This window comes from Peromyscus californicus, unplaced genomic scaffold, assembly GCF_007827085.1.
Source record: "Peromyscus californicus insignis strain IS unplaced genomic scaffold, ASM782708v3 Scaffold_14__1_contigs__length_90479793_seg_1, whole genome shotgun sequence".
Lineage (NCBI taxonomy): Eukaryota > Metazoa > Chordata > Mammalia > Rodentia > Cricetidae > Peromyscus > Peromyscus californicus.
This window is the reverse complement of record NW_026294435.1, coordinates 7,387,338-7,531,516: the sequence shown is the minus strand read 5'-3', so window position 1 is coordinate 7,531,516 and position 144,179 is coordinate 7,387,338. Positions and strand designations below refer to the sequence as shown.

The 144,179-nt window shown below is 44.5% G+C and overlaps 1 protein-coding gene across 6 annotated transcripts; it reads right to left on the bottom strand.

Moving 5' to 3' along the window:
• Window positions 1-50,606: 50,606 nt before the first annotated feature.
• Rnf152 (ring finger protein 152) lies at window positions 50,607-136,317 on the bottom strand. Of its 6 annotated transcripts, XM_052736498.1 has the most exons (7): window positions 135,664-136,317; window positions 133,807-133,902; window positions 132,398-132,513; window positions 130,346-130,529; window positions 128,340-128,449; window positions 124,862-124,984; window positions 50,607-58,572 (listed from the first exon to the last, which is right to left on the bottom strand). In XM_052736498.1, the coding sequence occupies exon 7, from the start codon at window positions 58,430-58,432 to the stop codon at window positions 57,821-57,823; it is 612 nt and encodes a 203-aa protein (XP_052592458.1). In that variant the 5' UTR covers window positions 58,433-58,572; window positions 124,862-124,984; window positions 128,340-128,449; window positions 130,346-130,529; window positions 132,398-132,513; window positions 133,807-133,902; window positions 135,664-136,317; the 3' UTR covers window positions 50,607-57,820. The 6 variants fall into 6 exon arrangements, with proteins under 6 accessions (XP_052592458.1, XP_052592459.1, XP_052592460.1 ...); XM_052736499.1 differs by lacking the exons at window positions 130,346-130,529; window positions 132,398-132,513; XM_052736500.1 differs by lacking the exons at window positions 128,340-128,449; window positions 130,346-130,529; window positions 132,398-132,513; window positions 133,807-133,902; window positions 135,664-136,317 and adding an exon at window positions 126,629-127,064.
• Between the last annotated feature and the right edge of the window lie 7,862 nt (window positions 136,318-144,179).

The following is a 144,179-nucleotide window of genomic DNA, read 5'->3' as shown; positions in this document are numbered from 1 at the left end:
GCACTGCTCCCAGCTTCCTTTTGCAGTGCTCAGTGGTTAATGCAGGGATTCAAAACTGGTCAAAGTGCTGAAAATAAGTGACTGTTGATTATTCAGTCCTGGATGGGACATCCTCACACATGCAAGTGAGAGAGGGAGGGAGAGAGAGCTCAGTAAACATGAAAGAGGAAACCAAAAGAATGGAAGAGCTAGCGGAAGGGGAGAAGTGCTGTAAAACGCTGTCTTCTGAAAATGGCATCACTGTGGCTTTGTGATTTGCACACAGTCTACACAGCTGCTGCAGACAGGTGGTCACTATTCTTCAGTGGTGTTGCTATGGGAAAGCTGCCCGTGATCTAATAAACAACCCCACATCATGTGCACACAGGAACCCTAATTAAAATTGGTGGATTCTTCAAACAGCAACAACGAACAAAGAAGGAAAGTAGGAGGGGAGAGGAGAAGAGAGAATGAGGGGTTGTGGTGATATTTTATTTGTGTCCCCCAATAAAATTTATCTGAGGATCAGAGGAGAAAGCCAGCCACTATATTAAACATAGAAGTCAGGCAATGGTAGCACATGCCTTTAATCCTATCACTCGGGAGGCAGGGATCTGTCTGGATCTCTGTGAGTTCAAGGCCACACTGGTAACAGAGCCAGCAGTGGTGGCACATGCCTTAAATTCCAAAACTAGTTAACCATGGAGGACTGGGGGTCTGTACAGACAGACAGGAAGTGACAGAGCTAGACAGGAAGAGGAAGTGATGTAGCTGAACAGAGAGGAAATGAGATAGCAGAACAGAAAGGTATATAGGTGTGGGTATACAGGAAGTAGATCTCTCTCTCTCTCTTTGGAGACTGAGGTGTCGGTGAGGTGAGGTTAGCTTGTGACTTTTTCTGTTCCTCTGATCTCTCAGGTTTTACCCCTGTATCTGGCTCCAGGTTTTTTATTTAATAAGACCTTTTAGCAATTTGTCTAAAAGGGGTGATGGTAAATATTCCCTAAATAAGTTTTAAATGTGTATGAAATTGTCCAAGAATAAATAAAACAGTAGAAAACAAATAAATAAAGGCCAACATTGTATATGATAATAAATAAATACATTTTCTCGGCTCCCTGAACCTACAAGCCTCTCTCCTTCCTGAAGGGAGGATTTTAGCTATATAACAAGCAGGCACAGAGTTTCTGTTCTGGACATTGAAAACCTGGAGAAGATACTGATAATGGCCACAAACCACTGTAAGCATGCTGAATGTCATGAAACTGTACACTTCTACCATTTCAGGTTATGCATATTTTGCCAACAAAGTAAGAAGGGTGCATGAGGAACATTCACATGAGCTCCAAATTCTCTGCTACTGAATTCTCTACTACAATGAATTTTTGGTTGATTGACCAAATGATTAATTTTCAAACTCAAGTAAGGGGGGCTGGACTAGATTCACTTACCAACTTTACCTCAATTTTAGAAGGAGGGGTAAGATGTGAAGTCATGTGGCCAAGACAGCGATTCTCTGTCTCAGAAACCACAGCTGTGCATGAGCTCTTCAATTTATTCATTTATTGACTGTGAAAAACACAGCTAAATGTCTGAGCTCTGATTTCTCATCCAGAAAGTTCAATTATATAGTGTGAAGCTGTTTTCCACTGGGGTTAGATTGCGGGTGCGGGGAGGGTTGAGCAAATTTTGGAAGTAAGACACAGAAAATCCCTGGACTGAAAAGCTAAGGGAGCCCTGTGCTGCAGATGTAAGAGAGAAAGGGGCTACGGGACTTTGCAGGAAACTTGAATGGGTAAGCAGTGTGAAATCCAGGGACTCCAATTAATGGGAGAACCTGGGATTTTGTTGCCTCGTTAATGTAGGGAGCCAGCTGTGGGGAGACTTAAAGCTGACTATTTCCCAAGTCCCATTTCAAAACTGAAGTGTGTTTGAGCCACGATGTGAACAATGTCACAACTTCACTCTGCCATGCCAAGTTGTTAAAAAGTGGTATTGGAGTAAAACGGACCATGGAAGGCAAGACAAGTGAGTCTGAAGACTTCTGCCTTCATGTCACATAAAATAAAGCCCACCCCAGGAAAAACATTTCAGCCTCTCCAGTAAACACACCAGATCAGAAACCTCTGCCTCCTGCTGAGTTCTTAGCCCTCATCACCTCTGTAGGTTGTTTTCTTCCTGGCTCACTCTTAAAAGATGCAGCTCTGAGAAGAGGATCCATCTCCAAGAGTGATGCTAATTGGTCTCTGCAGAAAGCCAGGGGGATGCCTGCCTTGATGAATGGCCTAATCTGCAGAGCATCCTCCGGACAGCCAGCAGCATCTGTAGTCTTTGCCTTTGCAACCTCAGCTGGGGACTGACTGCCCCTCACGTGAGGCCTTGGAAGCAGCCTGACTCCCCATCGCTTCCCTTGGCTGGTTTGAGACTTGCTCTGTGCATGCGCTTTCTGGTGGACTGTGCCGGACTCTGTTGGCTTTATCCACGGGGTTTCTTGTTGGTTTTACACAAGTATTTGTAGAGGAGCGTTTTCTCACTCCTTTGGCAAACTGCCATTTGCAGTGACTGTAGGGGCAGTGTGTATGACTAGGCACTCTGTGGATTTGAAAGAGCCCCAGGGGAAGAAGAGGTCAGCTGGTCAGGAGTTTAAAGTCATCTGTGGCTACATCTTGAGTTCATGGTCAGTCTGAGACAAAAAAAAAAAAACCTTTGCCTCAAAAGGAAAAAGAGACCCTAGCTTTCATCTGCAAGGAAGAGAGATATGCCTCATTTCCCCCACATGGTTTAGCCTTTACCAAAAACACATACATGCTTGAAGTGAAAGAGATGGATTCTGTGAAGAGGATTCCTAAAAAGGAGCCATGTCTACAAAGACTGATGAAAATTGCAATGACTGTGGAGAATTTGGTATGTTATAGGCCTGGGAACCTAATTCTCTCAGGCTATCTTTAGGCCCTAATGAGCCATCCCTTGCTCATCTCTCTGTCCCATCTAGCATCCTTATAAACACATTTTTAAAAACTGGAATGTATAAACAACAAAATTCTATTCCCTACCCACAGAAGGGCTAAGAATGCTATGAGATAAACATCTGAGGCCTAGAGTTGAGATTCTCCTATCCTGCTGTGACTCCCTACTTAATGCTTCTACCAGTGTGTGTGTGTGTGTGTGTGTGTGTGTGTGTGTGTGTGTGTGTGTGTGCGTGCGCGCGCGTGTGTTTGAGACAAAACCTCACTATGTAGCCCTGGCTGTCCTGGACCTCACTATGTAGAACAGACTGGCTTCAAACTCAGAGATCCATGCCTTCCTCTGTCTCCTCAGTGCTGGTATTAAAGGCATGTGCCACCATGCAAGACTTAACCACTGTATTTTTTTAATACCTTTATTTGCATATAATTTTCTTTGTTCTGTTACTATAAAAATTTAATGAAACTGCTTCCTTGTTAGAACATTATATTTAGGAAGACATAATAAACCTAGGTTCCCAGGCCACAGTCACTCAAATTTGACTCCAGAATAAACTATGTCTTTTATTCCTTTGAGGTGAAAGCTATTTCTTACGGTGTCAATAGGTGTCAGTTCAAATTCCCATTCCATCTTCTAGTACTGATCCAGATCAAGTCCCAAACTGAACTATGATTCCACATGGCTTTGCTCTAAAGTCATGTTCATGAGAGTTATTTCAATGAAAGTATAGGAATAATAAAATGATGTAAGTCAGAATGCCCCCAAACAGCCTGACCCGGTGACTGGGAGCTGGTCTCTTTACAGTCAAAGCTTAGAGGTGTTCACTGTTTTTGCTTTTAAGTGTTTAAATACCTTGTATATAACAAAGTGCATATGTGTGTGTGTATATGTGCATGTATGCATATGTAAAGAATAAAAAATAATAGCACCGAGGCACATGAATCAGTTTAAAAACAGAGCACAGATGATCTTGAGCCCCCTCATCCCTCGGATAAGGATTCTCTACGACTGCTTTATGCCTCTGGTTAGGCAGGGCACCCAATTTGCTCTGTAGCAGTTGGCTTGTAATCCTTCCTTGCTCCTACATAGAAATTTTGCAGTCAACTCATCAAAATCAAGCAGAACAATACCAAACGTAGAATTGTATCATTTATAGCTAAACTTGAGAACTGACTTCTCTTCTAAGTTGTCTTTTTTCCTGTCCAATAACATGTGTCCTGGTATATTCTATAGATTATTCTATAGTTATTTACTAGCATCTCAATAAATGTGTTTCAAAAAATGCTTAATAATTTTGACCATAAAAACTTTTCCTGTTCCCATGAGATTTTTGAACCAAGATATTTTGTATGTATACATATACATATGTAATTTTATTGCCATAAACTATACTTTCTAAGTGTTTATGATTTATATAAAAGCAGATTAAATTTTATGCATGAAACAACATTTTTACTCTTTGATTTACTATATAATTTATTATAGACTTGTTTTGGGTTTTCCATGTAAATAATTAAATTATTCATATAAAATTTTTGTCTGTTTAATATAGATTGAATATGAAGAGTCACCCAAAACACTCATGTTAAAGTCTTGACTGACAGGTGTTGGAACTTTGGAGACCATGAAAGCTTTATTCTCACCAGAGGATTAACCCATTAATGGAGTCATAATTTAACGGTATTTCAGGAATTTTAAAGTCAATGAACTATTAATCTAGCAGGGAAGTTTTTATATTTGTTCCATCCTGGGCATGGAACACAGGACCTTGCATATGCCAGGCAGATTCTCTATCACTGTCTTACACCCTTGGTTCTGGCAGAGTGAATTCCAAGGCAGCCCAGCATTCAGACTGTGGCATGGTTATTGCTAGATACTTTTAGGTGGGTTAAGAGTAAAAATTTGGAGCTAAGAGAAGAGCAGAAAAACTGTAGTTTGGCCAGAAAAGTGTTGACAGTTACAAAAAAAAAAAAAAGAATGTGGTTGCTAAGGAGATTCGCGTCCGTAGAAGCACAGGAACAAGAAGCCCTTTGGAAGGGCTTGTGGAAAGTGATTGCATCATGGGCACTCTGACTTCCTTAATGACCCCGTTGATGTGATTATAGTTTAATGGCATTATTGGAAGGCAAAGTGTAGGTGGAGAAGGCGGGCCATTGGGGTGTGCCTTTGAAGAACGTACCTTATCTCCAACCCTTCTCTCTCTGGCAACCGACTGCTGTGGAGAAAGCGGCCCTACTTTTTTTCGCCCGCCCCATGGAATTCTACCTCGTCCAAACCCCAGAGGAATAGATCCTGTTGACCATGGACTGAAACCCGAAACTGTAAGCCACATTAAATCATTACTCCTTTTGCCTGTTTCTCTCAAGAACTTGTCACAGCCATGCCAAATGTCACTAAAACACCTCTAGTATTGGAATCTCACCTCTACCACTGTCCTCATCCTCCCTTCAAAGGAGTCCACTCTGTCCTCACTATTTATAGAGTCCATATTCGCAAATTTACCTACTTGTCAAATATTATCTGTAACCCCCAAGTCAATAGTCGCAGGGTCATGTGTGAACACAGGCAGGTACAGAGTAGGAGAAAAATAATCTAACACACAGGTCTCTAGCAGAGGAGCTAACAAGGTGACCTCTGCCTTGTTTCAGATCTCATACGGTAAACAAGAATCCTTTCCAAGGTTCATTCAATTGCACATTCCCGTATTTTGTGCTGTGTATTAGTGATTCACTGCTTAAGACGGTTCCAAGCTCAGTGCTAAAGTGCTCTTCTAGTGCAAGAAGTCCAGAGGGCTCCTTAGTGTAAGAGGCTGTGATGTGCACGTGCAGGAATAGCACATGAGCTGAGTGTGTTCTAGGTTCCAAATATAGTAGGACATGATTCCCATTTTACTCTAGTCATATAAGTGTCCAATCAGTAGCCCCTGTGCCACATGTGACCAAACACAGCTACAAATACAGTCCAACCAAAACTGTAAACTTACTTAAAACATTATGATATTTCTGTCTTTTTTTTTTTCAATTAGTTTTGTAACTTGATTTCATAGTTCTTGAGCATGGACTTCGATGAAAACAGCATCAATAGTGCAATGTCAAAGATTAGATGTGTCTAGGGGACGCATCCAGGAGCTAAGATTCCGTGCTAATGAATACAGCAGAATGAGTTCCTGTTTGCTCAGGAGTAACTGCTATACCCCACCGCAGTTTCTGGAGACTTCCTTGTTCAGCATGCCAAACTTTACTTTTGAGAAAGTTATGGAAGAAAAGCACCACTGTTCCCAAAGGCAATGTCTGCCTGCCCCAAGTACTCTCTCGCTCCTCACAGGTTTCTTCCCACACTTGCAATTACAAGATGGCAAGAACACTGTACTGATTAGTACATTGACCATGTTCTAATATAATGATAGCTTTCATTCATTCCCCTGTAACTGATCTTCCAGCAGGTGCTCAGTTCGACTCCTTCCTTCCGATTCCATCCATTGTACGTTCTCTACCTTACTCTTCAAAGCCCAAATCTTGCTTCTTTACTCCTTTTTATATATTTTTATTTCATGTGCATTGCATATATGCCTGTGTGAGGATATCAGATCCCCTGAAACTGGAGTTACAGGCAGTTAGGAGTTGGCCGTGTGGGTGCTGGGAACTGAACCTGGGTCCTCTGGCAGAGCAGCTAGTGCTCTTAACCGCTGAGCCCTGTCTCCAGCTCTGCTTCTTTACTCTTACCTTCTCTCTTCTTTGGACTTACTCTGCCAGTCCTTTTCTGATTCTCAGCTTAGGCAACCCTAGCCTGACACTGCTAATGTCCTTCTTAGATAAGACTGTAAAGCTAACAACTTCCCTTCAAGTGTCATGGTAACAAGCCCTGGTGTATTATAATAGCCATAGGAAACTGAGATGTCATCTTATTTTTTGCTGTTTTGACCATCTTTTCTAAAAATATTTTATATCTACTAATTTATTGGCACAATAGGAGTTCTTTTGTGGGTGTGCACATGTTTATGGTGATATTTTATTTGTATTAAAATGTTATTTGTATGTTAATAAATAAAGTTGCCCGGGGGTCAGAGCTATTAGCAAGCCATAGGAAAGCAGGGCAGTGGTGGCGTACGCTTGTAATCCCAGCACTTGGTAGGCAGAGCTAGGTAAGTCTCTGTGTGTTCAGGGATACAGTCGGTATTGGATACACATGCCTTTAATCTCAATACCAACCGTAGAAAACCTGGAGGTCTATACAGACAGGCCGTGACAAGGCGGTCATGTGGTTGGGTTTACAACCAATGAGAAGGCAGGACAGGAACTCTACATAAAGACTTTAACACAGGGGTAGCTCTGGTTCGGAGAGGTAGGACCACCGCAGGAGGAAGGGTAAGGTTTTAGCTCTTAGCTCTGACCTCTTGGCTGTCTTCTTTGCATTGGTTCTGTGTTTCTTATTTAATAAGAAGGTTGGTTACATCTACACATGTTCATATGTGTGCACATGTGTTTGGATACATGTGGCAACCAGAAGTCCACATGGGGGTTTTCTGAATTCCTCTTCCCTTGTTTTATTGAGACAGTCTCTCACTGAAGCTGGAGTCACCACTTCAGCTAGGATGGCTGGCTGTCAGGCCCAGGGATTCTCTGTCTCTGTCTCCTTGGTACTCAGATTATAGCCTGGCTTCTTCAGCAGTGCTTGGGATCAGAAATCAGGTCCTCATACTTGCACAACAACCATTTTAACATTTGAGCCATCTCCTCAGTCCCAATATTATGCTTTAATCATTTCATTTTTCCATGTTTTGGAAGTCTTATACTGTTTTTGCATTCTTTGGCTGGTTCTTAAAAAAAAAAAACAACTAAATTTATTTAAAGCCAAAATTATTCAGCCTTTGTACCACTAATGAATAAAAATGACCATAACCTACCAGCTTCTCCCTAGACTACATGTCACTGCTGAGCAACATTTTAGCTCTACACTAACCCCTAAAATCAAACATGGCATTTCCTCTTTATAATGAAGTATCCTCAGATCTATCAAAATATTATCCATTTTGCTTATTATTCCTATTTCACATCAGATCCTCCATATGAGAACATTTTTCTTCTGTCTTAAAATTTTGTCTCCTCTGGTCTTTTTTTTTCTGTTTACAACTTCAACAGAGTGTAATTGTAGTATAATCCATTGCACACATTTAATGTCAATTTTTTTAATTTAACAGGTACATTAAATCACCACAAAATATAGAACATTCTTATCAGCACAAAATCTTCAGTCCCCCCTCCACAAGTCCCCAGCCTAATCACCAGTCAAACTATTACAACTGTAGATCAGTTTCCTTCTCATTGACTCTTTTATTAATGTAATAATTTAGATCTGATTTCTTTCTCTTATCATAATTATTCTGAGGTTTACTTTGTGTTATTGTATATATCAACAATTGCTTCTGTTTATTACTGCATGAGATCCTATTGTGTAAATATGACACAACCTGTTTATGTCTATTTCTTGATGGACATTAGGTTGGGTCTAGTGTTTTGGCAATAATATACATAAGATCATTTTTTTTTTTTTTTGGTTTTTTTGAGACAGGGCTTCTCTGTGTAGCTTTGCGCCTGTCCTGGAACTCACTCTGTAGACCAGGCTGGCCTCGGACTCACAGAGATCTGCCTGTCTCTGCCTCCCAGTGCTGGGATTAAAGGCGTGTGCCATCACTGCCCATCTTGATAAGATCATTCTTTTTTTTTTTTAAATATTTTTTTTAAAGATTTATTTATTTATTATGTATACAGAAGAGGGCGCCAGATCTCATTACAAATGGTTGTGAGCCACCATGTGGTTGCTGGGAATTGAACTCTGGACCTCTGGAAGAGCAGTCAGTGCTCTTAACCTCTGAGCCATCTCTCCAGCCCAATAAGATCATTCTTATTAAAGTCTTGCTGTAACAAATTCGCGCGCACACACACAGACACACACTCATTTTTTTTGCATACAAACACAGTAGTAGAGTGACTTAGAACAAGTGTTTGTTTATCTGTTTAAGAACCATGTAATTATTTTCCAAAAGGTTTTCCCATTTTATATTCATATCAACAATTTCATTTGCCTTACATTTTTGGCAACATAATTATTCTAATTTTAAAATCAGTTTAGTGATTCTAACAGAAGTGTGATAAAGGCACAGTTTGCAGTGAGGAAGCTCAGATCTGAGAGGCAAGCCGTGCATGACTGTGCTACAACCCAGGCTCCGTTTTAGTGATTGTTTGTTTATTTGTTCGTTTGTTTTTGAGAAATGTTTTTCATATAGCTATAAGCCAGAGAAAGGAGGGACACACGGGGCGGGGGGCAGAAGAGACTGAGACAGAGACAGAGACAGAGAAGCTAGAATGCTAGTTCTGAAGCTCGTACATCGTCCACTTGACGCTGGGAGAGATTTAAGTGTCCTGAGACCCCAGTGCACTTCTGCAGCCCCGGTCTCTGGTAGCACCATTCACACAACCTAACTCTTGCTCTCTGAAATTATCTTTGTAATCTTGTAGAACAAACACCCACAGGGGCTTTCTCCCAGGGCTAATAAAACACAGAAAAATATAGTTAACGTGTGACTGAAAGTGAACCTCAGCTTCTATGTTAGGTCATATCTGAGCTGCTGCTCATAATTTTTATATGCTATTTGTGCACTTTATCGCCATTGGGAGTTTGTTATGTAACTGCACAGTAGATTTATGCTCAAGTTATAGGCCTTCCTATTTTAATTAACTGAAGAGGCTAATAGTTTTGTATATTTGATTTTATGGAACATATTTCACATATCCATTATTTATTAGATACCACATTCTGTATCAGAGACACAGCCCCCAATTACAGTACTATTATCATTGGAAAAGATAGCTTGCTCTATGGCAATTGTAAATTGCCATAAATCACACTTCATGACCATACTTTCTTGAAATGAATTATGATCTACACATAATTTGTAATGCCAGGTTTATGTGTAATGGGATTAGAGTGTGTAGCATCTGTACTACAAGTTGAGGAGCAGTGTCAACAGCAGTAACATTTTGACAGTTTTCCATAGGGAAACTAAAATTCAACTGTAACTTTGAAGCAAGGAAGGGATTGGGAATAAGATTACATATTTCTAACTAACACGGAATACAGTGTTCTCATCCACTACTGAACAATCGGGGTTGTTCTCTAGAAGACTGCCTCTTCGAGGAAGTAATAATGCCTTCTCTCAGAGGGCCTGAACATTTTTCTTCTTTTAGATAAGAAATTAAAACAATTCAAATGAGGATTTCTCTGAAAGTAGAGCAGGTGTGTTGTAGGTTTATACTGTTGGGAAACAGAAAACAGAAGTCCTCTCATGGACAGTGAATAATACAAGAAAAGGGAGAGTCACCATTACTGGACTCGAGTATTGACTTACCATTAAATGCTAGGAGAGGCTTCAGTCAGATTTTATGTCTTTGTTACATCTACAACAGTGACTTGTGCATTTTATTTTTTTGAGAGACTGTGTCTCCATCCTCAGTAAAGTCTGGCCTGGAACTCAGGATCCTACTTTGACCTCAGCTTTCTGAGAGCTGAGAGAGGCATGTACCACATGTTCAGCTTCTGGCACTTTTAATGTGACTGACTCATTGGGCAATCAGAGGCACATGTTATGGGTAGCCCAGGTTAGCTTAGCTAGCAGCACAGTCTTTAACATTCAGCTTCTATAAGAGGAGGTGGCTGTGGTTGAACTATGTTCCATAGCCTGGTTTCAAACAGTATCCAGCTTACTCTAGTAACCTTGACAATGGGTATTCATCTCAACAAGACTCATTCTGGATTGCCTAATGGTCACTTGATCAGATTGTCACTGCTCACTACATTTCTCGGACAAGTCTCAGACGATTTTCTAAATGAAATCCAGTTGACAGCTTCTGCTCTGTTCTTAATAAGGGGGCCATTTCGATGTACTCGCCTCTTGGGAACTCACGCTCCCCAGTGACAGAGTATTGAAGAGCTTATGCTATGTAAAGGCATCTTCAGCCCATGCCTCCCCTTCTCTGCACGCACGGATGGGGAACGGGCAACACGGACGCAGCCAGTTGTGACTTGTCAAGTGGAAGCAAGCTCAGCCTGAAGTTCATGTCACTAGTAAAACATTTGCCTGTGAGCTTTAAGACAGCCCAGAGTTCTGAGTCCACATCCTAGCTTTGCCATTAAATAACCATGGGATATTATACAAGACTCTTCACTGTTCTGGGCTGACAAAAACTTTTCAGCCTCCACCCTTTGCTCATTGCATCAAACCAACCTGTTTCCCATGTCTCAAAAATAAAAGAAAACTGTTCACATCAAGAATCACCATGTCCCTCAGTTGTCTAGGTGTGACATGGAGTGACAGGAAGGTATCACAATATGTAGGACCTTGCCCTGGGGATTTTGTGATCTAACCTACAGATCAAAAGTTTTCCGTGTGAGAAAGCCGGGACTGGGGCTGGAGAGATTGCTCTGAGGTTAAGAGCACTAGCTGTTCTTCCAGAGAACCCTGGTTCAATTCCCAGCCACCACATGGTAATTCACAACTGTCTGTAACTCTATTTCCATGGTACCCAACACCTCACACAGATATACATGCAGGCAAAATGCCAATACCCCTTAAAGTAAAAAGGAATCATTTTAAAAATTATATATACATCTATACGTGTATATATATATATATATATATATATATATACACACACATACACATACACACATATATGGAAAGAAAGAAAGAACTATATTGTGCATTGCTAAGCGAAATGAATAATCAGAGAAGATTATTCTCTAACTGGGAGACTAGCTGGGAGACTCTAACGAAGCAAATAACAAGAGAAGTTAGATGATATTTGAGTTGGACATCTACGATAGTTAAGATTTCTTAGGTGTGGGGCACAGCGAAGCCATTCACAGGGGAAGAGCAGCGTGGATGGAGTCAAGAAAACAAAAGTATGTTCTCTGAAGGGAACAGTAACTTCTATGCATGAAAGAATCCTGGTGAGTCCTTGGGTGTAAGGCTGACTAAGAAGGTGATAGTGAGCCACATCATGAGCACACTGAGAAAGACCTTCAAGAGTTACACTTGATGCAGATGGCAGCAAAGAGTGGGCATGACTTAACATGCTTTTAGCATAATGTTTTTTATTCTATGAGATTTGCATATATATATACACATACATACATACAATGTATTTTGCTTAAATCCACCCCCAACTCCTCCCAGACCCCACCACCACATCCCCTCCCAACTTCATGTTTTCTTTGTGTTTTTATATGTCGCTGAGGCCACTTAGTGCCAACACTATGCACATGGGCATAAAGATTGCTGTGGATATCGCTCTATATAAACAAAGCACTGATTGGCCAGTGACCAGGCAGGAAGTATAGGCGGGACAAGGAGAGAGGAGAATTGAGGAAGGAGGAAGGGAGGAGAGACAGACTGGAGCCACCACCAGGACAAGAAAGATGTAAAGTACCGGTAAGCCACGAGCCACGTGGCAAAGTAAAGATTAATAGAAATGGGCTGAATATAAGAGTGAGAGCTAGACAATGATAGGCCTGAGCTAATGGCCAAGCAGTTTAAATAATGTAAGAGTCGGTGTGTTTATTTTATAAGTGGGCTCCAGGACTGGCGGGACTTGGCTGTGGGAGCTGGAGAAAAATTCTCCAGCTACAGAGATAGCCGCTGGAGCATGGCAGCCTAGCAGGGGCCACATCCCTATGGAAAACTAACTCTTCCTGCACAAACAGCTGCCAACTGTCAATAGTTCCTCAGCGAAGGTGGGGCCACATGAGCCTCCCCCATGGACGCTGGAATGTGGATTGTGTTGATCTTTCACAGGCCTCATGTAAGCAACCACAACTGCTATGAGTTCATAAATGCAGTAGTCTGTCATGTCCAGAAAACACTGTTTCTCAGCATTCTTCCCTGACTTCTGATTCTTACAATCTTCCCAAAATGTTCCCCAAGCCTTGCGGGAAGGGAGTGTGAAATTGATGTCCCATTTATGGCTGAGCACTCCCATTTATGGCTGAGCACAACTTATCCTCTGCACTTTGACCAGATAGGTTTCCTGTATTAACTGCTATCCATTGCAGAAAGACGCTTCTCTGATGAGGACTGAGAGCTTCACTAATCTATGGGCACAAAGATAAATATTTAGAAGGCAGTTGGCAATAACAAAGAGGAGAACCATTGTGTTCAGTTATCCTGAACTGGAATCTTCCCTGACCTACTCAACATGCATTGCTCCTAAAAGTCATTGAAAGCCTTTTGCTCCTGGTCTGGCTGCTAACTTCTTAAGTAGTTAATTGTTTATGTCCCCGGTCACACCAACACCAGGTCTGTCTTCTCCTTCTTGTCTCTTCCCTGCTTGCTGTTCCCAGGCCTCATCATGGGCTCCTCATCCTCTGTGCACAGGTCACCCCAGTTCATTCCAAGGTTTAAGTCTATTCTTACTCTGTCCATTTTACTCTTTGGCCTAAGTCAGTATCTAAAGGAGAGATCTAACCCCAGAACAGAGACATTGTGTGGCAGGGTAGGACAGTGCAGGAGTTTCTCCAGCTTTATTCTTGCTGAGGCTGTTTTAGGTGTAACTAGAGTTTTATCTCTTTGATGTAGAATCCCACAGAAAATTATCTATCTCCATTCTAGGAACCTGAAGTCAAGACGCTCCTTAGCTTCTGTTAAATTGCTTGCTTGCAGAAAACCTCCCTCTGCAGCTACCAAGCAAGATATCAGGACATGGTTTTTGCCTTTAAAAACCCCTTACCCTAAACACTTGGCACTGTACCTAGATCTTGAACACCTGAATGTAGTCCCAGCCAGCTGGAGTGAAGACTTTCACTGTGTCTGAGTGGTCTTCTTTGGTGGACTCAATTGGCTTCCTTGACATCTCCACTCATATGACCGTATGCATCTCAAATGCAACTTGTTCGAATTTTAATTTATTTTGGCTCATCTCCATCAAATGTGCAAACTCTTCATCCACTGCCCCTTTTATTGAGATGGCTGAACACCTATAAATGCCCATGTCTGGTAGCACACAGCATCTTTCACCTCTTCCTCTTGTGCCTGTCCACTTCCCATCAGCTACAATCTGTTCATTGTATCTTTCCAGATGCATTAGAATACCAGTTAAGCCAGTGTCTCTAAAAAGAAGCTTTATAATGTCTTCCTCTGGGAGACAACTGATAAGCTCAGTAGCATGTGAAAAAGAAATGCTTAAGTGGTGGTATGGTTTGTGTACTGGGAAAAAGAAATTTTACATTCAAATGGATTGGCATCCATTGGTAATAAAGAAATGTTTTGGGGTGATGTAGAAACGCTAATATTAAATATATTCTTGGAAATCTGCTTTTGAAGCAGTTGAATTGTACCTATTGCAAGCACATATTTAATATGGTAAACGTGATGTTTCTTCCAGAACCCTCAAGAGCAACATCTGTTGTTGAGTGATAAGGCACACGGTTTTAAAGCCCCAAAGTCCTGCAGGAAGGATACAATCAGCTGGGTTGCTTGTGAAGTTGTTTTGGGGGGTGTTGGGTGCCAGCTAGAGGCAGATACAAATGTTATGAGCCCTTTGATGGCCAAGCACTTGTCTCCAGAGGCTGCCAAGGGTTTCCAGCACACCGTCTGCCAGAGCCTTCCTTTTCATCCCGTTTAGGAGGGATGTCACAGGATTGCCTCTGCTGTGACTGATACCTCTCTAATGGTGTTATAGGTTGGAATAGAACCCCCACACACACACACACAAATATGACCAAGTCCTCACTTCTGTGTGGTTTAAATATGACCTCAGAAAGAAAGTTTTTGCAGGTGTATGCAAATTGAGGTCACACTGGTGTAGAGGCAATCTGAACCCAATAACCGAATCAGAGTGAAGCTGGGAGTCACAATACAAAAGAAAAAAGCCATGTGGAGGAGAATGGGGAGAAAGGGATCTGATACATCTGACCACAGCCAGGGAACGCCAATGGTTACCAGAAGCTCTTCCGCATAAACTCAGACAAAGCTTTTTTTTTCAGACCTTTGGCTTTCTAAAATGAAATAAGTTTTTGTTGTTTTTAAGCCACCCAGTCTATGTGCTTTCTTACAAAAATGCCTAGAAACAAATATAATGGTTCATTCTTAGCTAGGGCAAAAATAGGAGCCAAAAGACAGGCCTATAAAAATTCCTTACAAACTGAATGGCAACCTAACTGATCTTGTCCGTCTCAGATAGCTCGTAGACCTACCTGCTTCTCTGGACCCTCATGACATCTTTCCTGGATTGTATGGTGGGTTCTGGGATGGCCTCTCGGCTCTAGTCTCACACCAAGAGAAAGGAAGAAGCTTAACTTCACTGTAATCAGAGCTGCTTGCCTGGACTGTCTTAAGCAGCGAGCATTGTGTGTGAGATACAGACAGTCTCTTAGTAAGGAGTTACCCACTTGCTTCCTTTATTACAGCAGCCCTGTGTAACCAGTAACACCATCCACTTCATCCAGGGGCATGAAGATGCTACAGCCAGAGAAGTGAGAGCATAGCAAGGTCACCAGATCAAGGCTACACAGATAGAATCCAATCCCAGACCGACTAACACAGTCTATGCTGTATGTGATGGCTAATACTGATTGCCAATTTAATAAGGTCTAGGATCATCTAGGAGACAAACCTGTGAGGGAGTTTGTAGACTGGGGTAATTGAGGAGTGAGGACCAACTCCAACTGTGAGTGTACCATCCCATGGACCGGGTCCCAGACGGTAAAAAGGAAAGAGTTCCGCACCAGCATTCATCTCTTTCTTCTCCCTGACCTCGATGCCGTGCCGCCCACTGCCCGCCCCTTACTGCTGCTGCCATGCCGTCCCTGACATGATGGACTGAGTTCTCAAACCGTGACCAACCAAACCCTTCCCTCCTTAAGTTGCTTTTGTCTGGTATTTTGTCACAGCAACGGGAAATGTTACTAATGTCCTACAATGTTCTTGGGGGGAGCCACAGCTCATGGCTCAAAGATCAAAACAGAACCTCTAAAACAAAATACCTATCTTCAAAGAGTCCTTTGAACCTTGGGATAAGAGCCGCTCCCACCCAGCCCCTCTGGAGAAGACAAGGTCCCATGTATCCTGCGCAGGCCTCTAATTTGCTATGTAGCTTAAGACTGCCTTGACTTTCTCATCCTCTTGCTTATACCTCTGACGTGCTGAGATCACAGATGTTTGCCACCACACCTGTTATGGGGTCCTGGGGATTAAGGCTAGACTGTGCATACTAAGCAAGCACTCTAGTTACTGAGCCCCAGGCCCCATCCTCATTTCTCAGTAGAAATACAGACTCTGGGGTTTGCCTCTTGCTCTGATGAGAATCAAATTGTGCATCTGAAACACTACTTGCCACATTTCTTTTGCCCAAAACCACTGTTTAATCCTGCCTTGGCCTCTGTCAGCCAAAGCTCCTGAGCCCTCAGCCCCTGGAGAGCAGTGTTACTGGTGTGATCCAAGGCTATGGTTTATTCGCCTGCCAGACAATATGCTATAATAAACTTTCCCAAGAGTACATGAGAGTTAATGTTTATAAAGTGTTCCAAGAGACACTGATAAAAGATGTTAAAATGGCATTGATAGAGCACACTCTGCAGGCCCCACCTCTCACTCAGGCTTGATGGATATGCGTCTCTCTTTCGCAGTAGGTGGACTCTTCGCTTCAGATGAATTGAGCTCATTAATTAGGCTCCTGCTGCAGTTTATTATGAAGGATGCTCCATTATTGCTGTAATTAGGACCCTGAGCCAATACTTAGACTATCTCACTGCAAACACACAGGGGGAGGGGCTTGTCCCTTGAAGCCACTGTGCTCAGAGATGCTAAACTCAAGCCCATTATCTTGCATAGACAGGCAGCCAAGTTGCTAATCAGATGAGGAGATCCATTGATTTCCACAGCGCTTTTAGATAGCTTCCATGTAAGCACAATAGTGATTAATGCATTGCCCAACAGTGCTTCCTATTTCCAGACATTAGCTCCATCCACACCCACAATGCCTTTGCATCACATCCAGTCTACAGCCAATAGATTTTTTTCTGAAAAAACAAAACAAACTTTACCCATTTGCTAGCAAGAAGCTTCTGCATTAGTCAGAGAACCTGCAGCACCTTCAACGCAATTCTCAAGTCAGATGAAGGGAACATGAATAAATTTCAAATTCACATGTCCAGGCCTGGCGTCAGAAATTGTCGTTCATTTAGTTTGAGTTGGGTAACAGACATCATCAGTGTCTCTGTCTTTCTCTTTCTTCTCCTCCTCTTGTCTCCCCTTTTTCTTCTTTCCTATTTTTCCTTTTATAGCAACAGTAGACAATGGTTTTTTTGTCGGAAAAATTAAGAAGAAAAGCACACCTTGTTCCCCACACCCAAATACCATACAGAAGGTTTTTTATAGATATCCTGAGGAATATAAATGTGCAGGCAGTCCTAGGAACTCAGTTTTAATGCAACTATTTGACAACTCCCATATCGTTGGAATCTAACAGCCCTTGTAAAAATAATTTCTGATTAAACCACAGCTCAACATTTACATTTTCCTCAATATCTTTCCTTAATATAGCAGCTCACGTGAGCACACGATTGGCATTTAGCCCCTGGCAGCTGTATGTGCTCACCATTGCCATTGAGAACTGTGCCTTCAGACTGCATAATGAATGGTCTTATCAGTTATTACAGGTCTTGGCGGGCTGGCTTCCTCCTTAGATTAAAGGGAATATAAATAGAGATAATATGTGCAGTGTCCATCTAGAGCTCTTCTGGGACAGTTGATAATTTCCTGAACTTAAGGGAAATTACTATATTACTTCTAAAAAGAAGCTACTTGAATGTTTTCTGGCATTAGTAATCAGGCAGGGAGTGTAATTAAGTAGAAATGAAGGCAGCAATCCATTTGACAAAGGATAGAAAAACTGAAAAATCATTTTTCAGTACCTTAAAAGGGCCAACAATTTCATGGAGTCATTATGGTTCATAATCAATCACTTACTCATTACGTAAACATTTATTAAGCACCTAACATGTAGGTTCTAGGTGCTTGGAGCCAAGTAAAGCACTAGAGCTGTGGGAGCTAAGGTTCTGTCTTCTGATTCCTGTTCCACTTCTTATCGCTGCTAACACGGCTATGAACAGCTCACTAATCTTGGAAATGTGAAATATTAGGAAATAAAAACATTTATGTTATTAAGGACCCTCGTCATATAAATACTAACATTAAAAATAGAAAACCTGGAGTGCTGGGACCCAGAATCTGTATGGCCCAGAGACCTAGGACAGACCCAAACATGACTGGAGGGGAAAAAAAGGTCAATGTAATGATGCCTCAAGAGATTTTGCTATATTATAGATTGGTGCCTAGCCCAATAGTCATCAGAGAGGTTTCGTCCTGCAGCTGGTGGAAACAGATGCAGATCCCACAGTCAAACATTAGGCCATGCGAAGGGAATCCTGCTGAAGAAGGAAGAAGGATTGTAGAGCCAGAGAGATCAAGGACATCACAAGAAAACCTACAGAATCAACTAAGCTGGGCTCATAAGAGCTTACAGAGACTGAACCGACAACCAGGGAGCCTACATGGGACCTACCTCTGCAAATATGTGACATTTGTATAGCTTGGTCTTCTTGTGGAACTCTTAACACTGGGAACAAGTGTCTGATGCTTTTACTGGCATTTGGAACCCTCTTCCTCATACTGGGTTGCCTTGCCCAGCCTTAATACAAGGGGAGGTGCTTAGTCTTACTACAACTTGATATGTTATGCTTTATCAATATCCACTGGAGGCCTGCCCTTTTCTGAATAGAAACTGAGGAGGAGTGAATGGGGGCAGGGAGGTCATGGGGAGGAACTGGAAGGAGAGGAGGGAGGGGAAACTGATCAGGATGTAAAAGAACAAAAAAGAAAAGAAAAAGAAAACCTGAGGAACTGGAGACATGATTCGGTGGTTCAGAGCACTAGGTTCAGTTTCTAGCACCCATATGTCAGTTCATAACTATCTGCAACTCCAGTTCCAAGAGACCTGATATCCTCTTCTGGCCAGGCACAACACGGTGCACATACATACATGTAGACAAAACACTCATGCACATCAAATTAAAACAAATGCACTTTAAAATTAAAAACAAATAAATAAAACCTTCTAAAAATCACGATGATGCTTATGGTAATTAATTGTTGATTAATTAATGATTGATTAAATGCTGATCAATTAATTGTGGAACATTGACTTTAGAAAAATTTTGATATTGGTTGCTGAGCTAGCTACAAGAGGTAAAATATTAAAGTGTACACAATTGATTAGATAAGTCAAGAAAGTGAAATGGAATTCCTTTCATAAGGTTACCAGCTTATGAAAGGTATGTTGTGTCTATTTAAGTTGAAGGACAGCCTGTTTATTTTAGACATCCATTAGGCAGAAGTGGGATCTTTAATTCGTGGAGGGCACTGATGCTACCAGTTAGCTTCTGCTCTATAACAAATCTCCCTTAAATCAAATAGCTTAAAACATTCACCATTCAATTTACTTCACAATTCTTTCCATCTGTGGAGATTTCCTTCAGGTATGGTTTATGTGATCCCTGGTAGATGGTCTCCTTTCCCATGACTAATTCTATGAATTGGCACATGAATTGGCCAATGCCTTCCACTGGAGTGGAGCCTGTCTGAGTTGTAGTTTGGGGTTCCAAGAAGAAGAAAGAAAATATGAATCCCAATGCCAACTATTTTCCAAGTCTCAGATTCAGCTGCATTTGCTATCATCCCACTGTTCATTTGCTGGGGTTCTGGGGATTGAACCTGGAGCCCCATGCACATGAGGCAGCCACTCACCACCAAGTCATATTCCCAACCCTGCTGGTCTCATTGGTGAAAGCAATTCTCAGGCTAAGTGAGAAGGGACTTCCAGGGGGCAGAGGGAAGAATTGTAGCTGTCTCTGCAAACAATCTACCCCAGGACCCCTTTGCTAGGACACAGGCAGGGAATTTGGGGTTAGTCTTAAGCCCATGTTTGTTTTCAAAAGAAAAGGAATTTAGAAAGTGCTGTGGTCCTTTAAGACTGAACTATTGCTTTGGAGACCATCACCTAGCGACAGAGGGTAACACCTCCCCCCTCCAGCAGGCAAGCCTCTGGCTTGTGTAATTGAACTCACGTGTCTGGCCAATTCTACTGAGAAAGTATCACTTTAAAGGGATCAATCCACACAAGCCAAACAAAGTCAGATTCGAGCGTGCTGCTTTTCAAATGGCACACTAATGAGATTTTCATTGGGTGAAGAGATCCGGGACCTTTTAGCTCATCATTTAAAGAGCTTTGTTCCATTGGCATTCACAGGCTCTCACAAAGAGCCTGCAGTAAAATTCCCATTTGACTCCTGTCTGGGCATCAAAGATAAAAACGTTAAAGCAGAAACAGAGTGGAAATTGTACGAGTATAAAGAATTGTCTACAGTTTCACGCGGTGACGTATTTTTTATTCCTCCTTCTGTCTTCCGGGACCCTCCTCACCCATTCTTTCACAACTGCTGTCCATTCTACTTTGGAAACGTCCCCAAATTTCCTGCGTTTTCAACTCACCGCCTTTGCCCTCTCCGGGGCTCCTAATTGTTCTTTCTGAGCAGACTGTCCCTATCCAGTCTGCCCTTCACACGGCAGGCCAATTTCTTTGTGAGAAGACAGATCCTTACCTCACTCTGTTCTGCTCAGAAGCTACAGCAATGACCATACCTTCATTCAAAAAAGTCAAACTCCTCGGTCAACACCTGAGACCTTGGGATCTGACCCAAAATTTTGGGTTTTGGTTTTTTGTTTTGTTTTGACAAGTTTATTCTCAAGTTCATTTTTCTACCCACTAATTCTAGCCAAACTTATTCTTGGCCTCTCCAAACACACTCTAAACCTGGTTGATTCTATTAGAGACTTTTCAAATGCACCATCTACCTAAGCCAAATTCAAATGCTACCTCCTCCAACAAGACCTGCTTTGTTTCTTTCTTCTCGTGGAAGAGGCAGACTAGCTTTCAGTGACAACTCTGTAGTGACATAATAAATACAAGTGACAAGGAAATAACAAAATGAATGTGAACAGGACACAGCTTTGGAGAGAGCTGGAGCTGGGATGCAGCTCTGCAGCTTCCTTGCTGTGTTACCTCAGATAAATCACTTAACCTTTCTGAGTCAAAGCTTATGTTTGCTTGAGAAAAATAAGATGTCCACTGGTTTTTGAAAGTTAAATCGTGGTATATCAAAGCCTGTTACATAGTTAATGGTTGGAATTGAATTACTTTTAAAAATCATATTTGACTTGTATTCATTTTGCATATTTTCCAGCACCTCTTTCTGTTGTAAGATCTTTTGGAGGACAGAAGTTCTATCACTCGCCATAGCACCTTCCAACTATTCATATGCAGAACACTCGAAATTTTTTAAAGTTTCATTTTTTTTTTGTTCTATGCCTATGTGATTTTTTTCCTGCATGTATGAACATGACCGTAAGTGTCTGGTGCCTGCAGAATCAGAAAAGGGCCTTGGATCCTTTGGAACCAGAGTTACAGATAACTGTAAGCTACCGTGGGGCACCATGAACCAAACCTGGGTTTTCTGGGAAAACAGCCAGTGCTCTTAACCACTGAGCCATCTCTTAACTTCTCAAAAACACTTTACATGAAAAACAAAAACAGACTTTTATTAAAAATCAAACTCCCCTTAGCTTTCCCTGAGCAATCTATCTAGAGTGATCCCTAAGTCTCTTTCCCAGGCCTTATTTCCTGTGATACTTAATTATAATCTGTAATGGCAATACATGCATGTTGTGATGTGTTTAATAGTTTGTTTGCCCACTAAAACACACATTCAAGAAAATGGGGATTCTTCTGTACATTTCAATTATAGCGAACTTCCAGCACTTAGACGAATGCTTTATACATAACGGGTAGTGGACAACTATTGAATGGGTAGGTGGATGGATGGATGGAAGATAGATAAATGCATGAACAGATGAATGGAGACATCTCTTTTCTACCCTTGAATTTTATCTCTGTTTTAGTCCATTTAGGCTAATGTAAAAAAATAAATAAATACTAGGTAATTTATAAATAATAAAAACTAATATATTTCAAGTTCTGAAAGCGTAAAGCCCAAGCTGAAGGTACAGGCATGACCCGTGTCTAGTGAGGCCCACATTCTGCTTTCAGAATGACACCTTATTGCTGCAACCTCACATGGCAGAGGCCAGAGAGTGAAAGGGACTGATTTATATGTCCCTTTGCTTGAGACTTGCTTTATAATGGTATTAATCCCTCCTAATCACGTCTTAAAGGCTCTCCGTTTTAGTACTATCACACTGGCAGTTAAGTTTCAACACAGGAATTTGGAGAATACACTCAGAGCACTGTAATCTCTAGAGAAAATACCATCACGGCCTGCTCCTCAAAGTGAGGTTTACAGAGGGCAAGTGAAACACCAGAAAACTGTGCTGTGCAGTTATTGGTGGAAGAAACTGAGAATGTGATCAGAAATGTGCAGTAGCTGTATCTGCTGTTTAGCTAGGTTCCTCTCTCTCTCTCTCTCTCTCTCTCTCTCTCTCTCTCTCTCTCTCTCTCTCTCTTCCTTTCCTTCTTTCTCCCTCCCTTCCTCCCTCCCTCCCTTCCTTCCTTTCTGTTGTTTGTTTGTTTGTTTGTTTCAGCCTTGCCTTCCGGGCATATAAGAGGATGACAGCTCTGAGTTTCCCTGCAGTTAGTCATGGGCCAGGACAGAGGAAGACCATGTCCCTTCTTGACCAAACCTTTTAACGGTCAGTCTGAGAAACAGCTTGCCTCACCTGGATCATGGGATGCTTCAAGGAGACTAGTTGACTGAGACCCAGTCACCTAGACCTGCAAGCAGTTTTGGAAGAGTGGGAAATAAACATGGGGCCCAGCCATGAGATTCAGGGGTTGTTTAGTACTGCAACACAGTCTAATCATCCTGAGTAGCACAAACTGCATTTTGGTGGATATTATGAAAAGCAGAAGGAAGACAGGGAAGGTTTGACATTTCCAAGCAAATCTTATCAATGCAAAACAGCCTGTGTACCTGAAATGACAAGTCAGTCACTGTGAGTACCCATTAGTTTATTTGCAATGATCATGACGTGACCTCCCATCTCCGTTGACTTCTTTCATGATGAGGGAATCTACCATCCTTTACCGAGATAGACAAACTGCACTACTTTTTGGGTGTTACATTGTTTACAAAACCTATGCAAATGACAACCATACAAAGTCGAATCGTGATTCCAATCCACATGTGTTCCCATGAACACAGAACTGTGTAAACCAAGGACTGCCTACTATTTGACCTTTCCAAAGAGTATTGTAGTTTTGTTTGTTTGTTTTGTTCTTTGAGGTTTTCTTCTAGAAAATAACAACAACAATAATAATAATAATAATAATAATTTGCTTGTGATTCAAGTCCTGATGATTTATTTGTTACTCGTAAGGTCATATTTTGACTGACTCAGACTTAGAAGTTGGAAAAAAAATGTTTTTATCACCTTAGGGTCAGTGTCAGGGATCAGGCCACCAGAAGCCATGAATGCCTCCCTAAAGCAAAGGAGTGAGTTTCCACAAGTACACCATACTCTATCCTCTAAACACAGAAATATATGTCCAGAAGGTCAGGCATGGCCTGTGACCACCTATAGGGAGGCCCTTGGCTGTATTAACATGATGTTCCAACCATCTGGACCCATGAGTTATCTTGTTCATAAAGACCTCTCCAAATTCATTACTGACACCAAGGCAACCATGCTTGACATAAGAACAACAAATGTTTTGAGGGGCAATCTATGCATCTGAAGTTCTTACATGTCAGTTGGGGGCATAAGACTGACCTATTTAGTAGCTAGGTCTGAAATAAAGAGAACTCAGAACTTTCTGTTTCAGAAACATCTGGACCTTTCTATCTTGCCTATATTATTTTCTAAAAGTTAATGTGAAATGAGGACCAACAAAGGTATAGGGACAGTAACTATCACAGGAAACGAACAGCTGACAGGGGAGGGGGGGACTCTTGAGAAAGTGACCTTGAGGAGGTGAGAGAAAGCGACATTAAGGGCTAGAGATGTAGCTCACTTGTTCGAATGCTTGCCCAGCATACACAGAGCACTGTGTTCAATGCCCAGCACCACGTAAAACTGAGCATGGTGGTGTATACTTACAGTCCCAGCACTCGGGAGGCAAAGGAAGAAGGAACAGGAGTTCAAGGCCATCACTGGCTGCATAAGGTGGTGGTGGGTGGAAAGAGAGGAAAAGTAGATGACATATGACTTAGGGAATCCAAATATCCACAAAGACCAATCAGAACACCACTGAGTGTGACTAAACAATGGACAGTTTCCTAGTCAACTTCCTGTTGCTGCGACAATCACTATGAACAAAAGCAACCTGAGGAGAAAGGCGTTTATCTTAGCTTACACTTTCAGGTAACAGTCCTCACTGACAGAACCAAGGGCAGGAGGAGCTCAAGGCAAGAGCTGAAGCGGAGACCGTGGGTAACACTGCTTACTAACTGGCTAGCTTCCCATAGTTTACAAAGCTTGCTTTTTTATACCATCCAGGACCACCTTCCCAGAGGTGGTACTGGCCAAAATGGGTTAGGTCCTCCTACATCACTGATTAGTCAAGAAAATGCCCTACAAACATTCCTAATTTGAGGTTCTTTCTTTCCAGGGGACTCTAATTTATGTCACATTGACAAAAACTAACCAGCATAGTTGACTTTACTCGACACACACAAATACATAGATATTAAACCATAATGTTTCCTTCATTGTCCCACCCCAGAATTCATGTTAATAACACAATACTATAAAACATACTATACATTGAAAAGACTCACAGCCTTTAAAAAATTCAGTCACTTAGATGGGTGGTGGTGGTGCACTCCATCATTCGGGAGGCAGAGGCAGGCAGATCTCTGAGTTTGAGGCCAGCCTGGTTTACAGACAGCCAAGGCTACCCTGAGAAACCCTGTCTCAAAAAACAAAAACAAACAAACAAACAAACAAAATTCAATCACTTAAAAATTCAGTCTTTTTAAAATATCCAACATCTCTTTCAAAGACCCATGTCCCTCAAAGCCCCAAGTGGGCTGCTGTAAAATAAAAATAAGTTAAATATTTTCTTACTCTATGAGCGGAGAACCAGGGCACAGTTAAAAATTAAAAACAAAGCAAAATCAATATCCATCTATGTAAATTACATCCTGTAGGCCAGTGTCAGGAATCTAGGACACACATGCAATTTTCTGGGCTCTAAAGGGCTTGGGCAGCTTCATTCCCCGGCTTTACCATGTGTAGCACACACACAGCCTGTCTGGTAGGCTGGGGTCAGCTCCACTCCACAGTTCCGAGTGCCCTCGTTAGGAATCCATGGTCCTGGCATCTCCAAGAAGCTGGAGTTTCCACTGCTACTGAGGCTGCTCTTTCACACACGGCCTCTCCTAACCTCTCCAGGAAAACTCCAATCCTGCAGCACAGTGCTGAGCTTCATCTGCTCCCTGTGACCCCTTTATGCCTGTGGAAGACACATTGCCAAGCATGGCCGCCCGTTGATGTGCAGCCTTGGCTGCTGCTTGGACCACAGCTTCTGTGTGCGGACCACAGCTTCTGTGTGCTGACCCCAAGGAAATACTTTACAGCAGGCTATTAACTCAATGATGCTGGTCTCTTACTAATCAGAGCTGATTTTCTAGCTCCAGCTCACCAGTGTCCATTGTTCCGATACAGCAAAACACTCCACAGTTTTGTTTTTAATGCAAAACACTACATGAACAGCCCTGATAGAGCGTTTTCTCTGAAACTTCACAAACCAGGCTTCTGCCATTTGCCTTTTGTCTCCACATTCCTATCTTCTAAGTTTCTACAAAAGCTATTAAGTGCAGAAAACTCAACAACCTTTTCTAGACCAAAGCTCCAAAATCTTTCCACAGTTCTTTTCCAAAACCACACAGTTAGGTTCACCATGTTCCTGATACTAATCCTGTTCTCATCAATTTTTCTGTTATTGTGATTAAACACTGAGCAAGACCAACTTGGAAAAGAAAGGGCTTGCTGAGCTTACAGTTTACATTCCATTACCGAGGGGAGCCAAGGCATGAACTCAAGTCAGGGACTGAAGGCAAGACCATGGAGGAGTGTTGCTTACCGGCTTGCTTGGGCTGCTTCCTATTAGCACGCAGTACCACTTGCCCAAGAGCAGCACTGCCCACAGTGGGGTGGGTCATTCCACTTCAGTCTAATGAAATTCAGGAAAACACCCCAGCAGATGTGCCCACGGGCCAGTCTACCAGAGGCAATTCAAGTGGGTCCCTTCTTCCAAGGTGACTCTAGTCTCTGTGACAAACTTAAACAGGACATTACTAATTCCACATGCCAAGCATAGAAGTGGCAGCCATGGCCTATCTGTGTCACAGAAGTGAGGCACCTGTTACTGTTACGTTGATTTTCTGGTTTCATTTTGCTTTGTTTTGGTTAAGCTGGAAATATAGATATTCATGGAAACCAGCCAGTTCTCAATATCGGCCACTTAGACAGACAACTGAGGGTCAGGTGACAGCAGCAGCTGGCTGAGGTAAATGACCTCTGTAAGCTCTGCCCCAGGGCTCCAAAGCTTGAACCAAATTCTTTCTTTCTCTCTTTCACCTAACCTTTTGCATTTCAAATGACTCTGTTTTCCTGCACATGGAGTATCTTTATGCTGAGTAAAATTGATATTAGATACAGTGCATTTACTTTGCATAATTCCTGAATTTGGAAGAGGAAGTTTAAGATATTTGTTTCCTTCTCCGACCCTGAATGATCTGGCTCTGTCAACAGCAATTGGGCCCAGCCTCTGGCAGGCTGGGATGAACTGCTTGAAGAGGACTGGCCTTGATTAATTAAACTGTTTGCTGAGAGCAAATGGCAGAGTTCTCGATCACAACCCATGCCTTTTCAGGCACCTCTGGGGAATCTCTGGTCTGAGTTTGCAAAACTGTTACTCTGGAAAACCATTCCTCGCTGGTAACATTTATCACATGGTTTATCACAAAATGTGTCTGTATTTTCCATTTGAACTGTTCTAAGCCTACAATTCACTGGCATTAAATGCAATCACTGTATTGTGCAACCACCACCACCACCACCATCTATTTCCAGAACTTTCACCATTCCAGATAGAAACCATTGCCCATTAACTCCCTGCTTCCTTTCTCCCTGGCTCCTCTCCTCTCTTATTTGTTCTGAGACAGGTCTCACTCTGTAGCTAAGTCTGGTGACCTAGTGAAACAATCCTCCTGCCTCAGCTCCCCAGTTGAGGATTCAGGCATGTGTCACAGGTCAGCCTTGTAAATTGAACAGGAGCTTTCACAGTCTGACGAGTGAGGTAAATGGGGGGTGGGGATCATTTTGCATGAATGGTGGCACCAAGGAACAGTTCAAAATCTTTCCGACATACCTGGATTTAGAGATACAGTGGCCTGGGCATGTAGCTCAGTCAGTAGAGAGTTTGTCTAGTACACATGAAGGCCTGTTTTTGAGTCCAAGCACTTTTTACTCTTCATGAATGTGCTACTTACAGATATCTCACGTGAGTGCAATTGCAGTAGTCCAGCCCTTTCATGTCTAGCCTCTTTCACTCAGCGTGATGTCTTCAAGGTCATCCAGCCCATAGCATGTAATCTGCTTATCTTCTTATTGTTATCCCTTTCACCCTTTCTCCACTTTAACTGAAAATATATAGAAAGGCAGTCATATTTTTAGCACAAAAACTGCCTAATTATACATCATTCAAAGCTTCAATTCTCTTAAAAGGGCTCTGATTTATCCAAACATATGATTTTCAGACTGTTTGAACTTGAAACTAGCATCAGCATGAACAATCTGCTTGGTCCTAAGAAAGTGATTTCCCCTTTCTATGCTAAGATAATGGTAATCCTTAGGAGTCTTAATATCCAGTGTTTCATATGACATGCATAGACATCACAGTCATATCCATTTATTCAAAAAGGCTGAAGTCATTTTATTTCACTTCAGGGACTATTTATGTGATGAAAGACTGTCTAGTTAAATATAAGTACATTTAAGTGATCTAAATAATTGAAGTCCTTGTTGTGAAATCTGTACTATTTATTCACCAGGAGCTGGCAGGTGCGGAAAAAGTAAGCGATGAGCTGCCATGCCCCGGGGACATTTCTCTGTAAGGTGTGCAGTTGCCTTGCCCTCTACCTGAAGATGGGAAGCTCAGAACGAGCTACACAACAGAATCACAGTCACAACCTCAGTGGGAAAACTCACAGAAACCATTGGAAGGAAAAAGTAAAGATGGGAGGAGAGAGAAACAAAGGACACCCCCAGGGAGGACACCAGGAGTCATTTGATGCAGCCGCAGAAGTCCCGACTCTCCTGACTCAGCCCCAGGAGCACATGCTTCTGCTGTAGCATCATGTCAGGAGGTCCAGGTGGAAGGGAAGCCCCCCCCCCCCCTTTCTTCAGGCAGATAGGAGACTAGTGGGGGACAGAGCCAGGGAAAGGGATAAACAGAGGAACGAAAGTCCATAAAACACCAGGGCTCTGCAGAGGGAGACAAGTGAACACTCTCTTAGAGTCAGGAAAGCTTCCTGGTGGGTGTGATAGCTGCACTGGATGTTGAAAATTAAGTAGAAGCTTTGCAGTCAGACTAGACAGGCAGGGTGAGCCATAGTGTACACACAAGTGCACTAGACAGGCAGGGTGAGCCATAGTGTACACACAAGTGCACTAGACAGGCAGGGTGAGCCATAGTGTACACACAAGTGCACTAGACAGGCAGGGTGAGCCATAGTGTATGCACAAGTGCACTAGATAGTCAGGATGAGCCACAGTGTATGCACAAGTGCACTAGACAGGCAGGGTGAGCCATAGTGTATGCACAAGTGCACTAGACAGGCAGGGTGAGCCATAGTGTATGCACAAGTGCACTAGACAGGCAGGGTGAGCCATAGTGTGTGGACAAATGCACTCAGGGACAGCTCAAATCTTCTGACATCACATAAGCTTATAGACAGGCTAGGCTGTGGTGGTATTGTGTTCCCCAAAATATTGTGTACCCTAATAAATTTATCTGGGGTCAGAGAACAGACAGCCACTAGATACAGAGGCTAGAAATTGGTGGCACTCACACCTTTAACCCTAGCACTCCAGAGGTAGAAATCCCTCTGGATCTCTGTGAGTTCAAGGCCACTTTGGAAACAGCCAGGCATGGTGACTCACGCCTTTAATCCCAGAAAGCGAGCCTTTAATCCCAGGGAGTGATGGTAGAAAGCAGAAAGGTGTATAAGGCGTGAGGACCAGAAACTAGAAGCATTTGGCTGGTTAAGCTTTCAGGCTTCTAGCAGCAATTCAGCTGAGACCCATTCTGGATGAGGACTCAGAGGCCTCCAGTCTGAGGAAACAGCTGAGGATCCAGCGAGGTGAGGTAGCTGTGGCTTGTTCTGGTTCTCTGATCTTCCAGTTCACCCCAATACCTGGCTCAGGTTTGATTTTATTAATGAGAACTCTTTAAGATTCATGCTACACTAGGCTGTGGATATAGCTCAGTTGCTAGAGTGCTTACTTGGCAGACACAGAGCCCTGGGTTTGACCCTCAGCACTACACAAACCGGGCCTGGTGATGCATGCCTATAATCTCAGCACTTACGAGATGAAAGCAGATCAGAAGTTAAGATCATCCCAGCTACACTGTGAGTCCAAGGGCAGCCTGAACTACATGAGACCCTATCTCAACTTAAAAAGTAGCCTGGAGATGTTGGAAGTACGATGGGTCAGAAGTGACTCGTCCGGAGGACCCTCCCACACCCACGTCACAGCATCAGCAGCTCAAAATAGTCTCTCTATTGTTGCATCCCAAGGAACGCAACCTGGCTTCACAGCAGTCCACCAGGTCTGGAAATAAAAGTTTCACAGAGGACTGAGGGTGTATGGCTCAGTTGAGAGAGAGCTCTTCCAGCATGCAGAGGGCACTGGGTCCAATACCCACCACTCCGTAATCCCAGCACTCAGGAGCAGAAGCAGAAAGATCAGATGCCCATAAAGCTAGCCTGGGCTATATGAGACCCTGGCTCAGAAAAACAAACAACAAACAAAACCAAAAACCAGAAACCAAAAAAACAAAACTTTTTTTTCTAACAAGGCTGACTTTCAGCAGACTGCAGAAGTCTCCAAGTTGTTGATCTGGATACAGTGGTTTGGCTGGTAGAAGGAACAGGACTGTGTCCCGATTGTTGTGAAATACAGTGAACCCACTTCTGCATACACACAAAATGGCACATGGGGTGAGCAGAATTATGGGATGCCTGACAGGATGTTTTTACCTTCTCTCTGCTGCCTGAATAAAGTCTTTACATCAGATGAAAAGGCTGACCACACCATAATGGTCATCTACATCACACAAACACACAATCAAAGAACAATTTGATGACCTAGTTAGGCCTAAATTGCTTTAGGGTTTCTCTGCTGGCTGTGGGAGCCAAGGGACAAACTGCCCTTCTGCCCACTGATACATACTGACATTGTTTGGTACCTTGGCTCTCCTGCATGCCAAGCATGAGGACCTTCTGAACAGCCAAGGTCAGGCAGGTTTTCTTCCTCATGTTAATACATCATTTATTTGTTGCCCTCAGAACCATTTGTTCCAAAACCTTCCATTCAGAGTTAAATCTGGCTGATGCCACCACTGTATACACATGATGGGCTGTGTCTTACTGCAGTAAAGAGATTAGTACTGCTGTAATACTTTCCATTTGCAGAGCACTTAGGGATATGAAGCTACACTGTTCTGATGCAGGCATTTGGCCACTCTATCTCGTTGAACTTTGTAAGGACAAAACACAGTTTCTGGTTCTGCATGGTAGAGGGAATAAGCTTAGAGAAGCGTGGCTGGCAATTTCTTGAAAACTGCTAGGAGAGAGACCTACTAAAACACACATCCGGTTCAGGTGTAACCATCCTACCAGGAGCAAAGATATTCTAAAGAAAGACACTGTGTCCCTCCTTTTGGCTATCAGACTATTGAAACAATGATCTGCAGAAAACTGGAATTTCCATAGGGATCTCAAGCTCAGGGAAGGAAAGGGCTGAAGCCCAGAGCAGCCAGAGGAAGAACCTGCCTCCCAGGCAGAGATTTCACACAGTTCTGACAACTTGTCAGACCTCATTGCCAGAGAGACTGGGGCTGAGACAGTGGTGGGTCAGTGACAGGCAGGACCACACCTTGACCAGTGCTGCTTAGCTACGCACACCTCTTGCTGTCTGTTTAAACCTAAACTTCATGTCAGGACTCCAAAGATGGAGTTGAGAGGTCATTGAATCCTTTTGTTCCTCTTCCTAATGTGGCTACTATCAATTATCTCCTTTCTCTACTTTTCATTAGCATTTATCTCTTTACTAATTGGCCTACCGGTGGTTGAGCCTAGCTTGTTAGAAGTGCAAGGTGTAGGCTCTGACCCTAGCAATTCCATTAAAAGAAGTATTTAAAAGGAGTAACATTTTGATTCTTTTGATTCTGTGAGTGTTTGTGCTTTCCCTGAACAGGAGTCCTTGGAAGACCTTCAGTTCTAACTCTTCTGGTTAACTCCTTCTCAAAGCTCTCACATATTGGGGACTATCTTAGTTAGAGTTTCTATTGCTGTGAAGAGATACCATGTCCATGGCAACTCTTATAAAGGAAAATATTTAAATGGGGACAGCTTGCAGTTTCAGATGTTTAGGTCATAATCGTCACGGCGGGAGGCTAGGCAGCATGTAGGCAGACATGGTGCTGAAGAGGTGCTAAGAGTTCTACATCTTGATCCACAGGCAGCAGGAAGTGAACTGAGTCCCACACTGAGCATCTTGAGAATGAGACCTCAAAGCCCACCCCCACAGTGACACACTTCCTCCATCAAAGCCACACCTACTCCAACAAGGCTACACCTCCTAATAGTACCACTCCCCACTTCCTATAGGTCAAGCATTCAAATACATAAGTCTATGGGGGCCATACCTATTCAAACCACCACAGGGACTGATCACCTTCTCATTTGCCCTCATAAGTCCTGGTAGAGTTATTATGTAACTGCTAGAGAAACCTTTCAAGGAGATACGATCATCAAACTCTGAGCTATCCAAGTGCTACCCTCACCACAATCACACATATGAAACCATCTGCCAGGGTAGCACCTTCCATGGTAGACTGGGCTCTTCCACATCAATCATTAATCAAGAAAATTTCCCCACAGTTTCCCATAGGCCAATCCAATTGAGAGAATTCCTTGGTGTTGTTCGAATCTTAGATGGTCTTTTAATAAAATATCACCCAGAGCCAACTATCAGGGTGAAAGCTGAAAGATCAGAGAAGCAGAGCAGGCCACAGCCAACCTCACCTTGCCAACTACTCAGCTGATCCTGTCTCCTCACACCTTACATACCTTTCTCTGCTCAAACATCACTTCCTGGGATTAAAGGCACATGTGTTTCCCAGTACTGGGATTAAAGGTGTGTGCCACCACTGCCTGACCTGTTTCCAGTGTGGCCTTGAACTCACAGAGCTCCAGATGGATCTCTGCCTCCCAAGTGATAGGATTAAGGATGAATAACACATGAGGACCAGGAACTAGAAGCCTTTAAGTGAGGACTTGAGACAAGCCCTGCACTTTCGCATTATGCAGAGACTGGACAACAAATGATACAGCTACCTCTCCCAGGACTTGACTATTAACCCAAAACTTTTCTTTTCAGGATTCCCCAAAGACGCCTTCACCCACAAACAGAAGGAAGCAATTTTAAGAACACAATGCCCTCATTCCCAAGAGGTGGGGTGGATGGTTTTTGGTTGTTTAATTTAACCAAAAATGTTTAATTTTTGGTTGTTATGAATATTGTCAATGTCTAGGATGGTTGGTTACAAGTTGTTATTGTTAATGGTCAGGAAAAAGACTAAACAAAGAAGATTAGATTTAAGGTTCTTGTTTGGAAAAGAAAAAGAAAAAAGAGGAAATAGATAAGAGGTAGACTATTGAATCTACTCTGAAAAGAAAAAAGAGAGAATATGGATATGATAAGATAAAAAGGTAGATCATTGAATCTACTTTTAAAAAGGAACTACTTGTTTTAAATAGGATAAGTAATAAAATTTTTTCTCTGAATTTGTCAAATGTTAATGGACTAGACATTGTTAATGTATATAATGGAGCTTTTTGTCTGAATCTGTCAAATGTTAATGGACTAGACATTATTAGTGTAATTCTTGACTGTATATATTGTATATACTTATTGTACATACTTTTTCTTACACTAGTTATAATTTTTTTGTTTTAAACAAAAAAGGGGAAATGTGGTTGATATGTTGTGCACCCCAATAAACTTATCTGGGGGCCAGAGAACAGAACAGTCACTATATTCAACATAGAGGTTAAGCAGTAGTGGCACATGCCTTTAATCCTAGCATTCTGGAGTCAGAGATCCATCCGGATCTCTGTGAGTTCAAGGCCACACTGGAAACAGAGCCAGGCATGATGACAGACATTTTTAATTCCAGGACTTAAGATCTCATGTCTTGCTTAGGAAAGACACATGCCTTTAATTCCAAGAAGAGATGGCAGGAAGCAGAAAGGTCTATAAGGCATGAAGACCAGGAACTAGAAGCTTTTAGGCTTTTAAACTTTTGGGCTTTTAAGCTTTTAGCAGTAGTTCAGCAGAGATTCATTTGGGTGAGGACTCAGAGGCTTCCAGTTTGAGGAAACAGGATCAGATGAGAAGTTGGGGAGGTGAGGTTAGCTGTGCCTTGTTCTGTCTCTCTGATCTCTCAGCTATCACCCCAATATCTGGCCCTGAGTTTTTTTTTATTTAATAAGACCATTTAAGATTCACATTATAGGTGTATGCCAGCCACCACTGCCTGAGCTCTATATCTAATCCAGTGGTTGGCTCTGTCCTCTGATCCTCAAGCAAGTTTATTAGGGTATACAATATATCACCATACCTTGGGTGAGGTTCCCTCTTCTCAGACAATCCCAGTTTGAGTCAAGTCTTATAAATGTGTGAGTCTCATTTAGCCCAGGCTTGCCCAGAACTCACTATGTATCCAAGGATTCCCTTGAACGTTTAATCTTCCTACCTTCCCCTCCCACATGCCGGGTCATCATAACTGCCCTTGATGGAGGGGAAGAATAAAGGCCTTTGCCAAGTCCTGAACCAGCTGCCCGTCAGCTCCCTTCACCTTCCCTTCAGGGTTCCCCCGAAGCATTGTTCAACCCTGCTTTACTTATTGAATATATCAATAAAAAGATGAGAAAAGTGAACCCCAAATGCACAAAATTGCATCAGCCACCTATTTAGCTGGGCCTTTCTAGAAGAAAAAGTCCCTTGACTAATGTTTTCAGACTTTTCTTACTCCCCATCTATAACTACCTCCTTTTTGCCAATCCCAAACATATCATTTATACATGCCCAGAATCCCTGGGTAAGGGGTATGCCGAAAAAAATAAATGGAATAAATAAATTAGTTCCTGAGTGTCACAAATAAATCCTGGGGAATTAGACATTTCTAAAACCACTTGGTTTGGGAGAGAGAAGTGGAGATGGGAATGAAATGATAAATAGCTTTTCACTTGAGGAAGTGTAAGAGGAGGTGGGAAAACTCATCCAAAAAACATGAAAAATTCAAGAAAGAGAGCCATGTCTGCACGGAGAACTGGCTTTGTTATTTCTGAGGCTTTGTCTTCTCACTGCCTCCTTCCAGAGCCTCCATTCAGCCTATGTCTCTGGACTCTGTTCAGGGGTGAATGTGGATCTTTTCAACCAGAGCCAGCAACAATTTATTACTTTAAACAAAGTTCTATTTGACTTACAGACATATGGGCTGGAAATGTGCAAACACACACACACGCACGCACGCACACACGCACGCACGCACGCACGCACGCACACACACACACACACACTGCATGTACTTATACACCAGGTAGATGTAGAAATCCTTCTTGAATCTCACAGCATTCCAGGCATTGCCTAAGTTCATTTATTTATTTCTCCACTCATTCATTTATTCATATTTGCTTTGTTGGATTAAACCCAGGGTCTCATGCATTCTAGACAAGTACTTTACCAACCAAGCTACCTTCCCAGTACTATCCTAAGTCTTTGCCTATTTATTTTGGTGTCAGAGGCTGAACCCAGGGCCTTATGCTAAACTCCTAATCTACCTTAAGCCTCACCTACTTTATTTACATTACAGTGGTCCTCACAGTAACATTAATGGTGCTCAGGTATAGAGGTCATCTGTGCTGATTAATTTTTGTTGACTTAACACAAGATTTGGACATTTGAGGACAGGGAACTTCAACTGTGGAATGGCCTCCATTAGACTGGTGTGGAGGCAAGTTTACATGGTAGTTGTTTTCTTGATTAATGTGGAGGCCCAGCCCACAGGGGCGGGTGGTCCTGGGCTGTATAGAAAAGCAGGCTAAGCAAGCCTTGGGAAACTAACCTGTAAGCAGCACCCTCTGTTTTCTGCCGTGACTTCCATAATGATGGACTATGATGGGAACTTGTAAATCAATCCCTTTCTTCACTCAGGATGGTTTTGGTCAGCGCTCTATCACCACAACAGGAAGTAATGAGAACATCGTCTGTTAGAAGTGTGTATTTTAAAAAGTAAATAATGAGAAATAATCTAAACTTCAAAACATGCTACACAATTACTGTGAACTATATTTAAAGTGTGTATTTGACCTATGTACCTAAAGAAGTTTATATATTCAAGTTTACCTAAATCATATTTTTCCTTTTTAGGTGTCTAGGGGAATTTAAAATACCACATTGTAATTCAGATTGTTATCTATTTCGGCATAAGAGGCACTTACTGAGCATATACTATGTGTGTAATTTGACACAGTTGCACGACTCAGTCTTACTCACACCCTCCTAGGCCCCTTTGCAGAGCTGGCACCAGCATAAAGAAAGAGGGTGCTTACCCCCTGAGCATCCATGTAAGGTTGCATCCCAGGCACCTGAACACCCTAGTCTAGATCCTTCCAGAAACTGAGTAGAACAGAACAGAACGATAACGTATTCAAATTAGCAGACTACGGGGAAATACTCAGCATCTGTATGAGGTCACAGCTGTGGGCCCAGGGGGGCTGTGGATCTTGGCATTCATTAATTCTTTGGAACAAGTAGACTTGCCCAGCCAGTCAGCCTTGAACATGAATATTTTGAGCAAGAAGATACGACTTTATTGCAGGGAGACAGCTGTACAGGAACAGCTCATTAAAATGACTTTGATGGGCAGGAAGGAGAGAGTGAGCTATTTCCCACAGCACAGCAAGAATCTAAGTGCAGAAAATGATGAGATCTGCAAAGCTCCGAATTCCTACCACCCATGTCTTCCAGAACTGTCAGCTTACCCAACACTCAAGGTGCCTGAATGATCTCAGTGACAAGACAACTCAGACTCGTTCTTCCCAGAAGTGTTCACAGATGTGCATGCTGGGGGTCCCTGGCAAGCACACAGTGGGAACAATGTATCAGAAATAAATCCCAGGGAGAAGCAATACCACCTCCATCTCTGCTCTGGTGCTGGCCCTGACCTGGCTCCTGTAAAAAACTCTTCCAAATCTAACCATTGTTCATTGACTCTGCTGCTCTTCAGAATTTATATAGCCAGTCTGTATAAATTTATATAGCCAGTCTTTTTTTCTTTAAGCAAAACATGTCATTTATTTAATTAAAATGTTGCACTGTATTTATTCATTTATTTATTTATTTTGTATGTGTGCCACAGTGCACATGTAAAGGATGGAGAACTGTGGAGATCAGTTCTGTCTTTCCACCATGTGAGTCCCAGGTCTAAACTTTGGTCATTAGTTTTGGCAGTAGATGCCTTTACCTGCTGAGCCATCTCACCGGCCTACCACCTTCTGTTGTATTTAATTACAAATCATTCTTAAATTAGTAGCTGATATAATCTGATTATGAACTGTTCCCCATAGGCTTATGTGTAGAAAGCATAGTCCCCAGTTAGTAACACTGTTTTACATTAAGAAGTATAGCCTAGAGGAAAATCAGTGGGGTTGTGCCTTTGGAGGCTGTACCATGTCTCAGTTTCTTCCTCACTTACTGTCTACCGTGAAGTAAGCAGTCTCCTCCACACAACTGCCATTGCATCCTGTAAGGATTTTTCTGGCACAAGGGCATCTTGGCAATTGGGAGCCAAGGAATACCACAAACTCACACCATGCAACAAGCTTCACACAAGAGATTTATTGGGGAGAAACACAGAATGCTGGCTGCCTCTGACCAGGAACAGAGACAACAGAGGGTTGGATGGAGGGGAGGGCTTTTATAGGGTTTTTGGAGCATGCACAATGAGCTAGTGGAACAGCACAGCTAGAAGTACTGTTTGTTTATTAATGATAAGTCACGAGGGCAGGAATTTCTAAGTTGCCAAGAGCTTCAGGTCAAGCCAGGAGCAGGGTGTTCTCAAGCTTGGTGTCAAATAAAGGTCAGGATGTTCTTTCCTTGGCCCTTTGCCCCTACATTCCTCCTTTTTTGTTTACTATTAATAACTAATCAGGGGTCAGAAACAGGATGGCATTATCATTAACTACTTCCTGTTGTATAGAGGCATCGAAGTCCCTGGGGCAAGCTTGCTCTTCACCATCTGGGTATAGTCAGGAGTCAAAGGCCCCTGGTTCTGCAGCCAGGGCCTGATAATCCTAAAATAACAAATGATTAATGGTCTGGTTAGAAATCTTTTGAATTTGTTGTTGAAGACATCTAGATAAGGAGTTTATAAGACAGGGTGCAAGTAGGATTAGGAAAAGGAGGAGAAGGGAGTTTAAGAAAGGCAGTGTCCAATTCCACATTGGACTGTCAATGATCCACTAGCCAGAGGCATCAAGCTGTTACTTACATTTTTGGAGATCTGTCTGGAGTTGTCAGGTCACATCTTTTACTGTATCTGATTGGTTGACATAGAAGCAACATTCCTCCTTGAGGAAGAGACAAAGGCCACTCTTCTCCATTGTTAATAGATCTAATCCTCACCAGTTTTCTCTAATGGTTTTCAAAAGATTTACGTAGAAATAAGATTTTCTTCTTAAAGCCACACAATAACTTCCTTGTCCTGGATAAAGCTGGTCAAGTGCCCCATCAAATTGTAGAACCATTGCAGCTAATGAATCTACCTGTTGATAGATTTGGATCTATTTGGTTTTAACAAGGACCTTTCTTGGTATGCCAATAGGCACTGGAAGTAGCCATGTTGTCCCCTATGCCAGGGAGTTTCCTTTTGACCTAACATTCTAGTCTTTTTTAGAGGATAAGGGGTGATATATTCTCTTCTGTAACTAATTCATGCTGAAATTAGGATGTCACCGTCAGGGCACAAGAAGGTTGGAATGCTAATAAAAGGCTGGGAGGGGGTCAGGCAATGGAGAATTGATGAGAAGAATCTGGTTTGCTGGCTCAGCTAAACAGATAGGGAGTATCACATTGGCCAGACTGGTTTACATCAGCTTTCAGCAAGTCCAGGACTCATAGCTAGGTGGTATCTGTCAGCCAAGTGGAAATTTGCTGAAACATTCACAGAGTAGGGACATAAGTTAAAGTTCAGGAACTTAGAGGAAAATCATACGTTTGGAACTTTCAATACTATAGTCCTGGTAGTCGGGGGGGAAGGGAGGAGTCGTAAGACAAGGGGAGAGAGATCTCACTCTCAGGAGCAGGCAGGTGGGGAAATTTAGGCTGTACTTACCTGGAGCCTATTTGACCTGTGAGAAGTGGAACCAAGTCTTATGACTCCCTTGACTCCCTAAAGCTTCCATGGTTTTTTTGTTTACAAGGAGAAATAAAAGTTTTAGATATATTAGCATTTTCACTGTTTGAAATTCACATTGTAGAAAAAGCAGCTAACCGTCACACCTTTGAGTCATAGTAAAATCTTTGGGTTAAAAAGTATGAACATTTTTCCTGTATCCAGAGAACCTTACATATAGATTTGGATTAAACAGAGAGTTTTTAGCAAGGTGAGAAGCACCTTTAAGTCCTTACTCCGAAGACAATAAAAGGAAACATAAAATCTTGAGCTTGTGACTGATAACAGTAGCCAGTGCTTTATCAGCTTATCAGAACCCTATTGATCAATATGGAAACTTTGAACATTCAAAATAGAGGTAGGAAGAAATCGGAAACATTTTTCATTACCTTAGATTTTATATCTTTGCAACCTGCATTTGCATAGCTTAAAACATCAGCTTTTACTGGCACTTCTGTCAACCCTCAGAACTTATGTAAGCTTTCACATTTTCCACTTAACCATTTACCAGAGACACAGCAGTTATTACTGAAAGTCATTGCAAAGCAAGCCCCTTTCCATCCCTTTGTCTTGCTCTCAGTTTCTCTGTCATAGTCAGTTAACCTGCCTGGCATAGGACAGAGATTTTAGAAGAAACCTTTAAACAAACATGCTTTGGTCTAGAGGAAGAGAGCCATAACCCAACTCCAGAGCCAGAGCCAGAGGAACAACAAAAATCAACTTTAATATTGTCCACATTCAAAAGACATTTGAATCCCTGCTAAACTGAATCCAGTGGTCAGAAAGCTCAGAGATAAATTTTGAGCCCCGGCCATCAAAGTAGTCATGGCAAGTGGCATTAATGATGGTGGTGAACGGCTGGCAGCGGCAGAGAAAACAAAAATGAAACCAATAAACACGGAAGACAGAAAGCTCACACACTCAAAGGAGACCAGTCAGAAACAAAACATGTGGTGGCCACCATCATTCACACATTCAACTGTGGGTTCCCATGTTTGCCACAAGACTTACGGACACACCAGAAAACAGACTCATCCTCATAGACAAAACCTTCCAAACAACCAGAACCAGGCAGGCAGACAACATCTCACTTTTTGCCCTGGAAGGGAGTGAAATGGTTTGTAGTTGGGTGATGAAAAGGGGATTTTGTTTGGCTATAGAGGGATTTGGGGTGTCCCATACTCAGGGATAAACATGAGAGGCCAGCAAGGAAAAGGTATTATGTGATTTAGAAGAGAAGAAGGAGAATAGTCATTGAGCCTAGGGTCCAAGCAGATGGGGGGAGTGAAGGAAGTAGAGGCTCCCACTTTGGCCATGAGGTCCCTCCCCAACAAAGGGATGGGGCAAGCTGGTATCACTAGGAAGGAGTGGGTAAGGGGAATACCCCTAAAGATACAACTAAGTGCTGGGATTTGGTAAGGTTGGTGAGGCTGTCCCCTACCCCAACAACAGGGAAATGAGAATGGAAGGTGGGTCTCCAAAACTCAATCAGGACCAGTGTCCAAAAGGAAGGAGGTAAGTTGCCCTGATACCATAATGACTACCTGGGGCTCCCTGTCAGAGATGGTGGTAGTCAGGTCAATGGAGCCCCGGCACCCTCAGTCACCCATGGCCAGGCCTAAAAGATTGGCTAGAATGTGATCTGGGCCTGATGTCCCCATGCCACAAAGGACATGGGGGCAATCTACAGCCCAATGTCCCTTTTGATAGCACCTTGATCATGGTCAAGGTGGTTACAAGGGTTCATGAAGGCCCAGGCCCAGTGACCATCCTGGCCACATTTGAAGCAGGGACCCAGAGGTCCTCAGGCTTTAGGAGGTGAGGGATACCAGGCAATTGCTATGGTCAGCTGAAAGGCCTTAGCCAGCATCATGTATTTTTGTTTTGAAATTTTCTCTTCTCTCTCACCTTGAAGATCACTACTAAGACTTCTGCATGTGGAGTCAGTGTCCCCTCTCTAGGCATCTGAGTTTGGCTCTAACATCAGGAAAACTTTGGAAGAAAAATTAGGTCATAAGGAGTTGTTTCTAATGTGGGATCTCTAGCAAAAATGCCCCCTGGGGTATCTCATTAGGAATCTCAGTTAGGGATTGCCTCAGCTCCAACTAGCTGGGCAGCATTAGTTTGGTGGACTTCATCTGTATGCACCTTAGCCTGATCCCAGGCTCATTTACACTCCTCAGGGAGAAGGTTGTTGGTGTGAATCATATAAATGTCACAGAAGGTGAGGTTGTGAGAGTAGGTAATACATTGTAAACTTTTAATAAGGGTGGAGGAATTCGCAGTATAGGGCCCCTATCTTTTTTCTATTTGAGAGAGTTCATTTAGTGAGCAGGGGACATGTACCCTGACAAAGCCATCCACCCTGGTGACTTTCTGCAAAGGGAGAACTGTGGTTGGATTATACCAGGTAGGGGGAGGTAGAGGGGGTCTTATGGTGGAGCGGGAACAAGTAGCAGGACAACTAAGGGCTGTTGGTGACTAAAAGTGGGCACCAGTGAGGTTTGATTAGGGAGAGGGGCAGGAAGATGAGAAAGACCAGAGGAGGAAAAGGAGATGTGGGTTGAGGTCAGCAGGGTGAAGGCTCAGGATAAAAAGTAGTGGAGGAGTCATCTGGTTGAGGCTTCGTAGCTAGGAGGAAATGGGTTGGGGGGCAGGAAAAACAGACAGAGGGTTTGGATCAGAAATAAGAGAAAACTTGGACATGAGGAATCTCTTTGCATTTCTCTGATTGCTCAAAGTATTTATAAAGGTCCTAAATAGTATTGGGATCTAGGGCACCATTAGGCAGCCATTTGGATTAGTTACCTAAGGATATTGAGGCCAAATTTGATTGCAAAAGGTGACAGGTGGAGAGGCTGGAGGTTTTCTAAGAGGCATCCTAAGGGAGAATCATAGAGCATGGATGCGGCGTGTGTGTGTGTGTGTGTGTGTGTGTGTGTGTGTGTGTGTGTGTGTGTGTGTGTGTGTGTGAAGAGTGTCCCCAGGACTCAATAAGGATCAAATGAAGACCAAGCTGTTTAGTGGGCCATCGCCACACTCAACAGGGGTCAGGGCTAATTGTGGGAGCCCACAAAGATTCCAACTTGTAGTTTGACTCAAGGTCAGAGAGTCAAAGTTTATGTTGCTCTCCAAGACTACATAATAGGGTGCAAAGGCATGGTTACCAGGTGTCTTGTACTTCAAGGCCTAATCACAAGATGTTTTGCTATGGGGCATGGTTACCAGGTGTTTTGAAGGGTCTACACTTGGTTGTAGTTTGATCTTGAAAAGGGGAGCTCTTTTGCCGCTCCCCTTGCTAGTGTATAAAAAGCCCATTAGAAATAAACCTTAAGGCTGCTGAGTACTGACCCAGGGCCCTCCTAAAACTATCTTGTATCTCTATCTTTTTTCTTCATCTACGTCTATATTCTCTATCTAGCATTTCTCAGTTCCTTACTCCCCACTTCAAGAGACCCTTCGATAGGTCTGGGCTGGGCCCCAACACTGGGCCCTGACATCTAACCACCTGTGAAACTAGATTTTTTGATGAGGCATGAGGTCTTACAAGAAGGTAACAAACCATCAAGGTCAGGAATGAGGTTTCATCCATGGGAAAAGGGGTGGGAATAGAGTCACATAGTATCCTAAAAACCATGAGGTCACAGGGAAGCTATAGGATTACAGGCAGCTCTGGGGGGGGTGGGCAGAAAAGGACGACGGGAAAAAGGGGTCACAAAAGCCCAGTTGGGCCTAGGGAAGCTGCAGGATTGAGGCTCTGAGGTTGGCAGGTGGGAGTGGGGGGAGATGAAGAGGGCCAGCCATAGCTATAAATACTGTGTCTGAGGGTATCTCCATCTCCAAGGGTACCAGAGGTGTGCCAGATGCTCAATAGTCACTTCCTTAGATGCAGGGAAGTGTTTACATTGACTGAAGGGGAAACTTAACAAATTATTACTGATGGACAGGATCCCAAGCGATCTGAAAGGTGAGTCTGTTGTGGATGGACTGGAGATGAGGGATAGTGTCCCTGTGTGGCTTAAACACCAAGAGGGAGACCAGGCACGGGGAGAGTCCATCTGAGACATGAAACCAGCGTAAAGGAGTTTCCTGCACAAGACCATCTTGGCAATTTGGAGCCAAGAAATACCACAAAGTCACATCATGCAATGAACTTAGGGAGAGACACAGAATGGTAGCTGCCTCTGTCCAGGAACAGAGGCAGCAGATGGTTGGGGAGAGGTGTGGTGGTATTGTGTTCCCCAAAATATTGTGCACCCTAATAAGCTTATCTGGGGTCAGAGACAGAACAGCCACTAGATACAAAGGCTAGAAAATGGTGGCACTCACACCTTTAATCCTAGCATTCCAGAGGTAGAAATCCCTCTGGATCTCTGTGAGTTCAAGGCCACATTGGAAACAGCCAGGCATGGTGACACATGCCTTTAATCCCAAGAAGTGAGCCTTTAATCCCAGGGAGTGATGGCAAAAACAGAAAGATATATAAGGTGTGGGAACCAGAAACTAGAAGCTTTTGGCTGGTTAAGCATTCAGGCTTTCGAGAAGCACAGTTCAGCTGAGACCCATTCTGGATGAGGACTCAGAGGCTTCCAGTCTGAGGAAACAGGATCAGTTGAGGAATTGGCCAGGTGAGGTAGCTGTGACTTGTTCTGCTTCTCTGATCTTCCAGCGTTCATCACTATAACTGGCCTTAGGTTTGATTTTATTAATAAGACTCTTTAAGATCCTGCTACAGAGAGGGGAAAGCTTTCATAGGCAGAATGCTCGTACCTTAGACCCTTTTTCCTACACATCCTCAACATGGGCCCAGAATCAATAGAGCTAAGGACTATGAGCTAAAATCTCTCAAACTGTAAAGAAAATAAGTCAGATATATTGTCATAACCACAAGAAAAGTAACTAGTGCAATAGCCATTTCTATATAAATGAAAACAACCAAATATCTTATCACAAGGGCCACAGGAATTGGGCTGGATCCTTAGGAAGTCCGCATATTTTACCTTGGGATGGGCTTTAGTTGCCCAATGAAAAGGGATGAGGAAGAACAGTACAGAATAAAATCAAGGTCCTTTATTGATTGACATGAATCTAGGAGGGAGTTATGAATAGTTCTAAATGACATGGGACATATACAAGAAGGAGCTTAACCAGTATAGTGGGGCAACGGGATCATGTGCTTAAAGTATATACAAATCAAGACATTCATGGAAAGACAAATATCCTTTCTATGGCATAGACACCGAGCACATTTTAATTAGTTTGTTTGTTGTTAGACAGGGTCTCACTGTGTAGTCCTTGCTGTCCTGAAATGCATTTATAGACCAGGCTGGCCTTGAACTCTTGATCCTTCCGCCTCTGCCTCTCAGTGCCGGGACTGCAGGTGTGGTCACCATGCTTACCTTACAGAGCATGTTTGAATGTAAATATTGTAAGTATCAATTTCATTCCATGACATTTGCATTTCTGTTAAAACAACATTCTATTTCTATTAAAAAGAAAATTGGAAAATTGCTTGTGTGTTTTGTCCATGTTCATAAGTCCTAATCCTGTGAGCTGTGGTTCTCCGGGGATGGCCCTCTGCTGAAAAGTCGTCTTAAGGGTTGCCCACCAAACCCAAAACTTCTCCCAGGCCTGGAAGAGATCCCCTTATGAATAACTGCCTCCATGCTAAACCAGGTATTTTTAAGCTGAAATCACTGGTTTTTGTAGCTTATAGAAGGGAGAGATCATTGCAGTTCAGGATTTTACTAATTTGGTGTCTTATTAACACTTCAGTGTCTCTAGTGCACATCCCATGTGCTGCTGGGTGAGATTCCTGCAATCTGAGGCAAAGATACTCATTATCAGTACTTCCCAAATTGATCCTGCTATTTAATTGCTGCTTCCCTTGCTTCTTAAGAGTAGATGGTTGTTGGGTTTGCTCTTCATTAGCAGCTTAGTTTGTTATGTTTTTTTTAAACCCCACAAAACGTAGTAATGACTAGTTATGACTTTTTTAGGCTATAATTTTTCAAACTAGACTCTGATATGTATGTAGTGCATTCAAGTCTGAGTCATCACAGCCCTCTTACTGAAGCAGATGTATACTTATTTCTCCCCATAATTTTCTCATGGGAGAGCATTCCATTGGCAGTGTGTGTGTGATACATGGTTTTAATGGGTTAATTACTTAATTATCATCAAGACAAATCTAATGCAATTATTGTATTATTTCATGTCTACATGATATTGTCTTAAAATTTTTAAAAAAAGGCTGGAGAGATGGCTCAGTGGTTAAGAGCACTGGATGCTCCTCCAGGGGACCCAGGTTCCCAGCAACCCCATGGTGGCTCACAGCCATCTACAGCTCTAGTTCCAGGAAATCCAATGCCTTCTTCTAACCTCCAAGGGCACCAGGAAGATATATGGTACACATACACTGAGACAAAACACTTGTATACATTCTATATGTGAATACACACACATATATACACATATGTATACTTTAAAGTAAGCAAGCTAATGCTTTCATTGTATTGCATGGAAGTGAATATTTAAGGTCCACCTTTTGTTTAGTTTGTGGCAAGGCTTTGATGGTCACTTCAATGCAGAAATGCATTGGTAAGTCAAAATTAAAGTCAATATGGGACTCAGGAGATGGTTCAGATTAGAGGTTTACCTCACACATGTGAGGACCTGCATTTAGATTCCCCCAGAACCTACTTGAAAAGCTTAACATGGTGGCACAAGCCCCTAATCCAAGGTGGAGTATCTCTGGAGGCAGGTAGAGCAAAAAGTCTTTCCTACATGGCAAAGTGCCAGGTAAATAATGTAAAATAGAAGACACCTAATGACAGACACCCAAGGTTGTCCTCTGACTGCCCCCTCACATGCCACACACATGTGCTCCAGGACCTTGCTATGCATTCACCCCTACATGAACACATGCACACATATATAAAGATAAAGAGTTCCATATCCATCTGGCTATGGCTCTGCAGTCATTAACACATGCTCTGCAATGATAGAGTCTTTATTTAAGTGACTGGGAGGAGGTAAACACTGCATCCTCCTTTTGGAGATCCATTGGGTGCTTCGGCATACTGAGGAAGTTGTCATGACAGATATCATGACAGATGATTACAGTAATCATCTTATGATGATGAAGGTCAAACCCAGGGTCAACATCCTACCACTAAGCTACATCCACAGCATCTTATAACTGTTCCTTTCATATGTCAGCTTGTCTAGGCCATGATATCCAAATATCAGTGTGGAACGTGTTCCTGAGGGTTATTTGCTGTGGTTCACATTTATACCAGGTGACTGAGTCAAGGAGACACTCATTGTGCTGTGGAGGGGCCTTGTCTAATTCACTTCACACAACCACAACAAAAAGCTGCCCTCCCTGGAGGAAGGAGCCGTTCTGCCAGCAGACAGCCTTTGAATTCAGCTGCAACACCCTGCCTCTTTGGGGGCTTGAGCCTATTGATCTCCCTGGAGTTTTTGAACTTGCCAGCTTCCATATTTCATGGAGCGAGTCCAAAAACAATCTCTTTCTAACTCTGTCTGTTACTCTCTCTTCCTCTCTGTTTCTGTCCCTTTTTCTACACACACATGCATCCTATTGTTTCTTGAGACAACCGCAACTAGTGAACAAACCAAAGACTCTGAAAAGGTCTATAATTAAAAATTAAAAACTGTTTAACCTAGTATTCTCCCAGTTTGCTCCAGTGCAAATCTTTCTTCTGTCAAACACGTTGTCCTGAAGTGTAGCTTGGGAAGCGCGTGCCTGCTGACTGGACCGTCGTGCCTCTCCAGTGCCAGCAGTGCTGAACTCTGCTCTGTGTCAGAAAGAATTGCACAAGTGTTGGAACAAAAGACTGCACACATTATTTTCTTCTGCACAAGTCATAGAAGAATAGAACTGCTTGTCTGAGCGCAATGAGGTAAAAAAATGTCCACTGTGTTGCATCATTTAGGGAAAAGCAGCACCCACCTGTGAAATAGACCCATGTCTGTGTTTCTGTAACTGTGTTTCTTAGTCTGTTTAGGTTGCTATAATAAACCACCATACACCTGGTGGCTTATAAACACAATTTATTCCCTCAGCCTTGGAAATTGAGAAGTATAGTGTCAAGGTGCTGGCAGATTCGGTGTCTGTCTGTAAGGATGGATTTCTAGGTTCTTCGATGGTACCATCTAACTTCTTCCACATAGCAAAAGAATGCAAGGCAATGCTTCCCCGCTCTCCTATCCCTCTCCCTCCCACCCTCTCCCCTGCCCTCTCCTTTGGCTCTTGGTTTCAAAGGTCCAGCCCTTCATGGAAGGAGGGTGTGGCTTGGCAGAAAAGCACCCACCAAGGCAGAGAAAATCAAAGAAAATGCCCAAGCTTCTGGCTTTCTCCCTGTTCCCCTTTTACCCCATCCATCCTGGCTCACACCGTGTACTGGTGTTGCCCTCATTCAGGGCATGTCTTCTCCCTTGGTTAATCCTTTCAGGAAAGCAAAGTGGGTCTCTTTTTATGATGGAATTAATCCCATGCACTATGGCTCTCCTCTTATGAACTAATCACCTCTCCCAAAGGATTTGAACAAATGAATTCAGAGCAGACATGATGTTGAGACCATCGTCACATATATCAAGAGACAGTACAGGTGTACAGAATGCCATCTCTCAGCATAATGAGCATGAGACAATGCCCAAGTGGCAGGAGCATGACAAGTGACATAACAAGGTCTCCTCTCTTTTGGATTGCCCCTTCTCCAGAAGCTATGATCATATCTCCTACCAAAGCAGGCAAGCCTACTGTCTTTCTTGGAAAAACATGAACCAGACATCCTGGGCTACAGTGTCATTTATTAGAATCATGGCTTGGATTTGCTAAAACACTGTAAGATCTGTATGCACACTCGAGTTTACAATAAAATGTGTCAGAATATAGTCCTGGCTTCCTGAATGTTCCAAGGTCAAGGAAGCCAGGGAAACTGAGGAAGCAGGGTGCTCAGGCTCTCCGACACTCCTGTCTAGCACAGAGCAGGATTCCCTTAACTTTTCCATGCCTGAAGGAGACAATGGGACCTGCAAAGGTAAGTCTGACTTCTCTTCATTGTGCCCTGAAGACTGTCATGTGACAGGTGTCCTTCCTGTGCCTGAAGAGAAAAAAGTCCATGTACAGGGACTCCAAGAGGAATCTGGACAAAGCCATTGTTGAGTCTCTCCAGTTTTTTGCCTCCAGCTCCTCGAATTCATTTGTCTTCAGTCACTCTTCCATGGGATTTTTAATACATTAGGGTGTGTGTGTGTGTGTGTGTGTGTGTGTGTGTGTGTGTGTGTGCGCGCGCGCGCACATGAATGCTGAGGTGCAAATTCAGAGATTTGCACATGTTGATTGCACACTCTACCAATGAGCCACATGCTCAACCCATAGTGGCCATTTATGAAGCTTCCTGTGTCAGTCAAGAGTTGTGCTAAAACACATCTGTTATGCTCTTTCCCCTCAATTTCTCTCCTTAATGGGAGCTTCAGCCTCGACCCTTGCTGTGAGTGAGGAGAGGTTTACACTTTTTCTCTCTCAGTGTAGAGGGATCATTTCCATCCTGAATAAAGCAGGCCCTGTGCACCCCTGGACCCAAGCATTCAGTGGGAGCTCTGAGAAAAAGAATGACTCTAATTGTGCTGATGATCTGTATAAATAGTCTTCACAGACAAATAAAGTGTTTCCTCTACTCTGATAGCTTCAGAGTTCTACCCTATTAACCTTAAAAAATTAGTACTAAGAGCCTATGAAATGCTTCTGAGTGTGTATATACACACATGCATGCAAGCTCACACACACACACACACACACACTGCAGATATACCACAAACATGTGCACAAATGCACAAGTCATACATCCAGACAGTCTCTTACTCTTTCAAATAAAGATGATAGAAAAAAATAATCACACACAATAGTGTGAAGAGAGATGAGGGGAGTCAGTTAAGGAAGAGACTCTGCATCCAATTACAGCCGAACTGTTTTCTGGGTCAAGTAGACCGCACAAAAGTTTTCAAACCTATAAAAAGACAAGCAGAGGCTCGGCCTTAATGCTCGAGCTAGTTGCTTCCCTCACCTGGCCGTGAACAACTTAACACCGCTCTGTGCACAACAAAGAGGGTCTTCCCTGCACCTGACCAGCCCAGCCAGCACCGCACTGTGTGCACCAGGGAGGGCGGCAGTCTCCTCCCCAGACCAGTGCCGAACACAAAAGGAGTGTGGAAACTGAGGCAACTGCCCTGCCCTAGGGTGAGGAGTACTCTCCTTTCCTCTCTCTCTGTCTCTTTCTCTGTGTCTCTCTGCCTGTCTCTGTCTCTCTGTCTCTCTGTCTCTGTGTGTGTGTGTGTGTGTGTGTGTGTGTGTGTGTGTGTGTGTGTGTGTGTAATGACTGAGGGTGAGGGTTGCATGAGTGAGCGTGGGCCTGGTGATATCCACTCCTCCAGACCTTGACTATCACACATTCTTCCTCTGTAGGGACAGACTAGGATGGCAAGGTCGCTGGAACTGGCAGCCTCCTCCTCCTTCCAGCCATATGTCATTTGCACTTTTGAAGTCACGGTGGCTGTGATTACTGGGGTAAAACTGTCACAGGTTGAGCTCATTAACATGGTGGGGAAAGCTTGTGAGACTTCTCTCCTCCCCGAGGATAAAATGTTAGAGGGAGCCTCCATTTCCATGATGTAGCTTCCCATGCTCCCCCAAGTCATCCCAATCAAACCGCTGGCTCACCAAGCCCGACTTGTGTGACTTGTGTGGAACTGTTTCTTTGGTCTGTCGTTGCCCTTTCTACCTGGAATTAATAGAAACAAACTCCCAGCCACACAACACAGAAAATCTAAACCAGCCAACAATGTAATCAGGAAAGAGGCACCTAAAGGGCTTTCAATGAACCCCTCTGCTCCAACCTGTCTCCATCACTCTACAAAGATACCATCTTCACCCAACCCAGGCATGGGAGCCAAGCCCAGGAGGAGTCAAGGAACTTGTTTACATGACCCTCTGCCCTCTTGCTGTTGAGTTCAAGTCTGAACAGGTGATACTAGCAAGGGGATGTCTGTCCGACTCCCACGCTGTAGACAGGGAACATCGCACTAGGGGTTTGTAAAAGAAGAAAAGCAAGTTCCACACTGTCAAGAACCCAGGCTTCCTAAAGCGGAGCTTTGTGCCGTCACCAAGTCATCATCTCACTCACTAAACTATGAGGATGAATTTAAAAGCTGACAGACACAAAGCGTGCTCATACTGGCTGGCATCCGTGCAGATCAGATCACTGATAACGCCCTAATTAGGATGAGACGGTGTGCTAAAATGAGTTGGCTTTCCTTAATGTGATCAGAGATGGGAAGCCAGGATGCTTTCCAACCAGGAGTGCTCCACAAGCACTGCTGGCATCAACAAGAGCAGTCATCTGAAGCCACCTTTCCAGACCCAGAGCCAGCAGGCAAAGGCAGGGCCCGGGAAGGTGCTCTGTATGCCGTCTGCTGTGACTTCCTTGACCCCAGAGCCTCAGTATGTAGTGTCACTTCTTAGTGAGGACAGGTGAAGTCCCCGCAAGCCCCGAGAACTCACCTGGAGAAGCAGCCTCCGGCTTCCTCACTGCAAACCCATCCTTCAGCTTCTCAAAAGTCACCTCTGCTTACAACCCCCCACTTAGGAGCTCTCTCTTGCTTTAATACCCACCTATTAAAATTTTCCAGGATGATAAAAGTCCAAGTCATTGTTTTTTTTCTTTTGTGGGGTAGGGAGGGGGAAAAAAAAGCCCAATGCCTGAGTCTACTTGAAATCATTTTGAATTTTAATCATAGCAAATGTGTTTTAACAGTAGTCATAAAATGAACATTAGCACATATACAAAGGACAAGACACCAGTTTGGTATACAAAAATACCATATATTAAAATCAGTTCATTGAAAAAACTCAGACTGGCTAAGACACCATCTATAACAGAGAGAGCAAGCAGGGATGCTTTTAGACATTCAGATGAATAAACAGCAGCTTGAGATCCCATTATGAAGTCAGTATTTGGCAACATTTGGACAAGAATTTCTACACTGCCCTGCAGCTCATTTATCTGTAGGGCAATTTGGCCCTTTAAAAGAAAAGCTCCCCAAATAAATAGTCTCCATGATTATAAATGAAACATGTCAGGAACTGAAACTTACAGCCTCGGAGCAGCACTGACCTCACCCTTTGACTGCACTTATCCTAGACTAGGAAGCCCATGTGTGGAGCTTGAAGAATGGAAGGAAGCAAGAGGGTGATTATGTATGTCTTCTGTTGGGAGTTTGTGGCCAATTTCCCAAGCTGAAAGCAATTTCCACACCATAACCATCAAATGAGGACACACAAACAAGTGGTGAAATACAGGCATATAATAAATGGCAGCAGCCAGAATACAACCATAATATTCTTCAGCTTATTTTTCCCACAGTAGCACTCAAGTCACAGTAGACTCATTGCATTATGAGTTTTCCACAGCAAAGAGGGTTCACTTGGTATGACCGACTCTATGCCAACTCCACAGCAGGCCCTGGAATTTTCTACAGCCTTGATAACCCAAGAACATCAGAGAGGATGGCAGGAAAGATAAGAACTCCTTGGGAACTTCCCCCTCGGCCAAGCGCTTTCCCTTTGTGTCTTCAACTTGAGCATGCTGAACTGAATTGGGTGGTCCATGATGGAATGAGCGGGCTTGATGAAGTCAGCCCAGATCACATGTTACTGCCTTCAACTGGCTTCTCCCATGGCTGACATATAGTGCCGGGTCTTCTTTTGAAGCCATAATCTCATCACAGATTTCCCTCTCTTTTTAAAAATAGTTTCTCCTTTTCCAGGCATATCGTCCCATCTGTTCAGAGCCCAGGAATTTGTTTCCACTTTTCCCTCAGGCAGGGCTCCTTGGCAGTGGGTTGGTTTTGAGCCCAGTTAGCCAGCCCAGTAGGAGACAACCACCCCAGCCTTCTCTCCCTGTGCGGAGACCACATAGATATCCGTTTGTCCCCTGAAGGACATACTTGGCACATCTGTTTCTCTTTCTACACCACACTTCCTTGCCACCAACACACCCAACCATACTGGATTATCAAAAAGTAAATGTCTAATTAAAGATCGACTAGTCCCATTGGAAAGCTCCTGTTAGAATAACGCAGTAACTCATTGGGCAGGAAGATTACAGGAGACTGTCCTGTGGGCTACAGCCCTCCATCTAGTGATGCATTCGGAACAGTGATCCGGGAAAACAGGGAAAGATACAGGCTATGATTCTGTAAAGATTGAGAAAAACCTCGCTGTTGAGACTCTCAGGCGGCCCCTCAGTATTTTTGTTCTAATGGCTGATTGTCCCTAAAAACATAATATGAATAGTATTAAAAAAACCTTTCTTACATTAAAATCCAGATAATGAAATGAGCATTTTTCAAGCACCGCTACAGCATGCGATCCACACATGTGGATACCCCAGGCAGTGAATAGGGAAAAATCAAAAGACCATTGACCAGAACAACCTAGGTAAGGAAGTGTGCAGAGAAACTGAGTCACATTGGAGGAGTTTGAGGATAGTGGTTTACAATCTTGACACATAACAGGAACCAAAAAAGAAAAAAAGAAAAGCTATTCAGAAGTCAGAAATTAAATGTACCATCTGCTCAGTGCCTCAGCAATCATTGGCTTTCCAATGATGTTATGTAGGATTACCCACTTCTTTACATATGGAGATGATGTTGTTGTATAGGATTACCCACCTCTTTACATATGGAGATGGTGTTGTATAGGATTACCCACCTCTTTACATATGGAGATGAGTCTTAAGAGTTTAAGACATTCCCCAAGGTAGTTGGTTTGACACAGTATATGGAGATCATAGCAGCTGCTTAAAAATTAACATATAAATTCCACATTTTGTGATCCATGAATGAAGAAAAATAGTGTTGATAATCTTTTCTACTTTAATTTATCTCCAATTACAGCTAAAGTGTGTGTGTGTGTGTGTGTGTGTGTGTGTGTAGTATAGTGTAGTAAGTCAATTGTGTCAGAAAAAAAATGGCTTGAATTTCCACTTATTTTTCAAGAGTTTCAGGTTGAAAAAGATCCAACAACTGTCTCCTTCAAATAGACACCATGAGTAAATTATCTTGAGTGTTGCCTAGAGTTTCTGTTTGGGTAAGGGTTATCTTGCAGGAGATGTTTTACTGAGTATGGTGGAAATGTCAAAAAGCAACTTTTCCATCTAGGTCGCCGGTGAGAGTTGGTCAACTTCTGGTGTGGTTATAAAATGCTGCCTGGTCCATAGCATCATTCTTCTAGGAAAGAGGAGCTGCAGTCATGTGGGTATAACCCATAGCATATGAATAACTTTTGCCCTCCTAACTAAAAGACATAAGAAAATAACATTTGGCCAACATACAGATACAAGTTAAAGACAGGCCCCAAGGAGTAGTCTTTCCTCCTGAACGCTGCAGAACTGGAAACCCAGCCCAATTCTGCTCCATTAAAGCAAACATGCTTGGTTGCTATTACACTGAGAGCAATGGAGAGGCAGGCTAAGCAATTTTGACACAGCAGAGATTTTCAGATGAAGGAACAGGAGCACTTTAAACCCAAATCTAAGCATGACTAAATGCCAGACTATCAGCAACAGTCTGATCTTTATATAAAAAAATGAATCTCAAGCTGAATTTTCTGCTTCCCTTTACTTACTGAAAAGTAATTCTATAGAGTAGTTGCAATAACCTTTCATTTTCTAAATTCTACTGGGCCATGTTTTGTTTTTTTTTTTAACTATGAAAAATGTAAAAGTGCCTTTGTGCAAAGTTTCAAACCTTTAATGATAACTAAACTTAAAAAGAGAGACACTAAAACAATGTCACATCTCACTCTAAAAATAGTGCCTCTGTTTTAGCTTGGCATCCAGAAAATTACACCCACATATGTCCACACCAAATACAATGACAAGCTGGCTGACTTCAAGGGCAAACACAAGCACTCCGAACACCAGGAAGCAGCGTACTCTTGGATTTCTCACCTCACTGATACAGTGATGAGGTCGGGAAAGAGATCAGAAGTGAGCGGGGATTTCATCAGACTCTTATTTATTTGATTTTCTGTAACATTGACTCTTTTTGGCCACAAGACCCTAAACACAGTTTCACAGCACAGGTCATGCACAGCTTGCAAGTCAAAATTTTACAGCTACTACCTAGCTATGAGCTTTGGACAACAGATTCACATGCAGTTAATGGCCCCAGAAGAGGGGCTTAATAAAGCTCTCTCTAAATTTTACTGTTCATACCTTTGTCCAAAGTATCTAAATAATAACCCCAAAGGACAATGGATGAGATTTTATTATCACCTCCCACCCCCAAGCTCATAAACTTCTTTAAGCCTAGAAAGGAATCTTCTTTGGGAAACTGTTACTAGCCTGCAAACTCTCTTGGCCTTGTTACTTTGTGAACCTCTTGATGTCATTATGACCAATGTGGTAGCCACAAGCCACATGGGAATGTTGAACTTTAAATTACTTAAAATTAAATACCATTTAAATGCCACTTCTGCAGTCGTTCCCCCACTTAATTGCCCAACAACCATGTGACTAGTAGCCATTCGACTGGACAGCACAGATTACAGACTGGTTTCCACTTATCCAACAGCACTGACCTAGGAAATTCCAAGAACTGAACCAACACACAGATGACACTCCACCAGGCCCACTCTGCGGTCATGCAGGGGGTGAGATTGAGTTATATATTTAAAGAAAATACCTTAAATTGAAACTCAGAGCCAGTTTGCCTACGTCATCACAATTTATGTCCCAGGGCATTATACAAAAATTTTCTAGAGACAGCATATGAGGCGGCACACTTGGCTCCACTCAGCATGGTAAGCATTCTCTTGCTTATGTCAAGATCATTAATAAAGAGGAAATTCATGCTTCTTATAAGTTACTATTTACACAACACTCATTGTCCTTGATATATGGGGGAAAGGGTCCTGGACAATGTTTCACACGTCTACATATTCAAACCATACAGTTTGGAAGCTTTCTTTCAATAGCTGTGTTCATCACTAAATCAACCCTTCTTTTCTTCCCAGAGAGGACGATACCTAAAAAGAAATTAATCTCTGAAACAACCCTTAAAGCGAGAGCTGACATAGCAAAGAGTATTCATAGACCCTGTAAAGAATCATAGCCTGACAGAGAAGGTGGCATGCAAGGGAGGGGTAACAGGGCACAGCAGTACACAGGTCTTATCCTCTAGCCACAGAGTTACCAACTGTACACTCCTCTCCACTCCCACCCCCTCCTCCACAGTGAGCTCATCTACAAGATGAAGCACTAGAGGCTCCTTTCAGCTGTAACTTCTGTGCTTGCCACTGATGTGTGACTCTCAGCCCTGGTTGTTTGTGTCACATGGGTAGATAGGTTTTTAGCATTGCAGGTAAATTCCAGAAAAAGCTGAAACATTGAGTATATAGAAATTGGCAGGTCTCTCTCTCCCCCCGCCCCCGCCCCGACACACATACACAAATCCTAACAAGCACATATGCAAACTACAGGCAGAATCTAGTTCAACAGTGTTAAATAATGTTTCTTAGATCAAGCCCACACACAGAAGCTCTGAATGTCAGGTTGTAAGGTCAAGGATCTACCAGGGAGCAACCGATTTTGCTTAACTGCAGCTCTAGCATGAACTGTTGTTAAGTAACAGGTCTGTGGACATTTTTGCTCTACAACTTTGCAATAAAAAACACAGGACACCATATTAACACATACATTAGTGTCTATAAATGGCCTCCTAAACAGCTAGAACCCTATCACACATTGCACTATAGGATCAGTCGTTTTTTCTACTGTGTAGAAAGGTATGTAGATAGCTCTCACAAATTAATTTAAATGTGGCCTGTCTTAAAATTGCTAGGGTAAAGTCCATTGGGAACGTACCATCCTTAATGCAACATTTCTGTCTATGTATCTTTTCCCCTCCAAGTGAGATAGAAATTAGGTCAGACATGCATTATAGCAGCCTGGGAGTTTGAGAAATTGATACTAACCCAACAGTATATTATGTTACATAATAGAGGATAGTATTCAGATAATATGATACCTAAATTATTAATGCCAAATAAATCCTAGATTATTTGTTGTATAATGCCCAATAGCTTACAAGATAAAATGGTATTTTAACCTAATTTCTAGTTTGAGCCCTCAAATACAGTTTTTTCTAAAGGTCTTACAAATTTGAAAGATTTAAAAAACTAGAGCTCATAATTTGATGTTGAATTTTCGTGCCAATTGTCAGCTTTGTGTTCTAGCTATTATTCTTTGGGTTTTTTTTTTTCCCAGAGCAAAGCCATCACTTTAGTACACATCTGCTGTGCTGCATGAAGATGAAGGCTAGCATGCCAATACGCTGCCTCCATGTTACAGGACTGCTTCTGTCTTTGCTTCGGAGAGCCCGCCAGTCACTGCTTATCTTTCCGTTGCTTTTCCCATCCTTCCTACCATTTCAGGGATTCAAAAGAACAGCAAAGAGTGGATTCCTTGACAATATCACAAAAGGAGTTCAAAGAGGACTATCGAGCTGACAGTTATTTCTGAATGCACACACAGCCAGGGACAGGGACTGATCCTTTCAGCCTAACTAATCTTTCTTCATGAATTCACATTTCAAAACAGTTGAGCACTCAGGAGAAACTGGTCCACTTACACAGGGAACACCAGTTTTTCTTTGCCATGCTACTTTTGTCAGTAGAAACATTTTGAAACATAAAACATTTTCTTGCTGATTCCAACAAGATGAAATTGCAATTCTAAACAGGTTAACTCTTACAGGAACATCTTGAAAAACGATCAAGGACTGTCTATGAAAATGCCTGTCTAGGTGTGCCATCAGTAAGCAACAGTTGTGAATTTCACACAACAATCTCCAAACTTGGGGGAAGTGACGAGTTCTCCTGACATTCCCCACCCGTGTCTTACTGACACAGGACCTCACACAGCAGAGCAGCCAGTGGGTATTGCAGGAGATGTGTGGGGGACTCTCGAAGGGGAAGATCCAGGCACTGACGAGGAGGTCAGTGTTTTAGACATGAGGCTTGTGCATGCCTGCAAAGTCTTCCTCCCAGGATTCTTCAGGAAAAACTCAAACATCTGAGGTAAATCAGTTTACACACACAAAGTACACACACAGATTCACAATATTTACATTTTAAATTCTTATTTCGTGGGATGGCTTGAGAAATATTGGCATATAGGTTTCCTGGGGAATTAGGCATTTCCCATTGTTTCCCAGTTCATCACTCACCTACTGGGCTTCCAGCTTAACAAACACGTAGCAAGCTCTAATCACAAATGAGGAGGAATGAAGGAACACGACAATACACAAGACACTGGAGACACCTGTTCAAATACCTTCTTCAAACAACCAAAAGCTCTGTTTTATTTTGATTTGGGTGTCATTCAAAATGTATAAAAAGGTCATGAAGACCAGGCTGCAGACACACACACACACACACACACACACACACACACACACACACACACACACCCCAGCTCTGTGTCTTCACTAGTTTTTTTTTCTTTTAGCATGGATTTGAGGTTTAATTCTACTTGGGCACACAGCATCTGTTTTAACCTACAATCTACCGTATTGAGAGAGCTCATTGCACCCACGTGTACAGTTTCATGTCTAAGTAGAAAAGCCTAACTTGGGAAAACGATTTTGGAAAATCATAAATTACAGCCCATTGAATACACAATTATGAGGAAGCATGCACACATCTTCACAGCTGTCACCATCTCCAAACAGTTCTCCTGGGAGCTTGCTGAGACCTCACCCTCTGCTCTTGTCTTCAGGTGAATCAAGTGGCCAATCGGAGGCCAGCGCTTGCACCAAATGGTCAGTGTGTCACCCCCATCACAGGGACCCCATCGCCAACACCTGCTTACCCCCTAAGTTGGCACCCACAAAAGGCATCCCTGTGACAGGCTTCAACCACAGGATATCACAGTGAAGCGCTTGGAGATGCAGGACATGTTGTGTAGCACGATGCCCAAGAGGAAGACCAAAACACAGGCCACCAAGATGACAGTGCACACGCCAGACCACGTGGAACTCTTCACCACACCCCGTCTGTCGGGCTCCTCCTCCACGGCCTCTTGGGGAGCTCCACCCTGCAGGGGCTGCTGTTCTGCAGGGATGGTCAGCACGGTGAGGGACTTCTGCTGGTTCCCTGGCAGCAGACGGCAGCCCATGTCTCCTGGCAGGAGAGTGCGCTCCTTAGAGATGGGCAGGGGCAGCATGTAGCACCCATTGCTAGGAAGTTTGATGAAGACTGGGGTGTGCTCGGAAGTGTGCGGGATGGCGATGACTGCCAGGACCTCGGGGTCATCGGGCAGCTGTGATACAGAGAAGCCTGGGGGCAGCTTGGTGACGCCACGGCACCACGGGCACCTTACGTCCTTCTGGCTGGTCCTCATCTGCTGGAGGCACACCGAACAGCAGGTGTGCTTGCAATCCAGCAACTTGGGCCTCCGTCGCGGGCTATAATAATTAAAACAGATCTGACATTCCAGCAGGGAATCCTGGGAGAGTGTCTCCATCGTGGACCAAGAGCCAAAGGGCAGCGCCAACAGGAAGGTCAAAGAGCTGGTTCTCAAAGGTCACCACCCTGAGTCAGTCTTCTCAAGGTCGCTAGGGAAGCAGCAAGCTCAGCGTCTATCGTTCATACATGTGATAATTTCTGAGGGAGAAAGAGAATGCAAATGAAACTAATTAATCCATTAAAAGAAACTGCAATGTGGATTAGTTAAAACATATCATAGTTCAAAAGTATTGACCCTGGGTTAAACTTAAGAAAATGCCTCACAGCTGAGACTGTAGGCTTTTCGTAATGCCCAGTGGGAAATCAGTTTCTTGCCTTTATTTACCTCACTGTAAGCATTCACAGCCAGATACAGGGAACTTTATAGACCAGGTGCTTTGTGTATGCGTAGTTTACTTGTTTTATGACCATTCCTTTCTTTAATTATACCTTTACATTTTGTTATTTTACATTATCCCATAACGCTCCCACAAGTGTGTGGGACATAATATGACGTTTCAATACATGCTCACAGTGTGTGATGATCAAATTAGGGTAATTAACATATCCTATTACCTGGACATTTACTGTTGATTTTTCTTTTCTTTCTTTCTTTCTTTTTTTTTTTTTTTTTTTTTTTGTCATTGTCTGTGTACTATTTATATGTACATACACATGTAAGCTCAAGGCTAATGTTAGGAGTTTTTTTTAGCTTCTGTCCAAACAAATCATTGAGGCAGGGTCTCTCAGCTGAACACACAGCTTACCCATCTGCCAGCCTAGCTAGCTTGCTTACCCAGGGCTTCCCTGTCTCTGTCCGGAGAGCCCAGTTTACAGGAAGCCACCACACCCACCGGGCATTTACCTGGGTGCTAGGGACCCAAACTCTGGTCCTCGTGTTTGCCTGGCAAGTAATTCATCTGCCAGCATCATTGCCTTTATTCTAGCTTATGTGGACTCACAAAGGAAGGGGTTTCATTGTGACAGATTCAGACAGGCAGACAAATGTGCTCCTTTCTCGGAGGTGATTGAAATAGCCCCACAGGCAGAAGCACACGAAGCCCATCTTTTTATCTCTTCCTCCAAACACCTTCAGTGAGATAATTCTTATCAATCAGCTTTACAAAAGACCAAAAGAACAAAACGACAAGCGCACAACAAAAGCAGAGCAGCCTATGGCCCTGGAAGTGCTGCAGGCAAGAGGCCAGCCCCACGGAGAAATCACCGGTCAGGTCTTCCAATTTCATGATGATTTAGGCTTGCCTGACTGAAAGCTTATGCTTTAGGAGACTTTTGGCAGTGGTGGGGAATGAACCCATGACTTCACACATGTTAGGAATGTGCTCTACCCTGAAGTTATACCACCCAGCTCCTAAAAGCAAATACCCTTAACTCACTGATCACAATTGTTAGTGAAGACCTAACAGGAAGACTCTGTGTGTGTGTGTGTGTGTGTGTGTGTGTACACATATACGCACACATACATATATATTTGACTATATATGGTTGGGGAGAGGGTACATGTACCTCCCTGGTATCAAGCAGAGAGGTAGACACTTATTCAAATTGAAATGAGGTTTGAGGGCCCCCTTTGCCCTTCGGGTTTGCAACAAAGGCCGCCCAGGTCTGTTTCCTGCCTAAAGCATCTATATTCTTCCTCTTTGTGTGAGTCACGATTCTGGAAAGAACTATTTGCCATGAACTTTTTATATTTTTAATTGAATTTCCTTTGTAAAATTTAAAAAAAAACCCTCTTTGATACACACATGGTTAAAATAAAAATTTTAAATTCTCAAAGAAGCAACACAATTTGAAGAACAACAGTATATTATGTACTAAAGAGATGGCTGGGAGGGTAAGGCGCTTGCCAGCCTGGCAACCTCACTTCAGATCCCCAAGCCCATGAAACTCTCAGAAGCAGGAACCGGCAGCCCACATTGTAGTGAAAAAGTAAGCACAGTCGGAAGCGGGCAGCTCACTGGCCAGCTAGTGCAGAGTACACAGCACAATAACAGGAACTCGAGAGACCTCGCCTCAAACAAGACAGGAGGAGCCCCATGAAAGACAGCCGCCATAGACATGCAATACAAAAATTGCGTTAATCACTGACAAAATTAAATGATTAAAAGAGACACATACTTCTGTGTGTTAAAAGCACCTACTTCAATATTTTATTAAAACTAAAATTAATAATACATTGTTCAGAAAAAGTCCGTTTCAGAATCAACTATATCTCTAATAAGTAATCTGAGTGGTCAGTCATGTACAAGGTAGATATGTGTCTAGCATATGGCATATACACATATATGTGTGTGCACATGCATTCATGTGTGCTCACATGCAGATGGAAGTCACAGGGCAACCTCAAGTGTCAATCTTCAGTCACCTCCCCCTTTTTGTTGTGAGACAGTATCTGTTATTGGCCTGGAATTTCCCCAACAGTCTAGACTAAGCTGGCCAGGGAGCCCTCCTGTCCTCGAGCTGCTGGGGGCCCTCTGCCCTTCACCTCCCATTGTTCATTGCTGGAATTACAAGTGCCTGCCACTCTGCCCAGCTTTTTAGAACAGTCTTTGTAGCTAAGACTTAGGGTCTGCCTACAGAGAGTCCCAAATTAGAGCTGGGAGCTCCAACTACTTATGCTTTGTGACACTGCTTCAAAAAGGCTGGAGGAGTCGGGGATGTCTAATAAAAAAAAAAAATCTGAACCATAGAAAAGAATCTGGCATGCAGAGCAAGAGGCTAGACGTCTGTTTTCAGGTTAGGAAAGCAGTGAGCCAAGGAAACAGTAGCCATTATCTGGTTATTCTTCCACCTCCCACGTTAGGTGGAGGGTTGTATCTAATACTAGAGAGACAGACTTACAGGTGTCTTCTCAAAGTTTTACAGCTGTTGCTCTCCTTATTCTTGGTCTTTGACAAAGACACCTTCGAAAGGAAGAAACAGTGACTCAGCACTAGAACGCTTCCCAGCAAGTACTGGGCCCTGGATTCAGTGCCTAGGACCATCAACAGATGAATGAAGGGCTGGGGAAATAGCGCAGTAACAGAGTGAAGCCCCACGTTATCCCCTGTATGGCAGAGATTAAATAAAAAAGTTACTTCTCGGAAAGCCTGTGCTGTAGCACTCTTACACAGGCCAGGACAGCAGATCCCACAGGGAAGGAAGACAGCACCAGCTATAGACTGAGGAATGTGGCCAGCATCAAGTGCCAGGCATGGGGCTTTATAGCAGGCAATGGAAAAACACTAAAAAGTTTGAGAGTAAGATTGATCATGTGGGTCCGGTTGGAAAGGCCCACGAGCAGACGATCACGTTAGACAGAGAGAGAGGAGCCGTGGCCTGGGCGAACAAGATGAGGTGGAAAGTGTGAAGAAGTCTTATGGACGTTGACATAAAAACTGCAGCTCTCATCTGAAAGGGAGTAAGAGGGGGTTCATTCTGGAGCTATTTTGAGTGACCGTGGCCCGGGAACAAAGATTTAGGTTACCCCAAATTCCGTGTTTCAATGAGGAAACAGTTTCTTAGGTTTACAGAACAAAGAAAGTCATAAATGGAGGCAAGTTTAAAATACATTGGTAGGTACATCAGAGAGACAGGTACAGCAGACCACTAGTTCGCCCCAATCCAAAAGCTGAGAATGTCATCAGATAGCGTCTGAAGCCAATAGCAAAGCGTCCCCCATCTTGCTGTCACGACCTCTCTATCATTAGATAGCTACAGGACGTTAGTTCTGGCAGAGGAGGGAAAGGAATTTACACCAGGGCTAAAGCTAACCTAAGACAAGGCCATCAGCCTCTGGATGGCCTGCAGATGACCACCCTCTCCACATCACTAGAGTCCTAATCAGTCAATCAGCTTTTACAGGCAGGGCTTCTTTTTAGGAGATCTCAGTCACATAGAGGGAGGCAATTACTGCAATGAAGAGGTCACAAGTATGAAGACATCAAAACAAAGTCTTGATAGGAACACAGTGTCACTGAGACAAGTAGAGATGACATGCAACGCGTTTGTTTAGGACATACTCCACTGCAAGTTCCAGGAAGGTACTTAAACCACACAGGAAAGTCAATGCTAGGCAGAAGAGACTGAACAATCAGGAATGTGAGCTACGGGCTCAAGAAAGTTATGTAGAAATTAGAAAGAAGAAAGTAGCTGTATTGCTGCCATCGAAAATCCGGAACAGAGAAATGCAGAGTCCTGAAGAGATGGCCACTCCTTTGTGGGTAGTCTTCCCTTTGCCCTGTGCAAGGTTACTTACCCTTCCTATGGCTCACTGTCTAAAGAGAAGCCACACCTAAATTATTACAGTGGTAACTGGTGAATAACCTTTCTGTAAATTTATAAAACCCATAACATGGTGAGTTTCAAATTACACCAGAGCAGGACACTATTCTTAATCTCTAATCTACTCCTCAATGGATACAAAGTGTGTCAACTGCTGTGAAGTTGACTTTGCAAAAAAGTCATGCTTGCTTAAGGAACTACAGGAACAAGTCCTCGGGGGTCAGGCTGACAGAAGCACAAACAGAAGAGGGAGACACATGCCCTTAACAAGGACGACCGTGGGCTCTTCTAATCTTCTTGCAACTTGTCTTGCTCTTTTCTCCCCCTCTCTAAAAAAACCCTTCCAGCACCCAGCTACCTATAATGAAGCTTTGAAGACACAGCCTTCCTATCTTCTCAGAATGCCTGACACTTAATAAAACTGACTCCCTTCCTTCCCAAACCTTTGTCTACTGAGCTTGTGATTGGTGAGCAGCTAGATGCAGATCCAGGGACACTCCTTCGAATGTTGTACTCAGAAATAATGTATTTTTCATAAAGAAAGCAAAACAAAAACTCCCCGAGATGTGTTGATGAATCACACTCTTAGCTGCTCTTTAAACTCACTGACAGAGATCAAACCATAGCATGATCCACTGACATGAATGTCCACATAGGGAAGGACTGACTACTTTGAGCTATGGTAGCAGAAAAAAATCACAGAAAAGTATTAAAACGACAGAATCCTGAAGTTTTATGAGCGATCTTTCCTTAACAACTATACCCAAGAAAACACCCTCGCTGTAAATACATCTGGAGACAAATGTTTCATGGCACCAATATCAAAGTTGTCAATCTACTATTTAATCTTCTTTCCATATTATTTAGCTCATGTACTAAGAAATAGCATGGGGAACAGTTTAATAAGTGCAAAAAAGGTAGACTTGTGCTCTCTCTCTCTCTCTCTCTCTCTCTCTCTCTCTCTCTCTACCCCCCCCTCTCAGATAAAAATCTTCTCTATCTCTTAGCACCTCTGACTATGACACCAGGGAACATCATTTAACTTCTCTGATCCTGTGACCTCATTAGCCAAGCACAGATGGTGGCATCTTGACTGAAGGTCAAGTGAGTTCACCTCTCTGCTCAGAGAATAGCAGTATGTGATTTGCCCAGGGAAAATGCCCAGGGCCACTTTCCTGGTTATCAGAACACTGCCATTTTGAACAGCATGTTATAGAGAATACAAGCATTCCTCCTGGCTCTGCTCCAAGGCCTGCAGCACCATCATTTTTTCAATAATGCCAACATGCAATTTGATTCATGAATTTATGCTTAGAGAAATGTTCACTTAATTTGTGTTAAGTTCCTTAAAATTAGATTATGCTACTCAATTTCCAACTCCATCCAAGTAAGTCCCACAGAGGCAGAGTAGGAACACAGTTCTTATTTTTGATGCTATAACCCTGAAAGCCTTTTTGACAGTGGCGTCTCTAATTTATACCCTGCTTTCTTTCTATACTCAGCCAGTCTGTATGACATTACAGTTTGTTTTCTGGAGCATAATTAGTAATGAAGGTGATTAGTTAGGTAGAAAGAAGAAAATTTATGAGGCTGTGGCCTGAAGCTAATGATGAATCACTCTTTTCTTCTTTCATCATGAACTCAAAGGAAGTAAATCCACATCCAAGAGAGGAAACAAGAGCTCTGTCCACTCAGGCTGGAGACGTTCAAAGTTCTTGTCAAGTGTGTTATACAAACATGCACACTGGCAATTGCCTTGGGAATCTGTGTTTGGCATTGCCTTCCTTGAGAGCAAGATGGGATACTCAAATAAAATACTCATTAAATTTTAAAAGGAATGAGTACTTTGGTCGAATGCACAAGAACAAGTATAGGCTGAAATATATTGGACCAATTTTTAAAAATGTCACTGCAATTTATTTTTTTTCAAAGAACCTAAAGTAAAGATCAAAGAGAAAAACAGGGCACACAATAAGGAGCAGTGGCCAGGCAAGACGTTTCCAGAACACTACAGCACACAAGACAGAACTTACTTCCAAGCACGTCTTCATAAAACTGTACCTAGTTACACATACAGTAGCTTTTGTACACTATGCAGATTAACTAATATCTGCATGGGGTATGGATTACTATAGCTTTAGAGAACCTTTGGTATCAGGGATCTGGAACCATTTTATTATGTTATTGACATTTTTACAAAATAGGATTTCTTTTGGGAACTTGTACATCTTTATAATTGAATAAATTTAGTGGGAAGTGAAGTAGCAAAGGTCTGCAAAACTGAACTTTTACAATTCTAATAACTTTGTATAAGTGCAGACACATGAACCAGCGCAAAAGCAGATAGCGATGAACTAAACAATCCAGGCTGGCTTACTCCATTCAGTTAGGCATTCCCATGCACTCCTCAGCCGCAGGCTGATCAGGAAGCCTTTGTGGAACCATGGGTGATACTGGTCGCATCAACCCGATCTGTACCTAACCACAATTGATGTTCTACACAAGGACCTAAATTTAATGGTAGCATTGAAAGAAATAGCAAAGACTAAACTCCACACTAGATTGCTTTTCTTTTTTCTACTGAAACAGCTTATATCTCTGAAGTAGGCCAGTGACCTGATGCTTGAGGGAGATATTTGCAATGAGATTAGGTAAAATATTATTCCATTTTATCTGGTGCTTTAGCTGGCCAGACTGCTTACTTCTACTGTATCATAGCCAATGTCTCAATTAGTGTCCAGAATGGAAATGGCCTGGTAATGTCCTTGACTTCTAATTTTCTTGCAGCAGGGAGTCATCCTTTCAGGACAAGGGACCCTTCGTAATCAACAGTCTACTTGGTCCAACTACAGTCAATGCTTTAATGGAGCGAGGCAGTGGGTACTGGATATTGACAAAGTTCAATTGAGGATTCCTCTGGCATAAGTTCCAATCTTTGTACAATTTCCCTCATGGAGCATTCTGAGTTTCTGTACTTGATGAAGCCCAGAGTCGAGAGAGTAAAACCATTCTTTAAGAGTCTTGGATAATGGAAATGGGGAAGGAGATGCTGACAGTGATGGTGATTAACCGGGGTAGCAGAGGCAGGGAGGGCGGGGAAGAATTTCAGTGGTTGAACAGGACAAAGAGTAACAGAGCAACTGTGATGCTTATTGCCCGCAGGGGCCTTCCTCTAGCCAAACCCCACTTCCTGAAGCTCACTCACCTCACAGTCACTGGCCTGGCCACAGCCTAGTTGCCCTCTATGCCTGTAAATGGCATGGAGCCAAGAACATGCTGTGCCCAGGGGCCCTGAAATAGTACATGACAATCCTCTCACTGAGAAACCTAACCTACCAACCAGCCATGGCTGCCAGAGATGGTTTGAGTCAACCTGATATGTGTTCTGTAAAAGTCAAGTTAGCAAGAGAAAAATGCATTGGACCTAGCCACAGTTTGTTACTGCGTATTACAAAGTGACTACGATCTAGACATTTAGCCACTAAAGCCAAATTCAGTACCACACAAGTCATGATGATCACTGGTTTTGTTTGACTCTCTACCCAACAATCAATATCATTTGGAATAGGAGATACGGATTTTGGATATAATTCTACTCTTAAAATTGACAAGTTATCTTATGAAAATTGACTCTGGACTAGATGGTGCCTTAAAGAACCTTTAGTAAAAGCACTGTATGGCATGCTGCTGAGTTTCCAACAGCATGGCAGCCCTCCAGACTGCTTGTTCACTTTTATACCCAGCAATGATTCAAGAAGATGATGTTGGTGACCTTGAAAGAATGCACATTTATGTGGGATGAGGAGTGGCATCTAAGCTATTTATGGCAGCCTACATTCGATGTTGTTATGCTTTCAACCTGGGATGCCCCAGGAGCTCACATATACAGTGTTGTTTCCCAGCTGGTGACACAAGCTTGCTGGACTGTGGAGCCTTTCGGAGGTGGGCTTGGTTCTCAGAAGATCACTGGGGGCAGGCTTTTCAGAGTTACGGCCCAGCCTCTAACTCAAGCCTCAGTCTGCTATCTGGTCCGCTATGAGGAGCTGGTGTAGCATGGATACCACTATGAACTCCACCATGCCCTCCCTGTAAGCATGGACTGAGAGCTCATGATCTGGAGCCAAAGCAAACCTTCCTCGTTGAAGTCGCTTCTGTCGGGTACTGTGGCTGCAACCATTGAAGAGTAACTCTTTTGTGCCCATTCAAAGAATGTATCCAGCTAGGGTTGATGCTCGTGCAGAAACAACGCAATTGTTTCCAGAAACAATGATAACCTTTTAATATTTGACCAGTGCCTGGATCAAGGAAGACATTCCTGTCATCCCAACTTGTGACCCAGGTAATTCAAACCATTCTTAAAAAGAAGAGACTGCATGGCCATGGGGCTCCTGCAGGAGACCACAGTTACATGTGGCATTCACCCATCACCCTGCTCGGTAATTCACCCATTACCCATCACTCTGAACTGTCTTTATTTGTTCTATATCCCAGTAACAGCCAAGGAAAAGTTGCTGATGGGAGAGAATAGCTATAAAAGACTGTCAGGGGAGCCAGGCTTCCCAGAGCAAAGGAATGATAAAAGATGCCGGCTCCCGAACAAATGAAAACCAGTCAACTCCATCAAGTAACTGATGAGTCTGGCAAACTGGTGAAGTCACCGAGATGGAAGCTCACCGAGAGGCTGAGTCTTCCCAAGGGTTTGCATACCCGTAGAGCAAGGCAGTCCACACAAGTCAACAGATGTTCACGGAGAACCACGACAAGCATCTTTTAAGGCACTAGGGACACCATGGCAAAGAAGCGTCCCTGCCTGTTTGTAGCCTGGATGTCCATCCTTAAAGGAAGAGCCATGCCCAGAGAAGCACAGGACAGAGGAAGAGCACGCAGAGAACTGAATGGAGACTTTTCTCCACTGTCATGTACATGTAACTAACCATACAAAGGGCTAGCTAGGACCACTGTGGAATGCTCACTGGCCATTGGAGACAGGAAGAAGACTGGACCTTAAGGGGCTACTGTGAAGAGCCAGGCAAGCTGGAGGGGAGGACACTGGGGCTTTCTGTATTTGATTAAGCGTTATCCTGGGAAGCAAGGCAGGCTCTGAGCCCACAAACCATGAAGATGGAAGACTCTAAGGCAGTATCAAGTCAGGATTGAAGATGCCCCAAGGCCAAGTTGGACTCACTGCTGGAGATTAAGGGTGCAATAATTTGACAGACAGGAGTCATGCATGAGCTGATGGGTCTAATGGCAAGCTCAAGCTCTCAGAAACCAAAGGCCTCTCTAGTTAAAGACTTTGATAATCCCTACTCTTCATGTGTAGGCCACCCAGGACTTTTAAAGACCCCCAAATTCCTACACAAATATAAACTTTTTGTGATGCTGGGATTCAAATCCAGGGCCTTTGCATGCTAGACTACCACTGAGCTGTGTATCTCCCTTCACCTATACTTTCATAAAGTGAACATCCCCCATCCCGACTTTGCTGTATTGACATTGACAGGGGTCTCACTCTGTAGTTCAGGATGACCTTGAGCTCTCTGTTGCCCTACCTCTGTCTCTTGAGTTCCGGCTTTACAGGAAGTACACCATCAGACTCTGACACTCCTAATTGTTTTTACCTAACCTTAAATTCCAAGGGAAAAATTGAAAGCCTAAGTCTTTTAGTGCTATCTCAATTCATCAGAAAAATAATGGCTTTGCTGTGGCATCCTTGTTACTAAGTTCTGATTCTCAGCAGGTTCCAGCATCTGGAATGTATTGTCAGTAACAGTGTGTTTCAACAACGGCAAGATGTGAAAGCAATCATGGATAAGAACTAGAGAGCTATGCTCTGTAGTGACTGGCACAGAACCTCAAGTCAGGTACAACGTTCTTTCAAGCCGAGTGTGCATGTGTTCAACATCAAAATGAAGCCTTCTTGGAATACCCCTCATCTGACTAAAAGTAAAAACAAAACTTCTGCGAAATCCGGCCATGAATCCCCATTTTAGAGCAGGTCCAGTCCCAGGATAGAGGTGAAGGGTAAATAATTATAAATCCCTTCTGCTGAGTCTCAGGACCCAGCCACCACTGCCCCACTCTCCTGCCCCATTCATGCTTTTAGAAACCCCTTTGTCTTTCCTAAGATTCCTTCATTTTCTTTCCCATCGTTCCCCAATGGCCTTTCCCCTACTAAACTAGGTATATAATTCCTCATCCTAGCTAACTCCTCCAGTTACTCATTCATCACTTAGCACAAGTTGCATGTCTAAACAAATATTTTTCTCTTGTAATCTGACTTTTGTCAGTTTAATTCAGAGGCCCCTGACACTGCTCTTAAGACAGGATAGGAAAAGTTTTCCCCTCCCCAAACAGCTCCAATGAAACTGCACCTACAAAAAAGGGCGCTGAGGAACTGAGTCCTGTCCATATTCCCTACCAGTCTACCCCATTCTTTAAATTCAGCCTGTAACTCTGGAGACACCTGTCCCCAGCCAGCTGAACAGGTGATCTCTGGGGCAGTTACAGAATGCAAAGTACTTCTGTAGTAGTTTTGCATTCCATTTTGAAAATAAGAAGGCTCGGGATATAGCATGACTGTTTTACAGGTACAACACTGAAAAATGATTCCAGCAGGAAATCTTGAGAGTAGAGCCAAGAACTTTCACATGACAGTCGCTGGCCTCACCCACTGGACTGTTAGGGATCGACACCAATATGTAGAGAAGAGGGAGGTGAGGAGGGCACCGGCTCACAGGATTACCACGGCTGAGAAGTCTGCTGACAGGCCACCTGCAGGCTGAGGACCGTGGGATGCCTGATTGTCACCCAGTCCAAGTCCTAAGGTCAGAAAGGTAGGGAAACTGATGGTGAAATTCGTGGTTCTATTGCAAAGGTCTGAGGACTGAGGGCCGCTGGAGTCATCCCCAGGGCTGGAAGGCTAGAGAGCATGCGTCAGCTTTTCCATGGGCATTTCCATGGCGGTGGACAAGTGTACTTTAGTTCTAAGGGATCGGGGAAGTGAAGGAGAATAACTCACCTTCTATATCCATTCTCTCTGGGCTACTGGCTGACTGGATTCCTGGCCATACTCGGAGATAGTCTTGCCCTATCTCATCCCATAGTTCTCCTTCATCCTCTGACACCCATACTGCTTTGGCGGTGTCAGTGAGGAGTCAGGGTCTTACTATGTAGCCTAAGATGGACTTGAACGCGCAATCATCAGCCTGCTTTAGCTTCCTGAAGGCTGGACATTGGTGTGAGTGATGAGTTACCACACCCGGTTACCTAGCATTCCACTTTACCAAAGGTCTAGGTGTCTTGTGACCCAGGCATACTGACACCTATAGTTACCCATCATACCCAATAAAGAAACACCTTAAGTGAAAACAAGTCCGGACTACTGAACAATGTGGGCAGGGATAGGGAACTCATGATAACTGCATATCAAAGGAAGTTCTTTATTTAATGGAACTTCACAAAGACATAATGATAAATTGCTCTTGATATGGACACAAATCCTAAATTCATTTGCAAGGTGGTGGCAGCCATAGGCAGCTGAGTGGATATAGACACAGCCTCGTTAGTCAACTCTACACAGTAGTGTGGTAGCGTGGAGTACCACACCATCATCCTGTTCCCTTTCTATATCTGTCTCGTATTAGTCTTGTCTTTTGGGAAAACCCTCACTAATGCAGGAGGATAGTGTGCAAATGGTCAAACATATCAAGCATTCTTGGATGGATGGTTCATGACAAAAAGAGGCTCACTGGGGATAGAGGGAGAAGCAAGTAGGGAAAGCTGCGTGTTACAAAACAAACCAGCCCCAATTTTTTGTGAAGAGCCTTTTACTTCCACACACACACACACATACACACACGCAGACACACACACACACACACACACACACACACACACACGCAGACACACACACACACACGCAGACATACACTCGCACAGACACACATACACACACAGTCGCAGACACACACACAGACACATACACACACACGCGCACACACACGTACACACACACACACACACACGCAGACATACACTCGCACAGACACACATACACACACAGTCGCAGACACACACACAGACACATACACACACACGCGCACACACACGTACACACACACACACACACACACACGCAGACATACACTCGCACAGACACACATACACACACAGTCGCAGACACACACACAGACACATACACACACATGCGTACACACACACACACACACACACACACACACACACACACACATACACACACGTTTAAACTCTTTTAAACAACTCAAGGAACATTCAGTGCCAAAGCTGAAAAGAATGGAAGGTATAAGCCTGGTGGTGTTCAGACCCCTCTTTAAATGAGCTGGTTTGAAAGCCATTCAGCGCACTCTTTGCTTGAGCAGAGTGTTGCCGCAGTCTCCCTGCCTACCCTCAGCACTCATGACTCAAACTGGAGTTGCAAAGACTCCCCAGAGGCATTGGCACTAAAGCTGAGCCCCTCGAGGAGTGAGCGTCAGTTTGCTCATTACTTCAGCTCTCTTCCTTCCAGCTGCAGTAACTCAATGAGGGCTGATTTTCCACTTAGGCAAAGTAAGAAGGGAAGGGGAAAAAAAAGTCCAAACCCTGAAAGTAGACAGTGAACACTGGTGCAAAGCAATGCCATCCATCACCAACTTGGCTTTTTTAACCTAACAAGAAGTTCAAAACACTTTTGTTTTCTTAGATGTATTTTAAAATCCAAGCTTGAAACAAAGTTAATCAACAATAAGACACACACATCTAAAGTGTGTAGTCGATGGGTTCTGACAGCTGCTTCCGCCTGTAACCACTACACCTCCTGAGATATTTCCACCACCTGCAAGTTCCTCTTGCCACATCAGGGTCACTCATCCACCGCCTTCACCCTCACCTCCTGCAGCTCCTCTCCTGCCTCCTAGCCCATAAGCACTAGCTTAGGAGAAAATGGCAATATCCTGACTATAAGCATTTGCTTGTTTATGATATATCCCCTATGTAGCCCAGACTGGCTTATAACTCAAGATCCTCCTGCCTGCATAGCCACCCTGAGCATACATTTATTTTATATTTAATTTGCGTTAATGTGTCTCTGTGTATAGGTATGTGTATCCATTTATTTTATATTTATTTTGTGTTAATGTGTCTCTGTGTATAGGTATGTGTATCCATTTATTTTATATTTATTTTGTGTTAATGTGTCTCTGTGTATAGGTATGTGTATCCATTTATTTTATATTTATTTTGTGTTAATGTGTCTCTGTGTATAGGTATGTGTATCCATTTATTTTATATTTAATTTGCGTTAATGTGTCTCTGTGTATAGGTATGTGTATCCATTTATTTTATATTTATTTTGTGTTAATGTGTCTCTGTGTATAGGTATGTATGTGTCACAGATTGAATGTGGAGGTCAGAGGACAACTTGGGGGAGTTGGTTTCTCCTTCTACCATATAGGTCCCAAGGATCAAACTCAGGTCACTAGGCTTGGCAGCAAGTGCCTTTACCCACTTGAGGCATCTTGCCAGTTCCTGTGTGTATTTGTAGATGGCCCAGCACCATGGTTTTGGATATAAAGTCTTTGCTCAACTTCACATTCATACCTCACGCAGCAAACCACAGGGTACTGCGTGAGGTATGAATGTGAGGTATTAATGTTACATTAAACCACAAGAGTAGTAACCAATGAATCCAGACATTCTTAAGTAGAAGATAATCTTCTAAGATCTGGGGATCCCCCTGCCCATGTTGGGGATGGGCAACAATACCAGGCAGGGGTGTGGGCAATGATGCCAGGCAGGAGATGCTGCAGTACAGTTACCTGGGTTTCATGGGGAAGTACTCTGGAGAAATGGAATAAGGGTGACTTGGGTCTATCTGGGGAAACAACGATTTTTCAAGAATAGGAACCTTTCCATGTCAAGGATGAGGGGTCAGTTGTGTGCACAGTGCCCACAGCGAGGCAGTCAGTGTGTGGGAAAGAGCAGGGACCAGAGCAGTGCAAGAAAGGTGCAAAGATGCACATTGTGCCCCGAGTCTTGAAGCTTCTAACTGAAGCCTTAATTTCTATGAGATGAAGATATTTCTTAAACTTTCTTAATTTCTATGAGATGAGATATTTCTACTGGGAAATGGGCTTTACACTATTGCTTTCCTTATGTAGAACGAAGAGTTCATCGAGGAGATTATTAGACAGTCAAGAAGCAGATCATTTCATAATAAGCCTTTTAGAAAAAATAAACAGTAATAAAGGGAGAGACTATATCATGGACATTTTAAATCTACAGTGATTAAGCCTTGAGCATGCTGCTTCTGCCCATCTCTCAGAAGCTGACGGAAGATACCTGTAAGGCTTTCCTGGGTACTGCCTTCAGATTTCCAAAGACAACTGTGTCAGTCAGAGCCAGCTGCAGTCTGGAGAAGTCCTTTGTCTGTATGTATGGAGCTGTGATTACAGCAGGAAAAAGGAGAAGCTAGACTCCAGTATTTTCCCCTTCTGTGGGTTTAGTCTGAGCACTTTAAACAGATCATCTTTACACATGAATGCAGCTTGCCCATCTGGGAGATGATGCAGAGTTGGCACTCATTTGTCAGATGACAGCAGTGTGCACATGCATGCCTGACGTTCCCTCACTCTCAGATCTTAGCAGTGACAGTTCTCAGCATTCAGGGAGGCAAAAATTAAATGTGAGCCTAGGATCACTCTATGTTTGTATGTGTATATGTTTGTGTGTGTACATCTATTTGTGTGTATATATGCGAGTGTGTGTTTGTGTACTTGTGTGTGCTAAGTTTGCATGTGCATTTGTGTATGTGTTTGTATGTACATTTGTGTGTATGTATATGCGTGTGTGTGTGTGTGTGTGTGTGTGTGTGTGTGTGTGTGTGTGTGTGTGTGATCAGTTCTTCCTTTCACCATGTGGGTCCCAGGAATTAAACTCAGGTTGTCAGGTTTGGTGGCAGTCACTTTTGCTCACCGAGTCATTTCAGTCATCTCACTGGCCTCACTATAATACATTTAGTCTGGTTGTGGTATATATGTGTCTCATGATCTAGAGCAATCTTTATCTGTACATAAAGGCTACATAAAATCCAATTCGTTTTTCTTGAAATTAAGAGGCAATGCTAAGCCTCAAACTCACTTTGATAGCATTTCAGGTTAGTTCATAGCATTGAGGGGATTTTAGGAGCCCGTCTATATATTCAGAACCTATTTTATGCCTGACCAGATACAAGACTATGTTTCCAATCACCAAATAGCAATTTGGTAACAATATAACTGGCTTCTCACTATTCCACAATATGACCTTGCTACCCACAAAGATCCTGAGGTGGCTGTGTCAGTTGGCTGTCCTGTCATGGGCACCTAGAACATCATGGCACATCTGTATGCACCACTCAAGACACTTTATCTACAGCAGAAACACGAGAGGGCCCTCTGCTAAGCAGGACCTGAGTCATGACTCTCTGCTTCCTGAGTTCTAACTCAATGTGAGAAGCCACTTCTCCATCCTGCTACAGTGGACCATACACACACCTTGAGCCAAGACAAAGTCTTCTCCTCGTGTGGGCTTTGTTGGGTACTTTGTCACAACAGTGAGACAAACAACAACCTCAGATACTCTTTCTCAGGAGCTGCTCACCTTGTTTCTACTTCTGGGGTATTTACATGTGTATGGGTGCATGTACATGTGAGTATGCACCCAGAGGCAATGAGAGAATGCTTCCCTTTGCTTTTGATTCAAAGGCTTCTGCTAAAATCCACCAACTTTTGCCAACACAAATCGTCTCCTTACAGTAACGCCAACTGACAGCCTCCTCAGAGATGTAGCCGCAATAGGAGTTAAACAACAAATGCAGATTTAAACGAAAACGGATTTCTCATAAACCATTAGCTGATGTAGGTCACAAGAATCAGATTAAATTGCTTTATTGAGACAGCTAGTGTATTTGAGAAAATAATTCCCTAATGCTCTCAAGTTATTGAGTAACTTAAAATAAAACAAGGTCAAATTGAACCTACATATGAAGGAAGGAGGAGAGAACAAAAGCTCAAGAAACGTGAGTGTGATGTGGCGCGCACAGCCTCAGTCCAGCGCTCCAAAGGCACGCCCACTTCCTGCAGGGACTCCTGCCCTTCAAATGACCATCTGAATCAGCTGGCACCTCTGCTTTCCACCTGGCAGAATATCAAGGAGAACACAGGCCCTCGCTCACACATAGACGTGATTTCCTCGGAAGCTGATGCCAGCCTGGTCTTCTTTAGCTGATGAGGAAGCAGGCCAAACAAGGCCATACATTTTAAAAATATCATCTAACCCTGAACCCAAAGTGTAATAAGCACAGAAAGAGACAAAAACAACTCGAGTCTGGGTTTTTCTGTCCATAAATCTAGAACAGATCCAGGTAACCTCTCTCAATTTTGGCAGCTCTCCAAGTCTAATCACCATCTGCATAGGAATGATCATAGCATGTGATAGCAAACACGCTAGGAATGCCGACTCCCTTATTTCTGAGGATGGTGTGTGGACTCCGCTACTCCACACATCATCAAACTGTCACTCATTGAACCAGCCTCCTTATTAATACTGATTAAGTACCTAACAAAAGCAACTTGAGAAAGGGTTTGCTTTGGCTCGCACTCTGTTACAGCGGGGAGGCATGGCGGTGCCACAGAGTCCGCTGGTTACATAGTGTGCGCAATCGGGAATCAGAGCGATGAGCGCTTATACTAAGCTGGCTTCTTTGTTTTCTCTTAGACAGGACCTCAGCCCATAGGATGAGTCTTCCCCCCTCAATAAACTCATTCTAGAAACTCCCTCACAGACATGCACCTTGTGTGGATCTGGATGTTTGTGCAGGGGTACACTTGAGTTCTGGTGCATGTGGAGACCAGCTGTAAACCTCAGATACTGATTCTCAGGAGCTGCCCACCCTGTTGCTTCCATTTCATGGGGGATAGCATGCATGTGTGTGGATGCATGTATATATGAGTATACATACATGTAGATGCCTACAATTGACATTAAGAATCATCCTCAAGCCAGGCGGTGGTGGCGCACGCCTTTAATCCCAGCACTTGGGAGGCAGAGCCAGGCGGATCTCTGTGAGTTCGAGGCCAGCCTGGGCTACCAAGTGAGTCCCAGGAAAGGCGCAAAGCTACACAGGGAAACCCTGTCTCGAAAAACCAAAAAAAAAAAAGAAAGAATCATCCTCAAGGTTCTTCTACCTTATACAAGCAGGTATGGTTTCTTAATCAAACCTAGAGCTCCCCCATTAAATCTTGCCAGCCAGCTTCCTTGGGGAGCCTGTGTCTTTACCTCCCAAGGCCAGCGTTACAGGTGGCTCCTCATATCTACCAGCAATTAGATGGTTTCCGACAGTCCCAACTCTAGTCCTCATACCTGTGCTGCAAGTGCTTTAGCCACTAAGCCGTCTCCACAGGCCCGACTTTATGTTTGGAGACAGGGTCCGTCACTAGTACCCGGGGCTCAGTAAGTACACTAGGCTAACTGGCCAGTAGACGGCAGGAATCTGCCAGTCTCTGCCTTTCCAGCACTGGAATTACAAGCACACTTGTAATTAAAGCTGGCTTCTGGGGATCGAAATCAGGTCCTCATGCCTTTGTGGCAAGCACATTACTGGCTAATCTATCTCTCAGCCCAGTAAGACATTTCTGGATAGGAACTGTGGACTGGGGGCTCTTACTGAGTTAGTGGTGACTTTTTTTTGGTGTGATGGTACTGTGGCTATGTAGACTCTGGGGATGCAGGCTTGAAGCACACTTCGGTCAGAGCACCCTGTCATCCCAAATGTGGCAGAAATTTACACCAGTGATTTGGTACCATATTTTCCACTTCTCTTCAGAACTGGATTTGTTTTTCTCAAAATAAAAAGTTGCAAGCCTTTCTACTTCTAGAAAACTCCAATGGTCCTTTTCATAGGTGTGTAAGGACCCACAGACACAAAGGTCCCCGATTCACTCTGCATTCTTCAGAATCTAGCAGTGCTCCTGAGGCCACTGTGCTGTGTCCAGCAGGTTTGGTGGGGAGGTCCACAGGTCCCTGGGGATCCAGTTTCAACACCTCTGGGCCCCCCATCTCCCACTGCTATGTCTGTCTGAGGCTCCAGTCATCCTCAAACTCTGACTCCTTACCTCTGAGCCACTCTTGGAAGAAACACATAGTTCTTGACTTAAAGGCCACCTCCTACACTGCACAGCTGGGGAGACTCCTTTCCTCCTTCCTGAGCCCTCCAGCAGCCCCATTGAAATGAGCCCTTGCCCCATCATGACTTGCTTATTCACATCTCTCCACTCCCCACTGTTCCCTCTAGAGCAGGAAACACATGGTCACCATCTCTGTGAACTATATAGCATTCAAGCACATGCTAGCCATTCGGATCTCAGGTAAACCAAGTCGACAGGAAACACAAGTGAACATGTAATTCCACTGCAGACTCATCCTGTGGCTTTCCATTTGCTTTGTCATGCCCAAAGGACCACAGCAGCACCCACAAATGACTCTAAAGAGCAGCTGCAAAGCCACAGACTGAGCAGTGGCATGTGAATCTACCCGTAGCATGAATCTTAAAGAGTCTTATTAATAAAAACAAACCCGGAGCCAAGTATTGGGGTGAACACTGGAAAATCAGAGAGACAGAACAAGCCACAGCTAACCTCACCTGGCCAGTTTCTCAGTTGGTCCTGTTTCCTCAGACTGGAAGCTTCTGTGTCCTCATCCCAATGACTCTCAGCTGAACTGCTGCTCGCAAGCCTGAATGCTTAACTAGCCAAAAGCTTCTAGTTTCTGGTTCCCACACCTTATATATCTTTCTGTTTTTGCCATCACTCCTTGGGATTAAAGGCTCACTTCTTGGGATTAAAGGCATGTGTCACCATGCCTGGCTGTTTCCAATGTGGCCTTGAACTCACAGAGATCCAGAGGGATTTCTACTTCTGGAATGCTAGGATTAAAGGTATGTGTTCAAGGACACAGCCAGCATGGAGATTTGCCTAGCTCTGCCTCCCAAGTGCTGGGATTAAAGGCATGCACCACCACCATCCAGCTTCTGCTATGGCTTGCTATTAGCTCTGACCCCCAGGCAACTTTATTTATTAACATATAAATAAAATCACATTTCAGTACAATTAAAATATCATCATCTCTACCTCCCAACTTACACTTTGAATCAGCCCGATTCTCAGGAGAATTTACAAACGAACAAACCTCGAAAGCCCAACAGTAAATGAAACAGACCACAGTGTGGTGTAAACTACACTTCTAGAGCACATTTCAAGATGCTTTAAGGGCCTTGATACCCCCCTTATCAACCCAAGAGCATCTCTAGACAGCCCCAGACTGTCCCCAGACAGCACTAATACTTGCGGGTGGGCCAGACAGGAATTCTGTTTACAGATATGGTGCTGGAACATGGCAAAGGGAGACTCACGTGGATCAACATGTCTGCTGTGCGAGGCACTCAAGTCCAGCACCCACCTCTGCATTCAGACCTGCCAAGGTCTTACCCAGCCTCTTCTGGGACCTCAATTATCTGACTTCTATTTGCTCCCTTTTTCTGCAGACTGGCACGTCTTCATCCTAAACTGACTGCCTCCCATGTGTTCTCTCATCCTTATCTCTGCTGGAATCTACCTTCTCAGCTGAAGACATTAGGTGCTAATTTACGCTAAAACTCCTCCGACTTCTGCAATCCCAGCTGACCTCTGACATCGTCTTCTACTTCCATAATATAACATACTTCCACTTTCCCACTGGGCCCCCACTTTGTTGCAAAAAATAAAAGCTCCCCTTTCCCCTTTCTGGGGCCATCAGTGGTAGGCTAAAAACTGGAGTCCAAACAGCTCTGCATATGCCAAGTACTTCTACAAAACTGCAGTGCAACCATTAAAATCAAGAAAGTGACCTAGAGAGATTACCAACAGATTCTAACTTTACCAATGACCAGATGAGAGAGACTACCAGTCTACGGTCACCTATAGCATTTCTCTAGTCTTTTCCCTTGTCTTTTGTAACCTTGACAGTTTGAGAAAGCGGCCTGTTATTTCACAGAATGTCATTTAATTTGGTGGTGTTCAGGAGACGTCTCTGATTGTGCTTTTCTTCTGTAGATGTTACAGAAGTGTCTCCATGGCTTCCCATCCACCCCACCGGGTGATTCTGTTATATTTTCTCTGTCCCCTCTGTCTCTCTGATATTTCCTCATCACTTTGTGGAGTAGAGCCCTGGGCTGTGTAATGTCCTCATACTCATCAGATTTCATTCCCTGGTTTTACCAGGCTTCAGAACTTGACTAAATGAATCCTGACAATGGGAGTTAACATGATTTTTTCCAGCCCCACCATCTGTTGCATCGACATTCGCATTCTCGTACAGGTAGAATATTCTCCTTTAGTCCTTCCTTCCAGTCAGAGGTTATAAGTTTCACATTATTCAGCCAGTTCTAATCTCTGCCTGTTGAATGTTTTGATTCTGTGACAGTGCCAAGATTGGCCGGTACAAACACTCACAGCTGGCTCCTGCACCCTTTGACACATCCTGGCCATCCTTTGAGCATTTCCTTACTCGGTGACACCAAAAGATATTTCAGGCTGATCTTTACTTCCTCTGCCCCTGGCCCAGATCCAGCCATTTCTCCAAGATGACAAATGTAATTTGGAAACTAAAACTTGAATAATAGGCCACCGTGGTTGGGTATACTGCTCCCAGATCTGTTAGACACAGCCAGGAAATACATGGGACCCATGAGCCCCTTAAAAGATTAGGCAGACACTCCATTCTAGATGCTTGTAGTTCTCCCAAACGCATCAGCTGAAGCCTCATCCCAGAGAGTGATGTCCTCAGGAGATAGGACATTGGGCTGAGTGTCATGAATGGGATTGGTGTCTTCAGTTTAAAGGGGGAGGAAATAGGGAGGCAGCTCAGTAGGTAAGCCAAGGGAGCGAGCATGAGGACCGAAGTTCAATCTCCAGCACACCGTAAAAAGCAGGGTGTGCCTCACACCCTGAAGTAGCAGCACAAATTGGAGTTGTTTTTTTTAAACAGGACATGAAGTTGTGGGGGGATGAGGGGGGACATGGGAGGAGTTAAGAGGAAGAGCCGGGGAAGTGAATATAATCAAAAACATTGTATGAAATTTGTCAGATAGTGGATAAAATATTTTTAAAGCAGGGTGTGGCCATGTGGATTCTGAGTTAGCAGAGCCAGGTGGGGCTCCTTAGTCAATGGAAGATCCTGTCTCAAAATACAAGGTGGATGGTCCTTGCAGAACAATACCTGAGCTTAACTTCTGGCCTCTACAAGCCTTTGCATGTGGGCCTGCAGAAAACTATGCATCTGCATCCGCAAATACCCACACACGCACACATCCAGTCTCACACACATGCACACACATGAACAACACACACACACACACACACACACACACACACACACACACACACAGCCCAGAAGAGCTGCCCTGCCCTTCTCCATCTGATGGCACAGGAATGTACTGTGAAGCTCGTCATAAGCTGATTGAAGCTGTGAAGCTGATTGTGTCCTCTTGGCTGTAGCCATAACCCCCGAACATGCCTGATTTCACCCAACTGTGCCATTTCTGTTGTACTGCCGTGGGCTTAACTCTGATTTGTGGCTTCATAGGGAGCCTTCAGGAATTCCTGGGTTCCCAAGGGCAAGTCACATCCCTCGAAGAGTTCTAACTCAGTCCCCAGAACCCAGGACCCAGCAAGAGCCAACTGGGTCCACAGGAGGACCCTCCCATTGAATGGCAGTACTGGAAAGCCCCCACTGATGACAGTCACGGTTCCCCCTGGCCGTCAGGTAGCCATGCATGCAGCACAGGGACAAGCACTTCTGTGGGGTTCCGGAACATGCCACCCAAAGCTCCACCCTCCTGCACTAGTTCTGCGCTTCTCTCCTTTCTCTGCCCCCCAAACCCCATGTTAACAGCGCCACAAGGCTTTCTGCCTTCGTTGTGCTGCCCAGCTTCTGTCTCCAGAAGTATCTATGACTCTGGGTGTTTCAGAAGCACAGATCTACCGCAAGAGCTGGCAGGGAGAGAAAGACCCCACTGGAGAGGCAAAGCGATGCGAGGGGAGGGCGGGCAGAGCAGACTTGACCCATTCAGATCTGCCTTTTAGAAATGACAACCAGGGTCCTGGCGTGATGGGTGTTTAACAATACTGTCAGTGATTTCTATTGCATATGCATTAAAAAGTTACCACAAAGGCCTAATATTCAGGACATTACAGCTTCCATTTCTTAAGGGAGAGAGAGGCATGTAATAAACATCCCTTGCTTGCTGTGTGATATGACACTAGCAAGGCCCAAGAAACCAATATCCATGAAGCAGTCTCTTGACCATTTATAATAGCTACAAAATGACACAGTTCACAAATCTATGCTGCATTTGAAGATAATAAATAAATATTCATACCTAGTCTGTAGATGTCCTCAAGAGAGACCTTTCAGGTGAGTAAAGGCTCCCTCTAACCTAGTGATTCTCAAGGTTGGGGGGTCATAAGCATGCTGAGACAGTACTGAGAGTGACAGACTCCTCTTCTGAGGAGTCTGGATGAAAACAAAACACACATTTGTGCACAGACCTGTGCACACATCTCCTGGAGGCTGACCACTGAACCTCTCAGCAGCGGCAAGTGAAGCATCACCCCCGACAGCTTTCAGGGGCCAACGACTGCTCTGTGCTGAGTTTTGAACAGCAACATCAGGGAACACAGCTCAACTACCTTCTCAAAGACAGATGGGAATGTTTTAGGCTTTGTGGGTCTGTCTCTAAGAATTACTCAGCTCAACCATGGTAGCAGAAAGCAGCCATAGACAGTGTGTAGGCAAATGGACATGACTATGTTCTAGCAAAACTTTATTTACAAAAACAGAAGTAGTGGCTGGAGAGATGATTCCGTGAGTAAGGCGCCCGCCACACAAGCACTAGGACCTGAATTCCCTCCCCAGAACACAGGTGAGAGAACCTGGTGTGTATCTGTAAACCCACCGCTGGGAAGGCAGGTGGGTCGCTGGGGCACTTGGGCTAGCTGACTAAATTCGGTCTATGGGCTGCAAGTGAGAGATCCTATCTCAAAAGAAAGCTGATGGAACCCAGAGCACAACAGCTGAGGTCTCCTGGCCTCCGCACGAACATGTGCACACGTACACGCACACAGAGCATTCTCCCAAGCCAGCACGGGGGATGGACTAAAGGCTAGCTCTCTTGCCCAGCATGTGTGAGGCTTTAGTATAATTCCCAGCACTGGAAAAATAAAAGAAACCTGAGTACAAAGAACACAATAGAAAAATCCCAAAACTAAACTGAGCTCTGGGATCCTTAAAGGTCTGTGTTTATTTCTGCCAGCAGTTTGCCACATTCGTTTGTTATTTTCTTAACCAGCAGCACCATGCATGACACTTTTTTCCTCCTAAACAGTTTGCTGTGAACAAGCCATTGTTCCCTTTTCGAGCCAACACAATGAGGGCAGAGTCATTCCATGTTATCAACATTTCCTGAAAGCCCCTTCGCGGCCTTGTTTTCTACCTCATGGTGCTGTTCTATTAACTGACAGCTGACCACAACCAGATGACATAGGAGCACACTCGTTCGTGTTCCCAGAGGTCCTTTCTGGAGGAGGCTGCTGTCACTGTTTAACAAACCTGGCAGCTGTCACACTCTGCCATCCCCACAAGGGTTTTGATTCCCTGGAGTGTAGAGCCACAGAGGTGCTCTTTGGCCTCTGCTTTCCTCTGAGGCAGGTCAGGGGTTCAGCCATGAGGTGCCCCACCTGTCCTTCTTCTGCTTACACCCCAGCCCGGCGGCTGTGGAATGGACGTGGGCTGGACAGGTTTCTTCCAGAGCTCCCATCTGGAGCCCAGGCCTGGACAGGCACTAGCCAATCTACTCTGAAAGCATTGCAGGAAACAGGACTGCTGGGCCATCCAGAACAAAACAATTGTTTTTAATTCTCATGTACCCTGTATAAAAGCCAGCTCTCACTAGAAGTAACTTAGGCCTGTGGTAAACCACAGTACCGATGCTTTGGAAAACCTTGCCACAGTTTATCAAAAAATTTAATATAGAATTACCATTTTGTTTAGCAATTCCACTGTGGGTACATACCCAGGAAAACCACAAGAAAAAGTAAAATACATTTAAGGCACAAGCTCAAGACACTGCAAGGCATGAGGACATCCTGCAGGCCACTCTCTGCCACAACAAAAGGAAGCCCTTCACTACCTCAGGCTGGTGGAGGAATCCATACTGACCCTGTTGCTCCTTGATGTTGTACTGACGTATAGGATACCCACAGGAGCATTTTTCATCTAAAGGGTAAGATTACACAGACAGGTCAGGGCATCGTTCACCTCAGGTCCACCTATGAAATAACGTAACAGCAGCATGGATACTCCGGTTGTGTGGTTTAAATCCTTTATCTCCCGTGAGGGCAATAGAACTAGATTTCTCAAGGGAATTTATCAAGTGCATTTAAACTTAGTTCTGAATGGCTCTGATGACCTTTAGATATTCTCATAGCCTAGGTTATTTACGACTCATCTAGTGATTAACGATTTAGAGCGAGTGGCAGGACCTGCTTCCTTCCCTTTATCCCTTTGCTTTCCCCCAAAGCCATCCGTGGACACAACGACCAGACCTGTGAGGTCTTTACAGCAGTAGGCAGGCTGGGCTAAAGTGACGTTCATGGTCACATGTAGAGGCGAGCTTGCATGTGTGAAGGGGGAAATAACCAGAGCTGGCACCAGCACCTGCCGGTCAGCTGCTGTCTGCTGACCCTGCCACCCAGAAGCTTCTTTACAGAAACAGAACAAAACAAATGATAAAAACAAAACAAAACCCAGCTCTCTTCCAATAAGATGTTGAAGTTTTTAGCTTATAGTTATAGAAACTGTTTCCTCCACAGCAGGTTCTGAAGATTCCTCTGTCACTTCATTTTAAGTGTCTTCGGACACAGCCGGGTTTATGCTAAATCAATCTGCTGTCAGAATAAGACTGTAAGTTCCTAGTTCTACCACACCAGCAAACCCACTCTTCTGGGGCCTCCCAGAATGGTGGGTATCACTGTCCCTTGAAAAGCCTAACCAGGAGCCCATTTAAAAGCTTAGTTAATGCACATTGCTACAATCTCATGTTGTGACCTGATCCCCAGTATAAAGGTATAAGGAAGAGACGAGGTCATGAGGGTGGTAATAACAACCCAAGTGAGCCTGTTCGTCCCCGTCCACTGTGCAAGGACACAGCTAGAAGTCACCATCTGTGAAGGGGGCAGCGAGCTCAAATCAGACACCAGATTTCCCTTGATCATGGGCTTTTACCTTCTAGAACTGTGAGGAATTCTGTTAGAGTAGTCTAGTGTGTGTAAGAGATACACTTCCCGATTCTCAGTGCAGCCAGGCTCTCTTGTTCTTGTCTCTTTTCTAAGTTGTGAAAGTTATCCCTCTCACACAGAGACTGTCTGCTATGGTATCATGGAATGAAAATCAAAGATATAAAAGTCATTATTACCAAACAGTGGGACACTTCCTCACAGCCACACATGTAGCCTCTAATTCAGTCCCCTCGCTACCTTGACCCCTCACTTCTCAGACCTCTGCTCCTCCGGTGAGGACATTCTTTCCCAGACCTCCAGAGGCAGCCTCTCGGCCCAGGGTGTCCTTATGCTCTTCTCCCAGGTAACTCCCTGTGCAGTGTTGGCCCCGGGGATGCTGGTGTCACCGACCTCAGCACTGCACTCACCACTGGGTGCAGTCTGTGCAGTGGCACCAGGCACAGAGAGGATGACTGTAGCTCCACGTCTTCCTGGTAAGAAAGCTAGAACACACAAAGCTTTCCTCCAGGCTCTGAACTGCTCCAAGACAGAATGTGGTCTGACTCATCAAGACCCTGGGAAACTCACCGGTTTGGACTTGAATCTCCCACAAAGGTACTGAGGATGTACTGAGGCAGAGTATTCACTTAGCAAACCAGAGGTCCTGGGTTCAATTCCCCAGCACCACCTAAACTGGGATGGTAAAGACACACAGGCCTGTGATGCAACCTCTAGCCACTCTAGAGGTAGAAGCTGAATTGTTCATCCTCCCCAGGCAGCCTGTGCTACATTAGACCCTGTCTCAGAACAATGAAAGGAAATTTAAGTCTCCCACTACCTTCAAACAGTATTCTGAGGATGTGTGTGTGTGTGTGGGGGGGGGGGGGTCAGCACAGCTCAGCACACATGGGAGCCCTCTCACACCTACTTGGGCAATTTCTCTGCTGGGAGCAACTGTGATAAGGGCAGAAAGAAAAAGAGAGCAGAGAGAAATGGACTGGGACTATAGCCCATGTGGCACGGTGTTTACCTACCATGCACGAAGTCCTGGGTGTGATCTCCATGGAAGCCAGGGGAGGTGACCCACGCCACTATGCCTTCCAACTTAGGAGGTAAAGGCCAGGAGGGTCAGAAGTCCAAGATCATCCTCAACTACATACTGTTAGAGGTTAACCTGAGCTATATGAGACACTGTATTTTAGAAAAGGAAAAGAAAAAAAACCTAGGTAACTAACCAAATCAAACAGGTAGAAATAAACAAAGACGGGCCATCACGGTGGCATGGTGAGTGAGTGAGTGCGTTGGCTGCATACCCTGACCACCTGACCACCTGACCACCTGTCCAGTCTCTGGGATTCGTGGTGGGAGATGAGAACAGACTCCCCAAGTTGTCCTCTGACCTATGCACAGGTGCGTTTGCGCTCTCTCTCTCTCTCTCTCTCTCTCTCTCTCTCTCTCTCCCCCCCCCGTCCCTCCCTCCCCACCTCTGTGTCTGTCTGTTTCTCTCTGTATGTCTGCCTGTCTCTCTCTGTGTGTGTCTATCTGTCTCTGTTTCTCTCTCTCTCTCTCTCTCTCTCTCTCTCTCTCTCTCTCTCTCTCTCTCTCTCCCTTCCTCCCTCCCTCCCTACCTCTGTGTTTCTGTGTCTGTCTGTTTCTCTCTGTAAGTCTGCCTGTCTCTGTTTCTCTCTCTGTTTCTCTCTCTCTCTCTCTCTCTCTCTCTCTCTCTCTCTCTCTCTCTCTCACACACACACACACACACACACACACACATACACACACACACACACTTAAAATATATTTTAAAAATTTATTTAAAAAAATCTGAATAACATGAAAAGCAGAAATGGAGTCAAGAACAAAGTCCAGTGGTCTAGCACTTGCCCAGCATGCCCAGGCTGTGGTTTCAGACTCTGGTACCACAGTACAACACATACACACACATGCATGCATAAGAGAAGCATTCAACTTATAAAAGGGCAGTAAAGACCCTTTATAGGTTTAACAGACAATCTGCTAAACAAGCCTTTTCTACTTGCCAGGTCTGCTCCTGTGGCTGATTCAAAGTCCTTGTTGCATAACACCAGAACACTTGGGACACTGGGCCCTCTGTGTGAGTGTGTGTGTGGATCATGCTAGGCAGTATAGTTAGTTACACACAGAGCTGGTAAAAGTGGCAGAAGTCCCTATTAGCCAGTAATGATCCCAGAATCTGTTCATTATACTGATGTGGCTTTGAATCAATGGGAATACAAATGCATATTTACCCCTGAGGTGAATTCTCAAAATCATCACCACAACCATGGTATAAACATTTACCTTTCTTAAAGCATGCTTCAAAGAGAGCACATCTCCAAGTCTTTAATTTAGAATGGCTGTTCAAACACCAGGGATGGCCACCCATTTGGGATTGCCACTGGGGTCTTTCAAGGATGTCTCAAAGTTGACATGTCCAAAGCAGAATTCCTGGTTCTCTATGTCCCCTGGAAGCCTGTTCTCCCTGTAGTCTCCCCGTCAGCTAATGGCAGTCCTATTCTTCTAGTGACTCAGACTGACACCATCACTTTTACCTTCTTAGTACTCAATTTAAAAAAATTTTTTTGTAGTACTAAGAATTAAAAATCTAGGACTTCCTATGTGCTAAGGAAGTACTCTCCCACTGAGCTCCAACAACCCTCATTCTTGTCAAAGATCTCTCTCTCTCTCTCTCTCTCATCTCATCTTGGGCTCACCCACAGGCTTGACCTTAAATACACTTACAATCCTTCTTCTCTGCTCCACTGACTCAGGCTCTCTTGTGAGCTACCACCCTCTGGCTGGGGAGCCCAGCATGGATCTCTGTTCACCTTCATGTGTCAGGTACCACAGTACTGGTGTCACAACCCCTGTCAGAGCTCACTGCCCTCTCCCAACATGGCAGTACCTACCCTGTCCATAAGAAATGCATACCACAGCTCCTGTGGCACACCAACACTTCCCCACAGCTCCCCTAACCCCGGCCTTGCTAGCTAGCCTGCCAGCTTCGGGCTGCTCCACACGCTTTTACTCGGCCAGGCCTCTCCCTGATCCATGCTGACATGTCGTCCCTCTTCACTTCCTTCAGGTCTAGTCTCCAAAGTCATTGTCCTATGTTTGGGGAGGATTAGGAGGTGTGGCCTTGTTGGAGGAAGTGTGTCACTCACTCAGGGTGGGCTTTGCATTTTCAAAAGCCCATGCCGGACCCAGTCTACCTCTGCCTGCAACTTGTGGACCAGCTGTGAACTCTCAGCTACCTTTCCAGCACCATGCCTGCCTGCTGCCATGCGCCCCACCAAGAGGTTCATGAACTAACCCTGTGAAACTATAAGCAAGCCCCCAGTTAAATGCTTTTTCTATAAGTTGCCATCTCCTCACAGCAATAGAACAGTAACTAAGATAAGGCCTTTTCAGAAATAGCAACATCTCCTAGCATCTCTTCTCCATTTTCTTTGTTAGCCATTAAAAAAAAAAAATGAGACATACATATGCTAAAACCTATGCCCTCCCCCCGTCTCCCCGTTCCAGGCTGTGTGGCATCATCCCATCTCCTTGATGATCAGATCCACGTGTGCTTTGCTCCTGCTGCGACCCCAGCATCTGGAGTTCTGCTCCGCACTCAGCACATTCTAAGATTAAAAGCTGCCCCTGGGCTCCTCTCCCATCAACCAACATTTAATAAGTCCTGTGAGGGGCAGGAAGAGCTGCTCTCACCAACTCTACTCTGTTCACATTCCACAACACTATTCAAACTTTCCTAGCTTGTTCAATGCTTTTGCAAGAGGCATCGATGCTCCTAGAATCTCTGTAACCATTAATAATTGCCCCATATGTCTGAATGACTACATATCCTAAGAGAGATGCTCTTGGCTTGTATGTCAAACACAGTGAGAGAAGAACCTGGGAGTGGCCTGTAGCTCAGTGTCAGACTGCATGAGTAATGTGTGTGAAGCTTTTGGTTCAGCTCCAGGGAAAAATAAGTCAGTATTCCTTGGCGACCACTCATCCTCCCTAATGTCTCTAAAAGTCAACTGAAGAAGAGCAAGCAATGTCCTTGCTTAAATGCACCATTATTATACTTTAGAAGAAGTTTTAGGAGGTACTGGGACCTCTTCCTTGCTGCAGACACAAAAAGGAGGTCTGAGGCACGGAGCTGAAGTAGCCTAAGGTAGCTACCAGAACCACACCTAAGTCTGTGCAGTTTGGTTTTTTTTAATACGTAGAAAGAACTTTTAGAAAGTCAAACTGGACATTGCTATGCTGTAGTTTCTCACTCCCATCCCTCAGACAGATGGATCTCCCTCATCAACTGAGTTTTAGGAGGCACTTGCCCCTTGAGGAAGCCCTGGCAAGTTCTGTGGGATGTAGGACCATGCTCCACATTTCTCAGAGCTCAGCATCTGTATTGCTTGGATACTAAATCTGATGCTTCTCTGCCCAAACTGTCAGGGAGACATGGAGGAGCATCAGCCATTCCACTCGCTGATCTAAAAGAGGCCCTTTCCTTCCACCTCCCAACTGTGGGTTTTACCCAAGTCAGCAACACCGCAGCGATGAAGGCCTACAAGTCAGAACCGACCGCCGGGCCTCAGATGGCAAGCCTTCCTCTGACAAGACATTGGCTCGGTCAAGTGACCTGCCTCGCTGTGCCTGCCTGCCTCCTTCCTGAAAGTGCTGAGCACCACCTTACACCACTCCTGGGTGGTGAGGTCAGGAAACCCGAGCAAAGCCCACGCACAGCGTATCGCCTGGCACACAACAGCCACTTGGCAGGGTGCTGTCACGATTCCAATCCCATCATTTTTCTTTAATAGTTTTAAGTGAAACTGGAGAAGGAACAAAAGTTCTCTGAGCACTTTCAACAATTACTCCACATCCTTAAAATAATTCTCCTGTAGGTCTCCAGTTAAAAATAACTCAAACGGCTGTTATAATTCCACCAAATTGGTGGCCAGCTCTAATTGCCAATAAAACTCAAGCTACTGAAAGGTAGACCCGAGCTTCATATAGCTGTTTGAAGCATAGAAAATTTGTACTGAGGGAATATAAGGAAAAGAGGATTTCACTTTGTACCATTTCTATGAAAAACATAAATATTCACATCAGGACGGGCAAATAGTACCTAGAAACGTTAAAAATGCAGCATGCAATTTTACAGCTGGCCCCAGCTACTCCTTCCAGCTCACGCTGAGGAAGGTTCACCCAGGTGGTCCCCAGAACTCATACCCAAGTGTGTCCCGGTCAGTCTCCTGAGCTGCGCAGTCCAAGAGGGACAGGAGCAGGGACAGAACACAATGCCTTGCCTAATCCTAATAAGAGCATGAGTGGGCCATCTTATCTGCCCATACATAAATAAACCATCAGAGCCCCTCAGACAGTAAGGGTCAGAGTCAGCTTTAAACTGAGACACTGTACCAGACAGTCTGAAAACATAGGTCTACTTAGTGTGGCCAATATAAAATCAAGCCTAGAAGTTTCTATTTAAACCCCAATAGTTAAATGACCAATAAGAAGTCACATGACACTAGAACAGGTGTCCCTATTTGTTCCCCATCCCAGTCTTACACAGCCAGGATCCCCATCTGTTCTTGTGCCTGAAGATAATGAGCTGGTTCTCTAGGCCGTCATCTTTCCAGCCGTGACCCAGAAATCCCACTGAAAATCTAATGGCAGCATCTGCCTGACATCTTATGATTTATAAAAAAAAGTTTTATCTACAACATCTTCCCTGTGACACCTGCAAAAAGCAGATAGTGTCACCGACTGTCAAAGGCCAGGGCGCACTAGGTGATGGGCAGCCTATCACATCACGGCCCAGAACACCCAAGGAACCAAGAGACTGTCAGGACAATTGTCTGGAAACAGTGGTTTCACAGGAAGAAACTCCACAAGTATCTGTTTCTCCTCCAAGCTGGAAACATAAGGACATACATAAAAACAATATTCACCAATTCTCAAGAGACGTTTGAGAATCTAAGAAGAAAGCCCCCTCTGTCTCCCTATGCTCTGGCACATCTGAGCAATGAACGTGTCCGCAGACACTAATGTGATTGCCCCCATGCTCAGGAGTGCTGAGTGACTAATGCTTCTGTCCGGCTGGCTGGAATGGCACCATAGCTCCTAAACTGATCCCTGGGAGGTGAGTCAGTGTCCTCCATGGGGCTTACCCCCAAACTAAGAGACCATCGCGATGATCAGCCTCCCAGGGACCCATCTACAACCCCCCTCAGCAGATCGTCTGCAGTGGATCATTAGAACCATCATTGCCGTCCCGCCTCTGCTGCTTGCTTGCTCTGATTTAATTATCTAGGCTGCAGTCTGGACGTCAGCTCTCTCTCTCTCTCTCTCTCTCTCTCTCTCTCTCTCTCTCTCTCTCTCTCCCTCCTCTCCTCTCCTCTCCTCTCCTCTCTCTTCTCTCTTCTCTCTCTCTCCCTCCTTCCCTCCCTCACCCCCTCTCTCTCTCCCTCCCTCCCTCTTTCTCTCTCCTCTCTCTTCTCTCTCTCTCCCTCTTTCCTTCCCTCTCTCTCTCTCTCCCTCTCTCTCTCTCTCTCTCCCTATCCCTCTCCCTCCCTCTCTCTCTCTCCCTCCCTCCCTCCCTCCCTCTCTCTCTCTCTCTCCCTCTCTCTCCCTCCTTCCCTCCCCCCTCTCTCTCTCCCTCCCTCCCTCTCCCTCTCCCTCCCCCTCTCTTTGTGGACATGTATATACAGGCCAGAGGACAACCTGGGCAGTCATCCCTCAGGTGCCATCCACCTTGTTTTTTGAAACAGGATGTCTTGTTGGCCTGGAACTTGCCAATTAGACTAGGCTGGCAAGTCAATGAACCCCGGGAATCTGCCTATCTCCACCCAGGGCGGGGATTACAAGTATGAACAACCACGACTCCTTTTTACTGAGGTCTGGGGATGGAACTCAAGTCCTCATCCTTGCATACAGGTCCTTTGTGGATTGAGGTGTCTCCCCAGACTATACTTGGGGACTTTAAAAGTGCACCAGGTGACTCCACCAAACATCCCAAATTGAGACCCACAGCTATAGAAAGTAAGACCCACACCTTCCTGCTCCCTCCACAGGTGCTGAGGGACACAAATCATTTCACAACTGAAAATTACTCAGTAGCATGGGTTAAAAATTCAGAGACACAGTCTGCTCACTGGGTAATTTAAAAGTCTTTGTTTGCTACTGGTCCCCCGGTCTTCCTGACCTACCACCCAACCTGCAACTCTGGGTGAATACAAAGTATCACTCTTAAAAGTAACACTGTGTAGACAGCATTCTGTAGTCTATAAACTTAGAAGATAAAATGTCCCAATTAACACGATAAGAACTGTGGAGTACATTCTTGCTGCTGCTGTGACAAATTTCAGCAAACTTCAAAGCTTTAAACATTGCTAATTTATTACCTGTTGGTCTGGAGATCACATACCTGCAATCCACCACACAAGCCACAGTCAAGACTGGCAGAGATGGTTCCTTCAAGGCTCAGGACGATTTGTCTCTTGTTCCTTTTTTAGCCTCCAATGGCTTCTGTACCCGAGGCTCAAAGGCCCTTCTAACCGCTCTCACCCCTTGCCTCTAGCAATGCGTTCTGACTATACCTCTTAGGGAGACTCTTGTGGTTGCAATGGGCCCACTCAGATACCCGAGACAAACTCCCATCTCCAGCAACTTGGGTTGAGCACTTTTGTGAGGTCTGTTTGCCATGTAAGCTTTTTCGATGAAGGTAAGAGCATCTTTGGGGCTGCTGTGCAGTCTGCTGAAGGTAGGCTCTGTCACTGCTCACACAGAACCTCCTCTCTTGCTCAAAGCCCAGGCCGGTTAGTTTGACACATTATAGACTCACCAGGAAGGGAGTCTCATTGAGGCATTTCCTAGATCAGGTTAGCCTGTGGGCATGCCTGTGAGGGATTTTTCTTAATTGTTTTAATTAAGGCAGGAAGACCCACCCTGAACTGAGTGGCACTACCTCCTGGGCTTCGGTCCTGAAATATGTAAGAGTGGAGAAGTGAGCTGAGAGGGAAGTATGCATGGCTCACTCTTCTTTGCTCTTGACTGTGGCTATGGCTAAGTAAGTGCTTCAAGTTCCTGCCTTAACTTTTCCCACAGTGAAGGGCTGGAACCTAGACCTGTAAGTCAAGTAAACGCTTCCTGAGAGCTGCTCTTGTCCAGGCATTTTATCCCAGCAACAGAAGAGGAACCTAGGGCGACACCCACCCTTCAGGTGAGGACACTCAAGCTCAAAGCTGCATGGCATCCACCCATGTCCCATATCCAGAACAGGGACAAACCTGAGCCTAATGTCATAACTGCAGAGACATACTTGATCACTGCCACTCAAATGGCCACCCTACAGTAAAGTGATGTTTGTGATATTTTCTTTCCCAAGCATTTACCATCCTGTTAACAAGAAGGGGTTTCACTCTGACTCAATTATCTCCTCTGCCATTGCATCCCCAAAGGAAACTAGCTGTTCCCTGGACTCCCTTCCTCAGTCAGTCCCCACCCTTGATCCAACAGAACCAGCAAGCCCCACTGGGGCAGAGAGCTATATAACAACATAGATTACATCACAGCCATTTGAACTTGGCCATTTGGAGAAAGTCCATGGGGAAAATGGGAAGTTCTCGATTTGAGAGAGACACACATTCACAAAAAAGTCTCAAGGAAAAGATTATGACAGGCCACATCCATTTCCTCTGTGTCGAACACAATCACATCAAAATCATAGGAAATCATGCTTTTAGTGACTTCCCATGGCTTCTTTCTCTCTTTCCTATGATATAAAGAGGGCCAGGGGTGGCACCTGCTACTCCCAGCTAGCCGTTTTCTGGGGTAGAGTGTTATTTGAGCCTGGGCCATCAGAAGGTTGTAAGGGTTACTGCTAATTTGGGATTTCTCTACCTCCCCCATTTCTCTCTTTCTTCCTCTCCTCCACCCTTTTCCTCTCCCCCTTCACTAACGCATCAGAATCCAGTGCTGAATCGTAGCCACTTTAACAATGGAAGAGAGCAAACAGAGCCAGGCAAATCTCACTGCCAAGCCTTTGTCTGTGTTCAATCTGATGTGAAAATAGTGGGGATCAATGTTGTATCGGGATGCAGCTGGCATCAGAGCAGCGAGCTCCATGACCTCCCCAGACTGCAGAGAACTCACTGGCGCTGTCTGCAAAACAGCATCACAAAGGCTTGGGAAGGTCACGTGGAAGAACTCAAGGGAGGGGGTAAGTTAAAGGAGCTAACGGTGGGGGCGGTGGGGGCGCAGCGGGCAACTGCTAAAGGATGGCAGAGCTCCTGGGCAACCGCCATCCCACAGGATCATAGTCCGAAGGAGCAATGACTCTAAAGTACAGCAAGAGTCCCTTCACACCCCAAAGGGACCTGAGAGAGGCAGCTGTGGTCATTAGCTCAGAAAAGCAAGCTACTGGATTTTGTAAAGTTTTTCCATAAAAAGGGTATGTTAGTTTGTTTCTCTGTTGCTATGATAAAATACTGACTAAAGGTAACTTGAGGAGAAAGGTGTTTATTTCAGCTTACACCTCCAAATCACAGTCTATCATTGAGGAAGGCAGGTCAGGGATCTGGGCACAGGAACTGAAGCAGAAGCCAAGGAGGGACACTATTTACTGACTTGTTTCCCAGGGCTTGCTCGACTTGATTTGTTACACTACCCAGGACCACCATCCCAGGGGTGGCACTGCCACCCCTGGGCTGGGACCTCCTGCATCAATACTCAATTAAGAAAATGCTCCCTAGAGACGTCCACAAGTCAGTCTGATGGAGGCAAGTCCTCTCCCCAGGTGACTCTTGGTGTATAAAACTGACAAAATCCAGCACAAGACATGGCACCAGGAATTCTGATTTATCAGGATTTACCTATTAAAATGTAGCAATATCATTAGTTTGGCAACAACATGCTGTGGGATGTTCTGCATGGCAAATGTGTTGCTGATTGGTCAATAAATAAATCACTGATTGGCCCGTGGCCAGGCAGGAAGTATAGGCGGGACAAGGAGGAGAATAAAGCTGGGAAGTGGAAGGCTGAGTCAGAGAGACACTGCCAGCCGCCACAATGACAAACAGCATGTTAAGATGCTGGTAAGCCACGAGCCATGTGGCAAGGTATTGATTAATGGAAATGGATTAATTTAAGCTGTAAGAACAGTTAGCAAGAAGCCTGCCACGGCCACACAGCTTGTAAGCAATATAAGTCTCTGTGTTTACTTGGTCGGGTCTGAGCGGCTGTGGGACTGGCGGGTGAGAGAGATTTGTCCTGACTGTGGGCCAGGCAGGAAAACTGTAGCTACAACAACACAGCCTCAAAACTAAAGTGACGGGCAGGACCGTGTAACACACTTGTAATCCCAGCATGGTGTGGGGGAGGCAGAGGCAGGTGGATCTCTCAAGAGTTTCAGGCCAGTCAACCAGCCAGGACTACAAAGACTGATTTTATCTCTAAAAGAAGGAGAGGGGAGGTGGAGGGGGGGAGCTTAAGCAACCACTGCACGGGTTAAACTGGAAACAAAGTGCTCCCTTTTCCTCACACTTTAATAACGCCAGTGAATATTTCCCTACTTTCAGGTACCAAAAGGTCCCTGGGTTCTAATCCTAGCTATGCCACCAACTTGGTATGCCATTCCAGACAAGTTATGTAACCTCACTGGGCAACAGGGTTTGCATCCCTAAAGTGAGAGATGTGATGACCTCCTCAGGGCTTTCCCAAGAGCTGATTCTAAAAGCTTCCAAAAGACTCATTAACAAAATTCACTGACTGCTTTCTGAAATTTGCTTCTGGATGGTGAGCAGAAATGTTGAGAGCAGGGCCAGCAATCAAGACTCTTGAAAACTAGATGCTGGAGAAAATACCAAGGTTGGGAAAACACACTTGCCGAAACATCAAGGGCTTGGGCCTGGGAAATTAGAAATACTGGGGACCCAAGAATCATTCCCAAGGGCCTGTGGGCTTGTCTGCAGGAGAGCTTTTATCATGCATGTCACCTCCAGCACCCAGAGCCAAGGATAGGCCAAGAAGGAATGGACGAGGGGGGCACAGGCTCAGGATGTGAGTCCCAGACAGTCATGGCCAAGACCCTTAAGCCCATGAACATGTCTGGCTGAGACAACTATCTCACTGGTCTGCAGACAGGACTCTGGTTTGAATCTGAAAACCCTCTCAGTGTCAGGTATTGAAGGCTTGGTCCCCAACTGGTGGGTCATTTTGGGAAGCAGTGGAAGCCCTAGGAGGTAGGGTGTGGCTGGACGAAGCCAGTTCATGAGTTCTACACCTTGTGCTGGACCCTTCCTGTACTCTCTGTTCACTTTTCTCCACAAGGCAAAGCTGTTCTTCACCACAGGCTCCCACCACCATGAGGTTCTGCCCAACCACACAGGACATAGAATCATGGGCCAAACCCCCTGAAGCCAGGAGCTAAAAACTCTTTCCGCCTTTAAGCTGTTTCCAACAGGTATTTGGTTACAGGGACAAGAAGGCTAACACAGAGGGCCACGCTTGCACTTGGAAACACTGTGTTTAGCCTTAGTTCATGTTCCCACTGTTGTGCTTTCTGGTTTCATGGCCTCACACACAGTGCAGAGCGAGCCACCTTGGTACCCTTGAGGACCTAGAGAATTAGCCACAGAAAACACAGAATAAATTCAGGGAGCTGCCAAATCCACCAGGGACTTAGACCCCTGACTGGCTAGTGCCAGTGACAAATGTGCCTACTTAAGTGCAAGAACCCAGGGGGAAGTGACAGGAAAATTGAGGACTCGCCATAAAAGCCATCTTCAAACAGCCATAATCATCACAATAGCATCACCTAAGCATTATTTACAAACACCCTCATGCCCGGCCCTTCCTCTCCTAATTGTCTTCTTCCATAAGTACAGTAACAACATTTTCAATTAATTGAATAGTAAAACAAGGGGAATCTGGCATTTTTCAATCAGAGCCCTGGGTGAATGAGAACAGATACAGCAGCAAAGGGAAAGAACCTGACCCTCTACCCCATGTGCAAACAGCTGCTACAGAGTGGTTCTATCACACCCCAGCTTCCAAACCCTGTCATGATTGCCCCCAGCATTATAACAAAGCATAGAAACTGTTTTATTGTCAGCTTTTAAAACTAAGACCTCAAGCCAGACATGGTGGCTTTCACCTTTAATACCAGCATTAGTGGTCATCCTTGGCTACAGGGCAAATTCAAGGCCATCCTGAGGCATATGAGACTTTGTCTCAAAAACTAAAATAAAACTACAGTTACAGTGGTTTTATAAACTTTCGTTGTTGCACAAACTCTAATCACATCACCTGGGAAGGGTCCTAATGAGGTGTTATCTGTATGGAACGGGCCTGTAGACATGTCGGTGGGGAACTGTCCAAAGTTAATTACTGTGGGAGGACGCAGCCCACTGGGGAAGGGGTCTGGCTGTGTGGAAGTGGAGAACTCAAGCTGAGCACGAGCGAGTGCCACACACTTCTAAGCCCTGCCACTGGCCTTCCTTGTTGTGATGGTCTATGACCTGGGATTGTGAGCTAAAATAAATTACCCTTTAAGCTTGTGTGTTCAGGGTGCTTTGTCACAGTAACAGAAAGGGAACTAGAACAAAGACTTAGGGGCATGAGATGACTCGCCCAAGGTCACCTCATCTAATTGGGGCTGTCAATGCTTTCTCCTCAAGAACGTGACCCACTGGATCCACATGATGTTATTTTCATGGTGAAACTAAAATAACTTTTATATTAAAAGCTGTCACATTTTTCTATGCCCTTGGGGCCTCTGAACACTCTGGTTTGTATCCTGGAAAACAAAGCAAATTTTCACACATACAAAAAAAAAAAAAGGCATTTTCAATGTAAGTAGTAACAGGATGGAGAATGCTCCCACAGCCCACTGTTGCTGCAGGGCTTCCTCTGACCTTCTGGTGTCACCTTGAAATGGCCCACCCTTCTGCTTCATGGTCTTGTCAGGGTCACTAAGGGCACAAAAGTAGCAAAGAAATCTCATGCCACAGTTCTATAGCCCCCATGGGTTGGCCAGCCATTCAAAGCAGGAGTTTGGCTCTGCTCATGCTGTTTCAGGTACCAGCCTGTTGAAGATCCTTCTTCATCAACAGTTATTTAAAGTGGTTGTCTTGGAAGCATCTAAACGTCAACCTAAAAAGTGTTTCCCAAGACGTGCATCTGCCCTGTGATGCTGAATCAGTGGACATTAAAACAGCAGCAGCAGACTCCACACCCCGTGGTGAGGGAGTCGGCAAGTCAGCCTGACATGTAGCTGTGCCAGTGCTAAGTCTCTTAAAATGAACAAAGCCAGTTAACCCTCTCGGGGGATTAGAAAGACTCAAGCTGGTCCAGCCTGAAACATAATCAGAATCCGCTATTCAAGCCTCAGACGCCACTTCCATTAGCAGCCCCCACACGAGCAGAGGTAGCTATGCAGTTCTGGGACACTCTCTGAGATTCCAGTTGGGCCCACCCACATACAGAGTAGCTGTGACCTCTTATCCACGTCTGCTGGACACAGGAAGCCTTTGTTGGCACCTTAGCTGTCTATATCTGAAGCTGACTAGAGTTCTGTCAGCCCCTCTGCCCCCAAGTCACCCAGAAAGCCATACCTGTATGCTTTGTATCCATGCACACTAAGATGTGGATTCTGTCCTGATATCTAGCCTCCTTTGGAACTATTCTCCCATCTCACCTCCCTAGACTTCTCATAGCAATTCATGACTCTGAAGCTTACTCACATCCCCCATCTCCTGCAGGCTAATTTCTCATTGGACAAACCTTCAGGACTCCTTCCTAAGTCTAGCCAGTCCAAGAGTCAAGACCTCAGTGGATCCTCTGCACTGAAGACCTGGTCTTAATTGGTCCCTCAGTCCCAGTCTAGGTCTCTCAATCCCCTGCAGAGGAGGTTAAAGTGGCTGTCCTCATGATCACCTCTACTGTTTCCATGAAAGCTGCCAGAGGCTCCCACACAGCACCCTATTAATTGCCTTGCAGACATCATGACTCAGCAAATTCCCCTATTTTCACAGAGATGAGAGAACTGGGATCCACTTCAATAAGAAAGACGTGTTATTTGGCACGACTAGATCAAAACCAGGACAAGTGCTGGGGTCTCCTGGCTGGTCCCTGGGGTGTGAATCACACCTGGGGAAACTCCAGGTTTCCTCTGTCCTGGGTGAAGTCAACTGGAGAGCAGAAAAGGCATTTCCTAACCCACAGGGGCCCCTCTAAAGAGTCTCACAGCACAATTCCATACTACAGACAAGTGTGGGCAACTTCCCTCAGGTACCCACCAGTCACAGGCGCCGTTCAGCTGCAGACATGTGCTCGCTCTACCTTGCAGAATGAATGGGACAGAGGCTGCATCTGCTCAGATTCCCATCTCAGCGGTTCTGATAAAACCAATTGTTTCGAGTACAACAGGAAGGGCTCCAGTACTCCCCACTGGCCCCATCTGAGCTTCTGGGCTGCAAGCTCAGCTGGCTTAAGTGAAATCAGCAATGGAGCATAAGAGGAGAGTTGAACAAACGCAAACTCAAAGCTGCCTTAAAGTGCTTCAGGATTTTAACACACCCCATTCCCAGGACACCATGACAGAGTCATTAAAAACAGCCAAAGGCTCAGCTCAGAGTTCTGGGGAGAGCTGCATGCCATCCAAGCGGCCATATGCTGTCTTGAGAAGAACTGAAGTGTGGATGGATCTCAAACTATGGGAGGAGGTTGTGTCCCTCAAAGGATATACTGGAGCCCTACAGTCCCCGGTAACTCGGAATGTGGGCTCATCTGGAAGTGGGGTTGCTAAAGGTATAATTAATTAAGATGAAGTCATGGAAAGTAGGATTGGATCTTCGTCCAGATTGAGGGGTGTTCTTGTCAATAGAAAGGTCATAACCAAGAGATGGTCCCACGATAGAGACAGCCAGCAGTGGAATATCTCCAGCCTGGGGAACACCAAGGATTGCTAACAATGTGAGAAGATACAAAGCCAAAGAAGGAGTCTTCTCTGTGGGCTTGGGCAGGGCACAGCCTTGGACGTCCACCTTCTAGTACACGAGAGCCTGTTTTCACTCATTTATGCTATGTGGTTCATAGATGCCTAGGACATTAATGTAACTGAAGAATCACACAAACATGCCAATTTGGAAACAGCAGCAAAGAGCAAAGAAAGAAGTTGACAGGGGCCACTGGTGGTGTCCAGGACAGAGTGGGACTGCAAGGAAAAAGTTGGAGAGGATGAGCATAAGAAAGGGCTTAACCAGAAAAGCTTCCCTTTCAAGTGAATGTCAGTGACTGCAGGGGTGCATAGCTACTCAAAGTGCCAAGAACAAGAGACAGTTGAGTGCTCAGCCCTGAACAGCATGTTTAGACCACCCCCTCTAAGGCTCAGGAATCATGGTGGAAGAGGGGCCAGAAAGAATGTAAGAGCCATAAGATAAAGAGAAAGGCAATGAAATGCCCTCACACAGCTGTGTCCCTGCAATAGGCCTACAACACACTGGGCTATCAACAGCCAACCATGGATCAAGGAGGAGCCCACGGGCCCTCACTCTCTCTTTGTTGAACTGCTGGCAACTGATGGAGCCTGTGGGAGGAGCAGTCCTTGTCTTCAACTGTGTACCGTTGAGAACACATCAGGTGCCAGTGGATCGTTCCAAACCCGTGTTACACATGGTCACACCAATTCTCCAGCTTCCTGGACACTGATGGGGTATGGATGGTTCAATTCAACTGTGACGCTAACCACCTGACATTTCTACATCCCGTGTAGGTTAAGAGCAGAGTCAGACCCACAGGCTGTCCCCACTGCAGATGTTGGTTGAAGGTTACAGGCCTCCCGTACATCTGACTGGAGGTTCCTATAACTCTCCTCTCAATTTCAGTAATTTTCTAGACAATGGCCCACAGAGCTCAAGAAACTTTCATTACTACTGTATTATTATAAAGGATCAATGCAGACTAGTCAAATAGAGAAGACATGCAGGGCAAGGCATGCAGGTAAGGGGCACACAGCACCTTAGTCTCCCTGGGCATCACCCTCACAACACTTGCAACACATCCACCAACTGGAAACTCTTTAGTCAGGCTAACTGTGATGTCCGTGGAGGTTCCTTTATATAGGGTGGTTGAATTACAGTTGGCCAGTGAGTCCAGAGTGAAGCTGAGACTCCCTAAGTTTAGACAGCATGGTGGTTCCTTTGATGATCCCCTCCATTCTAAGGCCCTTGAGAGTCCACTGAAGGTACCTCATAGGCAAAAGCTCAGGTGTAGTGGAGAGGAGTAACAAAGGGCTCTTTTCTCACCCTACCATATAAGATGTTCCAAGAGTTTCAGAAGCTGAGTGTTAGGAACCAACACAATGGCCAGGCTTTTCACCAGGATCCTCTTGGAGACAGGGAAGATGGCTTCCTCAGTAAACTGATTCCTGTACAAACAAGCACGTGTTAAGTCCCCAAACTAGGGAGGTGAAGAGAAGGCAGATCTCTGGGTCTCACTAGCCAGCTGGCTTAACCTACTTGGTGAGTCCCAGGCAGGTGAAAAACACTGTCTCAAAAAACAAGGTTTGTGGCACACGAGGAATAACCCCTGAGGTTGACCCCTGCACCCATGCACACACATACACACATGCACATGCAATATGAACAAACATACATATTTTCTCTCTCTCTCATTAATGAAAATTGCTCATGAAATCACAAAGATTTAGGAATTCTGTGACATGTCCTGGGGATGGACGCCAGATATTCATGTCTTGTCACAATATCATCCCTCAAACCTATAGCTGAGTTGCCAGCATACATACCCCATGGAGACCCCTAATCATAATGGGAAATCAAGGCCATTCTCCACTTTGTATCAGCTTAAAAATATTAAACAGCACTGAAAAAAATGTAAGGTTTCTTTTTCAGATTTAAATGTCTTATTTCAAAATGAATTAGTCGTGCTCTGGGCTTTGTAATGTTTAATTCATTAATGATAACTCCAGCTCAAGAATTGGAAAGGAAATGTCTTCTAGGATAAAATTAAATGAGAAATTCTAAGCAATGATTCACCACTGTTCTATCTAAATTACTAATCCATGTGACAAACCTGGTTGGCAAAAGAAAAAGAAAAATAGGGCTACCCCCACCACCACAAACACCATTGCCTCTATATACTTTGTTGAATTGCTTTGCAAACAGCCTAAGTTCCCCATAATCCCCTGCCAACAGCTTCCATTCCCTTGTGGAATTTAGTACTTACTTTCTATTGCCAGAAAGACATTCATCCTGGGCTAACTCACTTGTCCTTCAAAATAGAGTTTTTCTAAACACGAGAGTTTAGACATACAGCCTAATGGAGTTTTAAGACCAAGGCGAAATTGCCATGTTATCTGTCACAATCTCCAAAGAAACCCACATAAAGCCTTCCTAAAACTCTAGAAAAATTGCAATTTCCTCTTAATTGGCAGGGAAGACTGGCCAACTGGGGTTCAATTACATATCCCCCCATTTGATCAATGGGCACCATTATGACCATGTTTCCACAAACCTGAAGATACTGTAGAAATGTCACCAAGCCTCCTAACACTTCCCAGTTCTGCTCTTATGCCGTCACCAAGGCTCACAGCCTAGGCGAGCATAGAAGGGCCACAGCAGAATAACCACAGACCCCTCCTCCCTAGATCTCAGGGACACACCACCCTGGAAACTCTACCCAGATCCCGGCAAAAGCCATGCACACCAGGTCCTGACTGCAGGTTCTTCCCAACCCCAGCCAGCTTGTCTACGGCTCAAGGCAGAGTCGGATAGCCCCCAGGGAGCGTTACTTCATCCCCAGTGCTTTTCATACCAGGCTCCTTTCAGAGCCAAAACACTTGCCTATGGCACACAGCAAGCAACTGGAGAGCCACGATTCATGCCCACACTTCTGCCCACTTCCCTGTGTCCAAAACCCTCTAATGATGACATGCCATGGTGTGTTACTGGCTCCCATCACCAACTGGGGGAGGCCCATAGGCCCTCACCCTCCCTCTACCTCACCCTGCTCCAACTTTCCCAACATGCTTGCCCCATGCTGTCCCTTGGGCTCCACTGCAGATCCTCAAGGACCCCTCAGATACCCCTTCTCTGCCTACTGTGCTCCTACAATGCTCCCTTTCATCCTTTTATCCACTGTTCACTACTTCCTGCTGACAGTAAGTGACACCGAGTATGACCTTCCCCAAGGCAGAGTGGCTCTGACTTTTCTGCCATCTGCCCTCTATCCCACCTGCTGCTTTTAGTGCCTGGCTGAGATAGTCCATCCCTTCGCACTAAGAATGCACCTTGGCAAATCAGGGACACTTGAAGCAAGAGCAAAACCACAGCACACATTTAGCGGCATTTCCTAAAATGACAAGTCCTTGTGAGTAGCTGTGGGAGATGAAAAGGAGCTTATGAATCTTTCAGAGGGCTCTGTCAAAGCACCAAACACTCCAGCCACTCGAGAGATGGCTAGACCTCCAAGAATGCTGGGTTGGGCAAGCAAGCCTGTTCAGACTTGTTTATTTATTTAGTACATTTATCATCATCATCACCGTGTGTGTGTGTGTGTGTGTGTGTGTGTGTGTGTGTGTGTGTGTGTGTGTGTGTAGGCCAGAAGACAACTCTGTGAAACCGATTCATTCCTCCACCTTTACATGGGCTCCCAAGATCAAACTCAAGCTGCTTTGGGGCAAGCCTTTAGCTCTAGGCCATCTGTCACCCCGTTTGGTAATTGAAATGGGTAGTTTTCAGTATGGAAATCAGGAGTCCTAATGCATAATAAAGTAAACAGGTGACAAATTCATCTTCAACTGGGTTTCATTGTTGCTCTTTGGGATGAAGAGAAGGGAAGAGGGAGCAAAGATCCATTTAAAAAAATTTAAGAGGCTAGAGAAGGGTCTTAGCACTTATGGGCAACTGATGCTCTTGTAGAGGGCCCAGGCTCAGTTCCTGGCACCCATATTAGACAGCTCACAAGGATTATAATTCCAGCTCCAGAGGATCTGATCCTTTCTTCTGGCCTCCATGGACACCCACACACATCCACTCACATACATAAATACACATGCCTACACCCACACAGATGTGTACAAATATAGATAAAAATAAACCTAAAATTTCAAGGAATTCAGGACATTTTTCTCTTAAGGTGATTTTTCACCCTTTAGGGAGGGTGCATGCCCACTCTCCATGCAACTGTCAGTCACAGGGGGACCATGTCTCAAGCAGACTGGACTCCATGGTGCCTGGACTGCCAAGGAGACATGATTCTGACTCGAACTTGGCACCAAACAAGTCCAGATAGCCTCAGCAATTTGGGAGGAGAGGCAGCTATGGCAATGAGGTTCAGAGTCATCATTCAAAATGTAAAATGTTGCTTCTAGATTCCCCCAAAACAACCACATATATCCTGTGTGTGCTAATTTTGAGAGACTCCACTGAAGTTTAAATACACATTTAAAATTATCACTCAACTCCACTATGATATCAATTGAATATTATGCTAATATGTAGTGATAGATTGTGTACCCTAGTAAAATTTGCTTGAAAGTCAGAGAACAGAACAAGCCACTCGATTAAGCATAGATGCCAGGGAGTGGTGGCACACACATTTAATCCTAGCATTCGAGAGGCAGAGAGATCTGTCTGGATCTCTGTGAGTTCAAAGCCACCTTGGACTATATGAGACTGATTCAGTCTAGGAGAGAAACAGAAGAGCCAGACAGTGGTGGCACACACCTTTAATCCAAGCACTTGAGGTCTCATGCCTTTGCTTGGGAAGTCACATGCCTTAATCCCAGCACTAAAAATGAAGTGATGTGGTGGGCGGAAAAAGGTATATAAGGTGTGAGGAGACAGGAACTAAAGTCTTTCACCTGAGGAAACCTGTTCAGGCTGAGGAGTCCTAGAGGTAAGAGGTGGCTTGTTCCTTTGTCTTTCTGATCTTCAGGAAAATTTTATTAGGTTACACAATATATCACCACACTAATATGCTAGCTAAAACACCAATTTTGCTCACCCTTTTAGGACTTAACCAGTCCTAACACACTTGGACACTCAATACATCTCCTCACTTGACCAGACTCTGTCACTGGGAGGAACTAATTATGGAATTATGTTCCCGACTCCCTAGGACTCAAGAAAACCTCTTTGCAGTAATGTATAAACTAATCTGCAGTATTCTCCTTTATGCTCACACCTTCAGTAGAAGGTGTGGAAGCTTAGTCCCCAAGAATTCTCAGCTGCATACACGCATTCATGCATCTATGCACCCATAGATGCACACATGCCCCTTCATATCAGAAAGCATCACCTCCAGGAGCTCAGACAAGCCCTTCAGCACCAACCACCTCCTCTTGCACATGTCCATTAGCTTGGCATGAAAATAAGGTGAGAGTTCACATGTTAACAGGCTTTGGACAGAATACCGTAGAGAATAGGGCAATTAAAGTGGACTAAAAGTGCTTGGATTTCATTTTTTGTTTTAATTTTATTTACATTCGTGTGTGTGTGTGTGTGTGTGTGTGTGTGTGTGTGTGTGTGTGTGTACATGTACATGCATGCCTGCTCATCTGCCTGGGTACTGCGTGTGCTCAGTACCTTCAGAAACCAGAAGAGGGTGTTGGGCCTGCTGGAACTGGAGTTACAAGGAGTTGTTAGTTGTCATGTGAGAGCTGGGAGACAAACTGCAGTCCTCGGTGAGGGCAGCCTGTGCTCTGCCCACTGAGCCATCTCTCAAGACCCTTCATTGTTTTTCTGATGAAGGCTTCTAGCTTAGGTTCTTTTACAGAACTCAATCCATGGAGGAAAAGTTCAGCTAGTCCACCAACTCACCACCAAGGATCTCACGATGCCTAGGAAGGTATTCCCAGGTCTTCCAAATATCACTCTCTCGGAAAGAAATCACTTGAAAACATAGAAATGTCAACCTTTTGCTGCGTCCACATTTGTCACCAATATTCTGCTCTTAGGACGACAAAGGTACCGAAGTGGGTGTGTGGCATGGCAGCTTTGGTGGCCAGATGCTGCTGTGGCTGTGATGTGGCCCTCACTCAAAAGGGAAGCAGCATTTATCGTCCATGGCATCCCAGAACAGAGTTCACTATTGTCGATATACACAGGCACAGCGCGGACATTTCAGGTCTGGTGGCCCACATTTCCTTCTTTATTCATTAAACTCTAAGTTCAGGCTTACTCTGGTTTTCTTCCACCCCAGCAAAGAAAGGAGGGAACCAAACCTGTCCCCCCCACCTCCCCAAATGTCTCTACCTTAAGAAAAACCTCCAAATCCCTTGAATTCAGTGAAGCCTGTCCTGGTCTACACTCTGCCCAGCCACTTTTTCCTCTCCTGGTATAAGATGTGAAGGAGTGGTGAGGGGAAGTGGCTCTTTTAAAGTTAACCAAGAAAGAAACAAAGTCTTATTTTTCTACCACACATTGTAGACCTCATTTCAAGCCCAACAAAAAGGACCTGACTGTAGCCCAGGCAAAATGGCCCAGGGGGGCAACATAGGGGCGCCTGATGACTGAGCTTTGACCTTCTTTTGGTGTCCCTGTTTCCTTCTGAGGCTCCTCTGGCTTTTCATACGACACCCCCACCCTTAGCCAAGCATAGTGGAGCCCACCTGTAGAGATACGACAGTCCACGGAAGTGAGGGTCACCCTGCATGTGGGGCAGAAAGCTAAAAGAAACTGAAATGGCACCGGTGCTTGCCATTCATACACCAACCAGCCTCCCACCTCATCATCATCACTGCATTCCCGGAACTGCCCCCACCTCCTACCTTGGACTACTACTCTGAGAACTAAACCACACAGCCCAGGTCCTTTGAAAATGTTCCACACCTGCGTTATCAGTGCTAGCCTCCCTTTGAGCTCCCAGGTGGGCTCGCCCTGCCAGCAGCATCAAGGCTGAGTAATTTTCCAGGACCACAAGGCTGATGAGAGGCAGAGAAGACACTGGACCCATCAAGACCAAAATCCACATTATCTTTTCTACAACACAATGAATGAGAATTGTGTGTACATGTATATATAAACATGTGCATGTATATGGAGGTCAGAGGTCAGCCTTAGGTGCTACCCACCTAGTCTTTTTGAGACAGGGTCTCTCACTGGGATCTGGAACTTTTGGCCAGGTTGGGAGACTAGTGAGGCCCACTGACCTCCTGCCTCTATCTCCCTGATGCAGAGATTATAAGTGTATGACACCCAACTCTTTTCTCTGGGTTCTGGGGATCAAACTGAAGTCCTTATGCTTATACACCAAATGCTTTACCAACTGAGCTATCTCCCCAGCCCAAAGAATGAGACTTTAATGACAAAATCCAGGATGCCACCCACCAGCCTGCAAGGTGGGGATTTGGCTGGTGGTATATGATGCTGGGCCATCAGATGGTCAGGCTGGATTCCTGAACCATGAACAGAATGTCTTGTTCTCTGAGAAACAATTAAAAGTTCACCTCAGGGCTACAGAGTACTTGACCTACCAAGCTAGCCCTTCCCGTCTCAGGCTTTCCCAGCGATTGTAAATGGAAACAATGTACTTAGGAAGTATGGATAGCCCGACTTCTCACCATGTTCTCAGCAAGAGCTAACCTTTTTATGAGGATCACAGAAATAGTTCTGAGTCAGGAAGAGCAGCAAAGCTGATGGTTAAAGTCTCACCTTGGTCAATGCAGCCTCTCCAGAGACCAACAATATTTGAATAAAACTCAATGTGAGTGCTAATGACATAGGTAATGTCTGATAAAAAGAGCGAGGGGGAAAAAGAACTCCGAGGTAAGCCTGGACAATTCAATTTTTAATTTCCCAAACATTCATGAAACTCCACCCATCTTCATATCTTACAAATTCCTAATTCGGCCTCTTTCCTTCCTGGCTTGCCTTGCATTCAGAAGGCATTTGCTACTCTACTGAAGCAGTCTTCCCTCTACGTAACCTCATCATTTGCTACTTCCACAATTATGTCATTGATGTAATTACTGCCATCATGACTCTAGCAGCGATTTGTTGCACTATAATTTCCAGATAAATTTCTGGTGTAGAAACAAAATAGCCACAATAAGATAATTAATTACAACTCTATTATTACTATATCAAAGAGTGGCTGGAATGAAAATCCTCAGACTTCTGAGGACTACATTTTTAATGCCTCTCTGTAATGGATAAACAATTAGTAAAGATCATGGTTAGTTTTCTTTGTTTCTCAGAGCATCTTTTTCTCATTGGCATTTCTCAATAACTGCTACTATAAACTTTGTGTGTATGTATGAATGTGCATGTGTGTTAATAGGCTTTCTGTAAATCAATAATAGGTTTCTCAGCCTATGAAGTAGCCAGATCAAGCCAAATTGAAAAAGTAGAACAGGTTTATTTGAACAAAGCAACACCTGGGTGAGTCCTCCAGTCCCAGAGACTGGGGCCAGAGAAGTCACGTACCAGAACTAAAGCAGAGAGCTTATACACTCTCTGTATAAGTGGGGGCGCAGGGGGAGTGGAGTGTTGATGAGTCCACCACAAGCTGGGGTTATGCCCAAGTGTGGTCAAAACCTGACCGCTTTAGGTGGGGTCTTGGGCTACTGGCAACTCAGGGGAGGAGCTGCCGGAACCGGGCCTTCTGGTGCCTTTTCTTTGTGGAGTTTCTCTGAGAGGGTGGGGTTTGGAGAGAGAGGAATGGGGCTTTCTGATCAAGCAGGAGTAAGTTGGAGGTTCCATCTGAACATGTGTGTGGTGTGCATATGTGTGTACATGGGTATGCACACATAGAGGCCAGAGATTATCATGGCTATTTTTCTCTATACTCATTTTTTGAGATGGAGTTTCTCACTGAACTTAGAGCTCACTGACTGACTAGATTGGTTGCCTGCCCAACAAGCCCCTAGGACCCACTTGTGTCTGCTTCCCTGGTGCTGGGATCACAGGTGTGTGACACCACACCCAACATTTTAGGGGGATGCTGGGTTCTACACTCAAATCCTCATGCTTGCACAGCAAACACTACCCACTGAGCCATCTACCCAACCCCACTACTACAAAAACAGCAGTATTATAACAACAGAGAGCCTCTCAGTGCTACTAACGATGTGACTCAGGGCTTCCATCCTCATTTTTTCCCCACTTTCTAGAACAATTAGAGCAATTGCTGTACCTTCTACCTGATCCTCTCAGAAGACAGAAGTTAACACAGAGACCTTTGACTGCTCAAAGTGCAGAGAATAGATGACTGTGTAGTGTTCAGCCCTAAATGGAATGTACACACTCCCCGTCAGAAGGCTCAGGGGTCTTCACAGAGGAGGGAACAGAAAGACTGTCAGAGCCAGAGGTGGTAGATGACACCCAGGAAATGATAGTTTCTGCACACAACAGGGCAGTTGCGCAAGATCTGTGCAAGTTCAAGCCAGACAAAATCCCAGTATGAGGGGTGGTGAGATGAAGAGGTGGGCATGAAATGCCCTATCAGCATTTGGCAGCTTCTGGGACAGGTCAAGTCAGTTTTCTTTAATGACCTAGTAGGTCAGCCATGTTCCAGGGCAGGCCCCACTCCCAGGAGGAGTTGGGCAACACAAACTGGCCTTGATGGGGAAAATAAAGAGGAAAGTTCAAAGTTCAATTGATATAGAGGGGAAAGTGGAGAGGGTGGACATGGGAGGAGTTGGGGGAGGGGTGGACATCGATCAAAGTACATTGTGTGAAATTCTCAAAGAATTGATGAAAATACTTAAAAATATATAACCTATTTCTAAATTACTATGACAATCCAAGTGGAAAATATTTGGAGGGCTTGGTAAAATGCTTGGGATTTAGTAGTTAGTTTTTAAGTTTCAAAGGTACAAATACCAAAGTTACTAACTACTTAAAATTTCATTCAAAACTTGCAATCTTCATATTTAAAATCTGGTTGGAATTGCCATTTGCACATGTGCATGTGCATGCACGTGCATGCACGTGCGGGTATACATGCATGGATGTGCATATTTGCAGACGCTATAGGCCAGCCTCAGGAATCAAGTCTCAGGACTCCATCCACCTTGTTTTTGAGACAGGGTTTTCCTTGGCAGGAAACACACAGACTCAGCTAGGCTGGCCCACGAGCCCCAGGGATCTGCCTCCCATGCTGTGATTACAGGGTGCTGCTTCTCCTATCTTCTTGCAGGGATGTTAGGGATGGGACTCAAGGTCTTCATGCTCGCATATCAAAGCACCTCACTGACTGACCTGTCTCCCCAGAGCATTGTTTGCTCCTTTCACAGTCTACACAGTAAGGTTTCATTATACAAAAGTTAGTTGTAAGGGAGCAGTTCAGTGATAGAAGGCAAACCTATCATACTCAAAGCCCTGGGTTCAGTTTCTATAACACACACACACACACACACACACACACACACACACACACACCACAACAGAGAGACTCACATGTCAATAAGTAATAAACACATTTCACTAAGTCAGTGGTAATAACCAACCCATTACGATTCTGACTACATATCTAGCTAGCATGCTATAATTGGTGTATATAAAGATAAAAGAGTTTCTTGGTGATAGAGCACTCAATCAATCAGCACCACGGCAGATACAATATCCAAAATAGTGTGGAGGAATGTTACAAACAAAATAAAAACCATGGTATTACTACAGTCCTTAAGGAGATTTGAAACTAGGTAGAAATACAATGTTTCATGCTTTTTAATAGTAAAAAGAACCAGCTATGGCCAGGAATGTGCACATCAGCCAGGCCCAGCCTTCAAAGAACCCACATCTCTCACTGCCTGGTCAGCAGCTGGGTGTGCAGGGGGCAACACTAAAGCCTGCAGGATGCTGGAGGCAGTTGAACCTCAACAGGGATTCAGAGGCAGCCTCCAAGGGAGTACTGAGGAAGAGTCCATATTTGCATAAGGTAGAAGAGTAAAGGCAAAAGATTCCTGAGGAGCCATAGCTCGGGCAGTGTCTGTGGACTGGAGAACTAACCAGTGTGTGGAGAGAGGACCTTCCACCAGATTCTCTGTGCTCCAGGCAGGCTACTTCAGGAACTAATGTATGCACAGTCTGGGAAATATTTTAAGTAGTTTAAATCGTAATCAATTTGGTAGCAATAAATATAAACCAAGCTACCCTATAGATTTAACATACACCATTCATTTCAGTGCATGAAAATACTCCCTATAAAAAACATTTTTTCCTTTGTTCTGTCAGCTTTTTGACCTGTGTCCTTCTAAGGACAACTTTCCAGGGAGTCCTTCTCACTGTGGACAACGAGGTTTAGCCTGAGTCATGTGGACATTTGGAGATAGACTCCCACAGGTCCTGCTAACCTCTATTCAATGCTGTTTCCAAGGTCAATGCTGATTTCTCCGAGTCTGGCCCTTACTGGAATTTGTCAACACTGCTCATTAAGTAACTTGGATTGAAAAAAATCCATTTACCTGCTTCTTACCATTGGGCCACCTCGAAATTCTATGAATGTCGTCTCTGAGGGCCCGGTACTCATTTACCCTTTCCACTCTTGCTGACTGCCCTTGGGCTCTTCACTGTATCTTCTGTGGACCCTGAGGATAACCTCATCTTTTCCCCTCTGCTTCAGTTCATGCTAAATGCTGCTGGATCTGAATGCATCTGAATACAGCTTCATGCTCACTTCCTCCTCCTGATGCTAAATGTATCTTCTTGCCAAATAACTATCGAGGCCCTGTCCTCACCAACCACATATTTCTACTGGGTCCTCCATGCTCCAGCCATGCATCCCCCATGCTCCAGCCATGTACACAATTTGCTGTCCACAGGATAAGATGCACCCTCTCCTGCCTCCTGTGGTTGTTGATTTTGTTACTGCCTCAGAAACGCCTTCCCCACCTGCCATATATCCTGACAATTGCTGCCAAGTATTCAAAGGATGGTGGATACTACTTTTTTTCACAAAACCTCTCTAAGTTCTCTCACAGGAAGTTTTCCACCCTTCCCCCAAGCTGCACTATTACTTCATCTAGTATCACCTGGCATTTCCATCCTGTGTGCAAACATTCTTACTCCTGCAAAGTAACCCCTTTCAATAAAAATAATCCATCACCTCGCTAATTTAGGACCTTCCTACGTGAAATGCTAGGGACTACATGACACAAAAGGCATCAGCCAAGTTGGGAAACTACCTGACCCACACACATGAAGCTGCAATACCAAGAACATTTTCATTGCCACACACAGGAGTTCTCATTACAGAGGTGAAGTTACAAATCTCTGGACAGAGTGAGAAAGCTGAGGCAGCATTCTGCAACAGCAACATGGACCAACAACCCGAGAGCCATCGTCTTTGGGTTCTAATCCCAGCTTTTTGACCATGGGAGAGTCATTTAACCTCTATACCTGACTGTCTCACCTGTATTTCAAAGCCCCTGACATAACCTTCTACCTTTCCCTGTAGGGCCATCGTGAGGTTTAGACACATACACAAAACACAGAGCATCACAAGCAGCTGGTGCCACTGACGGCAGCTGTTTTCACTTTACTGTTGTGGAAATATTTTTGATGGATAAATACAGGAATTTGGTAGGTTAGATGTCTAGCAGCATTGTTACTAGAAAAAGGCTTCGCTGTCTTGGTGTCATGTCTGATTGTACTCTGTAGCCTGGCAAGGGCTGTGACAGACAGAAAGGTGAAATTCACTGGAGTGGCCCTCTGTAGAATGGACTGAATCCCGTTCTACGGAGCAGTCACATGAGGCTCCAAGTCAAACAGAAAACTTTCAACAACCAAAAGACTGGTACAAACAGCCATTGTCTCCTACAAATACCCCTTTGTTGTCATCCAGATGGGCACCCAAGGAAACCATCGGACTTACAGACTTTGGCCAATGATTCTACATAAACACAAGCACAGATAACGGCTACAAAAGAAACCTAGCCCTGTACACTGAGTTTAGTCTGATAAGCAAGCTCTGTGCCCAGGTTTTTACGCCATGTCGTTTAGCAGGACTTAGCATACAGGAGTCTGCTTCAAAGATGTTCAAATGATACAGTGATTCGTTTATTAATGGTGTGGTTAATAGCTGTGACTGCAGGGCATCAACATCTGTCATTCCTCTCCCCACAAAATGTTAAGATGTGTTAAACACGGGCTGCCACAAGTGCCTCAATTGTCTTATGCTGCAGACTCGTATACACGGGGCAAGCTGGAAATAGCTGGTGAACTTGATGTTTTCTTACTTTTCCCTCAGAATCCACGCAGCTGCTCTCACATCCAAATGATTGCAGTGCTAGGAAGAGCAGGCTCAGTTTATCATCTTAAGTTTGGACAGAATACACTAACTACAAGGGTTACAGCAAGCAGACTGATACCACACAGAGCAAACACACACACACTCTGACCTTGTCCCACGAGGGCTGGAATCTCTACTTTCCCTCATACCTGAAAGACTGGCCCATGTACTTCAGTTTGTTCCCTTCACCCCAAGTGTCAGGAAAAAGTAGTCAGGGTAGACTGAAGGCCAAAGCAAGTACCCCCAAATCTCAGTAGCCTCATGCAAAAATGGTTTACCACTTCTTTACCTTGCATTCTAAGCAGCTGAATATTAGGGGTTCTGTTCCACATGGTCATTTGGGGATCCAAGCTTCTTTCACCCGTCATTCATCATATACTAGAGATCCAGAGACGTCCCTGGACCCTCAACAACTGATCAGTAGGTCAGAAGGAAAGTAAAAAAAAGTTACCCCTCTCTGAGCTTTATCTCATATCTGTATATATCCCATGATGATAAGCAATTGCTATTTCTATGTAGACATAAAAGAGGATCTATTATATAGCTTGTCAATCCAGGGTAAATTTTATCTCCCAATGTCTAGGAGATTCCTCTGATTGTTATACAGTGGCAACTAGTGGGTAGAATCCAGGGACACTATTAAACATCCCACAGCACAGCTGAATGCCTCCCCAACAAAGAAATACCCAATCCCACTGTTAAAATGCAGAGACTTCAATGGGGTAGTCTCAGTCACGGTCATATACATGTCTGTGTATGACTGTGCCGAAATCCGAAATCTATCATTGCTTTCTACTAATCAATCCCAGCAAAGCCACATGCGTCCTTCACTCATCTGCTTCCTCCTTCATCTGAACTCCTTACCAAGCCAAGGTCCCAGCAGTCAAAGAATTCATAGCGGAATGGGGCTGACAACCTTATGCAGTGACTACATAAAGAGAATGAGATTAATTAGGACAAGTGGAAGGAAGGTGACTTGGGAATTGGGAGGAGATATATAGATGGGTGAGATAGGAATGAAGCTTTTGGGGCACATCCTACAGCTCTTCTTCAGCATACAAGGAAACTGCATGAATTAAGGAACAGAGTTGTCAAAGGACAAGTCATTATACTTCCTGGTATGAAGGGTAATAGTAGGAGAAGAAGGTTGTAAAATGCTTTTCTGTTCAAATGTGGGGTTTGGTACCACATTCAAGAAAGATGTAGGTCCTGGCATCTGATGGACCAGCTGACACAATGACAAATACTGACTTTCAGAAACAGTTCACATCACCAGACTTCACCTAGTGAAGCTGCCCAACACAGCTCAATGTTCAAATAATCGTGAAACCCACTCCTAATCTCCTGAAAGAATTTGACACCAATGTTTTCAAAGATGGCCCTTGAGTCAACAGCAGAGTGACTAGGGCAAATAGAAAATCCAAACCATACACCTTTTCCCCAAAGACAGGCTCATGTAGGGCTCTGGTTCTCTTACTAAACTATGGGACACTGAAGCATCTTCTAATGAATTTCCCTTTCTAATCCCTCACCCTTATTTTGAGTATGGCTCACATTGGTGAGGCTAAGAGGATGGGCAAGAGCCTTGGAGATAGCTCAAGTGATAAAGTACTTGCCACAGCAACAAGAATGAGTCAGTTGCCCAAAACCTGAATTAAAAAGCCAGGTGTGGTGATGTATACTTGTAAGCCCAGTGCTGGGGACCTAGGAGTAGGTGTGTCCCTGGGTCTTGCTAGCCAACCAGCCTAGTCTACTTGGTAACAAAACTCACAACAAACAAAAACCAAAGATGGACACTGTCTGAAGAACAATGCTTGAGATCATCCTCTGGTGTCCATACACATGCTCACGCATACACACAAAAGAGGACAGATGTGACCACATCACCCAGGGCCATAGCCTGCTCTGGCATAAACCTGCCATGTATCCTGGGCTGTCACTTGACGTTTCCAAGCTCCAGTCTCCCAGACAAACAGGTCTTCAAGCACTTTAAACTTGGACTACTTGAAGTACAGGACAGACACAATCTATCACACCTATGCTATAGTTAACCCCCACCCACCCACCCAACAGCTCTTAGTTTTTGTAAAATAAATTTTATAACTCTACATGTTTTGGAAGAAAAATATCTGATAGCCTACCACGTCATTTGTGGACGTTTTCAATGAGCAACTTCTTCAACGTGCTTTGAGTAAGATGCTTGTAATATGAAGTCGAAATCACCACATAATCAGCAGAGATTTCTGATGTTGAGAATAAAACTGAACTTTAAAACTACTGTATTTCTATGAATATCTTTATAAACCCCCACTCCGCTGTGCTCACGTTTCCCCTCCCATCACTGTCTGTCTGTGATAAGCTTTGGAGGGATAAAGTATATTTAACTATTGAGCACTATAGATTATATAGGATACCTAGCATAAAAAAAACTCATAAAAGGAAGAAACTTGTTTCTTTACAAGTCAGAATCACCAGGGGAAAATAAATAAGGAAAGTGGCCCAGAGAGGCCACAGGACAACCGCTTCCACAGAGAATGAGAGGGGCTCTAGACGGCAGGCAGGCAACTCCTTTGCAAGATTGGAATCTAGATCAAGTCACGTTTGCCTTCAGGAAAATAGATAACAGAACCTCGTGGTGCCACCCCATATGGAATCAAAGAAAAGATGAGGCAAGTGACACTGGCTAAATCAGGTCTATACTTCAAAACTGGTTAGTGCTGCCCTCCCCATTTACAAGGAATTCTACACTGTCTAGATGGCATCTCTCTTTCAATTTCCATTGCAGACTAGACTCGGCCATGAGGGAATGTCGTTCTATGGGGTGCATACAATAAAAAGAGAAGGTTTGGAAACCTCCATGGGTAGGCTCGAAACATCATGTGATACAGGATCTGAAACCCAACATAGTTTTTTTTTTTTTCCTTCTTAGTGAAGACATTTTCTGTGGCAAACTAACAAACCTCTTGTAGGGCAGTGTGACAACTATCTTAGGATGTAATTCTGAAATACCTTAGTTACTATTTTGTTATAAAACCTAAGGGTAGATGAGCAATTAATTTTAATAGAAAGAAAAGGAAACTACCAACTAAACTAGCATTGAGTATTTTGCATTTAGAAAGGCTATTCACTAAATGCAATCTGTTCACCCAAGATTGCCCTGCACAAGCAAGCTATTTGCCTTTTACTTCGGTGAGGTAACAGGGAATGAAAAAATCCAGCTCCTCAAAACAGTGAACATGCTGTCTTAGTAGTCACGATGATTCCATGGGGAAAAAATGGTATACATGCCTTACAATCACCTTCTGTGCTGCATGCATGGGGTTACAGAAGAAACTACCAACAACCTAACCAAACAGACCAGTTGCTGGCAATCTGCTGTAGACTCTGCTCGAAACAACATAGTAGCCTTGGATGCACAGCTATCCCTCCAAAGGAGACAAAGAACACAGGGGTTATCATCTAACACATCAGGTAAATACTAAGAGAATCTATGGGACTAAAGGTCTCAGCAGTTTCCTCCCAAGAGATACTAGAGCATGGAGCCAGGCCTGGTTCACTTCCTACCACCAGGCGCTACGGCAGATGCATCAAGAACTCCCTAAGGGATCCTTGGAAAGAAAGCACTAGGTCTTGTGTGTACAGAGCTCCCAGACCAGCCCACACATCTGTCATGTTTACAACACTGAGCAAGTTCCAGAAACATCCTTGCTTCAAACAAAAGACAAGGCAGTTTGATTGTCCTTTGGGCTGTGTGGTTTCCCTAAGAAGAAAAACATCGAACACAGACTCCTACATAAATATATCCCAGATGCCACTTCACCAAGACAGCAAAGTACATCTAGTTACAAACCCCTCCAATCACTAGAGACTCAGCATGGACTGGTTCAACATTGATGGTGACTGGCAAACACAACCTGACCAGGACCTCAGATTTAAGAGGCTCTACTCCTTCCTTGTGTGGCCCTTTAAGTGATTTCTAAAGAACTGACTGATTCCAACAAGTCTTCATTGAGTGCTTACCGTGTTCCTAGCCTTGGACAACAGCCTGGACTAGCTCAGCAGCAGCCACTGTTAAGGGTGATTTCTGAAATAGCTCATTAGCTTCATATTTCTAGTATATATTTATATATTTATTATATTGCCTAGTTTCTTTGTCTTCATTAAAGTCTTTTTTTAAAAAAAAAAAAAGAGTAACAGCAAAAAAAGATCCATTCGGAAATGTAGATTCCTGAGCAAGGGAACTAACAACATCAGGCTACCCTCTCTCTTCTCAGCCTAACCCTCCCCTTCTCCTTCCTCATGCCCGAACTGGTTAAATGTCTACAATGTCTGCTTCAGGATGGCAAACCACAATCATAATACACAATAGGACTTCTATACAGAAAGGCAGTTTGTCCCAGTGTTGTGCCCACTTAGCTTTAAAATGGAGTTTCGTGACCTAGGTGTTCCTCTGTATAGACAGACTTGGGCAAACCCTCTGCACAAGCAACCTGAGCCCTGGAAGCCAAGGAGCTTCTGACAAGGGTGAAGACATTCTGCAGACTCTTGGGCCCTCCCTTTGACTATCAGACTACTGAAACAGTGGTCCCAAGGCATTGTAGTTCCCCAGGATTCTCACACCGGGGTAAGGAGGAAGCTGGGCCCTGGGTGCAGAGCTTGTCTCCCAGGAAGAGACTTTACACAGTGCTGACAACTTGTCAGACCCCATGGCATGAGAGCTGGAGCTGAGATGGTGATGGGTCAACGATGAGGGGACTATACCTTGACCAAGACTGCTTGAGTATCCACCTCTGCCCTCTATTTAAATGCAAACCTCATGTCAGCACCTGAAGATGGACTTTGGGATCACTGGACCTCTTTGTCTGTCCCTCTTCCCAATGTGCCCACAGTAAATAAATCTCTTTTCTCTCTTTTCACCATTGCTTGTCTCTTTAAAAAAATCTGATTTATTTGTTTTATATGTGTATGGGTGTCCTCCTGCATGTATGTATATGTACTAATGTGCCTGGTGCTCATGGAAATCAGAGGGCATTGGAGTTACAAATGGTTGAGTGCTGTGGTGTGGGTGCTGGGAACCTAATCTGGGTCCCCTGTAAGAGCAGCAAGTGCTCTTAATAGCTGAACCATTGCTCTGGCCTCTGTTGCTTATCTCTTTAACTGGCCTCCTGAGGATGGTAAAAGAGACTATATTGTTAGGGCTGCAAGCCCAGGCACTGACTCAACTCTCCAACAAGATCACTCTGGTGTGTCTTTCCCTTGGCTTGGAGAAAGGAGCCAGTGTCCTAAGTCAGCTCGAGCAGCTCTGGCTTCCTCATAGTCTTCTGACTTGTTGCCTCCAGCTGCTTCTAGCTGGCTCCAGCTTCCTCCTGAGAAGTAGTTCCTTTGAAGCTACAAACCACTTTAAGAAAAATGTCATAAAGATATTCCAGTATTTCAATGTTAAGGCCTCAGTGACAATAAAATACAAAGGGAACCCTTTTGTAAATATTGTAGGCTATAATTATTTAGGGGGAGTTATCTCCTAGGTTAGCTTACCTACTGGTTAGACTAGGCTGGCTCACTGGTAGGTGGCAGATGTTGAATAAAACAGGAGTGAATAATAGCTGCCATTTATTTAGTGCTTACCACAGGTAGATCATGTTATGTAATCTCTCAATAACCTCTCTGTCAACATTCTGTCTGTCTGTCTGTGCCTGTTTTGTTCTCACAACAACTTAAGGAGGTTGATTCTCTTTCACTTTTAAGATGAAGAAAAACCAATGCCCAGACAGATCTTAGCTATTCAAGGTCAAACTCAATGTCACCACACTTTAAAAATTCCATGCTTCAAACCACTCCACTGGAGTAGAACTGTGTAAAATACATGGTAAGAAATCAAGAATTGGGAGAATAGCATCAGACATATTTCTTTTATTCCCTTCCACTTTAACTTTTGATTTGCAAAAATATATGTTACATATTACATTAAACTGTAACAAATAGAGATTTTTGTTAGAATCGTACCTGGTAAAGAACAAGCACCCGCTATTTGAATAAATGTAATTGGTTATCCGATATGTGGCTTATTCACTGGTGCTTAATGTTTCAAGTGCTGGCTACATTCCACTAGGATCCTACGTTGGGGGTTTTGAAGTATCAGTGTCATGGGGTGGGAGATGACAGAGGGCCACTCAGTCTAGTTAAAGCTGGCCCTGCCTAGATGGGCAAGCCTCGGCTACTTGACTAAATAGGCAGCAATCTTCAAGCAACAAAGGGCAAATCCTCCAAAGGACACGGGTTTCTCTGATATGCTTCTGGATTGTTTTTTGTTTGGTTGTTTGGTTTGGTATGATTTGATTGTCTTGTTTCTGTTGTGGTGGTAGTTATTATTTTGACAGAGTTTCTTACAATCCAGGCTCCTCACTAATTTAGACTGACCTTGAACTTCTGATCCTGTTGCCTCTACCTCCCTTGGTTCAATGCCCAAACCACAAAATAAATAAATAAATTTGGCAAGGTGGTACATGCCTGTAATCCCAGTACTTGGAAGGCAGAGAAGAAGAACAGGAGTTCAAGGTCATCTTTAGCTACATATCAAGGTTGGGGCCAATGTAGACTCTAAGAGACTTTATTTCAATAAATAAAGTAAAATAAATGAGTGCTGAGATTAAAGGCAAGCGCCACCTGTCTAGCACTCCAACCATTTTTAATCTCACACTGTTAACCCAAAGGAAACCAATTTGCAATTGTCGAAGGACATCACTTCACAGACTGGCTTTGAGACATTTCTCCCAGCTCCATTCTCTATCCTTCCAACTGAGAATGTTTGTGGATGAATGCATTCCTGCCCAGCTTCTCCCAGAAGCCGAACATATTTCTCTCCTTGGTAATAACACTCTCCTCCATGATCAATCATGTGAATTCTAGAATCAAAAGAAGCCAGGTCACACAAAGGTAATTATGAAAGGAGAGGAGGGGGGCAGCCTTGTTACTCAGCCCATCAAGTACGGTCATCACTGGTTTGCACAGCCGTCTAGTGAGATGGGCAGTCCTGGTCTTGTGTCACCAAGGAGAAGATTGATTGGTTGGTTGGTTGTTGATTTTTAGGTAACGGACAAATGCAGGTTGAAAAACACCAATTTTGCTAGGATGACCCACAATGAGAATCTTTATCTCCCAAACATCGTGTTAAGCTCAGGGCAGCTGGGAATCAAATTTATTTCAATATTTAACCATTATTAGTGTAATCAGGGGAAGCTTTTAGAAATAAGCTTCTTTCTAACTTTAAGAATATAGGGCAAAAGTGTCTATAATTCCTTAATTGTGGTAGATTGAAAGCAGTTCCCATGTCAAAGATTCACCAACAGTAGGTGTTTGTGGATCACTCCTTGTGCATGGTGGGAAATACCAAGTGGAGACACATTCATCCTGTCCTCACATGTAGGAGCTTTTGAAGAAAAACATCCTGCAGACAGCAGTTGCTGTGGTCCCTTGGAGGGAAGTGCACCTCGGCTACTCTCTCTCACTGTTGGGCAGGAACCAGAAGGGCAATAGCTGAAGGGTCTCAGGCACTGGGGCTCTGGGTAGATGAGGCTTAATGGCAAAAGACATCCTGGGCCATCTCTTTCAAGCACTCCCTTTATGCTAATTAGCTTTGATAACTTTCTATGATACAGTGATTAAACAGAAAAACACTTCAAGTGATAGCGCAAGTGTGCTTTGTAATGAATGATCGATGAATAAATGAACAAATGAACAGGAATGAACGAAGAGGTTGAATGAAATGGAACAGCAGAGGCAATTTTCTCCAGAGAACTGTGGGATAATGAAGGATCACTACGGGATTAAATGACTCAGTTAAACCTTAAGTTGAGAGTGGAAGTGAGCCTTTAGCAGTAGGATGGAAAGAGGAAAAAAGGACATTGAGGCCGTATAGTGCACAAGAACCAGAAAAAAAGCAACAAAAAGCCTTTGGGAAAACTACAGACTAGCCACCCAGCTAATGGAGAGTTTTAAAGTCAGAATTGGAGGTGTTAGAAGATAACACAATTGGTAAAATTGGTAAAAAACACACGAGCATAAGAACCTGAATTTGATGCCCAGAACTCATGTAGAAAGGCCAGGCATCAGGCATGGTGGTACACACCTATAATCCCAAGATCAGGGAGGCAGAGACAGACGGATACCTGGGACTTGCTGGCCACCCCTCCCAGCCTTACTCAGAGAACCCTAGGCCAGTAAGAAAGCCATCTGAAAAATCAAAGTGGGTGTTACCTGAGCTAGAACAACACAAGCTGGTCCCTGACTTCTAATACATGTACACACACATAAACACACACGAGCAAAAATGAAGATTGGAAAGGAATTTTGGGGTCAAACCAGAGAAAACTAAAGGAGAGATGGGAACATGAGTTCCCTCCTAGAAAAATCCTGAAATATGTATAAAGCATGAGAGCTGACTATTTGGACCCACAGCCCAACGAAAGAGCCACCAGAGGCAGCAGAACACCCTATGTTCTTCTCTCTCCTTTCCAACTACAGTGTCTTTGTGACAGGAGGTACCAGGGAGCATTCATTTCTGCCACAAGTGTCCTCCACCTGAATAACTGACTTCATAAGAGCATTAAAGAGGTCACATAGAATATAGAAATACACTTTACAGTTGTTTAAATGTCCTTCAATGTGAATCTCATGGGGTTTTCTTCGCTTTCTCACTCAGACTGTGTTTGCCCTTGGCCTGACCCTGGAGCTGCCTCCTCAACAACTCACTCTACACTTCCCTCTGGCCTCATACCTCCGAGCTTTTCACTCCAATGAAGCTGGACTGGAAGGGTGGCCTCCACACCGCTAGCTAAGGCCCTGTGACTTCAGAGGCTAACTCAGTTCCCTGTGTCTCTTCTGTGTATAAGAGCTATCTTTGAAAAATGACTTCAAGGTGACAAAAGCATTACTATTTAAATTCAATTCTATGCTTATCTTTAAAGTACATATCAAATCTTAAAAATTCTGATCTGTGCATGCAGCTATCTCAAAGTGGGCAATGATGTTTAAGTGGCCAGCTTGTTCCAAAGCAACTGTCTTCCTGTAAGCAGCAAGGATTGCCCACTCCCTTTGCAAGGCTTGGTCCACAGCACTCAGTTCTTTGTATGGAGAGCACAGCAAGGCAGGATTTAAAACTCACTACCCTCATAGCCAACATGGTGGTTAATGGAAACATGAATGTCCTAGAACACGCTGGGTGTCCTGTGGATCCATTGACCTGAAAAAGCCTCTTGGCCAAATTGCTTTTTCTAAACATCAAAATAACATAAGTTATCCTAAGCCCATCCTCACCTGTTCTCATCCTTTCTGTTTTTCTAAGGTCTTTGCTATAGCAGGTCACCTTCTGGGTGACTCTAGACCCACCTGCCACTCCTTTTCTATCCTGGGCTGTTCCAAACAAAATCAGGAAGTCTCGGGCAAGAAGCAGATGGTAAGGGAGAGAAAGTCTGCAAAGGACATCTCGGTGTTACATAATACTGGGCATGAGACCTGCTAGCATCAGCCTTGGAGATAACTGCTGGCCCATCACTACACAGTAAACCAGTACCCTAAACAGTCATAAAGGAAAATTCTGCATTGTTCTTTGATAATTAGCATATAATCATGTAAGGAAATACACTAACATTTTAGTAACTAACAGGTTGGAGAAGATTCAACCTATTATTTTTAATGTGTGTGTGCATATGTGTGCATGATGCATATGTGTGTGTATGATATGAATTCACCTTCCTGTATTTGCATGTGTGTAAGTGTGTACATGTCACAACACGCATGTGGAGGTCAGAGGACTGGGTGTTGGTCATTGCCTTCCACCTTGTTTGAGAGGGTCTCTTTGTCATTCTCTGCCACATACACAGACTAGCTGGCACACAAGGCTCCAGAGACTCCCCTGCCTCTCCTTCCCCTTTGTTGTCGGAACACTGGGGTTACAGATGTGTCCTCCCACACTCAGCTTTACTCAGGCCCTGGGAATGCAAACGCGGGTCCCCAGGCTTGCACAGCAAGCTCTTTACCCACTGAGCCATCCCCAGCTGATGGAAAAGAGTCTTTAAGATATTTACCGTTGATTTACTCAGTAACTGCTCATGGAACAGCAAATACCTTCTAAGCCTTGAGCCAGGCCCCATGGGACAAGAAATGTATAAGTCACTAGTACAGCTCAGCTCCCTGTTCTTCCCACTTCCATGTAAGAAATACTGGATTGTGGCTGAAAAGGTCAGAGAGCGTGTTTGGGACGAGAACAATGTAACGCGCTTCTGGGCAGGACTATGGGATAGCCTGACACCTGACTCTTTCTTTCTTGAGTGCAGTGGTCCTATAGGACCAAGTTTGATCAAGCCTGTCTCAGTTCAGGGCCAGAGTGACTACAGTGAGCCTGGCCTTTCTACTCAGCAAGCCCAGGAAAGAAACTGTTGGGCATGGACATGTGGAGCACTCCTTACTACAACAAAATCTGTAACACATCGCTATTTAAAAATGGGTGAAAAGAAACCCACAAAAGTCTATTGGTCCTATTTGTTCTCTAAATCAGGCAACACAGAAATGTGGACGTTATTTCAAACTTGATGCACAGCTGGGTATGAACAGCACCTAGAAGAAGGTACAGCAGGATAGTCAAGAAGAAACGAGAACGGAATGACCTCCCCACATTGGTCAAGCCTCAGCAGCCATGGAGAATCCAACTCAAGAGTTCAGTCTGGAAAAAAAGGCTACCTCTGACCCAGCCCAGCCACTTAGGGAATAGAGAACACCCTAAAGAAAAAGACAATCAAGTAGAGGCGGCATGCACTTCCTCAGAGGCTCTTCCCTTATCTCGGTCACTTACAATTAAGCCTGCATTTCTCTGTCTCCTATAAGCTCTCTGAGGGTGATTCATGACTGTGTCTCTACCCATCACTCATCCCTTGGCACCTCTCACAGACCTGTATCTATTAAGTGCCCAAGAACATCTGCTGGATGAACAAGTTAGCACCGAGAAAAGCATTGGAGCCTAAGGTCAACTATGCCAGCCGAGAGCTAGACCCACTTCTGCATACCCCCAGGGGAAAGAGACTCCTTGTGGAAAAAAAAAAAAAGCCAATGAAACGCAACATTTCATTATGAGTTATTGCAGCACATGATTAAAAATCACAATAAAACCTAATACTACACTGTGGCTATCTTTGTTCTTGGACATGCAATTACATGTGCAGGCAACTGTTTTCTTATGTGGAAAATTGTATGTGAGCTTTTTTTCTATTAAAAAAGCCACACCCTTGGTTCTATTGCATTATTACATTCTCTGTTATTCCATCATGTGGTTTTTCTTCTTGCTGCAACCCAGGACACACCCTGAATTACTGCTGACAGAAAGATCACTTGTCAAAATACCTCCATCCTACCACTATTTCAGTAATCTTGTCTCTCCAAAGCCTTTGTTTCAGCAAGAATGGCGTGGCTGCTCCACTTCTAATGATTTTCCAAACCTTCAGTAGAACTAACACTGGTGTCACTCCTGGTTTTAAAGTCACCTTTCAAAGCAAAACTACTCTAGACCTGAATGACAAATGTCTCAAGTTTTTTAACTTTATCTTAAAAGGGATTTGAGGGGAAAACTAAAAAGCATCCACTATGGTCCTTGATGCTGTCATGGAGCAAGAGATCCTGGGAGTCTATGGCCCTCAGCAATCTCACTTCCTATGAGGAAAACCTGGGTTCAGCCCTGTGTGGGATGGATGCTGGTTTCTCGGAGAGTATGCCAGTGCAGAGGTGTGTGTCCTGGTCCAGCTGAAGGTGAGGTTTCCATGCACTCTGTCAAATATCTCTGATCTGGTTAGGTTGATCACAACAGAACTAGTCTTGGAAAGAGATAAACAGGCCAGAGTTTTTGGGAAAGAACCAAAGCCTACAGATAAAATGCAGGAGAGTCTAATGGTTCATGTCTGTAGAAGAGGAAACTTAAGTAAAGCTGCCTTCTCCATGCTTTTTCTGCTCCTGCCCAACAACCCTCTCTGCCGCCTCCCAGCGACTTAGTGCCGCCCACCCTGCTCTTTATATGACAAATACTATTACAATAAAAGGGTGGGAGAGAAATGGTACTTACTATCTCCTAAGACAGTCACTGTACTTGGCCAGTGCCCTAATGAGCACTTCACAATGATCAACCTTCCTACAATATCATTAGATGACATCCCTAGTGTGGACAAAAACCTGCCTCATATCCAAGCTCACATTCAGGTACAGCTGTTTGTGTACTGACAACATCACAATTCCCACCATCCAGTGGAACTGATACATTCCAATGTAAGCTGCCCCCAGTGACCTCTCCAAAAGAAAAGGATGAAGTCATTTGCAATTTGTTGGTGGAACAAGACATTCAAATGAAGTCTCTAAGGTAGGACAGATTTTCTCTGCTTGGTTGGGCAGCCCCCACTCCTTCACAAATGGGAATGCTGTGGAAGCAGAAACCACCCAAGCAGCCCTGTGTCAGCACCCAGAGACACCCAGGCAGTTACCCAGATCATCGGGGTTACCTGAATCTGTCACGCGTCCCTTTCACCCCCTTCTGCGTGATGACATCAAGTGGAAACCATATGCATTTAGGAGGCAAGAGGCTGACAAGCAGGAAGCGCGATTGGGACCCAGCTTTGTTCAGCCTGCAGTGAAATACATGCAGTAAGGGTTAGATACACGCGGCACAGACAAAAATCCAAGCACCCTCTAAGGCCACTGAGACAGGAGTGGGTGTCCCGGGAGGGTGAGACTGAGGGGTGGAATGCTGTCAGGGCAAGGAGGGGGCATCAGGACTCTCCCCAGTAAATAACCACCTCCCAGCTCCTCTGCAGTCTCCCCCGCCCCCAAGTTCTCCCGCGGTAAAGCGGTTACCAGCAACAGTAATTCCTCAGAAAGATAGGAGTCAGGATGGAGAATACCATCATCTTGGGGCAAAGATATGCTAGCAAAATACACTAGTTAAACCCACGCGGCTGGCAATGCGGGGCGCATAGTCACACGCCCAGACACACACACCAGGGCTGCATCTGCAAGCATCCTTTCTTCGCCCTGGCCACCACCTCATCAAGTCACTGTCACTGTTTTGTCAATTACCCTACTGTTTCCAAATCTGTGTAGCGCTCCCCCCAACACACTCCCAGGGTAGGCGGGATCCCGGACCAACGCTGTCCAAGCAGCTCCCTACAAGTCCAGCTGGCTTTGTCCTGCCGCTGTCCTTCCAGGAGCAAGAGCCCCGGGCCCATGGGTCCGCACAAAAGACCCCTGGAATCTGGCCCTCCACTCAGCCCCCTTTTTCCAAGAATGGCTCGGGGGCAACTTCTAGCAGGGCTTCGGGGAGTGGGAAAGCAGGACAGGACTGAAGTGGACGACCTGGGGCTTGGAAAGGCTGGGGGGCACAGCATGGACGCGCGCGCTCGCACCTCAAGGGCGCGCGCAGCGCATGCACAAGGCAGGCTCCCAGGACCAGAGCTCCAGGGGGCATCCCAGGACTCAGCGAAACCAGAGGCAGCTGCCACGGCCCCATCGCGCTCCCAACTCAAGCAATGCCCGAGAGAAACGCAACTCCCGGGACCACGTCCCCGGGAGACTCCACTCCAGCTCCACACTCCTTTACCCAAACAGGCCACCCCAATCACAGTCCAAGAGGTACTCCCAAATGTATCCCAGGTTACCGTTTCCCTTCCCCGCTTTCCCTAGGAGCAGGTATCCCCGCGTGCCCCTTCTGCACCCGGGACCTGGGAGCATACAGAGCCGGAAAACAAACCGAAACTCACTGACCTCTCTCGGCCGCGGGCTCGGGCTCTGCTATGCTGGCGGTGGCCGCAGCACCCTGGGCAGCATCCCGGGGGTCCGCGCTGCCCGCCGCGCTCTGCCAGATGCGCGCGGAGGGCCGGATGCCGCCTGCTCCTGCCGCCGCGGGTTGTGGGGCGGCGCGGGCAGAGTGGCGGCGGCGCCTCCCGCAGCCCAGCTCCCAGCCCGTCCTTCCCTTCGCTTCAGGCGGCGCCTTCCACCTGCCCCGCCGCCCTCCGCGTCCCAGATCGGACACCCTCCGCCGGGCGTTGGGCACCGAGCGGGAGCTTTTTGTGTCACCCCAAAGACCCGAGCGCTGAAGGGGGCGGGAGGCTGAGCTCTGCTCCACGGCACCGCCCCTCCCAGGCGGCTCCACCCCCTCCCGCACCCCACCCGGCAGCCTGGCCGGCACGGCACGTCCGTGTCTGTCTGTCTGTCTGTCCCCAGTCGCCAACCTCCTGGGTGTAGGGGGAAACAGGGACGCGCCCTTGACCCACCGTAGGCCATCAGCACCTGGACGTCTTGCTTTCCCCGCGCGGAAGCGGGACCTGAGTGGGATCAGGTGTGACCTGGAGCCCGAGCGCCCGCAGGCTAGAGCAGCTGGCCTGGCGGCGGTGGTGACCCAGCTGCGGCTCAGGACTCAGTACCACGGGGAGGAGGGAGGAGTCTAGACTGTTGCCTTTCCCGCGGGTTCTTTTTGGCTGCCCCAAAAGTTCACTAGCCCAACCAGGGCAGGAATCTGTCAGCGTGGAAGGGGCTATGCACTCGAGGAGGCCCACAGGGACACCTCACAGCTGGACCTCGAGTGAACAAAGCAGGCAGAATAGGGAAACAGGTGCGAGGGGTTATAAGGAAGCCTAGGGGGGCACCAAGCTCACCTGATTGCCCATGTTGAAGCCCAACTTCAGGCTCAGTGGTAAGGTGCTTGCCTAGCATGCACGAGGGCTCAGGCTTATCCCCAGGACCCCCAAACCAAAATGAAGCCTAACTCCTTCCTACCTTAGGGGCATGATCTGAATGTCATGTAATCCCAGAAAATCTAAAGGGCTCCTCCTGCTTCTTTGCTTAGCATATAGTGGCAAAATGGGGGAGGAAAGTGTCTGGGACACCACGCCTGAGTTCTGGCGCCTTTCGGGATCCATTCCATCAAGAAAAGTCCTGAGAAAAGTCCTGTGTCTCCATCTCCACGGTTCAGCTGAAGGATCCCTCTGTTGATGCACAGAACAGATGGCCTTTCCTAGGCTGCAGGTACTGAGAGCCTGGATGGGTCCAATGCTTCTTCCTGTACAACAGTGGTTCTCAGCCTTCCTCACGCTGTGACCCTTTAATACAGTGCCTCACGTTGTGGTGACCCCCAACCATAAAATTATTTTCATTGCTACTTTGTAATTTGCTACTGTTATGAGTTGTAATGTAAATATCTGTGTTTTCTGATTGTCTTAGGCAACCCCTGTGAAAGGGTCCTTGGACCTCCAGGGTTTTTGGTCCACAGGTTAAAAACCGCTGCTGTACTGGAAGCCCTGAGAGCCACGATGGTTCTGTGTGACCTAAGGAAACAGTGTCAGCAGCTGCTCCTTCTTGCTTTGCCCCACACTTACAACTTGTGGATGGTGTTCCAAACAGACTGTTAAGTACACTGGGAAAAATCTGCATCCAAGAAACTGATAAAGTTTGTAGGGTATGTGCAGTCTCTGGGATCTCAGTAAGAGTACCGCTTTCTCCAGTCACCAGGCTGGGTTGCCCCACTGTTCCCCTTTTAACCTCTATAGCAGCCCACAGAGGCGTCATACTCATGTCATGTCTTAGGAACCTAAGCTTACTTTGTATGAACATCTTAAACTTTAATGCAGAAGAAAAAAAAATTCTAGCCAGGTGGTGATGTTGGCGCATGACTTTAATCTCAGCACTAGGGACACAGAGGCAAACTGTGAGTTTGAGGCCAGCCTGCTCTACAGAGGAAATTCTAGGATAGCCAGAGCTACACAGAGAAACCCTGTCTTGAAAAACCAAACTAAGAAAAAAAAAGAAAAGAAAAGAAAAAAGTCTTTCGGAGACGGTCTTACACAAGTAGAATTTACTGTGCAGCATAGACGAGCCTTTGACATCCCTGCTGCCTCACCTTCCCAGTGCTGGATTTACGGGTGTGAACCACTATGGCTTACTTGAAAAGCTAATTTTTAGTCCTATTGTGTTTATGGGGGCACGCACCTGCCCCAGTACAGGTGTGGAGGACAGTTTGCACTTTCAGGAGTCAGGTCCCTTCTTCCTCAGGAGACTGAGCTAGGGCCAGGAATTGTTAGTCACGGAGGCAAGTGGCTCTGGGAAAAAAACAAAACAGTGATGAGAAGCTAAGCAAGGATTTAACAACTCAGATGTTGGTCAGGGGCTTGGAATAAAGGTGATTCATAACACCCAACATTTTACCAGTAGAGCTCAACCCAGAAATATTATTATGCATGGGTGCCTCACAAGATTGCTTTTAGGAAAGTAATTTCAGGAATCAGTAATTATTCTAAAATGTTTCAATGTCCCCCCCCCCCCCACAATTGCTTTCTAGACAATTCTTTGGAGTGGGAAATGCAAGGATTCGGCACGTGCAAGGTAAACACCTCCAACTTTATTCATTTCCACTGACCGGGATTTTAATTCACAGAGCATCATGGGTGTTCTGCCTTCTGTCCAGTCTTGTAAAGCTGTCACACCGAGAAGGTTAATTAACTGGGGCAGCCTGCAATGGGACAGTTCCTAGGACACACTGGAGGCGTGAATCTGGACAGGCAGCTATGGTCCAAGTCAAGGGAAGAACAGGCAGAACATGTTGTAACAAATTCATCTGTGAAACAGCCAGGAACAGGGCAGCTGAGACCAGTCCGGGTTCAGAGCTGCAAGCCGGCCACAGCCTGCCGGGGAAGCCGCTGTGGCTCTCACAACCCACTGCGCATGTGTGAGAGAGAGACTAAGTGGGCACCTGAGGGCTGGAAGAGCCAGGGTAAGAGGAGCGTGCACAGACCTGGAGACAAGATAAAGACCCAAATATCGGGTCTAGGGAGGTTGGTTGGTAAAATGTTCCCTGTGCAGACATAAGGACCTGTGTTTTATCTCCCAAAATCCACATAAAAAGCCCAGTGTGGTGGTGTGCAGTCTAATCCTTTGTAATCCTAACACTAGGGAGGTGGAGACAGGCATATCCCCAGGCCTAGCTGGGTAGCCAGGCTAACTGAATCAATGAGCTTGTCAATCAGCCAATGAAGAGACATTTCTAAAAATCAAGGTGGATGGCACCCGAGGTTAACCTCTGGCCTCTGTACACATATATGCACTTGCACACACATGATTCAAATATTGATGAGTTCAAACAGCCAATAGTCATAAAGTATGGACTATGTTCCAGGAAGGTTAGGATGAGAGGTGAGGGTGGGGTGGGGAACCACACATCTAATTTCCTGCAGTCACAGAACTCAGTTTCTAATAAAAGAAACAGATATTCCACAATAAAGTGAATTGTGTGAGCGACAATGAAGAGGGTGAGGGAGAACAAGGCAGGAGGGGAGTTGATGAAGTCTGCATGCTGGGGACACACTAAGCAGATGACTCAGAAGCTACTTTGAAACTGGGATCTAAAGACCATGGGAGAGCACACAATATCAAGCAAAGAGGAAGAACTATTCTGAGTAGAGAGAAGGTATGCACATGGCCAGAAGGGCAGTGGGTCTCACTGATGGATACTTCAACCTAAGGTTGAAGTAAAGGACAGGGCTTAAGTTCTTTTTTTTTTGTTTTTTTTTTTTTAATAATTTCTTTATTTTTTTATTTTATGTGTGTTGGTGTTTTGCCTACATGTAGGTCTGTGTGAGGGTGCCGGGTAAACTAGAACCTGAATTCTGGACAGTTGTGAGCTGCCATGGGGATGCTGGGAATTGAACCCAGGTCCTTTGGAAGCAGCCAGTGCTCTTAACCTCTGAGCCATCTCTCCAGCCCAGGGGCTTAAGTTCTTATCTTTGTACCTGCAGCCAGCGTGGAGCAGAGATACTCAATAAATGTTTATTGAGCAGAGTTCTTAAATTCTGAGAACCTAGGGTGGAGCTAAGATCAACTTGATGCCAGGCAGAGCCTCTACCAGGATGACACTTGCATAAAAGAATGTGATGATCTTGTAGATGACTTTTGTGATTCCCTTCCTGGTCTTTGAGGGCAAGGATCATCTTTCAACTTACACCATCAGCAACGAATGCAACAAGGAGGGATGGTGACAGCAGCGAGTCAAGAAGGAAGAAAGAGGAACTCAGGTGAGGAACAGGCCAGCTCTGCTCTGTGCTCTCGCTCCTGAAGGCCAAATGCAGCCCACTGATGAGGGTGAGCTTCTTGTTCTCCCCCTGCCTTTGTCTGGCATCCTAAATCCTAAAGAGAACCCACATGTAAATGACTAAGATGCCAACTGCCAAGTCATCTTCCTTCAGATTTATAGAACCCAGAGCAACTGGTGACCTTTAGAAACCATCAGAATGTGCAACATCCCTCCTCATTCTTTAATTCTGCGCTATAGCTAACATGAAACATGAACATTGCTCTGACACTTGGTTTGTATTTGTTTTTACCAGCATCAGGGGTTAAATCCAGAGCTTCACGCATGGCATGCAAGCAGTCTACCGCTAAGCTATGTCCCAAACCTGTTCTACTCTTTAGCTTAGGGAGAAGTAACATGCTTCTAATCAGCCCCAGGAGGTCAAGATCAGTCATTAGAGAAAAGGATAAAAAGGGAGCCGCAGGTCCTGGATGGCAGGACCGCACCCTGTATGACAAGATTGCTTAGTATGCTACTTTCCTGATCGCCATCCTACATTCATCCATTCCTTCTCTAAAAGTCCTTTGTACCACTGAGTCCTCAGGGTGAGATTCTGAGGTAACATCATCCCACCTTCTCAGATGTCAACCCTTGAAGTATACTCATTTCCTTCCTGCAAACACTGTCTCCTGAGGACTGACTGAGGACTGATGTCCAGGTGCTGAGCATGTGGGCATGGGAACTGTATCAAACATGTTTGAATTTATCTGTTAAAAAGTGGATCTTGAAACCAGGTCATCTAAATCACAAAATCATATTTATGATTGTGGGCTGTGTGCCACAGTGTGTATGGAAGTCAGAGGACAACTTGTAGAAGTCAGTTTTCTTCTTCCACCACATGGGTCCTGGGGTCAAACTCTGGTTATCACTCTTGGTGACAAGCTTCCTTACCCACTGAGGCATCTCACCAGCCAACCCAATCAATTTAATAAACTGGAAGACATTCTACAGTTTAAACAAGTGTGTTTTAAAATCTGTCTGTAAAAAAAATGACAGTTAAATTACAACCAAGTTGTTTGAAAACATCAAAGTAGAAAGCTACATCTAGACAGCTTTCACAGGCTGTCAGTGCCAAAACAAAGAGGCATCCTCAGAAAACATGCTAGCCTCCTCCCTAACCCGTCTACAATTTACATTCTCTAATGTAGTGCTAGTTACCATAAAGTATCTATACTCTAAAAAGTATCTGAAGACTCTTAGGGTATGAGTCGCCTAAGATTATTTGCTAAAAATGAATGCTAAGTGGAGTGTACATTTCAAAACTGGTTGTTACTTGGGCCTCTGTTTAAGCCAGTCCCAGCAGACCTATTATTCTGGCAAGGGATTCGGAAGGAGAAAGATTCTGTACTTGATATATTGTCTTACTTATGTAGACCCAGTGCTACCTCAGGCAATGGCATCTCATCTGTGGGAAAAAAAAGATAACTAAAGCATTTTGAGGATCTCAAAAGATTTTCATGGAAACTGTGTCTAGGATTGTTTTCTAAAAGCAGTAATGGGTTGAATGAAACATCTTTGTTATGCACAAAACATATTCTAAAGCCAAGTTGACATGGCCATGAGCAAATCCTTAGTTTGGGTTCTGACCATAAGCAATCATCAGTATGGCCATTATGGTTTCCTGGCTGAATGTCCAAATCCTCTGGATACCCTCTACAGCAGCAGGCATCAACTATTTTCTTACTATGTTCATATGATATGGGACTGAATAAGATCCTCATTTCCAGCAGTAAATTGGCATCTTTGATACAGGTATAGTAGAGGGATGTCATCATAAATTATGTTCCTTCCATTCTCAATGCTGAATGGGTTGGCATGTCCTTGTGTGGTAGAAATGTGTAGCTTCTGTCTCATCCCATTGTCCCTCATCCCCATTGTCTGTCCTAGCCTCCCTCTCTCCAGACGTCCCCCACCTTCCGCTCACCCGTGGAGTGACTACTGTCTTCCCCGTCTTTCCTCCTATCATCTGCCAGCCTGCCGGCATCCACACGCTCTTCATTGAACACCAATCCTGCTGCTCTAGCAGTCAGCAAAACAGTCCTGCTCCGAGATGAAAGAGAAGAACAAAAGAACCAAGACGGCCTGTTGTTGGACTTGAGGGTCACAACCTAGGCCCCAAATCAGGTCCGGCCACTCACCTGTCCCCCATAAGTCAATTGAAAGAGGAGTGCAGGAAAAGGAGAGGCATCCAATGTGACACACTGGGAAGAGGGACAAGGAGATGCAGCCTCCCCCACTCCCCACCTCAGGCACAGCCTCCTGGTCCTGAAGTGACAGTGAAGTGTAAATAGAAGACCAAGGATGTGCACATCTAAGCAGTCCCGCTCCCGCCCACCATTGACCCATCCTGTCTGTGCTCCAGACTCGTTCCCTAAGGCAGTCTGACAGGCTGTTAGAACTGTGTGAAATCTCTTTCCAGGAGACAAGCTCCCTCTCTGGCTGGCACCTTTTCCTTCTCACAGCATGAGATTGCTAAGGAAATTTTCATTTCTTTGGTGTCCACTGTTTCTATAGTCTGATAGTCAGATTGAGAAACATAGTGTCCCTTGGGAATATCTTCATCTGCCAAGCTGGTTACAGTTCCACTTCTATTTTTCAAAACTCCAGTTTGAATCTACCAACTTGCTTGGTCTCAGATGCTAACTAAACTCCCCACAGCCCCCCACTCCCCCACCCACCCACCCCACCCCCATCTTCTATAGTCTGTACCTTGCCTAAGTAAGCCTGGACCCTGTCCCTGCTCCAGGCCCAGAGCAGGTTTCAGACAACTCCTCCCCATCCTCTCTGCCTTTAGCTCTACCTCCCTCATCATTCAAATCCAACTGAATCAAAATGTCTGTTTCTCTTGCACCCAGTCTAGAGGACTAGTCAGAGTGCCCTCTAGTGGTGAGGAGGAGAAGTGACTCCCTCTGAAAGAAGTGGGGAGGCGGCATCCCTCCTCCCCCCAATCCCCCAGGTCAGGCAGGTTGCAGGTCATGTCAGGACAATGCCCACTGGGAATTCCCACATGCTTTCTCTCCTTTTGCTGATTAAATGCCTTTCCTCTGCTGTTAATTTCTTCCCTTCTCAGCAGGTGGAGGGAGCTGGGAGAGGAGACAGTCAAGACTACTCACTGGGTTCTCAACCCTTTCCCTTCTGTCTCCAGAAATCTTTAATAACACTTGTGTTTAGTGTGTTCACATACTGTTTTTGCTCATTTGTTTGGTCTGATTTGTTTTTCTGAGATGGGGTCTCACGTAGATCAGTGTCTCAGTCAATGTTCTATTGCTGTGAAAAGACATCATGACCAGGGCAACTTATAACAGAAAGCATTTAATTGGGGGGGTTGCTTACAGTTTCAGAGGGTGAGTTCATGACCATCATGGTGGAGAGCATGGTGACAGGCAGGCAGGCAGGCACTGGAACAGTAGTTGAGAGCTCACATTTTATCTGCAATCAGGAAGCAGAGAGAAAGTGAGATTGGGCCTGGCTTGGGCTTTTGAAACCTCAAAGCCCACTTGCATTGACACACCTCCTCCAACAAGGTGACATCTCCTAATCCATCCTAAACAATCCACCAACTGGAAACCAAACATTCAAACATACCAGCCTATGGGGCCGCTCTCATTTAACCACCAACACCCAGACTAGCTTGAAATTCATTGTCCCTGAGGATAAGCACTTTCCTCCACCTCCCAAGAGCAGGAATCACAAGCATGTACTACCATGTCTGACTTTCATTTGTTATTTTTAAGGACACAAATAACTTGGCTACAGGACCAGGAGACAAGACACCACCCACATGAAGTGAAACATCCCACATGAGTGAGCTCCCGGCTCCTCTTCTGGTGAACGTGTATTGATTCTGAGTCTGATTTGTTGCTAGCCATCCCCTGCAGTATCTCCATGCATGCCAGAACCCAAGAGGCAAAGGGATGCCCCCCACTTTGCAGATGAGGTGGCTAATGCCTGGAGGACTTGGGCAAATTCACAAGGTGTCGTGATAGTGAACATGCAGTTGCCCCAGCTCAGCCAAACATGAAACACCTCCCTTAATCAGTGCATGGAGTTCAGGCAATTCTGTGTGGTGGCCTGATAGGCACCACAGTCCCTTACAAGCCCCTCCTACTTCAGCTGAAGGGTGGAGTGTGACTGACACTGTGGCTCCTCCTACTGCAGGGCTCTAACAGTTCACGTGAATTGACTCTCAATGTTTCTTTGTCCCTTTCCTTATGCAGCTACTTGACTTCCATTTGCATCTGGGCAGGGCACAAAGAGAAGATACTTGCAAGATTTCCAAAGGCATTTACTCTTCTGCCAATGTCGAGCTTTTCCATCCAGCTTCATTTTGTCTGCCTTGGATGCTCTTTTTCTTCAAGTCTGCCCTTCCTGTGTTCTGCTTTACATTGGAGCTGTCAGTCTACACCTCTACAGCATGGGAAGATCCCTACAGACTGGCACTGTACCTCATTCCACCCACCCACACACACACACTCCATGGCTTCGTGCAGAAGGAAGTACACAGACTCTGCACACAGGCTCTGCACACGGGCTCTGCACACGGGCTCTGCACACAGGCTCTGCACACAGGCTCTGCACACAGACTCTGCACACAGGCTCTGCACACAGGCTCTGCACACAGGCTCTGCACACAGACTCTGCACACAGACTGCACTCAACACATGCATGTGTAGAGACGCCCCGCTGGGGATTTCTATTTGCCCTTCTGGGGACACACTTCCTCCAGCCCTGCTCAGAGAATTGTCTCTGAAATGTTTCTTCACAAATCTGTTACCCCCCAGTTACAGCAGGTCAGCCAGAGTGGGATTTAGAGTTGTTTCCAAACCCATTTAAAGTGCAAAGGCTGGAGAAGGGAATGAACACGAGCGAGACAGAGTTGTGACTGACATGAGGATCCTTGCTCTGGCTTTGTAGGAAAACAGGGGTCCCAGCAGCAACTCTTTTCTTAAAACTCTCTTATTACATTTATTTATCAAAGGGTGGAGCACGTGTATGCCACAACACATGTGTGGAGACCAAAGGACAATTTACAGGAGTTGGTTCTCTCCAACATGTGGGTCTCAGGATTGAACTCAGGTCTCTGGGCTTAGTTGCAGATTGTCTTAGTTAGGGTTGCTATTGCTGTGAAGAGACATCTTGACCACAGAAACTCTTATAAAGGAAAACATTTAATTGGAGTGGCCTGCTTACAGTTCAGAGGTTTAGTCCATTATCATCATGGTGGGATGTGGTGGTGTGCAGGCAGGCATGGTGCTGGGGAAGGAGCTGCTGCATCTTGATCTGCAGGCAACAGGAAGTGGACTGTGACACTGGGAGCAGCTTGAGCAAAGGAGAATTAAAAGCCCGCCCCACAGAGACACACTTCCTCCAATAAGACCACACCTACCCCAACAAAGCCACACCTCCTATTAGTGCCAATCCCTTTGGGGGTCATTTTCTTTCAAAACACCACACAGGTGCTTTTACCCACTGAACCATCTTACCTGCCATCAGTATTCAATTCCCAGCCAAGGGGTCCTTACTCTGCCTTTTGGGCTGGTTATTGTCCCTCAAAACTCACATGTTGAAACCCTTAGAATGTGGACTTATTTAGAGATAATAGTCTCTATACTGCCGAGATCAAATGGAGTCATGAGGGGATTTCTGAACCAGATTGATGATTTAAGCAAAGGAAAGGAAAACTGGACACAGATGATTAAGGAGGGAAGATAATGTAGAGACACAAGGAGTAGACAGACATCTGCAAGCCAAGGAGAGGGAACTGGAACACAGCCTTCTCATAGCCCCAGAAGGACCAACACCGCAGAGTCCTTGACCTTAGACTTCTAATCTCCAGAAATACATTTTCTGTATGAGCCACCCAGTGTGTGACACTGATTAAGGCAGCCCTGGCAGACTCATCCACTCAGAACTCTTATAAAAGAAGAGAAGTGGATCCCACAGCCCACACGGACTTATTATATCTGGGCTATTTATTTCCTGTGTTTACCTACATGGGTGGACTAACATAGGAAATGGTGCATTTATCCAATAGAGATGAACCATTCACTGTTTGTGTCAGTAATGAGATAATGCTTGATGCAATAATATGAATAAATTCATTAAGTACTAGGCACTCTGTAAGCATTGTCTTGATCCCCCTGCCACCCAGTTCATGGGTGTAGAAACTGAGGCACAGAGGTATTTGTGGAAATTTCCCAGGATACACTATTTCTAATCATACTGAGGTCTCAACAGGAACCCATTGGCCATTAGTTTTGTCCTTCTGCATTGCAGATCCTTTCTTCTGTCTCATGTCTGCTGTGTGCTGCAGACCATGCTAACCAGTCTAGCAGGTTCATGGAATGGCTTCTCTTGTCACTGGTTGATGCAAGAATAAAAATGTGATCGGGTTGTGTGCAATGCGACCAGAAAGGAAGTTGGATTTAAGGGTTCTTCACCCTTAGAAAGTTGGCTACGAAGCAGTAGCCTCTCTCCTGTTGCTAGATGTTGCACAACCTACATGTGATATCACCATGGTAACAACCCTCAGGTGACAATGGCAGAAGTCTCCCTAAGGAGCAAAGGAGGGTATAAGAACAAGGCTTGGTGGCACCCCTTTGCACAAGCAGACCAAACCCAACGGTGCCCTCCTCCCTGTTTCTGACTAAGAAAATAACTCTCCTACAGTCCAAGCAATTCTGTGTTGCTCCAGCTACTTAGGGTTGAAGTTATCTCCAGGTGCTATTTCTATGAGTACATTTTGATTTCTCTATCATAAGAGCCATTTTTAGATAGATTATGAAAAGCCAGTAGCTGCAAATTTACTGGCCTGTAGAACTTCAAGACTCAATAAGGAGACAAATTTCTTTATTTTCTTTACAATGTCAAAATATACATTAAATTTGCCATTTAATTTTTTTTAGAGTGCACAAGTCAATCGGTATTAATTACATCTGCAAAGTTGTATGCCTATTGCCACTACTCAACTTGAGAAGTCTGTTGTCACTCTGTTCTGAAATTCTGTGTCTGTTAAACAGGAAGTACCTGTTCTGTCTCCCCGGACCTTAGTGACCACCACTAACCTGTCTGTCTCTGTGAATTTAATTTCTGTTAAGTATATCATGTAAGCAGAACCATATATTCTTATCTTTTTTTCATTTGGCTTATTTCCTCGAGTCTAGTGATTTCTAAAGTCATCTGCCTTGGAACATATGTCAGAATTTCCTTCCATTTTAAGCTCAAGTGGTATGACATTAATAGACCACACTCTATTAGCCACTTGTCACTGAGGGACGGACATTTGAGTGTTTTCCATCTGTGGTGGTTTGAATGAGGATGGTCTCTGTAGGCTCATATGTTTGAAAACTTGTTCCCCAGTTAGTGGAACTTTTTGGCAACGATTAGGAAGTGTGCCCTTGTTGAAGTCCATGCCATTGACAGTTTGCTCTCTCTCTCTCTCTCTCTCTCTCTCTCTCTCTCTCTCTCTCTCTCTCTCTCTCTCTCTGTTGTAGAATATTAATTTAAGATGTATTACTTTTGTTTATGCTGTGGAACATGTACTTTAGTGATGCAAAGATGTGTTGTATCTTTTATGTTGCATTTGTTTAACTCTGTGAAGCTGTGTTACTCTGCCTGTCTAAAACACTTGGTGGTCTAATAAAGAGCTGAATGGTCAATAGTGAGGCAGGAGAAAGGATAGGTGGAACTGGCAGGCAGAGTATAAATAGAAGGAGAAATCTGGGAGAAAAAGAAGGAGGAGCAAGAGAGCAAGAAGAGGAGAACACAAGGGGCCAGGCACCCATCTACACAACCAGCAATGGAGTAAGAAAGAAAGATATACAGAAATAGAGAAAGGTAAAAGCCCTGAGACAAAAGGTAGATGAGATAATTAGTTAAGAAAAGCTGACTAGAAAGTGCACAAAACTAAGGTCTGGCATTCATAAGTAAGAATAAGACTCCTTGTGTGATTTATTTGGGAGCTGGGTAGCGGGCCCCTCCTAAAAAAAGCAAAAACAAACAACTACCTCTCCCTCCCTTCCCCCCCCCCCTCTCTCTCTCTCTCTCTCTCTCTCTCTTTCTCCTCCCTTTCCATCTTGTGTCTATGAACAGATGTAAGTTCTCAGCTACTGCTCCAGCACCATGCTGCCATCCTCCCTGGCATGATGGTCGTGGACTCACTTGCTAAAACTGTAAATCCTGAGTAAATGCTTTCTTCTGTCCTTTGCCTTGCTCACAGTCCCTTATTAAGCAGAAGAACAGTGACTAGGACACCATCTTTTGTATTTATGACTAATGCTGCTCTGAACACGGTGCACAAGCAGCTGTTCAAGTCTCTGCTTTGAATCTTGTAGATACACATCAGATGTGGAATTGTTAGACCATGTGGGAATTCTCTTTTAAAGCCTCTGGAAACTGCCATACTGTTTTCTATGCTGCAAGACCAGGCTCCATTCCCACTCACGGTGTACACAACTTTCAGTTTCTACACATTCTTAGGGCACTTGTTTTCTGTGATGTGAGTGTGCCACTGCCTCCTCCTCCTCCTCCTCTTCTTTATAGCCATCCCAATAAGCAATAAGTACCAGTTCACTGTGCTCTTCATCTGCCTTTTTCTGAAGACTGGCAACGCTGAGCTTCTTTTCACACGCTCTTTGCATATGTTCTCTGAAGAAATAGCTGTTGGAAACGGTTGCTCACTTCTGAAGTGTGTTGTTCACTGACTTTTGATTTCAGTGAGATTTAGTTCCTCTTCATAGAGTCTTGAGTTTCATCCTTTATCAGATAATATTCACACGTGTTTTCTCCAGTTCTTTGAAGTGGTTTTTACTCTGCCGATAGGGTTCTTTGACAATAGCATTGCTTCCTCTACTGAATTTTTTTTTTATTTATGTGTGTTTGTGTGTTTGCACATATGTGTGCCACACATATGTGGGTGTCTGTGGAGGCCAGAAGAAGGTGTGGGATCCCCTAGAGCTAGAGTCACAGTGGTTGTGAGATGCCTGCTGTAGGTTCTAGGACCTGATTTCCAGTCCTCTATGAGAACCGTAACGCGTTCTTTACCTGTGAAGTATATCTCCAGTTTTGACAACAGCACATTTGTAAAGGAGGGTTTCCAAAAACTATGGATTTCATCAATTCTTCAAAGTACTCTGAAGTCTATCTCTGAAGTAAGTTAGCCCACCAGAGTGGGATACCAAGTCTTACATGTGTCCTTCCTCTGTCTGGACTCGTTCATTGAAGCACTCACGCATGCATGTATTCAGCACATAGGTGAAGGCCTCCTCCCGTGTGCAAGGCTATGCTGAGTAACTTTCCTAAATTGTGTGTTGCCACTGATTTAAGGAACTGATTTTATAAAAAATAAAAACTGACCCAACGAAAACAGGCTCATAGAGCAGTGGAACAAAACAAAGGACTCAGAAATAAGGCTGCATAACTACAGCCACCATATTTTTAACAAAGAGTCAAAAACACACATGGGAAAAAAGAACACCTCTTCAATAAACGAGGCTGGGAAACCTGGGTATCCATATGTAAAAGGATGAAACTGGAGCCGAGGTTTTCATACTGTAGGAAAAATCAATTCAAAATGGATCAAAGACCTGAATGTAAAACCCAAACTCTGAAGTTGCTAGAGGGAATCAGAGAGGGGGCTTTGGGAGTCAGCGCTGGCCAGGGCGTGCTGAAAACAAACAAGAACCGGCAAGGGAGTGCAGGACATTACAAAGTGTCTTCACAACAAGGGAAAAAGCAGCAGGGGGAAGCGACAGCTCAGGGTGCAAGGGGTCTCGGTCAACAGTACATCTGACAGGGGATTATTATCTGGAGTTCATAACGAACTCCAAAAATCAAACATCCCCCAAACCCAAATCTTCTAAGCAACAACTAGGCAAATGAAGTAAACAGACAGTTCTTAAAAGAAGAAATGTAAATGGCCAACAAATATATATAGTTTTCAAAAAGTTTAACATTTTAGCCATCAGAGAAATGCAAATTAACAGTTCATTGAGACGCCACCTCCACCAGGCAGAATGGTTATCGCTAAGAAAACAAAAATATTAAGTGCTGGTGAGAGTGTAGGGAGCTGGACCCTTACAGACTGCTGGTAGGAGTGTAAACTGGGGCAGCCACAATATGCAGGTTCCTCAAAGAGTAAACCTAGAAGTGCCATAAGATCCCGCTATTTGACTCCTGGGTATATATCTGAAGGAATGTAAGTCACATGACCACAGAGAGACCATGTTTATCGCTGGCTGTTCACAATGCAACCAGTCAGGATGCTCATCAACAGATAAATGGGTAAAGGAGATGTGGTATATGTACATGAGGGAATTTCTCCTTCATCTGTGTCTACAGATGACATTGTGCCATTCACAGGAAAATGAGTGGAAGCCAGACTCGGTAAGACAAATATCACATGTTTTTGCTCACATGAAAAATCTAGATTTAAATGTAAGTACGTATAAGGCCTGGGAAGACAGTTCAGTCAAGAAAGTGTTCATTACACAAGCGTGGGAACCTGAGCTGAGTTGGATTCCAAGAACCCTATACTAAAAAGAAAAAAAAAAAGTTGGACATGGCACTGCATGTTTCCATTCCCAGTGCTGGGGATGCAGAGACAGACAGATCTTTGGGGCTCTCTTGTGAGCCAGACCAGCTTCATTTGCAGATTCTAGGCCAAGTAAAATACCCTGATTCAAAAAACAAAGTGGATGGCACCTGAGGATAAGAACCAAGTTTGTTCTCTGGCCTCCACATACACGCACATACACACGCGCACACACCACCTCCCAGCATACACATATATACACACAAAAAGATTATATATACACACATAAATATGTGATGTGAAAGTTGGAGGAAGGCTGTGAGGAAGGAGGAGGCTTGAGAAGAAGGCAAATGACAGGTTAATGGGGATAAAGCATCACATTTCCTTCATACATGGACTCTAGAGATGCGGATCACCACATATCACACAGAAGCAGAAGGCGGATTAATTAGAGAAAGGAAAGGATAAGTTAGGAGTGAGGCAAAGGGCAGGGGAGGGGACGGAGGCAAATGTAAACAAGTTAATGACATACATGTATGAAAATATCACAATGAAATCCATTATTCTGTACACAAAGTGATTAATAAAAGTTTTTAAAGAATATACCTTGAGCTAGATGGTGGTGGCGCACGCCTTTAATCCCAGCACTTGGGAGGCAGAGGCAGGTGAATCTCTGAGTTCAAGGCCAGCCTGGTCTACAAAGTGAGTTCCAGGAAAGCCAAGGCTAAACAGAGAAACCCTGTCTTGAAAAATCAAAGCAAAAAACAAAAAAAAAGACTAAGCCTTGATTAACACAGAGACCCACAACTGGTCACATGAAGAGAGGAAGAGACTGTGCAGTGCTCAGCTCTAAAGTGCTCAGCTCTAAATGGGACAGCTGTATCACACTGCTTCTCCACAAGGTCATCCTGCAAGAGGGCCATGACATATTATATGCGTGTATGAAATTATACAACAACAACAAAAAAAAACAGCCTTGTGACACCAGTTGCTGGGTGCACAGTATGTGTATTTCTCACAATGTCACTAGATAACATTTGAGTGTCCTCAAACATGAATGTTTGAGTGTTTTATCATGGACACACAGTTCTCCCTCAGCTGCCGATCATGGGGTAATGCACATCGCTTACCTGTATATCCCTGGCTTCTCATCATGGCTGCTTGAAAGCCTCAACTCACATTTGTGCATAATTTCAAGAAGGTACATTGGACATTCTAATGTACTTCCAATGTAGTAGGCTCAGTTCCATTTAACTTTCCTATCTCGTATTTCCTTTGCCTCATTGAAAGTGGAGTTTAGGCAGGTATGACGGAACATGTCTACAATATCATTTACTCAGGAGACTGAGGCAAGAGGTTCAAGAGTCTAAGGCCAATGGGCTACTTAACAAGGCCATTTCTTAAGTAAATAAATAAAATAAATTAATGAGTTGCTTCTTGGTTTTGTTACATACATCCTTTTGTTCTGCCCTAAAGCCTCTTAAAAAGCAATAAAAATGTAGGAATAACCAAATGCTATCTTATACTATCCTTTTGAAGAATCAAATACAAAATGAAATGTGCATTCTTGCCCAAAAGTTGTTAAGATTTCAAGACAACGGCAAAAACAAAATATTAAAGCAACATTGGAGTCTTTTTTAAACTATGTTTTGCCATCTCTGACCCTTCTAAAATTAGGAATTAACATTACATATTTTCATCTCTTAAGGATTTTCAAGAACTAAAGAGACAATATATGCACTGTACATGCATACATTTGAACAGAGGCAGAGGGATGAGACAATTAAAGCTCACTTAGGGAATTATTTCTGACTAAAAGTAGGGTAGTTTGTTTTGTTTTTTACTATCCAGACAGTTACTTTCTTGGTTCATTTCTGGTCCATCTTTTCTTAACATTTACTTACTTATTTTTGAGAACTTCATACACATGTACTGTATTTACATCACTTCTCCCAATTCTCTCCCTTCTCCAATTCTTCCCATGTCCCCCCATGTTCTCTCAAATGTGTGACCTTTTCTTTAGTGTTGTTTATGTGTACATGTGTCTAGGGCTGATCACTTTGGATTGGACAACCTATCAGGGCTTGTCCTGGAGAAGAGTGATCCTCCCTTTCTTAGCAGCCTTTACATTGCTAGTTTTGTTTTGTTGGCTTTTTTCCCCAGAGCTTTAGTGTAATGCTCTCAAAGTTTCTACTGACTAGTGGGATGGTGAGTAGATGCACACAGGTGGCTATGGTTGGATGTAGATTGTCCCCTCTAAAATCCATGCTGAAATCTGGTCTCCAGTGTTAGAGTCATGACACAGAGTTTTAAAAAGGTACTTGGATCCTTTTGTGGATTCCTGCCACTCTCACAGCACCCTGATTATCTTTCTGAATTGGGTGAGCAGTTGGAGCCATGAGCTGAAAGCAACATAAAGTCCTTATCTGATTGCAGTTGCCAATCCTGGACTTTCCAGACAGAATAAATCATTTTTCTTTGCCAACTCTGGGGTATTCTGTTACAGTAACAGGCTAAGACATAAACCAGATTTAAGAAATGGAAAATGAAGTGATAAAAGTAGTTTGGGGTTTGTTGTTGTTGTTCTTTAACTTACATGAAGGCAGCTTATTAACAGAACTTAATCTGGGAATTCCTGTTCACTGTGCAGGCATTGTGACCCCTGTTTTTACAGGTGTTGTTTTAGGGGGCTGGGGTGAGATTCTCAGTCTGCTCTGAGAAATGACTAGCCCCAGGTTCAGAGGTCTTAGTCCAGCTCCAGATGATGTCCTAGAGTTTGATATGGAGGGCAATGATGCCCAGCTCCTCCAACCACGGAACAGTCAACATGGCCCCTCCAGTGAGGAGGATGCATCAAGTCAGCCTTCACTGTCATTCCAACAGTTTCCTTGCTGGAAAGATCAGTGGCATGGGCAAGGTGTCACTGAAGGCTGCAGGGGTGTGGCAGGCACGGAGTACCTTCTCCCCTTCAGCCATTGGAAGTCTGAAGGCTACTTGCTTCTTTCTCTTCCTCCCGCTCTCAGGTGTCACCTCTGCACACACCATCTCCCTGTTTGGGTTTTGACTTGAGAAGGTATAGACCGGTGGCCTTAGCTTAGTAGAAATGAAAAGCTGGACAGTTTTCAAGCCAAAGAGTGACTTAGAAAAGCTGACCAGGGCATGTGTGAAGATGAAC

Bases quoted from the DNA above. Each gene is read 5' to 3' on its own strand.
- Rnf152 (XM_052736498.1), bottom strand. From the start codon at position 58,432: ATGGAGACACTCTCCCAGGATTCCCTGCTGGAATGTCAGATCTGTTTT.